This window comes from Sebastes umbrosus, chromosome 6 (assembly GCF_015220745.1).
Source record: "Sebastes umbrosus isolate fSebUmb1 chromosome 6, fSebUmb1.pri, whole genome shotgun sequence".
In the NCBI taxonomy this organism is placed as follows: domain Eukaryota; kingdom Metazoa; phylum Chordata; class Actinopteri; order Perciformes; family Sebastidae; genus Sebastes; species Sebastes umbrosus.
The window spans coordinates 23597139-23741317 of NC_051274.1; the positions used below are offsets into that span (position 1 = coordinate 23597139).

A 144179-nucleotide genomic window follows, 5' to 3' on the forward strand; every position below is an offset into this window, starting at 1 on the left:
GGTCTTGGTCTGCTTTGTGAGAGCAGCAGATGCCCTGAGATCCCGGGCCACAGAGATGCCCCCAGCCACTACACACCAGAGTGCTAAAGAGGCCGAGCCCAGTAACTCCGCCTTGTCACATGTGCACTCTTTCTAGTATAGAAATATAGGTTAAAGGTATTTATTCATACCATAACTGTGTGTACTGTTGCCACTAAGAAGAAGATCAGCTGGATATTATTCATATTCAGTCCGGTCAGAGAGCCCAGCGAAAAGCGAAAACAGAGCTTGTGTGTCCTGCTTTGCTGCATGAAAAGAGATCTGAGACAATACGTCTTCTGTGCTTACAATATTTTCAGGTTTATTAGTGTTAGTGATGGCTAGGACACTTGTTACACATTTAAAGGGGATAGTTTGGGTGTTTTGAAGTGGGGACGTATGAGGTACTTATCCATAGTAGGTTGAGAACAGGAGCACAGACACCAGAGCAAAGTAATGTACTGCTGTGGACGGGGACGGCAGAAATACGTATTTTAGCCACCTAAAAGAAAGACCCACCTAATCCGGTTAAGTGTACGCTATATTTAGAATATTTTTTCCGAAGGCGAACTGAACTGAAAGTGAAACGTAGCTATACTGTTTTTGTCATCTGAGCCTGCTAGCTTTGGAGCGAGCATAGATAAGTTTAACTTTCAGTTCAGTTCCCTGTCACAAATGAGAAGGAAAGGGCTGTCTGACAGCAAGATGAAGCAGTGAAAATATTCCAAATATAGTGTTCACTAATACTGATTTTGATTTTTTTTAGGTGAGCCTTTCTTTTAGGTGGCTAAAATCAGTTTTTCTGCCGTCCCCGTCCACAGCACTGTATTGCTTTGCTCCGGTGTTGGTACTCCTGTGTGTTTCTCGAAGCTGGGGGCGTGCCGACCGTCATCTACTGTTGGTAATACACTGACTATGGATAAGTACCTCATACAACTCCAGTTCAAAACACCCAAACTATCCCTTTAACTTTCAATTCAACAACAGATAAGCCTTAAATTATTTTGTCATCATTGACCTTTAAATTGAATCTGCGTCTGTCTGTGCATGTGACTGGCACGACTCATCTTTAACCGTATTTGCACTGCCGTCAGAAATCGAGTTCAATATGGTCAAACACAAGGTGACAACCGTTCTCTCCGTCGTACATACACTGTAAGTATGCTGCTGTTGCTAAAAACTGCCCCGAGCACCATAGAAACACATGACTCATCATCTATAGCAGATGCTCTGCTCCTCTCACTGACTTTGGGCGATGAGGTTTGGGAGGTGCTGCAGGGCTGTGGGTTTGTGATGATGATACAGCTGCATACCAAGCAGACGCCATCACATATAGTCTTCCTAGAGGAGAGCATCGCCCTCTAGTGGACCAGACGGGCAAAAGGCCGGACTGAAAAATATCAAAGATGTTTTTGGACTAAAGGAGTCTGATAGATACATGACTAGATTTCAGATCCTCCTTTTGTTTGATACTACTACATTGACTGATGTCATATAAAGGCACAACATGAATGAATATGGTATTAAAGGTGCTATATGATAAGACTGGTGATAATCTATATGTTGGGAATTGTCAACATACCCTGTGAAATGACCGAAACCAACAATGTGCAATTTCATCTGTCAATACTTTCCGACTTCCCCGGCCTGTCTGTGTCACTCATCCTTGAGCCCATTCATTATTACTGAAGATGTAACTGTGACGCTATATATTTTAAGTTAGAAAAAAAAAAAGCAACTAAAACTAAAAGCTAATTTTTTCCTGAAACAGCTACTGTAGTTTTTAGTAATTGTTACTCAAACAGGAGTAAATAGTGCATTTGTTGGGGACTATTTTCAGCCGCGGATGTGGTGCATTGGTAAATATTAACAGCAGCAGGACTGTGTATGTGGGATCAATGTAAAACAAACTACAGTGTCCATATTCATTGAAATGAAGGAATATGTCACCCATGTTTTTATGAGGTTTTGGACAACAATGGTGTTCTGCGGCACAGAAGAGTAAGCTTCATCATAGTACCCAATTGAATAGATCGACCTCGTTGTCATTGATACCCCATCCAGCTATTTGAATCAGCATCACCCCAATAACCAATATCGGTATCGGTGCATTCCTTGTCTTTTCATGGGATTTGTTGACAATAAGAGAAATATAGAATATCACATTATCCGTTAAACATAATACACTACCTATGACTATGCCAAATACATTATGATCTCTCATTTCCCTAGGAAACTTTACCATATCACAGATGAAAAGTGCTTTTTACAACATGTTCTGTTTATGTCTGCTTTTAGGCACCAGACCTGTGATCCAGTGTTAGAAAAAGATATTTACATTACTGAAGTCTGATGGTCGATAGTATAACCCCTTTTACTAACCCACTGTACTGTGATCTTTGTTTTGTTGGATCACATACTGCACAGACTGCGTTTAAAGTATTTTTTTTTGCATAGTCAGATGAAAACTCTTTGGGAAAAGCCATTAATCTTCATGTCTCAAGATAATAGTTCCATGTGTCCACTTTGTGGAATAAAAACATCTCAAAGCCTCAGTAATGACGATCCCTGCTTGAGGTCTGCAAGTTGCAGAAATGAGAGACTTTGTAACAATATAAATAATCAAATCTATTTGAAGGATGTCTTGTGATTGTCATCAGTCATCATGTGTTACTCCTTTCAGACGAAGCTCCTCTTGAACCCTGGACAAATATTTTGGATCTGGATATCCAAAACTGGAATGGACAAAAGACAAACAAGAAGAAAATGTATTAAGTACATCTCTGGAACAATGATTAAAAAAAATATCCTTTTAGCTTACTGAACCTGCATTTTTAATTCATCCGGGTTAAGGTTATAGAATTTATTCATCCCACAGAGGATTACCAAATGTGAAATCTGGAAGACGTATTCCTTTTTTTTTTTTTTTTTACTTTGGCGATCCCTTCACTTTTAATCTAGTGCCATCATCAGGTCAAATTTTTTTTTTTTTTTCTAAAACTAATCACATTCCCTTCAGCCTCAGCTGTGTATTGTGTTTTAGCATTTAGCTCAAAGCACCAAAGGGCCTAAATACAGGCTACGTTCCAAATCGCATGTATTTTCTTTTTACTTCAGTGCGTACTGCAGCTGCACTTACAAAGTATGTACTGTTGGGACATAATACTTCTTCATAACATTGTACCTTGAACTTTGACCCTGTTGCTCATATATCGGCTATGCAGAGGATTGTGGGTCAGAATAGCCAGAGAAGCATGCTGGCTTGCATTCTGCAAAATGTGACTAGATGTAGTAGGACATTCGGTATTTTTGGCATACTACATTTGACATACTAAATCTTATTCTGGCTTACTAAATAGTATGGTAGTATGGGTATTGGAATGCACAGACAATCTCACAAAGCCGCCAGCACACCAATAGTGCCCTTCACTGAAAGTAAGTATGGGTAAGCATTTATTAAAAACTATACCTGATTAGGTGGTGATGTTAGAGAAACATCAGAACTTACATAAAAATTTAATTTCTTCAACAAGACAAATTTCTGCACACTTCCAGGTGAAAAAAGTGATTATTCTACAGCAATAATGTGCGTACCATTGTGGACCGCCCTCCATGTTGGTCTTATGGTGAATGTCGTTCCAGGTGATGACGTTGTTGAGGCCCGTGGTGACAGATCGTCCGACGGTGAAGATGACTCTCCTGTCGAAGGCCTTCCTCAGCAGCTTCAGGACTTTCTCTCCCTCCTCGTTGGCTGGCAGGAAGGCAGTACGAGAGGTGCCGCTGTACCTCACCCCGGGGTTCGGGTGTTCAGGCTGTAATAAGGTAAACAACAGCATATACTGGATGTAACATACAATGATCAACAATTGTAACCAATTTGTGAATTGTGGTAATGCAGGTTTTCATGACATTGACATATTTTGTAATATGATATCTGTATTATAGATTAGGAGGTAGAGCTCATTCTTACATCTCGCTATATAAAGAATTAAACAAGGACATATTGTGGGGTTGTTTCTAAAAGGCTGACTTCTACTGCAACTGAGAGGCCGTGCTTGGCATGGTAGCTGAAATACTCCTGAGGCCCAGAAAGCATTTCCTTATACAACAGACACTTCAGAAACTTTAAGATGCCTTCAGTGATGCACAACATCCAAAAATATTAACCCCTCTCTCCTGCTGTCCCTCTCCTACACACACACCTCTCCTCTTTATATCCTAACTTGTAAAACATCTGGAATACAGGGTTGTTAGCAAGATGTTTTTTGTTGTTGTTGTAGTTTTTATCATGATGCCTCCTGCTGTATACCAGATTTTACCTTATCCTGTACGATAACTACCCTTACAAATGGGTAATAATTTGGGCTATATTTGACAAAGTATAGTCATTATGCAGTATATCAGAAATTATGTGTCGGTTATATTTTGTATAGTTGTGTTTATATTTAGGAATATATTTTGTTTACTCTTTACTAAAAGTAACTGGTAACTAAATGTTTCAAATAAATTTAGTGGAATTAAAGGTACAATATTTCCCTCTGAATTGTAGTAAAATAGAAGTATAAAAGTAGCATAAAATGGCAGTAGTGGAAAACGTATTAGGACTTTTTACTGAAGTAAAAGTAGCAATACTACAGGGTAAAATTACTTTGTTACACGTAAAAGTCCTGCGTTCAAAGTCTTACTAAAGTCAAAGTACTCATTATGCAGAATAATATATATTATATTATTGAATTACAATTAGTAATGCATGAGTGCATCACTTTAATGTTGCAGCTGGTAAAGTCGGAGCTCATTTTAAGTACTTTGTATACTGCTGGGTAACTTAACCTGTGATAAAATATCATAATGTATTAGTTGATTTATTATTATTATAATTTTTTCTGTTAATAATCTGAATATGAAAAGTAACTAATCACTAAAGCAGTCAAATAATTGTAGTGGAGTACAAAGTATAATATTTGCTTTCAAAATGGAGTGGAGGAAAGTATAAAGTAACATAAAATGTAAATACTTTAGTAAAGTACAAGTAGCCTACCTCACAATTGTACTTAAGTACAGTACTTGAGTAAATGTACTTAGTTACATTCCACCACTGTAAAATGGAAATACTCAAGTGCAAATAACTCCAAATTGTACTTAAGTACAGGACTTGAGTAAATTAACTTAATTACCGTCCACCTCTGTATTGCCCTTAAACAATTTGAACACCCAATAGGTTGCCATTTCATCATACCTAATCCCAGATCTTTATGTGTCAATGCCACAGGCTGTATATATAGAGGGCTGTGGACTTGTGAAAAACAAACAGCGCCACCTGGTGGACAGCTGTAATACCACACAACAGCTGAGAGATGTAGTCAAACTACACCAGGGGTCAGCAACCTTAAGGTCTGGAGCCACATGCGGCTCTTCAGCCCCTCTCCAGTGGCTCCCTGTGGATTTATAAAAATGGAAATGAATAACTGTTTTTTGTTTACACTTTCATTTTAATTTATCATTGTTGTAGGTCTATGGTACGGCAGTACGACGGAGTATTAGGACCACATTGAGGAAAATAAATAAATATGAGATTTAGAGAATAAAGTCAGAATTTTACGAGAATATAGTCATAGGTTCACGAGAAAAAAAGTCGGAATATTATGAGAATAAAGTCATAAGTTTGAGAGAAAAAAAGTTGTAGTATTGTTAGAATAAAGTCCTAATATTATAAAGTAGTATTTTTACGTGTTATTTTCTTTTTTTACTCATAAAGTTCTGACTTTAATCTTGTAATATTGCGACTTTTTTTCTCGTTAAGTTATGACTTTATTTCTGTAATAATACGACTTTTTTTCTCGTAAAGTTATGACTTTATCTCATAATATAACTTTTTTTTCTCGTAAAGTTATGACTTTATTCTCATAATATTATGACTTTTTTTCTCTTAAAGTTATGACTTTATTCTCATAAATTATGACTTTATTCTCATAATATTATGACTTTTTCTCATAAGTTATGACTTTATTCTCATAAATTATGACTTTATTCTCATAATATTATGACTTTTTCTCATAAGTTATGACTTTATTCTCATAAATTAGGACTTTATTCTCATAAAGTTCTGACTTTATTCTCATAAATTATGACTTTATTCTCATAATATTATGACTTTTTCTCATAAGTTCTGACTTTATTCTCATAAATTATGACTTTATTCTCATAAATTATGACTTTATTCTCATAATATTATGACTTTTTCTCATAAGTTATGACTTTATTCTCATAAATTATGACTTTATTCTCATAATATTATGACTTTTTCTCATAAGTTCTGACTTTATTCTCATAAATTATGACTTTATTCTCATAGTATTATGACTTTTTCTCATAAGTTATGACTTTATTCTCATAAATTATGACTTTATTCTCATAATATCATGACTTTTTCTCATAAGTTATGACTTTATTCTCATAAATTATGACTTTATTCTCATAATATCATGACTTTTTCTCATAAGTTATGACTTTATTCTCATAAATTATGACTTTATTCTCATAATATCATGACTTTTTCACATAACTTATGACTTTATTCTCATAAATTATGACTTTATTCTCATAATATTATGACTTTTTTTCTCATAAAGTTCTGACTTTATTCTCATAAATTATGACTTTATTCTCATAGTATTATGACTTTTTCTCATAAGTTATGACTTTATTCTCATAAATTATGACTTTATTCTCATAATATCATGACTTTTTCTCATAAGTTATGACTTTATTCTCATAAATTATGACTTTATTCTCATAATATCATGACTTTTTCTCATAAGTTATGACTTTATTCTCATAAATTATGACTTTATTCTCATAATATCATGACTTTTTCTCATAAGTTATGACTTTATTCTCATAAATTATGACTTTATTCTCATAAAGTTCTGACTTTATTCTCATAAATTATGACTTTATTCTCATAATATTATGACTTTTTCTCATAAATTATGACTTTATTCTCATAAAGTTCTGACTTTATTCTCATAAATTATGACTTTATTCTCATAAATTATGACTTTATTCTCATAATATCATGACTTTTTCTCATAAGTTATGACTTTATTCTCATAAATTATGACTTTATTCTCATAATATTATGACTTTATTCTCATAAAGTTCTGACTTTATTCTGTAAATCTCAGATGTTTTTCCCCTCAATTAGGCCCTTTATACTCTGTAGTACATTTGCACTTTGGCCCTCATTGCATCAGACTTATATACTATAAACTGTGTTACCTTCAACACAATGCTCAGATGTTTTGGCTCTTTCGCTGGTAAAAGTTGCTGACCCCTGCTCTACACTAACACCAGCTGTGTTGACATGCAGCCTCAGATACTCCTCATGTGTCTCCTATAGCCTCCAGCCCCCAGTGTGAGCAGCCTCACCCCTTGTATCCCCGCTGGGAAGCTGTACTGGATGACAATCGAGCCGCAGTGCTCGAAGCCCGGCAGGCCCTGCCGGCTGCGCATCACCGTCATGCTGCCCTCCGGCTGGGTGCCCGTGTACTCTCCGTGGTAGGTGTTGCAGATCGGACAGGCGGGCTTACACTTGAACACCGAGTCGATGCACGCAGAGCAGAAAGAGTGACAGCACTTTAACGTCTTCTTCTCTTGGATCTCATCCAAGCAGATGGCGCAGAAGTCTTCCGTACTTTTACAGACTCGTGTGTTTTCCATCATGTGTGTTTCCCGGTGTGACTGTTCTTCCGTGTTTGGGATGCATGAGATAGTAGTGTCCGATATGTGACGTCAAAACACGGAAAGTACCAATTTCCTTCTCCTCTGGGTGATGATGCACATTCCTCGTGGTGCAAAAACTGACCTGTGATTGGTTTGAGATTTCTGTTGGTGGATCTTTAAAGAGTCATGAGAAGATTTCATGAACCAAATGTAAACAGAAAGGTTGCCCCTAGTGGTGGAAGACACACACGTTGGCCTACATTTACTATACAATTCTGAGGTACTTGTACATTTTCAGAGTATTTTCATTTCATGATACTATATAGACATTTTCAAATTGACTTCATAAACACTCTAAAAGGGCCCCTTTGTATTTCCTGTTGCAATGTTTGTTAGATAGATAGATAGATAGATAGATAGATAGATAGATAGATAGATACAGAAAAAAGTGGTAATATTATTAGAATAAAGTCATAAGTTTAAGAGAAAAAAAGTCATAGTAATATTAGAATAAAGTCATAATATTATAAAGTAGTAATTTTACGTGTTAATTTCTTCTTTTCTCATAAAGTTCTGACTTTATTCTTGTAATATTACGACTTTTTTTCTTGTTAAGTTATGACTTTATTCTCATAATATTATGACTTGTATTGACTTTTATATGACTTATTTATTTGGCCAACAATTACTGATTGGTCCCTAAGTATCTGAATGTGCAATAGGCTCCTATTTATGTAAAACAGGTGAATAGAGATAATTGTTCATTAGAATTTTAGTGCTTTGACAATTTGAGATAATTAGCCAATAACTTATTGCCTGAAAAATCAGGATATTGAGTGGCAACTATCTGGTGCCTTTGTAAAACTACTCAATGTCAAGTACTTAAGTAGGTTTTGAAGACAACAGGTAATTAGTTACAAAGGCACAATGTTTGAAAGAGCAAACAATCGGTCCTCACCAATAATTCATCTTTTTTTTACAAAAAAAAGCTTTCAATTCAATAAATAAATAGTTTATATGAAATAACTACATAGTAAAGCCTATTGTTGTATACTCCTGTGTGAATTAAATACTTTACAGATGAAAAGTACAAGTATTTTCTCATTTTAAGAACTTGAGTACAAAATGAACAAAAAAGTTTTAAGTGAAATTATAGAGAAAAAATAAATAAATGTAGGCCTAGCCTATATCGCAATAGAAATTATATAGAAAAATATATACGATAAACATTTTGTTTTTTGCTTGATACGCATCTTAGCCATTGTGACGCCCCATACGAACAGTTCTTTACTATGATACAACTGGTTCACTGGAAAGTTGATCCATAAATATTCATGACTATTCTTCAAAAACTTAGTCAAATATAGCCCATATTAGTACCCATTTGTGAAGGTAGTTATCGTACAAGATAAGGTCAAATGTGGTATACAGTAGGAGGTATCATGATCCACTAGATGGCACAAAGTGCATTAGCAGAGTTCAGTTCAGGTCACATCTTGATTAACCCCGACTCATTCCAAATGGACACAAGTTTGATATTCAGTTGCTTATGATGCACCTGGTTTATTTAGGGCCTACATTGAATATCCAACACAAACCCAAACATAACTTTTTATTCAAGTATTAAAATGTAAAGCACATTATTATTCTGAATATCAACAAAGTACGAATCAACACAATTAGAAAAAGCAAAAACTCCAACTTTTCCTTTAACAATCAACTTGTAATATGTGTAATCTCTCCAACTATCCGCTCGCCTGGCTTCTCCTCAGTCATGTAATGCATAGAAATATTTGCACAGTAGCTTTAGTGAACTACAATCCTGTGTCCCAAAAATACTTCAGTTGGTCCCTTAACTAAAATACAAAGGGGATGAAAACACAATAAAGGGGTATTTAATGTATGGATCTGACCAGTCAAATTAATGACAAATGTACCACTAGCCAAGCAGGTTACTGCACTTAGCAAAGCACTTTCACACATACAGCTGATGAGTTCTTCAGCATTTCGACTACAAGAATGTTTATGAAGGCTAATTTAATACACATTAGTTTACATATTTTCATGAACTGTGTAGTATTTGTACTTAAAGCCAGATAGTACAGCTACAAACGTAATGCTGTTCAGATAACACAGAAATGCGCCCAAACTGCTTACCATTCATTAGTAACATCATGCTTGATTTTTATCAAAAGTGAATATAAGAAAGGCACAACAAAATGAGATCAACACCCCGCCCTAAATCAGATCAATTGTTCCCGCAGCATTTTGTTATTTTTTCAATGTATATCGTAGATTATCTATTTAGATAAACAAATTTACAACAGTTACCTCATTTTAAATGAGAACATTAGCAGGCAAATCTCCCAGTTTGACAGGGACAGAGGCATATATATTTAAAGAGCTTTTGTGCCTTTGATTTGGTTTAAGTGGTCTATATGCCCTTTTATATTTGACATCGTCATAAATCTGGTAATTAGATGAGCTCATTACCAACAACCGAGGTAATGGGCTCAACACCTGGGAGACATCTTGAAATAACAGGAGAAAAAAATACCCAGGGGAACGTCCTAATGCATGTAAAAGTGCCGCAATGAGACATGGTTTAACATTCTTCCTATTTAAGTAACAATGAAGGGAAAAGTGAACACGCAAATGAAGAGTTCCAAGAAATTGACATCAACTTGTAGCCACCGAGCTAATAGCTGGTAGCTGCACGAACCTGTTTGCTCCGAGCGCTCTTCCACTCAGGGGAAGCAAAACTATGACTCTGACTTCACTGAGAAAAAAAAGACTCCCTTACAAAAGTGCCTGTGAGTGCTTTAGATTGCAATAAACTTCTGAAAATCAATTTTTTCTATTGAAGCAGTGCTATTCTGCCATATAACCCAAGTACTATCCCTACAACAGGTAATTAGTAACAATCAAATTAGAGACGAAACGCTTCTGAGGAGATAAAACCAAGAATGTGTGCTTGTAAGAAATAATCCCCAGAATAGAAATAAACATTAATATAACATAAACTGTCTTCGTAACATTTAACTTAGATTTCCTAAATAATATATAAGTACCATGAATTGCAACACGATGCTCTTAAATAAGTGCATCTGATATCGGCCCTGTTGCCAACAGTGACAGGTAGAGGATTGTGTAACACAAGAATGCACTGCACTCATAGTATTTTCTTCCACATGTAGCACTGGGATAAGCTGAACTATGGAGGAAAAATTGACAAACTGAGGAACAAGAAGTGGAGTGAAGTGGGCTCTGCTGCAGCATTAGACGCCTGTCTGCTGAGGGCCTCGTCTTCAGCCATCCTTTAAGGGACGGGCAGTCTGAGAGCACAACCTGGAGCCGAGTCACGTCCACCGCAAGGACACTCGGAAAGTCCTACAAAGTCTTGGAAGAGTCATTTTCATGCTGTCAGTCCGCCGTGATGCCTTTCTCTCTGAGCTCCTCTGTCACTCGCACCAGGTAAGTGGGGTCCGGGTAGCCAAAACTGTCAGGAGAAATAAAAAAGCCATCACTGCATCTGTATGAGCTCAGGCAGCAATAGTGCCATCTAGCCAAGGACATCAACTGATAGCATTTCCTTGTCAGGAAGTTGAATTACATCTGTCAGTCTTTACTGAGCCCTTTTTTCTCAGCTACCACACCCGTTAGGGAAGTTGTTGAGGCTATTACCAAATCAAATCTCAGCGGCCATATGCCTCCAGCTAGAAGGCCATACATACCAGCGGGGCCCGCCCCATATTGAGGTCTTGTGGTGAATGTCATTCCAGGTGATGACATTTTGCATGCCCGTAGTCATGGAGGTACCGATGGTGAAGATAAGGCGCTGTTCAAAGGCCCGGCGCAGCAGGCCCAGCACACGGTTCCCCTCAGGGCTGTCAGGGAGGTAGGCCACACGGTCTGTTCCTGGGTACCGAACACCTGGGTTGGGATGTTCTGGCTGTTAAGAAGGAGTTAAAACAGGATTAGTTTAAAGGGGCATTAAGGGCTTTAAAACAGTATCTGTCTACTGGGATCTGGGACTCTTTGCTACTACAAAGATTGTGTTGCCATGGTCATGTCTTGTATTTCTAATTGCATTTGTTTTTGTGCGTAGGCCTAGTATGTGTGTTTTTCATTTATTCATTTAATGTCTTTTGTGACGTGTCTGTTATGCAACATTTCCTTCAATTCAAAACAATTTCTCTTAATCTATCTCCTGGGAAAGGGGAACTCAGTTTACAGTACTCAGGGGAAAGTCTGTAAAAACAGTCTTATGACGTCTTCTTGGGGTGAAGTGCTGTAAAGTCTGAGAATAACATGATGACAGGAGGATGACAAATTTATAACAGAAAGCCTGTGTTACAAACTGGAGTCATGGATATTTACCAGGCAGGGCTAAAGAAAAGATACTATTGATTCCATTATGGAAATGTAGGATCAAGTAAATGGACAAGTTTGACCCATAAAATGGACAACAAAAGTAATGGAAGATGCAATATTAACCCCATATTCTACCAATCTAACATATAAGGACTTCTGACTGGTAGACACAAAAACTGTATTAGTGTCGAGATTACTGCCCAAATTTTTTCAGGGTGTACGCATAGAAGGCCTCTCCATCTCCAAGTCCCGGGATGAATTTCTGTCTCTGTCCGTCCCTGTTGCAAATAGAGGGGCGGCATAATTGTTTTCCGCCTAGAGCGGCAGAAGTGCATGCACCGGGACTGTTTCCACCCAAACATGCAATGTGACCTCCTCATCAATGAATGCGATAAAGATGCATGAGAGGAATCGATTGACGTAAAAAAACTTGAGAACTGCCTGCGGATGGGAGACCGATGGGAGATGCCAGTTTTCCCATTAAGTGAGTACCAAGCCTGTCATCTGTTTGTAAAAATTGTAAAAAAAAAAATTTGTAGGCAAAATCGCTAAAGAGGAAGTGATTCTGTTTGTAGCTGTGGTTGCCATGATGGAAATCTATTTCAGCATTCAGCATCTGATTGAGGGGCCCGGCAGGCTCCATTGTTTCCTCAGAGTTTTTTGTAGCATGTCACCGGAGAAAAACGAAATCGATGATATGTAAAACATTGTCTTTGTGTGGGACATATGCTTGAATACAAAAAGCACCATCACCTGTCAAAATGCCACATTTAAAGGACACACATGCACGCACACGCGGGTGGATACACAGTCCTTCCAATGGTGTCACACTATTCCACTGATCAACAAATGGCGGTAATGTGCCAAGATATGCTGCAGTGTGCCAGCAGAAGCAGGGAAGAACACTGCCAGCTAGTAAACATAGATGTAAACACTGCAGGATTTAAGATATTTAGAAATCGGCTTTGCAAATATTTTATGAGGAAGGAAATGCACTCTACATATTTGTTAGACTACAAGGATACATAGGCTACAGTGCATTTTGGTGAATAACATCACTGAATGAATGAAATAAAAAAATAACAATAATATAATAATAATATTAATAATAAATGTAACTTTTGTCTGCCTGTTCGATCAGTACTTTTCCAGTAAAGTGGGCCTGGCTCAGGATAACGCAGATCATGATGACTTAGGAATCAAGCAAATGTCAGGAGTTGTTATACAGGTGTACAGGTGTAATTTGACCCCCGTCCTAACAAGTGCAACAAAGAGATGCAGGAAGATGTCAATCATTTACAGTTTATACATGCCCAATGTTCCTTTAAGGAAGCAAGGTGTCATCTCACTATTGCTTCAGAGGGATCTCTACCTTACAGGCTCTGAACACCCACGCAGGTGTTTCTCAGAACTGTGTGGGCGTGTATAGACTGTTTGACATCTTCCTGAGTTTCCTGTTACCTTTGTTGCAGCTGTTAGTGCAGGGGAAATTACACCTTTTATCATTCTTACTGGGAGATGGAGATTTGTGATCTCATAAATAAAACACCTTAAATCTGAGCAAAGGTTTACTCAGCCAGAATAACTGAAAACACCTGTGTGTGTGTTCAGAGGCTTTAAAGGCCCAATCCTTAAATTTTACCATTTAAATTTGGGGTGTTTGTTATAGTAATGAAAAAAAGGGATGCCTTTTTGTGTTTGCCAACTCATAATTGCAAATACAGCCTTGTTTACTGCTGTTTAAGAAAAAAAAACTGATGTAAACACAGCAGCATCAGAAAAAGATTTGAGAGTGATAGATTGTTCAGATCCTGTATACTGAGTTTTGGTGCTGAGATGACTATTTTGTTTACAGTTGGATCTGAGATTGTACCTTTAATTTGATGTATTTCCTTCTGAAAAAGGAAATTCGGTGTTGGAGTAGGTAAAGATTATTAAACAAGATATAAGTCAGTGACAAAAAGGAAGATTTGCGCAGGATTGTTCAAAAATATCTCATGGTTTCATGTAGTATTACCAACAGGGGTGTAAGAAAGTATCACAATATTGTGTTTTGCAATACTGTATGGATTCTCAAAAACGCTATATTGATTTTTAATTAACCTCTTAAAGATCTGGTCACTACTCTGTCTTTCGGAGGTTGTAGCAGGCTCAGTTTTAAAGCTAGAGTGAAGGTACTGGCATCATATCAAACTACAACACCTAAGGAATTTATTGGTACCATGACGCTTCAAGGTTTTGCTAAATTTTGGCGAGGACAAACTGTCCGGGCCATTTTCAAAGGAGTCCCTTGACCTCTGACCTCTAGATATGTGAATGATAATGGGTTTCCATGGGAACCCACGAGTCCCCTCTTTACAGACATGCCCACTTTATGATAATCCCATGCAGTTTGTGGCAAAAACCATGCCTTTTTTTGCATGGAGTAAAAATGTTTCTGCATGCTGGAGTCCCTAAACAGTCTTGGAATTACAGTGGGTATGACTGTAAAGCTGAGACTCTTGTGGATCCGATGAGTCCAATTGTATTCATGTGTAATAATGTTAGTCCAAAGTAGCCATTTCACATAGTGACTATTTTTATTCAGATTTTATACATATGGTGGTGTCTTTATACTATGACAGCTTTCCTAAAAGTCACAATAAATCGCCTTGCCTACAGTATCGCAATATATTGAATTGTTACCCCTGTATCACGATACGTATCGTATCTGCAGAATCTTGCCAATACACAGCCCTAATTACCTACAAACATGATTAGACTAAAGAAGTAAAATCAATTACATTATATGCCAAATTAAGACCCTCACGCCTAATTATATTATTATTTTAATTCTTCTATGAAATTCTAATATTTGACAATGTTTGTATTATTTATCCAAAAAAGTTTCTTTACACCCATAGATGATTATCAAAATTAACAGTTATTCCAGTAACAATGAGTGGCACTTACGGTCTCCATCTGTACATAATCTTGGTCTACTCACCGCCTGTAGGCCAGGAGGGAAGCTGTAGATGATGCAGATGCACCCAGAGCCTTCATGGCCAGGAAGCTCCAGATCAGGATCTCGCTCTACGATCATCGTACCATTAGCAGGCTGATTCCCAATCAGCTGGCCGTACACTAGCCGACACACGGGACACGCTTTCTTCACCTTAAAGGCTTGATCCAGGCAAGAGCGACAGAATGAATGGCCACACCTCTCCAAAGTGGTCTTCTCCACTATGTCCCCCATGCAGATTGAACAAGTACTGTTGTCCTCTGCCTCACTATGGGAAGCCAAGCCGGAGTCCATGTCCTTCCTCTGGGCTGCCTCGTGGAACATGGCGCAAGCCTCCTCGTCAGCAGGCTTCCTGAACCTCTGCTGCTGTCTCTGGGAGCGCCGAGGCTGGGGAGGCGGCGGCTGAAGCAGGCTCCCCTCTCCGTTTGGCTCCAGGGCCGCCACACAGGGCAGCAGAGCCCTCTTCCTCTTGGGCCCCCCGTCCTGTTTGCTCATTTCTTTGCGGGCACAGCGGCATAAGTCAATGAAGGCCTTTCGCGTCTCGCTGGAGATGGGTCCATCCATCACCGCAGCTCCGCCGTTCCTGGAGCCTTCCACCGGCTGCAGCCTCACGGCGCAGCAGCCCCCCCTCTCTCCTCGCCTAATGATGCCAGCGCTCATCCCCTGCTTGTGCTGGAAGTCAATGAGCCAGGGCCGCCCAGCTGCAGCCAGGTAATCCCACACCGCCTGTGAAACCAGCACCTCATCACTGCCCTGGCCAGCACGCACACTCATCTCATCAGAGGAAACTGCACAGAGAGGCAAAAAGCACATTATTGCATGAACAAAGATATTCAAACTAGGGATGCACCGATCCAAATTTTTCAGTCCCGATACCGATACCTGGGCTTTGGGTACCAAACGATACCGAGTACTGATCCGATACCAGTGTTTCATTAATAAGCTGTATGCCTCGCTGTGTGGAAATGACTGAAATCATTCTTTTATGTGCAAGACAACATCAGGCTTGACTTAAACATTGCTCTCGTAACTTTGTCAAACAAAATGTGACCAATAAATACATAGATATTAATTTATTTAATTGTTTTTTTATTGTTAAAATAATTAATCGTACACCAGCAATTTGGTAAAAAAAAATCTTCTAAATTAACAGGAATTACAATTCAAGTGTAAACCTTTTTAATGCAGCAACAAATTGGTCAAAACTTAAACAGGAATTAAAATTCCAGTATATACAGTAATGTACATATACACAGCCTGGTTTATTTATTTATTTAAAAAGGATCCCCATTAGCTGTCACCAATGGCACCAGCTAGTCTTCCTGGGGTCCAAAATCAAGTACATTACATTTATCACATACATACTATACAGTATACAACCTCCATTTGAATGTTATTAGGGCAACACAAATGTGATGTTGTATATAGTATGTATGTGATAAATGTAATGTACTTGATTTCGGACCCCAGGAAGACTAGCTGGTGCCATTGGTATCAGCTAATGGGGATCCTTTTTAAATAAATAATAATATATAGTATATAAACATAGAATTGAATTGAATTAATCGGCCCCACAGTCACCGATATCCAGCTTTCTGACCCAGTATCGGTGCATCCCTAATTCAAACAAAAACTAAATCCACTTATAGAAGTTGCTGTGCACTGCTAGCAACATATTGCTATTTTTCAAATGCATCATGGGAAATGATGCCATCTTTTTTGCTCAGACGTGGCTACAAGAGTGTTTTTGTTTCTGCAGGCTGTATGGTGGCTTTACTTTTTTTGTGTCTATGTGGCCTAAATGTAAAGCTGAGGCAATGCAAATAAAAAACCAACATCTTAGTAGTTTTGTGCATGACAAAGTAAATATCTCTCCAGCTATTAGCAGCAGGCTGCAGCAGCATGTCAATACAGAAATCCACAAAAACTAAATCCACTTATAGAAGTTGCTGTGCACTAGCCCATATTAGTATTTTTCAAATGCATCATGGGAAATTATGCCATCTTTTTGCTACAGACGTGGCTACAAGAGTGTTTTTGTTTCTTCAGGCTTTACTTTTGTGTCTACGTGGCCTAAATGTAAAGTTGAGGCAATGCAAATAAAGAGTAGTTTTGTGCATGACAAAGTAAATGTAATATCTCTCCAGCTATTAGCAGCAGGCTGCAGCAGCATGTCAAAGAAATCCACAAAAACTAAATCCACTTATAGAAGTTGCTGTGCACTAGCAACATATTGTTTTTTTTCAAATGCATCATGGGAAATGATGCCATCTTTTTTGCTCAGACGTGGCTACAAGAGTGTTTTTGTTTCTGCAGGCTGTATGGTGGCTTTACTTTTTTATGTCTACGTGGCCTAAATGTAAAGCTGAGGCAATGCAAATAAAAAACCAACATCTTAGTAGTTTTGTGCATGACAAAGTAAATATCTCTCCAGCTATTAGCAGCAGGCTGCAGCAGCATGTCAATACAGAAATCCACAAAAACTAAATCCACTTATAGAAGTTGCTGTGCACTACGCCATATTGCTATTTTTCAAATGCATCATGGGAAATGATGCCATCTTTTTGCTACAGACGTGGCTACAAGAGTGTTTTTGTTTCTGCAGGCTTGTGGTGTCTTTACTTTTATTGTGTCTACGTGGCCTAAATGTAAAGCTGAGGCAATGCAAATAAAGAGTAGTTTTGTGCATGACAAAGTAAATGTAATATCTCTCTAGCTATTAGCAGCAGGCTGCAGCAGCACGTCAAAGAAATCCACAAAAACTAAATCCACTTATAGAAGTTGCTGTGCACTAGCAACATATTGTTTTTTTTTCAAATGCATCATGGGAAATGATACCATCTTTTTTGCTCAGACGTGGCTACAAGAGTGTTTTTGTTTCTTCAGGCTTTACTTTTGTGTCTACGTGGCCTAAATGTAAAGTTGAGGCAATGCAAATAAAGAGTAGTTTTGTGCATGACAAAGTAAATGTAATATCTCTCTAGCTATTAGCAGCAGGCTGCAGCAGCACGTCAAAGAAACCCACAAAAACTAAATCCACTTATAGAAGTTGCTGTGCACTAGCAACATATTGTTTTTTTTTTCAAATGCATCATGGGAAATGATACCATCTTTTTTGCTCAGACGTGGCTACAAGAGTGTTTTTGTTTCTTCAGGCTTTACTTTTGTGTCTACGTGGCCTAAATGTAAAGTTGAGGCAATGCAAATAAAGAGTAGTTTTGTGCATGACAAAGTAAATGTAATATCTCTCCAGCTATTAGCAGCAGGCTGCAGCAGCACGTCAAAGAAACCCACAAAAACTAAATCCACTTATAGAAGTTGCTGTGCACTAGCAACATATTGTTTTTTTTCAAATGCATCATGGGAAATGATGCCATCTTTTTTGCTCAGACGTGGCTACAAGAGTGTTTTTGTTTCTGCAGGCTTACTTTTTTAAGTCTACGTGTCCTAAATGTAAAGCTGAGGCAATGCAAATGAAGAGTAGTTTTATGCATGACAAAGTAAATGTAATATCTGTCCAGCTATTAGCAGCAGGCTGCAGCAGCACGTCAATACAGGAATCCACACAACAGGCAACAGCATCGCGTCGTTGCTGAGGACGTTGATCAGCTGTTCACAGATTCAGACTGTAAACAAAGGAAACTAAACCACCGTCATACGCGGAAAAACATGAAAGCTTTAACAAGACACAACCACATGCAAACACACAACACTTCTTTAAAAGGCTGGAAGGTTTACCTTGTGATCCCATATATCCCTTCAGTAGTGAATGAAGCGTCCTGTTGAACAGAGAAAGAGAGGAAGAAGAAGAGCTGAAGGATTATCACAGCTGCTCGGTGATATTGTGACTGAGCCATTCTCCGCAGGAGGAGCAACAACAAAAAAAAGGGGGAAATTCAGCGCAACATTAGCTTCTAGCCTTTTTGATAACATCAACATTTAGTGGTTCTCCCCCCTCGGATTACTTGGGTACCTCACCCTTTATGCTGTAGCTCGTCGCTGCTTGTCAGGGAGGTTTTCTTTCTGAGCTGGATTAAAGCGCACACTGCTCCATCAGAGAGGAGGCCTTTTATTTCTGCTGCAGTTTACCCGCGGATAATTAGTCTTTTAGTAGTCAAGACATGATATCCAAACGTATTCCCCCAGCTCATATCTTCTTTAGGTTGTCAGCAGACCCGTTCCTGGAGCTGGTAAATGCCATCCAAACCTCGTCCTCCTCCAGTCTCTCCTCAGTGTTTCCTCCTATGATGCGTCCTTGGAGCCAGGAGGCGCAGTAAAGAGCATTTGGAGTTGTTATCTGCTAGCTGGGTGACATGTTTCTCCAGGCAGATGATGTTCTTCTCATGGTGAGCTTTTTCAGTCCTCCCTTGTTGACTGTGTGAGACTGTGCAAACATACTCATTAATAATAATAAGAGGACTAGAGCTGGGGACCTATACGAGGAGAGTGTGACCAGGAAGTTCGTCACTGAGCTCACATGATTGGTTGAGAAATGATGGGGCTTTTTTTTTTTTTTTTCTTTTTTTTTTTTATGCTGTGAGTGAATCATACTTTTTTTGTCGTGATTAAGAGGTTTAATGATGAACGCCACTCTAAGTACACACTAGAGTCCCAGCAGCCTACACCATGCCATCATCATCGAGGGGATAGACCCACTCATTCCTTTTATAATGCAAATGAAGCTGTCTCTCAGGGTTTACACTGACTTATTGACAGCTATGAGGTCATTGTTGACACTTCTGACAGGATATATAGCCTGTTATATTTGGGTATATAGCTTGTTATGTGAGCACAGAGATTTCAAGTACATTTACTGAAGTACTGTACTTAAGTAGCCTACACTTTTGAGATACTTGTACTTTATTTGACAATTTTCATTTTATGCTACTTTATACTTCTACTCCACTTCATCTCAGAGGTTAATATTGTACTTATTTTTACTCCATGATGTTTATTTGACAGCTTTAGTTACAAGTTACTTTGCAGATTTAGTTTATTAAAGGGACTGTTTGTAAGAATCAGAAATGCTTGTTAACAACGACACCTGTGGCCGTTAAGTCAACGAAGGTCAGCGCCGGGTTCGCGCTTGTGCTCGCTCTATATAGACATGAACGAGCATCATTCAAAACAGTAAGGCGACACACATCAGCTAAAACCACAATATCACTCTATATTTCACCTGCTTGAACGCCACGCTAAGTACACACTAGAGTCCCAGCAGCCTACACCATGCCATCATCATCGAGGGGATAGACCCACTCATTCCTGTTATAATGCAAATGAAGCTGTCTCTCAGGGTTTACACTGACTTATTGACAGCTATGAGGTCATTGTTGACACTTCTGACAGGATATATAGCCTGTTATATTTAGGTATATATAGCTTGTTATGTGAGCACAGAGATTTCAAGTACATTTACTGAAGTACTGTACTTAAGTAGACTACACTTTTGAGATACTTGCACTTTATTTGACTATTTTCATTTTTACGCTACTTTATACTTCTACTCCACTTCATCTCAGAGGTAAATATTGTACTTATTTTTACTCCATGACGTTTATTTGACAGCTTTAGTTACAAGTTACTTTGCAGATTTAGATTATTAATACGGCATAATCATCAAACTATGATGTGTTATTATAGATTAGCTACCCAGCAAGTATATAAAGTAATTATAATTAGCTCCACCTTTACCAGCTGCAACATTAAAATGATGAACACATTAAAGGGACTGTTTGTAAGAATCAGAAATGCTTGTTAACAACGACACCTGTGGCCGTTAAGTCAACGAAGGTCAGCGCCGGGTTCGCGCTTGTGCTCGCTCTACATAGACATGAACGAGCATCATTCAAAACAGTAAGGCGACACACATCAGCTAAAACCACAATATCACTCTATATTTCACCTGCTTGAACGCCACGCTAAGTACACACTAGAGTCCCAGCAGCCTACACCATGCCATCATCATCGAGGGGATAGACCCACTCATTCCTTTTATAATGCAAATGAAACTGTCTCCCAGGGTTTACACTGACTTATTGACAGCTATGAGGTCATTGTTGACACTTCTGACAGGATATATAGCCTGTTATATTTGGGTATATATAGCTTGCTATGTGAGCACACAGATTTCAAGTACATTTACTGAAGTACTGTACTTAAGTAGCCTACACTTTTGAGATACTTGCACTTTATTTGACTATTTTCATTTTTACGCTACTTTATACTTCTACTCCACTTCATCTCAGAGGTAAATATTGTACTTATTTTTACTCCATGACGTTTATTTGACAGCTTTAGTTACCAGTTACTTTGCAGATTTAGATTATTAATACGGCATAATCATCAAACTATGATGTGTTATTATAGATTAGCTACCCAGCAAGTATATAAAGTAATTATAATTAGCTCCACCTTTACCAGCTGCAACATTAAAATGATGAACACATTAAAGGGACTGTTTGTAAGAATCAGAAATGCTTGTTAACAACGACACCTGTGGCCGTTAAGTCAACGGAGGTCAGCGCCGGGTTCGCGCTTGTGCTCGCTCTAAATAGACATGAACGAGCATCATTCAAAACAGTAAGGCGACACACATCAGCTAAAACCACAATATCACTCTATATTTCACCTGCTTGAACGCCACGCTAAGTACACACTAGAGTCCCAGCAGCCTACACCATGCCATCATCATCGAGGGGATAGACCCACTCATTCCTGTTATAATGCAAATGAAGCTGTCTCTCAGGGTTTACACTGACTTATTGACAGCTATGAGGTCATTGTTGACACTTCTGACAGGATATATAGCCTGTTATATTTGGGTATATATAGCTTGTTATGTGAGCACACAGATTTCAAGTACATTTACTGAAGTACTGTACTTAAGTAGCCTACACTTTTGAGATACTTGTACTTTATTTTTGAGTATTTTCATTTTATGCTACTTTATACTTCTACTCCACTTCATCTCAGAGGTAAATATTGTACTTTTTTACTCCACAACATTTATTTGACAGCTTTAGTTACCAGTTACTTTGCAGATTTAGATTATTAATACGGCATAATCATCAAACTATGATGTGTTATTATAGATTAGCTACCCAGCAAGTATATAAAGTAATTATAATTAGCTCCACCTTTACCAGCTGCAACATTAAAATGATGAACACATTAAAGGGACTGTTTGTAAGAATAAGAATTGCTTGTTAACAGCGACACCTGTGGCCGTTAAGTCAACGAAGGTCAGCGGCGGGCTCGCGCTTGTGCTCGCTCTAAATAGACATGAACGAGCATCGCTCAAAACAGTGAGGCGACACACGTCAGCTAAAACCACGATATCACTCTATATGTCACCTGCTTGGCAGTAATGTTAGCTGACCAGACGAAGGTCTCTGAATGAATCAATTCTGATCCTAGTGATGGCTTTTCCTGCTTCAGCCTACCGACCGCAGCCGGAGAGAGACACCAGCACCCGGTCAGAAACGATACCGTTTCTCACTGCGCAGCCCCGTCACTTCACAAGACACGGAAAACCTCTGTTGGTCTGGAGGAGCTGCAGCAGTTATTTCTGCACAAACTTACACTGTACATTTACTAGATATTCTCAGAGCTACGAAGTCTATGCGTGTGCACGCATGCACGTGAGGTGGAGCGAGCTAATTGAAGACAAGCAGGCAGAGGAGCAGAGGAGCAGAGTACAGCAGAGACTCCGACCCTGCAGACCAAAGCTACGGTCTCCCCCGGGTCCTCCGACCGCGGCCAACACTGTTTTACAAGACGGGCTTCACTAGATATAACTTTGCGGTTTTAATCGCGATTAACTATGGACAATCATGTAATTAATCACGATTAAATATTTTAATCAATTGACAGCCCTGGTTGCTACTTTTACTTTAGTAAAAAAAGGGTACTTCTTCCACCACTGCAGATTTATATTATATTATATATATTATAATTTACACTATTGTACAGTGTAGGCCTACACTCAATAGGATGCATGATGATTTGGTTCTAGTTTTTAGTTTATATTCTCAGAATGAATCTCTTTTTATTCAAGTTACTATTTATTCTCTTTATCAATCTATTATTATTACTTAACTAAAACAGGCTGAGGAGATTATTTCCATCATTGATTTATCAATGAACTGATCATTGAGTCTATAAAACATCAATCCCAATGCCGTCAGTCTTGTACTTTATATACTGATGTCTTATTGGTGTCCTATTTTGTTTGACCAACAATCAGGAAAACCTAAAAAGCATGAAAGCATGAAACTTAGACAAGCAGGATATTAGCACATTTGAGATGTTGTAACCAACATATTGGAAAACACCATGTTTTTTTCACTTGTTTTGCAATCCAGGTTGTTGTTGTTTTTGTGCTCTCAGCTATGAAATCTCCTGATTGTGAGTTGGCTGCAAAATTGCATTCACACGTTTACTTCTGATTGTGAAAGTCATTCCAGGAGATCTTTCAATCAATCAGATGGCTGTCTGCTCCATTTCTGCACATAATATAGACAAAATTACTAAGAAAATAATAATAATTCAGGGTGGGAGGAAATACATTTTGGTGGGCTGTCCAAATAAAATATGGGGATTGCCATTAAATCAACACATTCTGCCGCTTTTCACTTAATGCAGGGCTGTTTCACTCAAACATGAGACAGTAGCTGTACCAAAGAGAGCTCATATGACAGGAGACATGTTCTCTCTCTAAAACTGATTCACAGATCTACTAATAACATGAATTATATCTCCAAAGAACAGACTTCATGACAATATGTCTCAACACCTACAAATAATGATAACAACAATTTCTGATTCTTGCCTGATTCAAGAATTTCTGTGATGATTCAGCCATTATTAATCCTGAAGAAGTCATTGGTTTCTTGTTATTTTACGTCTCCATAGAAAAATAAGTGATAAGGGGCTTCTTAGTTCTTCCTCTTCTAATTAAATTAAACATTGCAGAAATCCCTCTCAGTCTGCAGCTAGAGCAAAATGTACTAGCGAGGCTTTCACTGAAACGTGCTACAATCTGTCCCCCCTTCTATTTTGGTTTTTGGTTCGATTCAGGAACGACATCACACAATATATTTCACATAATTTCCCAAAACACATTTCATACTTTCATTACACTGTTTCTTTATTACAAATTTAATAAAACCTGGCATTCAGCTAAACATCTTCAGCTAACCTGTGGAGATATCTGACATCTGGTGGTTTCACTCATCGTGGTATGAACGTAATATCTAAATGCTGTTTATTATTAATAATATATTTAATATGTTGTTATATCTTTCGTCTTGCTTTTTTCTGACAGCACTTCAAAATACCCAACTCTTTCTTTGCAGCCAGATGGAAAATCCATCCTAAAACATATTTTGCATGTGCTATTTTATTGATGTTGGAGAATAACGTCAATATCTTCATACACAGACAACTACCTCCCTAAGCTGGAGATCAGAGGACACGTCATAATATGACGCGTTTTGGCGTCAGTCCATTGAAACCGAATTAGTGACTGACTCTGTGGCTCAATGATTTTTATTTTTAGATAATACGTCAAATGAATGTAGGGCATCCAGCTGTGAATCACAAAATGAAGTCATATCCCGGATAAGCCCCCCATGGCTGCGGCCATACAGTGTCCCAGGGGTTGTTCCATTATTCATTGTATGTGGAGCAGCTCAAGGCTGAAATCATCACTGTCTGGTCTCTTTGCAAATGTGCCACAAATGAAACCTTGTAAAGTAAAGAGTTGCAAAGTATTATAGAAATAATATATACTCTATGTTAAGGTGGAGAATGGAGGGTTTTCCTTCTCCTCTTTTATTTGAAGATGCAAAAATTATATTAATCAAATCATGCAATTTCTTAGTAATTTGTAAATTAGAATTTTTTTAAGTTTTTAGTTTGTGATACTTTCCTGTTCTCACGACTAAACATATACATTTCAGAATACATCTTACAGAATTTACAACTGCAAACGCATGTGAACAAAACCCTCTTAGACTATCTCTGCAATAATTACGTAGACATTATGTGTATCGCCGTGCAGTACAATGTCAAATATAAACTCAGTTATATCAAATATTTTCTTTTATTTGCAGCGATGCTATCTGAAGCTTTCTTCACCACAGCCAGAGTTTTGAACTTGACAAACTCTATAATTGGCATCATTATAATCAGGCCAGTGGGGAGACTTTTGTCAACTGGACCACGCTGAGGAAGGAAATTAGCTTTTAAGATCACAATAATGCATCCGAATTATGGCTCATTATCTGCCAGAGTGACTGGTAGAAGAGACAGCAGGCACAGCAAGCTATGGTTAATTCCCCATTCAAATCACATTGTAGCTGCGGAAAGCTTCTGGAGGTAATTCTGATGTCTTTCTTTTCTTTAATGATGACTAATTCATGAGACTAGTTCATTTGAAAGCTACTGTCTGCAGTGGCTTTAAAGTACAGGTGGAATCTTTCGAGGGAAATAACACAATTACATACTGTACACCTGCTGTGTCTGGAGGAATGATGCATTATGTAAGGGATAATTTACAGCAACGGGGTCCATCCCTGCATCACCCTGTCAGGGTTTATTTCACAACAATGACCCGCTCGCTGTACATGATCCCGCTTATTACGCGGCTATACTTAAGAAATCAAGTGTTTGACACAAAAACGATCAGATCAGAAAAAAGAGAAAAGGTCAGAACTACGTCCATAGCAATGGTCTGCTATAAATGGTGCCTTCATATGGGGTTGTGTTAACCGTTGTCACGAGAAGAGTCCATATGAACATCCCCCTCTTGTGGTATTCACAACCTCGTAAGTGGAAAGTTTCTGAAAGCTCCGAGTTCACGAGTTGTGACGTGTTTGTTGACGTTGTCAGAAATGGCGGAGGCCATGGAAGTTCATTTTTCGATGCATAATAAAGTAATATATTGTCATTTTAGTCATACATTTCCTTCGTAATTTTATAATATATCTGAGGAAAATGTTGATATTCTTGAAAAAGTGTCTTCTGCTCTCGTCTGGGCTTCATGTCTCTAAATGGGCTAAAATTGGGACTGAGCAGTTACACTGTGTACTGTAACTACAGCCCTCCATGTGGCCAACAAAAACGTTGGTCTGCCAACTACCTCCGGCCTCTCATCTCCAAAGTGTTTTCCCTCCCCCATAAGGCCTGCCAAAGGCACATGTCTGGCACAAGGTGGTCAAAGTTGGAAAGAAAGAAGGATTTGTCTCGAAGTCAGTGGGTTTTTTGAATGGGTTTTTAGTTAGATGCCTGAAATAAGGTCTGTGGTTATCACAAGCTTAAGAGATTTTAACGTTTTGTTCTACGACATAAAATACACTAATAAATATCCCACTCGTGAACTTTGAAGCCTTTACGTGTGTTAAAAAATGCAGTTGCTAACAAGTGGCTAAATGAGACTACGAAATGTCATCACGTCGACGTGTCCGCCTTTACAGCCTCAATGTACTCGCATTCATCCAATCGTGGTGTAGTTTGTTTATAAAGTAGAAAGTAGCAGCGAGCACGTCTCCAAATCTTATTGAGTGCCAGGTTGTAGTAAGAACAGAAGAAACAAATCACCGGCACTCACAGATTAAGGGTCTGTCTTAGTTTATTCTTCCCCAGAATAAACTAAGAAAGACCCTTTATGTGGTAGTTCGTTTATGGCCTAACGTTAGCTTTTTACTCCTGGCGATTGCATTCTCACTTTATAAATCAAAAAAGTGGTGTTCATTTGTCGAGATTATCTTGCTGAACAAAACGTGTAAGTATCATAAACGTGTGTTTGCCACGGAGCTTTTTTTCTGCATTAATTCAAAACCCATGGGAAAGATCCCATCGGATTTTTGACGAGGGAACCAGTGTGATTCTAACTTCCAGGTTGGCCTAAAAAAAATTGTCATCCCTGTAGCACTGTATTTGTCACCGGTAACTATAAACCCTCCTCTGTATGTACAGTATAATGTCCCACTCCTATCTGAGTCAAACACCTATTCTTTCAAACATTTTCATCCCATCCTCCCTGACATTGTTATTCTCTCTGCTCTCTCTTTCCCTGCCTTCACGTTATTGTTCACTTTCTCTATCGACAGCTGCCAAGCCTCATAGTGACACTGCCTCTCAGCCCATTGTCTGTCTTGTCCAAGTCCAACTGTTTGAAGCTGCTCCCAAAGTGAACCTGTTTGCCTTTAAAGGCATCTGTCAGTTTCCAGGTCTCTCTCTGCTGCTTGAGTGCTTTATTGGCCCACTAAGAAAACCACTAGAAGTCAAACACCACGGCAGCAGGTGCATTTGACAGCCTGCACTCCTATGGGGGACCTAAACTGATAACGCTTGAGCTTCACTCTGATATCATGGCTGAGAGCGATGCTAAAGAGGCATCTGTTGATAAGCCGGCTGAGAGGCAAGCTGTGAAGAGAGATGCTTTGGCTTCCACCACTGCATCTGTGCCAGTCTCTGTTGAGAAAATAACCACAAGCCAAAATCTTCTTCATCATCTCCAAAATGCAGAAATGCTCTCAGTCTTCTGCTGTGCCCATGGTACTGGCAAAGAAGGCGACATTTTCTAAATCAGCAGAATCTTTTTGGTGACCTCCTGCAACTCATGCCACCAAATGAACATGTTGTCTCCTTTATTTTCTCCTTGGAGGATCTCACAAGGGAGTCATGACAGGCGATACCATCTCTACTCTGGGGCTTAACCCGACTTCATATCTACATTGTATCTGCTCAGGTTAAACTACAGTTGCTGGCCTAACTTGATAGGCAACTTCATCTGAATGCCGTGGCCCGCTCAGTTATCCAACCACCATCGCTGTATAACTGGTTCCACTAATCTTACCAACAACCACTGGTATGAGGAACGTTTCTTGAATCATGTCCCTTTCACCTACCTTACCAACAAAAGGAACATGGTATCAAAATGAATTTGTGTGTGATTGTAAGAGTGCAGGTGAGTCAACATTGTGATCAGGTGGGTGGTCAACACACCAACCAAGCCTCTTCAGCCTCTTCAGCTATATTAAGCAACACACCACACACCTCTGTCTATAGCAGTGGTCCTCAACCTTTTTCGTGTCAGGGGACCCCTAAATCGATACACATTAGGTCAGGGGACCCTCTTTTGATAAGAATTCACTTCAGGGACCTCCATCTGAAAAGATTTTGGTTGTCAGATATGATTAAGACCAGAATTCAACAGTTATCAACTCCAGTTGAGGAGATAACGTTGGAGGAAGTGAAATATGATCAGGTCAAACAAAGTCTTTTAAAGTGTTGTTGACTTATTTTGAAGTTAGTGACCTTTGTGACGTGTTTTCTATACTTCTGTTACATTGTTTATGTACATATTTAACTTAGTTTAGGTACTTATTTTAAGCTCAACCATGATGTTTTTCCCAAACCAAACTAAGTAGTTTTGTTGCCTGAACATAACCACGACCATTTCATAGCGGCCGGGACAGCCGGCAGGCTTTCGGATTTTTAAAAGGTTAATTAAAAATCGATATAGCATTATTGAGAATCGATACAGTATTGCAAAACATTATATCGCGATACTCATGTGTATCGATATTTTCTTACACTCCTTGTCACAATTATATAGTTTCATTTTCAAAAGAGCCCAAATAATTTCCTAAAACAGCTGTAGTTTTTAGCAAATGTCAAATCAAATCAAACAGCAGTGAATAGTGCATTTTGTTGTGGACTAAAAATACATTTCTGTACAAAAAATAGCCGGTGAGGGCGGTGCATGTGGAATGGACTCAAAATAAACTATAGTTCCCACGTTCAGCTAAGAAACAAGTGGCCCATGTTCAATAGTATTGCTCATTTATGTGTTTTTAGTAGGGCTGTCAATCAATTAAAATATTTAATCGTGATTAATCGTGATTAATCACACATTTTCTATCTGTTCAAAATCTAGCTAAAAGGGAGATTTGTCAAGTATTTAATACTCTTATCAACAAGGGAGTGGACAAATATGCTTGTTTTTATGCACAAAACAATGACAAATATTGTCCAGAAACCCTCACAGGCACTGAATTTAACATAAAAAATATGCTTAAATCATAACATGGAAAACTCAAGCCCAACAGGCACGCTTATAGTGCCAGAATTCATGTTACCATTTTACTATCATCAGGTAAGATAAGATATTCCTTTATTAGTCCAGCAGTGGGGAGATTTGCGGTGTACAGCAGCAAAGGAGATAGTGCAAAAAAACAAGATGCATCAACTAACGCAGTAAAAAAAAAGCTAAACAAAGTGTAACAAAATATGAACCATTTAAATAGAAGGAAGTATAAAAATAGGAGCAGTATATACAGTATTGACAATAAACAGACTATTAACAAAATTGCACAAGTGGAAAATGATATTGCACATTGAGAATGAATGAATGAATGAAATTCCACCTGAAAATATCAGGTTATTGTCACCATCATGGATGTATTAAGAGGTCACCATCATGGAAGTATTAAGAGAATTGGTGGTGGAGCTCTTCCGCAGGCGGGTCAAGGCCTATTGAAAGAGGCTAGGACACGAGTCTTGAGCTACGGGGTATGACGCATGCGCAGTGTGTGTCAATTTCGTTTACTACAGTATTGTATCCCTAGTATATGACGCGAGATTGACGCGTGATAACTCCTCTTTTCAACGTCTTTGAGGCGGGTGAAATTGGTTGCTATGATTACAGTGACAAAGACAGTAATGCTTTTTTTCTTATTAATTTAATTTTAATTCTCGCGAAGTTCAACATTCACAAGTTGTAAATTTACCAAAAAAAAAGCCTAATTTCTTTGTATTTATGAAAGAAATGGAATTATATCTGTCAACAATTTCTTCCTCACAAAACAAAAAAGCAATGAAAACAATGAATGTATGCAATATCTTTAAAGTTTTTAAGTGAAATTATTTTTATTATTTATTTATTTTTATTATTTTATGTTTGTTTTGTTTCATTTCTGTTGTCCTTTTATGTTTGTCACAACTCTTTGTTTATGTTTTCGCTATGCTCCTTTTGTATGTAAATGTTTTTAATGTTTTCTGCTGTTACTATGGATACTGTAATTTTGAAATAAATAAAAGAAACCAACGGTACGTCACGAGAAAAAATAAAATCTCGCGATGTTTGGAGAGACACACCAGTGCGTTTGTCTTGAACGTTGGAGTTAGCGGTTAACTATTTAGGTAGCAGTTATCATTATTTACCGGTTACCACATCTACTAGGTAACACCGTTATCTACACCGTGGTCCGACGAGGGAGCTGATAAAACAGCGGAGATGTAAGTCTTGGGGTTTATTAAGTAGCTAGACGTTAACGATCGTTGCTAAGTAATTAGCTACGAGACTTTGGTAGTTGTGGTAAGCTAACGTTAGCTAACGGTGCTAAACACACGCGTTAGCCTCAACGGTTCATGCTGAAACCTGCTGTCAAAGACTGGAAGATAACTTTCCTCCCATGTCTACTGTATAATATGATACCACCGTGTCTCACAGAAGACTAACAAACTCTAACGTTAGTTTGTCTTTACGCGCCTTAACGTCAGCTCCTCCGTCGTCGTTAGCTAGCAGGCTAATGCCTAGCAACACACGTTAGCACTGAGAAAGCGTAGTGTCATGATGAGCTGGGGAGATTTCACTATAGCTTCTCTAAAGCTAACACCAATTATACACTGCTTTGTCAGAGATAACACAACGCTGTCCTCATCCAGGACAATTTATTGTGGTTAATAAATAATCATACAGCTTTACTATTAATGTACTCGACTCCCTTTCAGTGTGATAATCTAATTACTGCTGTGGTACATGTGCACTAGGTGTAATGTCAGCAGGTGCATTGTTTCGATTAAAGGGTTTGTTGTAAAGTTTTTCTTAGAGGAAACTGAATTGCTTTTAGGTATGAATGATACTTCACTGTCATGCTAATCTGGAATGAATGAGTGACGCATTCATCAACATGACCTTAAATATACTGCACCCTAAACACGTGGACAAGCTGCACTCATCCAGGAAAATATTGTTCTCCTCCACTGTGGTTAAAATAATCATACAGCTTTCTATTAATGTTACCCGACTCCCTTTCAGTATGATAATCTAATTATTGCTGTGGTACATGTGCATTAGATGTAATGTCAGCAGGTGCACTGTTTCCATTAAAGGGTTTATTTAAATATACTGCACCCTAAACACGTGGGCAGGGTCTGGAATTAAGTTTTTTCCTCATCTGCCACTGTGGCAGGTCACTGAACATTTCTACCGGCCACTCAATTTAGTTTTCTGCCACTCCTGAAATCTATGTAGAACACTTTAAAACTGTAAACACTGAGTCAGTGGTATCAGACCCTAGAAATATGGAATATATTATGTAACCTTAATCTAATCCCTGACTATTTCCAAGTCCAATCTGCCATGGCTGTAGATAGGGTGACGCCATATAGGTTTTGACATTAACTATGACAATATTGTATACATAATTCAATGCCTCTTAAATAATTTTATATATATAGTTATGGTTACAAACTCTCTCTACCTCCCTACACTTGGGTGTACTGTAATAATTTTTTTTCAAATTTTCTATAGATATCTGAATAATACTATTATCATGAATTATATTGGCCACAATAATTGTGTTATGAAATTCTTACCTGCCACAGCCAACATTTACCCTGTATTTGGCAGGTGGCAGGTGCTAATTTGATTCCCTGCACGTGGGTCACAGCAGGATAAACCCAACCAATATTAATAAACGGGACACTCCTCGTTCTTGATTAATTACCATGTCAGATTAGAATGAAGCATGTGTGATAGTGGATTGTATTAATGTCACTTATTTCCTCTTCCTACTCTTTTTGTCATTAGGCAGCCTGCAACAGCCAAGTGGTATGACAGTCGGGACTATGTTTTTGTAGAGTTCTTCGTGGAGGACAGTAAAGATGTGAGAGTACATTTCGACAAGACTCAATTAGATTTCCGGTGAGTTGCATTAATATTACGTTAAATGGTAATATTCCTGAGAATTTCTTATCCCTCCCAGAATCATCTTAAAGAAAATATGAACCTTAAAGGGATAGTTTTGGTGTTTTGAAGTGGGGTTGTATGAGGTACGTATCCATAGTAGGTGTATAACTACCTACAGTAGATGACGGTCGGCACTAGTGGTGCACAGATATTCAGCCAATACTGACTTAAATACCTGAATCGGGTACTCAGTATCGGCCGATACCCAAAACCCAGGTATATGGACTGAAAAAGTCGGATGACTGCATCCTTAGTTGGCACGCCCCCAGTTTGGAGAAACAGACAGGAGATCCAACACTGGAGCAAAGCCATACAGTGCTGTGGATGGGGTTGGCAGCAAAACCTATTTTAGACAACTAGAAGAAAGGCTCACATAAAAAAATAAAATATCCATTTAAGTGTACGCTATATTAAGAATATTTTCACTGCTTTATCTTGCCGTCAGACAGCCCTTACTGACGGAGAACTGAACTGAAAGTGAAACTTATATATGCTCTCTCCAAAGCCAGCAGGCTCAGATGACAAAAACAGTATAGATACGTTTCACTTTCAGTTCACCGTTGGAAAATATTCAAAATATAGTGTACACCTAAACAGATATACATTTTTTTTTTTTAGGTGAATCTTTCTTTTAGGTGGCTAAAATATGTTTTACTGCCGTCCCCATCCACAGCACTGTATTGCTTTGCTTCAGTGCCAGTGCTCCTGTCTGTTTCTCAATGCTGGGGGTGTGCAGATGTCATCTACTTTAAGTAATACACCTACTATGGATAAGTACCTCATACAACCCCATTTCAAAACGCCCAAACTATCCCTTTAAGATGCTTTTTGGAATCAGGGCCCTGATCTGTGTTATAATGCATGAATATAATGATGAGAGTACCAATTGTGACCTTTTTTCTTTTCACCTTACAGCTGCATCTGTGGACTAGATGATGTCAAGCAACAGAATACAGTGGACCTTTTCGGGGACATTAACCCCAAAGTACGTTTGTCAACTGTAGACATATTTGCAATTATACCACGTGTTTTACTCCTTCAAAGCCTTCATCAAACTCTCTCTGTTCCACACAGGGCTCCAAACACAGACACACCGGCAGGTCTGTGTTGTGTTGTTTACAAAAAGTAGAGGGTGGGAAAGCATGGCCACGACTTACTAAAGACAAGACAAAGGTAACTTTCATTCTTTCAACTAATCTATCCATAGATATTACTCACTTGTCTGTTCAGGTACAGAGTTGTTGCAAACCAGTACTGCTAATTTAAGCTAATTTATTTAAGATACATATTAATAAAACTTGCATCTGACTGCCTAGTCCTGGTACTAGGGCTGGCAATCGATTCAAATATTTAATCGCGATTAATCAAATAATTGTCCATGATTAATTGCAAATAATCGCACATTTTCTATTTGTTCAAAATGTACCTTAAAGGGACATTTGTCAAGTATTTAATACTCTTATCAACATGGGAGTGGGTAAATATGCTTGCTTTATGCAAATGTATGTATGTATATATTTATTATTGGAAATCAAATGCCACCTAGCTTAACAGCAAATATCAAATAAAGTAAATATCAACATTAAAAAAACAGCTGTAATAAACAGATTACATGTTAAATATTGCCTGACTTAAACTTAAATCTATCTTCTCTTAGTGCAACTGGCTGAGTGTGAACTTCACTAATTGGAAAGACTGGGAGAACGACTCAGATGAGGACTCAAGTTTTGACAAATTCTCAGAGGTAAGCATATTGAACATGTACCGCGTCTAAAGTGTGAGTATGTCCATATATACTGTAGTGCTGACATATTGATTTTTGTCTCGTGCATTTCTCCAGATGATGAACACAATGGGAGGAAATGATATCGCTGATTTTGAAGAAAATGCAGAAGACGAGGTATGTTTATTATGATTTATGCATTATGTTTTCTGGTTGTCCGTCCGTCCCATTCTCGTGAACGCGATATCTCAGGAACGCCTGGAGGGAATTTTTTCAAATTTGGCACAAACGTACACTTGGACTCAGGATGAATTGATTAGATTTTGGTGGTCAACGGTCACTGTGACCTCATAAAACATGTTTTTGGCCATAACTCAAGAATTCATATGATAAGTATGACAATTTCACACAAACGTCTAACAGGATAAAATTATGACGTGATGACATTTTGGACAGACATGGAGTGTAAACTGCAACTTGACTGGTTGGTGGAGGCATACAACCATGATACATATAGTATTTTTTTTATATGCTTCATATCCTTTATTTCAGAGACGGGCGTTTTGTTTGGAGAAATGTTAATCAAGTCAAATTACCAGGTGAAGCAGTGTATGAAGAATTGTTTTTATTGTTTTTGCTTTTTGTTTTGCAGCACGATTGTGCAGACAGCGACGATGAAAGTAAGTACTATTCTAAAAGAGCTGTCCGGTAATTTGTAATCAGTAGTCACTACATCCCATGGGTTGAGAAGACTTAATGCTAGGCAAATATGGCTTTTAAGGATCTGTTAAGAAAGCTATAAAATGTTGGGAAAAGATGATATCATTTAGGGTGTCACGATTCTCCAAATCCACGATTCATTTTGACTTTCGATTTTTAAGGTCATGATTTAATTTAAACATTCATCAGCTATGCCATTGTTGTTCGTAAAGATCAAAAGATCATTAGTTTTATGTCCTGACAACTGTAATTTACACTTTCTAATTCTTCTTTAAAAAGCTACATGGTATCAAGCGTGATATTTTTTGGGACTGTACCACACTAAGACTATATAGTCAAATTCAAATAATTTATTTAATATGTAATAACAATAACTTTTCACCAGTTGTTTGGGGGAAAAAACTGTTAAACAACAAAAAGAAGATCCACTAGATGGCAGGAGGGAACTTTACAACAACCGCTTGAGTTTCTCAGAGTTTACGAGTTGCGCCTGAATGCACTGTGAAGTCCCTGTCGGAGCCCACATGCTTTACAGTACAAAGCATTGTAAACACACAATTTTAAGTGGAGATGGCGCAACCACGGCTGAAATGGCCAAACAGTTTGCTGAACGGTGTTTTTTTTGGTTGCTGCAGTCTCTAAATCTTCTGCAGCCTACAAACTGCAGTTTTTCTGTCAACGATGCATTCGTTGTTTACATAACTGATGGAGAAGACAAAATGTTGCCACACCGGTGACTTCAGGGAGGCAAGAGGATTTTCCAGTTCTGTTATTTCGTCGTCATCTTCGACTCCGGCAGTGGCCATGGTATCTCAAAAAGAGCATCTACAGGCTACCGATAAGATACGCTGTGTGGTCTTTGAAGTGTTTTTCTTCTCTTTTTTTTCTTTTTTTTCTTCATACGCAAGCAAGAAAGCAGGGGTGGAGACAAAGATAGAAATCGAAAGCTTATTACGATCGATTTTCGATTGAGTCAAAATCGTGACACCCTTACCCCATGTAGTATGGTGATGGTATGTTAGAAAGGACTTGATTGTGTAAGTCTGTTCTTGAAGGATAATTAATTTTATTCAATTAATGGCTAACTTTTGCCATAAAATGACAAGTCCGTATTAGTTTGGGTATGGGTGCACATAGGTACATCCAAAAAGCCTTATAAACCATCTGTAAATGCTTTATTGTGTTCCTATTAATATGTGAATTATTAGAGTAAAATCTAATCACAGGCTCGCACACATCACATTTTTAATTTTGTCTCTCTTCCAGAATTGCCTGACCTTGAATAGATGACCATGGATGCCACCTCAGCAGTAAACAAAGCGAGTTGTCAGTCGGTTGAAGAGAGAGACTAGACATGAGTTGGGCAGCCACGTTGGAAAAGAGAGCTCAATTCTTTACTTAGTTTCCAAAGCGAAACCCCTCCAGGGAATGACGGGGAGCGACTATATACAGACTGACTGACTGAATACAGACATGCACAGAGATCCATAGCGACTTACAGTGCTGTGCTTTGCTGTTCTGTTCTGTTCTGCATGGACAATTCTGTTCAAATGAAATTGTTATTGTTCATTGACTTAAATGACTGTAATGGGATGTGCTGATGTCTTACACCTTCTCTCTCTCTATCTCTCTCTGTTTTTTTGCGATGTCAGGTTATGTATTAAACATTGTGATTTCTAATGAAAAAAAAACAACTCAAAATGCCTATTTTCCAAAAAAGTAGATTTTTTTAATAACAGATTATCCCCTTTTAATGTTTGTATTGTAAAATGCACCTCTTTTGTTTGTTAATTTAAAAAGCCAGCGTTCCGCTTGAAATGGGGTTTCCAATGTATGCCAGCATCTGCAAATATTTAACAATGGTTTCATTTTTCAAAACATTACAGCATTTAAAATAAACAGATATGCTTGTGCTTACAGCTTGTGTTGGGGTTATGGTAGTGGAGTGGTACAATCTTTGCATATAATCATACCTTTGCAAAGGGGAGTTTGTTTCTTGATGCCAGTGTTCAAAACATTGTAGCAGGTACAAAGATGAATTTTCTTCCATATGCATACTGAGGTCAGGGCAGAAATTGATGTAGTCTACTAAGAGTTTCCCAAATAGTTAAAACAATACAGGATTTAAATGTTTGTTAATCAGATACACTAATAGAACTATGCTTTGGAGGCTTGTGTGTTTGATTGAACACGTGTTGAACACTTTTGCGTTTGTCTGATGGTGTGGGAGTTTGGGTATACATTTCTAATAAACTGTTTGAACGATGAATGCGAGGCCTTATTAGTATTGAAGCATCATTTTTGTAAAGCTCTTTTTTTTTTTTTTTTTAAACTCATTGAGGTTTAGTAGAGCTGTCCTTGATCAAAGAAATTCCTCATCGATCTGTAAAGATCTTTAAAGTTGAGTTTCTCCAAAAAGAATCACAAAAGCACCACTTTAAATCTTGTTTACTAGAGATGTCATAAGTATCTTGGAAAAAGGTCATTCCGCATGAAAAAAAGCATAAAAACCAAATAATCGACTAAAGAAATCTTAGTCGACTAAGACCAAAACGACTGATTAGTCGACTTGAGGGTCCAGCTCTCAAGTTTAGAGAAAGAATCTGCTGGAGGAAGGGATTATTATTCATTATTATTGTGAGAACGTGGTCTCAGTATTAAGCAATGTTTTAAAGATTGGTTCACATTTATCCATGTCTGTCTTAAAAGCAATACTTGCATGCCCAAACGTACATTGAGAGAAATGTTGGTCACTGTAATTATTCATACCAGAGTTATTATAGTAAACAAACAAAAATAAGCAGTGAAAAATATTTGTATTAATCTGAAACTGAATAAAAACGATATCCTTTAAGTAAAACTAAACTGAAAAAATATTGCCTGGGTAAAAAAACAATGAAAATTAATGCAAATTAATTTCAACTCTCGTGACGTTGAACCACAGAAATTGAACAGACTTGACCTTCCAGGAGATGGTGCTAATATCAATCATTATGGCCATTCCTACACAGTTCTCCATCCATATATTTTGTATGTATATGTAGCTAAATACTTCTGAGACATTATAGCTGCCCCTAACAAAAACAAACTAAAACTAAACCTTTCTCAAAGAATAAACTAAAACTAGCAAACACACTTTGAAAATTAAACTAAAATCAAATTGAAAAGTCCACACTAAAAACTCTAATAATCCTTCTTCATACTGGCCACAAAGAGATCCATTCTTAACACAACTCCAATTTAAGTGATGGGAACAAACTCATGAATCGTTGCTCTGTGCAAAAATGTATTCTAAAGGTCATCTGAAGATAATATGAGGCTTCAACAGACAAATCAAAATCAAAAGTTATTGTCCGAAAACAAATCTGTGTTTCCCTTGAACATGTTTCCTTGCTGCAACAGTAACCCAAAGAGGGAATTTCTCACTAAAAAGTCAGAAACTTTGCAAAATACCCACCTGCTTTGTCTAACTCAGTCTGCTAAAACCTCATATTAACTGTGGTTGAATGGATTTTGTCTCTCATCTCTTTACATTGGAATCATTCAGGAAGGAATCTCTTCACAGCCAGTGTGGAACAATTACATATAGCTCTTTCAATTTCCATATGAGCATGTGAAAATTGTATTAAGACACACTTTAAAACTGGAAACCTAACCTTTAACCAAGTCCCATGGAAATGTGAAATGCTTCTGTGTTACTACTGTGTAGTGCGTATGTTTTTGATCACTCTACTCTCACTTCTCACTGACGTTACGAAGGGAGTTTCAGGGGATTGCCAACTCCTCTGTGCTTTCATACTGAGTGCAAAAAGGAAATGGAAACCTAAAATTCCTGTTTGGGATTTTTTTCAAAACATAGCAACAGCTGTAAATACTTCCCTCGCAAGTCATTAGCAACGATGCCAACTCATAATTCTGTGATGCTTATTGGATCTGGTATTAAAGGTCATTCATCATTGGGCAAAAGTTCCATAATAACCTTTCAGTATGTTGTAATTCAAGTGTTCTGAGAGATAACTAGACTTCTGCACCTCATCATGGCTCTGTTTTCAGGCTTTAAAAAATCGAGCCGGCTCTCTGTTACTGTAATGTTTATTTCTCGCCTCAATTTTTTCAGAATCATCTTGTAGTCCACAGTTTAGCTGTAAAATTAGAAAGTTTGTGACGCCTCCGCCATTGTGAAATCTGGTGAAGGAACGCCAAGTACCGGTCACATGACCGGAGCACAGCCAATAGGACTGCTCTCTCTCTGAAATTACCTGTGATTGGCCAAAGTCTCCCGCCACGGGCTAGGTTTTCTAAAGCCTGAAAACAAACAGAGCCATGAGGAGGTACAGAAGTCTAGTTTTCTCTCAGAACACTTGAATTACAATATGCTGAAAGGTTATTATGGAATTCTTTCCCAATGATGCCAAAAATATACTGCCTACTGCCACTTTAAATACTTGACAAATCTCCCTCTAATATACATTTTGAACAGATAAAAAATGTGCGATTAATTTGGGATTTAATCACGAGATTAATCTTGATTAAATATTTTATTTGATTGATAGCCCTAGTTTTGAAATAGTCTTAATTGATCATAAGTTATTAGTTTTAATTATTTTTTATTATTTTTTTTAATAATCTTAATCTGTAACTAAAGATTTAAAAAAAATCTATGAAGTGGAGTAAAAAGTACAATATTCCCATCTGGAGTAGAAATATAAAGAAGCAGAATATGGAAATACTCAAGTAAAGTACAAGTACTGCAAAATTAGTACTTAAGTCCCGTACTTGAGTAAATGTACTTATTTACTTTCCACCCCTGGCTGCATGTTATTGTGTACGTGTCAGCAGTCTGGACCCAGAGAACAGGAAAATACAATGCAAGCACCTTTTCAACGCCATCCTCTGTAAAACTAAACTGTGGGCTTAACGCCACAATAGGTGGTTTAACACCAACATAATACTCATCACAATAGAGGTGCACCAACTGGCAAACTAATAAACAGGATCAACACGATTTATTATTAAAAAAAAAAGCACCATTGTTCATTATATGATGGTGGTAGATGTTTCATGTTTTCATGTTGTTTTGAGATGAAAAAACTTTGAATCACAACTCCCAAAGTGACCTAAATCTTTTGTGGCATAAAAATGTCTGCTGGTTATATTTGTATATTCTTCTCATGCCGTTCCAACACGACTCTCTGGAGTGCAGAGGCAATTACATATATATAGCCACTCTGGCCCACGGACAAGAGCGCTTCAACAGATTCGACAGTGATGGCAAGACAAACAGATCATAGAAAGCAACAGAAACTGTTACTGCCAGCGTTTTGTCTCTATGCATGAAAGGAGAAAAGCAGTGAGCTCAGCGTAATCCTTTCAGCGGCCGTCCCTCTGGCTGCCCTGGTCAGCATGATGCTCCAGTGCAGAAGCTCAATGCCAGGCCCGCTCTCCCCTCTTCCTCTCCAGCTGTGGATTTTCCACCGCTTTATCCGACCTGAGCCTCCAAACCCGCCCAGCACACACACAAAGTAAAACTGTGCCTAATCAGTTCTGCCGCCACAAACCCAATTTGTACCAATCCAGAGCACAAATGGAGAAATTGCTCGTGCAGCTTTGATTCATGGAGTGAATTTAAACTGTAAACAATACAAAGTGAATCATGGAGAATGAGTGACACTGTAATGACATTAATTCTGTGCATGTAAAAATATCAAAATTAGTGGGAAAAATCAACTTGTACCAGCTCACATGTTCTGCCCACCACATTCCCACTGCTTTTCTATTTTTTTAGGTTTGAAGGTCAGTGCAGTTTCTCAACATAACTCATCAACCAGTTGTTATGAAGGAGATATTTAGACTTCCTCTAGCAAAACAAGCCCCCAAAAAAAACTTTTGTTTACAACCCTTCTAGTCCTTCTCACATAAACCTCAAGTTTCAAAGGTGTCCTTTAATCTGCAGTCTGTTGAGAGCATTCCCACATAAATAATCAATGATCAAGGACTGTTTTGATTATTTCTGGGCCTTTAAAACTTGCAACCCATTAGTCCAGATACAGAGTAGTTTCTATGAGCAGACAGCGGCAGGTCAAGGCAGGAGAAGGGGTTAAATGATTTTGTTTTGATTTGTAGTATTGTGTGCCGGCCCCTCCCCTGGGCCTGGCGGGGCTGCTGTGGCCCCCGGGGCGTTATAAAAAGGCCTCTGAGCTCCCCCTGCTCTGGTAAAGAGGCTGAATGTCTGCAGGACATGCTTAACGTTTGTCTATCCATGTTCTTCTACTAACAACCAGCGGGGTTGGCACATCGATGCACAGAGACTGGCGTACTGCTCCACTCAGGAGCTCTCTATGACAGAAATCAGAATCCAGAGCAGCAGATTGCACCAGAGTTACATGTTGAGCAATTTACGTGTTGTTGCATTTAGCTTTAGAGAGGCTGTTTGAAAGTTTTGTCATTTGTGTTTTTTTTGGTTTCAAACACACTCATTATTGTGGAGAAAGAGCATCTCCTCTTAGTTAGTTTTTCTGTTCATCCCTCCATTGCTTAGAGGTTTGACCTTTTGCCAACATGTGGGAGTTCAGGTCCATGTCTTTCTGGCGGGCGGTGTTCGCCGAGTTCTACGGCACCATGTTCTTCGTGTTCTTTGGACTGGGGGCGGCCCTCCGCTGGACCACCGGGCCCCATAATGTTCTCCATGTTGCCTTTTGCTTTGGGCTGGCGGCCGCCACCCTCATCCAGTCCATCGGCCACATCAGCGGAGGACACATCAACCCGGCTGTTACCTTCGCCTACCTGATTGGCTCCCAGATGTCCCTGTTCCGCGCTTTCTTCTACATCATGGCCCAGTGTCTCGGAGCGTTGGCCGGTGCTGCCGTGCTCTATGGGGTCACGCCCAACAACATGAGGGGAAACCTAGCACTCAACACGGTAAGAATACCACATCCATTGCTACAAGTAAACACACTAGCTCTGTGCTAAATGTACAAATTAAATATTGCATATACACAGAATAACTGCCAAGGACCATAAGGTCATTCAAATCAAAAAATCACAATGTGTATAAAAAACAGCATCTGCATTATATATACAACTATTTAACTGTATCTGACAAATTTAAAACCACTCATCATTAATGTCATCTTTCCTCCCCCTCCCGTCTTCCAGCTGCAGCCAGGCATCAGCCTGGGCATGGCCACCACCATGGAGGTCTTCCTCACCCTGCAGCTTGTCGTCTGCATCTTCGCTGTGACTGATGAGAGGCGCAACGGACGCCTGGGCTCTGCTGCCCTCGCCATCGGCTTCTCTGTGCTCATGGGGCATCTCCTCGGGGTGAGAACCGACCGAAGGGAATTTGAGACGGCTCACTGAGTTCATACGAGATTTAGGGCTGTCAAAGTTAACAAGATGTTAATTCAATAACATTTTAATAATTTCTTTAACGCAACTTGCGATTTTTAAGTTGTAGTAGGTTTAGTTTTTAAGATAGAGTGAAGGTACTGGCATTATATGAAACTAGAAAACCCAATGAATCCATTGGTACCAACCATGTTATACTAGCTTGTCCTTCGCGAAGGAGATTAAATAACGCTCCAAACTTGCGCTAAATTTTGGCGAGGAACAACAGGCATGGCCATTTTCAAATGGGTTCCTTGACCTCTGACCTCAAGATATGTGAATGAAAATGGGTTCTATGGGTACCCATGAGTCTCCCCTCTACAGACATGCCCAGATTAATGAAAATCACATGCAGTTTTGGGCAAGTCATAGTCAAGTCAGCACACTGACTCACTGACAGCTGTTGTTACCTATTTGGCTGCAGTTTGACATGTTATGATTTGAGCATATTTTATGGCAGGCAAGCATATTTTCCCACGCCCATGTTGACAAGAGTTTTAAATACTTGTCAAATCTCGTTTCAAGGTACAGTTTGAACAGATAATGAATGTGCAATAAGTTTGCAATTTAATATTTTAATTGATTGAGCCCTAATAAGTATCTAACCGCTATTTACAGATTTACAGTCTTAACCCTGAACTGCTCTCTCCGTCTTTCACTTAGATGTACTACACCGGAGCAGGAATGAACCCAGCGAGGTCCTTCGCCCCAGCTGTCCTGGTTAGGAATTTTGTCAACCACTGGGTAAGATGATCATATCTGAAAATCTCTTGCAAACAATATGACATAATGTGTCATCTTGAAAGTCACTAACACATCCTGCTCTTTGTGTTTCCTGTTACTGGCAGGTGTACTGGGTGGGACCGATGATTGGCGGCGCCATGGGTGCTCTGCTGTACGACTTCATGCTGTTCCCTCGTGTGCGCGGCCTCTCCGAGAGGCTCGCCACACTGAAGGGCGTCCGGACCCCAGAGGCCGAGGGCCAGCAGGAGACCAGGGGAGAGCCCATCGAGCTCAAGACACAGGCCCTATAAACCCGGAAAAGAAGATTGGCTTTCTGACATCCCCACCCCTCCCCCATCCCTCACCCTTCACCCCTTATTCGGCACTCTCACTTCCCGGTCCATCCTTAGCCCACACATACCTCCACACATGCTAACACAGATCCCAAACGCCTTCTGCATCCAGAACTGGACCTATCGAATCACAGTGAAGGGGAACCCAGAGCCCCGACCATCTCGCCTGATTTCACCCCTACCCACCCTTCCTCCTCCTCCTCCCCCTTGGACTGCAGGACAAAGATGGAGGGTTAGAAGAAGACTTGCCACTGAAGGAAGCACCCTGTGCCCTGTGGTGTGGAGAGTCAGTCGCTCCTGGCTGACCAGGTGGCTATAACTGCTCAGGACAGGGGCCTCTCTCGCTATCTTTTCTTTCACTTTCTCTCTCTCTCTTTCTGTTTTTCTTCCTATTTCGTAGTCTTGCTAGGAGTGAAGCTACAGTAGAGCAGTGGACTTCTGCATGCTTTTCCATTTTGATCCGGTGTGATCTCGCCCTTCGTTTCGTTTATAATGAACTTTGGGTAAATTACATGTACGTATTGTACTTTACCAGTATTTATTTGGCTTCTTTTTTTTCAGTTGTATGTGTGTGTGTGAGACAGAGATTGGGTGTGCATGCATGTCTCTGTGCACGTGTATGCGTGTGTTTTAATTCACTTTTCATCGCCACAATCCTTTGACTGTATTTTTTTAATCAAACAAGCATATTTTAGGGAAAGATGCGGCTTTTTCCACCAGCAAAAGTTCAACATGTTTAGAGTGATCCCCTTTTTATATCAGATGAAAATAATTGACGCCTTAAAGCCAAATTCATTCAGTTTAGAGTTTGTGTCTCATCTAGTGACACACACGCATTCATATTTATATCAAAATAAACACAAAACACAAAACTATCTGGTCTTTTCTGAGCTCAATAAGTTACAATTACAAAAACTTAAAATTATATAATTGCCACCAAACCAGTTGCTTTATAAGTGGTAAAATCTGCAGGTTTGTTCCACATTTAGACAACTCCTACAGTACTTGTGTTGAGTTACATTTACTTCTCTGACATGAGCTTTGCTTTTTAGAGCAGCGCTTATCACAGATTCATGTACAGGTGTGTGATAGTTGGTTTGCTTTTACTTTTTGCGTGTCTGCCATGGAAAAACAAAGAAAGCAAACCTGACGAGCTGTCATGAGGAACTAGCGTTTTCCAGTTGAACTGTGTTGTTTGATACGACTGAAGGGTCTCTGTTACACCAACTCGAGGTTAAAGATGAAAGAGTGCATGAGGTGTGGTGGCTTGTTGCTGGTGTTGGCAAACACCTGGTGCCTTCTCTTTTCTATACGCTGAGCTGGGTGGCTCTTTGGGAGTGAGATAGTTTTATTGGACAAGCCCCTCTCTGACATTTGGGAGAAGAGAGAAGGTCACCGCGAGGCGACTGAAATCTTTAGTGTGTTTTGTACAGGGTGATAAATGTACATTTTCATACAATATACACAAGCGAGAATGAACTTTGAAGTTCTCCATTGGCCCGGCGTCCCCTCTCTCTTCCATCCCTCCTTCATTCACCCTACCTCCTCCCTTTGTTTACGAGGCAGCCGTCTTGTTCTGCTCCAATGAGGGGACATCTAACGCTGCTGGGATGGAGGGAAGGGGACGGGGCTCTGAGATAAGTTTTCACCAGAGCAGTTATTGAACCAGACATGTAAGCTGATTCTCTCTCTGCTTCTTCTACATAACTTTTTTTTTTCAGTGTGATTTCCCTGGCAGTGGTTGAGTAGATTTACATTTTAGTGACATGTTGAAATTAGACTTTGTGTTCTAATGGAAAAGCTTTGTGATGTACAGTGTAAAGTTTTCTTTTTTTTTTTTTAAAAACATTTCATGATTGTTGAAACTGGATGGATAGGAAATATAATATGCTAGTTATGCAATGTCTCCTCTTTGGCTGATGGATTATGGAAGTGATGCCGATTATGTTATACACCAATATGCTTTCATTCAATGGACAGCCTTTTTGGTTCCAGGCATACCTTCCCGATCACAATGCCATTGATTTATTATTTTTATATGTCAAAAAAATCAGAAAATTCTTATGTTTCAAATCATTTCTTTGTCTGTTTTCTTTTAGACTGACTTTAGGAAAACGTGGGATTTAAATAGATGGTTCCACCTACAGTTGCATCTATCAAAAAAGCAAATATCAGATGTATACAACAACTATCATATATGACACATTCATGACACTTCTGAGAACTAAACCCTGCAACCATTTACCAGTCAGATGAGGTTATTTCTGTGATTCAGTCTGCACCTGCTCGTAGGAGATATTCCTCTTCCTGCAGTGGTTGGCTTAAAACAGACAACTAATTTCTTGTAAATAAATTCACAAAAATATTTTTGATATTTTGAGAAAAAACTGAGATTTTATTCGTCACCACAGTTGAAAGATTATATGGATTGTAGTAGATTTATCCAAAAGTCAATCCAAAAGATATAAAAGGTTATCATCTGGTAGACATTCATACAACATGGCACGTCCAACACACCATTATATTATATTACATGCACAACATTGACAGCGATGGTAGGTAGTGCAAAGCTTTTCATAAAATCAACAGTTAGTTAATGAGGAAGATTGATTTTGATATACATTCAGCTAAGCTGCTAAAATCAGAGCAAAATTACATTTATAGCCACAAAGCAAAAATCACCTGTCAGAATAATATCGTTCTTTATGTTTCCTTTTAACTGTAACGCTAATTACTTATATATCCCTACCATGTTTTTATTCTCTAACACCCCCCAAAAATTTAAATGGCACATTAACATGTTATGTGAAACTCCAAACTAAACAGCATCAATTTAGTTACATAGAATAGCATCTAATTAAAAAATGTAAATGGCACTAAAGGTATGAAAATATTCTGTGGATCATTTACTTTCACTGAAAGACTGAAGACAGATCATTTTTTGCATTTGGGCAATTAGTTGGACTTGATGCATACTTAAGAGAAAAATACCAAAAAATGATTGTCTGAGATTGAACCAACGAAAGCCTTAAAAATATGAACATAGAGCAGAAAATACACACAATTGATTCTTTAAAGTAGCTTTATAATCTTTTCATTTTTTTTTTTTAAATCACTATATATCGCTGAATGGGGTAACACAATGGTGGTGACTAAGCTTATGGCCCACTGATTGCAATATTTGCAGTATTATGAACTGGATGTCTGTGGCGACATTTACGGAAAATACGTTACGCTACAGCTAATGCAAACCGAACATTTCCTACTGCTGCACCTTCACTTTAAAAGCATTTAACTGGCCGAACATAAGGTGGCATTATGAAGTAATCACATGAAATGCAATGTGTTTGTCGGTGAGCTTGACACTGACCGCTATCGTTCATCAAAAGACAAGACAAAGGTCATTTTCGTAATTTTTTGACAGTGGATCAGTTTGAAATATTGCAGAGACGAATAGAACAAGAAGGAGCAGCCACAGTGAGCTGTTAGATTAAGAGATATTATAAGTCTTTACCATGCATATTGTGCGTTACTGTAAGATTGGGGGTATACTAAGTTAGGGTTATATACAATAGGGAAATACTATTCAAATATACTTACCTCATCATAGCTTAAAAAAGGGAAGACGACATAACCAAAAAAAATAACCCAGTGAGTGGCGATCAACAACATCAACAGACCTACCACCAGGTGAGAGCGAGAGTGCGAGGGTTTTAAAGAGGTGCACAACAAAAGTGGCCGGCGAACAGCGATGACAGCCCTCTTGGTTCTTTTCATTTGTTCTCAGTTTGACATTTGTCCTTAAAATGTCCTGCTTTCAAATAGCACCAGCTAAACCTGTTGAGTCCCAGAGATTTGTTTTTGCTCAAAAGTAGATGAATCTGTAGATGGATGATGAAACGTGAAGGAAGAAGAAAGTCTGCTCAAACAAGGGCGCTCTTTTCATATGAAGGTGAGACAGACGACTTTGGCTCTGGTCTCTTTCTCCGATGTCTGCTTCACCCTCCAAAAACAACTCTGATGGGAAATCCTCCTAATGAGGGTAAGTCCCGAGCAAAGTCTCCAAATCTAGTTCCATGTTTTCATCTGCGGGACTAGAAGACAGACACATAATGACTTCTCAACACTGTAAAAAAACAACAAGGAAATAGTTTTCATGCACAGACAAGAAAATGAGAACCTACATGTCTTCAACGAAGCCGTCAGGGTTGGGAGTGAACTCCACAGATGGAGGTGCCTCCATTATGTCTTGATTTATGGACGGCTGCGGGCTGAATTGCGGCGGGAACGAATGCCTGAAAGAAACCACAGGAGCAGGAGCGCCATCAACATCAATCCTGTTATGCAAGCAACATTTCTATCACATGAATTATATTTATAACAAATGTCTTAAATTTAGGGCTGCCAAATTTAACATGATAACGCAAATTTGTTTTAAAGCAATCAATCTTTCAGAGGTCATAGTGGGCTCAGTTTGAAAGCTAGAGTGAAGATACTAGTATCATATGAAACTAAGGAATCCATTGGTACCAACCATGCCATACTAGCTTGTGAAGGATTAAAAGGTTAAATAATGCTATGAAGTTACACAAAATTTTTGGCGAGGAAAAACTGTCATGGCCATTTTCAAAGGGGTCCCTTGACCTCTGACCTCCAGATATGTAATAAAAATGGGTTATATGGGTACCCACGAGTCTCCCCTTTACAGACATGCCCACTTTATGATAATCACATGCAGTTTGGGGCGAGTCATAGTCAAGTCAGCACACTGACACACTGCCGGCAGTTGTTGCCTGTTGGGCTGCAGTTTGCCATGTTATGATTTGAGCTTATTTGTTATGCTAAATGCAGTACCTGTGAGGGTTTCTGGACAATATGTGTCATTGTTTTGTGTTGTTAATTGATTTCCAATAATAAATAAATACATGACAAATCTCCCTTTAAGGTACATTTTGATTGAATAAAAAATGTGCGATTAATTAAAAAAACTAGGGCATTAAAAAAACTTAACTGACCTTTTTTTTCGGTACATGTGCTCAATTTTACCATGTCTCCAGTACTAGTAATCAACTTCTACAAGAACTATAAGCCATAAAATGATAAAATACACAAAATATTCTTTAATTATTGTAAAGGCCACGTTAAACTCTCTTTTATTATATATATATATAAGTAAATTACAGGTAAATTATGAAAAAAAAAAATTTCATAATTTACTGTGTTCCTGAAGTGTTAGTTTGTAGTTTCTTGGCCTTCAAATAAAAGACTACAATTCCATTGAAACTATTTTCAGGAAGTGACACATTTTTTTGGGAGGGTTAAAGAGTAAAGTAGGGTGAGCAGCATGGTGAGCAAACATTTTCACTTGTCTTTTTTCCATGTTTCATGATGTTAATCTGTTTGTCACACTCTTAAAGGGACTATTTGTAACTTTCAGAAATGCTTGTTAACAGCGACACCTCTGGCCGTGAAATCAACGAAAGTCAGCGTCGGGCTCGCGCTTGCTTGCTCTAAATATACCTGAACGAGCATCACTCAAAACAGTGAGGCGACACACGTCAGCTAAAACTACAATATCACTCTATATTTCAGCTGCTTGGCAGTAATGTTAGCTGACCAGACCAAGGTCTCTCCATGAACATGATTTAGATCTGATCCTAGTGTTGGCTTTTGCTGCCTCAGTGCAGGCTGAGGTAGTGGGGCTCTGCAGCGTGTCTCCCTGCTCTCTCCACCCGAGAGAGCAGGGAGACACCGGCACCCAGTAGGTAACGAGACTACAACGTGTCTCTCTGCAGAGCTCCGTCACTTCACAAGACACGGGAAACCTCTGTTGGTCTGGAGGAGCTGCAGCATTTATTTCTGCCCAAACGTCCACTGTACATTCACTAGATATTCTCAGAGCTAAACTAACTCTTCTGCAGTGTGTAGTGAGCGTGCGTTCACGTCTAGAGGTGGAGCGAGCTGAGCGAGAACGCGCGCTCTCTCTGAGTGAAGGCGAGCAGGCAGAGGAGGAGAGGCAGTGGCCACACGCGAACGCGCATATGCGAGCGCGCATGTGTCCCGACCCGGTACATTTATAAGCTTAAAAAGTTACAAACAGTCCCTTTAAAGTTACAGCCTGTTCTGCTAAATACTGAAGAAAGTTGGTCCGATTAAAAAACAATTTTAAAAACATATTTAATACAGTTTTTAAAGTTCTGTTTATGTGTAGATGGTAAGCTACCTAAAGCTGTATCACTCACAGAGCTATGGCTAACTTAGCTCCAAATGTTCCACCCTGATATAGACCAATATGAACCAGTACACCCATAAGGATTATTATTAAAGTGCCTGAGATTATCCAATATGTTTTCCTGACAGTGAAACATGTCACTATTGTGCAAAAAAAGATGAGAAATCCATCTTTTTTTTCAATAGTCATGAGGTCAAAATGTTGCTGCATAACAGGAATGATCCAACTAATAACCTTCCGTCACTCGATTAAAGGACTCATAACTGGCATGTTTTGGCGTAAGAAGCTGACTCTGGTGGTCAAATTACAAGACAAAAGGCCTCATTGTTTACTCACGACGTTTTGATGTCAAGGAATCCCTGTGGCATTATTTTAAAACAGCTGAAATATCAACACTAATATGCATCACATTGAGATTTCTTCAGACATCATTTAAAACTGCTGTGCAACGTTCAAACTAGTGCTGTCTCGATACATGATTTACCGTGGCCATAATATCTCACAATAACGTTTTATTAAATTGTTTTTTGGCAAATGAATTACACTCAAAATACAAGTTGAAGAGAGAGTCTGTAACCATAACTGTATTTATTTTTTAGGGCTGTCAGAGTTAATGATAAAAACGCGTTAACACAAATTAGTTTTAGCGCCACTAATTATAACGCATTAACGCAACTTGCGATTTTTAGGTTGTAGCGGCCTCAAAAGGTAGACTGAAGATATGTGATATGTTGCTTGTGAAAAATGGGTCCAATATTTACTTTGGTGACTATGGGGCGAAAGAATCGGTCATGATCTGTGTTCATGTTCACTTCTCCCATTAGAGTTAATAGACTCAGGACATGCCGCTAGTCTCCTAACGGGGGGGAGAAACCCATGTGACACAATTACTGACTCTCAGTGCATCGTCTCCTTTCTAAACTGTCTCTGATAAAGTGAAAGAGTGTAGAAGTGACACTTACACTGAGAAGCCAGGGCTTTCAGAGGGGGGCGTCATACTGGGAGCCGGGGGTGTGGCTGAGCCAGCTTCCCTGCACACACAAACACACACAAACATGACACGTTCCCTTGAAATGATTTTATTTTACATCAAATGACATGGTTTAGTTGTAAAATAGTCCCTTACGTGCCAACTTTAGTATGGAGAGACACGGGGATGTAGCCACCGAGGGGTGACACTTGAGGCTCTGCAGTAAAAGAAAAGAAATCCATCTGTTAGTTGTTTGTTCTCACTTGAGCTTAAAGTCATAAATCTGACGTGACGACCGTTACCTGAGTAGAATTTTTTGAAAACTTCATGTTTAGGAAATTCAGGATACAGGTATGTTACGTGGTTGATATCCCGGATGCGGTCGCCGAGGCTACGGATCTCCAGATCTCTCTTGGTGAAGGGCTGGATGTTCTGGATTTTCTGGCCCCCATCTAGGTGAAACAAAAACGCTTGATGTGTCAGTGCAGGTGTGTGAGAGTGTACGAGACAAACTGTGATTCTCCTTATTATTAGGCCTATTATTATATATTAATATAATTTATTATTATTATTATAATTATTATAATTATATTTAATAATTATAATTATTATTAAAATTATTATAATAATTATAATTATATTTAATAATTATAATTTGATTCAATAAGGATTATAAGTGCGCGGCTACCTTGTGATTGCCAGGTTGCTGCCACGGCTTGTCTGGTCTGGCAGTTGTCTGTGTTTTCGTCTAACAACTTTAACCCTTTCACAGTGTGTTTTCAGCTCATGAAAGATAATTGTAACCTTTTTGGTCGCCTAAAAATGTCTTTTACAGCGTTTGGTTGTGCTCCACCCTCTTGTGTCACTTCAGGTTGCAAAAAAACAACATGGTGAAATGGCCAAATGCTGACCTCGAGGCTTCAGATCGGCAGTCCACAAACCAATGGGTGACGTCACAGTGACTACGTCCACTTCTTATATCCAGTCTGTGGTTAAGTAGCTCCGTTAGTTATCTATCTAGCTGCAATGATACAGATTTACAACTGAGTAGCCACAGCTGAGGGTGCGCCCACTGTGGTCACAACCAGCGGCGATCACAAGCAGCGGTGTTCTACTACATAATACTATATCATTATACAGCTCAGCCTTTCTCTGTGGATCGGAGGGAATGCAAAACGTAGTGTGAGGGAACGCAAAAAAATTCAGAAACAAAATCCCACCATGACCTTTCAGGGGCTTAGTAGATGTCCAACAATAGAATCAAATATATAATATAATGTAAAAAAAAAAAAAAAAAAAAAGAATTCTTCCAGTAAGAGAGTTTATTGCCATTCATCAATATTACCACTCACGCTATTGACGCTGTTACCGACTGTTAAAAGCAATATAATTGTGTTTTTATTTCAATAACCTGCTAACATAACACCAAGTTTATGGGTGTTTACATTGTTTGATTATTAGAAGATCATCATTTAGGTGATTCAGCCCATTCATTAGTTATGTCTTGTTAAGCACAGAAATACTTATTTTGTTATAAAGTTTAACCCAGACTGTTTAAGCAGAGCGAATGTTGGAGAGTCAAACTGAATAAAAAAGGTTTTCAATGCAACATTGTGTTTATTAAAACAATAATCTACTAAAATTAAAAAGGTGTATTGTTTTCACGTTTAAATTCCTAGCTTTGCAGATCAGATAGGAAATGTAAATGTCCGGCCCCGCGGCACTAAATTAAATATTTTATTTGTTTTAAATCAGGAAGACCACCCACAAAATGTGAAAGGTTGTTAAAGAATCAAATGTCATTAAATTATCAAAACGAAGTCCGGAAATTCCTCCACGTAAAAATAACAGATATAAAAGATAAATGTACGGTTTCCCTCGTCACCGTGTCAATACCGAATTTACCGGGTGTACCGTGGCGTAGTCTAAACGGGAAACAGAACAATTTAAGGGGGTAAAAAAATAAACTAAACACAATCAAACTCAAACTGAGGCCACACCAACACTTACTCTCAGAAGCGGACACATATGCAATGGTGATGCCTCCGATCTCAGAGTCACTGAAGCGAAGCAGGAACGTCCCGTTGGGCCTGTCTTTGAGGATCAGGTGTAGATGCTGCTTCCCAATGAAACCAAATATCAGCCTAGTGGAACAACACATTGCAAACACTTATTATCAGACTGTAGCAGGTTGCTATATATATTTAATATTAAAATACCAAGTGAGTGTCCTCACCCTTGACTCCAGTAGGTCTTCAGATGCTTCTTGGTCAGCTCCATCACTCCCTCAAACCACTGCCAGAAAGTGAACGGTCGACCCGGAAGAACTTCCTGTAAGATCGAAACTGCACAGTGAGATTTCAGCGTACGTCAGCCTGCGTGTGTCTGTGCGTGCGGATATATATGCCTGTCCTTTGTACCTTATTAAACTGGCCCCAGGTAACATAACTGTTGCTGAAGTCGTCGGCAAAGTCGGGCTTGTCAAATATCTTCTGGGCCAAGAAGTGCTGGTTGTAGTGGTCCAGATTGTGCTGCGTCTGGACCTCAGAGGTGAATTTGCTGTTGAGAGTGCTGTACATCATCCTCCAGGGCACGCGGTCCGGCACCATGAACGGCACTCTGTCCTGGTGACAACAACAAAGAGGCTGACGTGGTGAAAACACTGATACGCATTTACAATGATGTCAGAGGAAGAGTGAAAGAAACTAAAGCCGAGAAGAGAAAAAGAGAAGGGAAGTGTGTAGGCATTGCCTATGTGGTTAGGCATTTCAAAAAAATCAATGTCTTTCTTACAGACCACATCAGACTGTTTCCAGTCAACACTTTGATTGCCAGAGGAAAGAGAACAACAAACAGGAAGCCCCTCAAGGCCCAAAGAGCTTGTGTGCACATTACTGTAAGTCTGTGGCTCGCTTCCAACTAATGTTAGAATAGTTTAAAAGTTAAAAGTTTAAATTACTTTTTTTTTGTTTTCCATTTCATTTTAGTTTGGTTGTAGTTCGTTTTCAGAGTGTTTCCTAGTTTTAGTTTATTTTAAAGAAGCAGTGTGTAGGATCTGGTGGTATCTAGCAGTGAGGTTGAAACTGAAGCCTCTCCCATGTGCCAAGCGTGTAGGAGAGCTACAGTGGCCGACGCAAAAATGCAAATTCTTGGTATCGTGCACGCTAGCTCACTTTCATGGCTCACTATGACACTAAATGGAATTGTGCCGTTTTATGTTAGTTGGCTTATTGAACCTATTATTGAGGAGTTATAGTTTATTTCAATTCAAATTACTAGCAAAGCAATTGCAGAAAAATCCTCCAAAGAACAACTGATGAAGTTAAATCCTAGGCGACATACATTAAAGCTGTATGTAGTCTACATCAGTGGTTTCCAAAGTGAGGTCCGAATAATCTTTCATATTTTCACTATAATTCCATCCATAAGTAACACAATGACAGGATGTATGACTATTTTGGTCATGGGTTGCATACACTTTCTGTAATAAAACACCTAAAAGCACTAGGGCTGTCCTCGACCGAAGACATTCTTAGTTGACTAACATTCATACGATTTTGTCGACTAATCGATTAGTTAAATTAATTGACAGATAACCACAAAGAATCACACAAAAGCACCACTTTAAATCTTAGTTCTCATTTCTTAGAATGAAGTCATTCAGCATGAAAAAAAAGCATAAAAAACGACTGAAGACTAAAGAAATCTTAATCGACTAAGACCAAAACGACAGATTAGAGGGGGCCCTAAAAAGCAAAAATGCTATCAGATGGGGGACGCTAGGACAAAAGCTTATCAAATGGGGGTCCCTGGTCTAATTTGTGTCCTTGACGTGAAAAAGTTTGGGAACCACTAGTCTACATTCACATAATAATATATTCCACATTGTTGGCTGACTTAAATAGAGTTGCAGTGTTCACAACAGCAGAAATACAAACTGATAACAGAGACTAAGAAGTGAAGGAACATTAAAGTAATAACAGAGAAATTAATAATTTGACACTTACTGGTTCTGAAAAAGCACAGTCCCATATGATGGTGGCCAGAGCGTTGTTGTCTTGACTACCGTGCACAATGACGACCACCGGCAGTGAGATCATCTATAATCAATTACATCATTTTTAAGTTGTTTGACCACACATACAGTAGTTGTCAGCCCAGCCTCGTGTATCACTGCTGTGGCCATTAACAAAGGTTAAGTGCGGACGAATAAAGTGCCAGAACATCAGATGCAACTAATTTGACACAGGAAATAAAAATTCATCATCATGAAGCCAAATCTATCACCTTTCATCAAGCAACAGGATGCATCAATCAGTTAAAGAACAATGGACGGGGCCAAACCTGTATCCTGTATGGAGTTTCACAGCCTGTGATGGTGATCTCTGTGGAGAACAGGAGAGCAAATTTCTCCTCCGTCACCGACTCTGATCCCTTTCTGTCTGCTCTCTTGATCTTCTTGATGGACTGTTACACCAAAATAAGAGTTTAAATGTGTTAACAAGACTAAACAATAATCTAATCTGGGCTGAGAGATGTAGAGCGGCACATACCATGTTCCTGAAGGTGGCACATGTGCTCTTGCTGGCTGTGTTGTGTTCTAGGATGGCGGTGTTGTTGATCAGCTCCCCGACGTTATCACTGCAGGGAACACAACAGGGAACACAACAGGGATTGATGTAATTTCTTCTCTCATACTGTATAAGTAGTATACAGTAAGTCCCTTGATTGAACCCATTTTGAACTGTTGAACATTATTGGGAGAGACACATAACTGGTTGTTCTGTGTTCTCAACCGTAGATCAAAAACGTGTCGGGTGCTCTTGAAAAACAGGAACAAATCAGGATAAACAGGAAGGTAATCTAGGCACTCCTAGCTTTGGGGAAGGAAATATTAAAAAGCCTTTATTATAGTGGCTAAATCATTAAAAAAGCCAACCACTGTAAGACTTTGTCACAGCATTTAACAAACACTTGTTTGATTGTTTATTTTTAGTGATTTAGCAACTATAATAAAGGCTTTTTAATATTTCCTTCCTGGTTGCCACTCCTAAGATTTTGGAGTGTCTGGATTGCCTTCCTGTTTATCCTGTTTAACTTTACGGTTTTGATTTTATTTATTTGACACTTTGGGCTTACAAGACACTAAACAACAACCCAGATGGTAATGCATGACGTACAGTATCACAAATACATTTCTAATTTACACAACAGAAATGTTGTATAATTAAACACACAGGGTGTTGAGTCTTAACTTCCATTTTTTGGGGGAAATATATTTTGCCAAAACAAAAATGTCCTCATTAAAAAGACACTTTAACATGTTACCGTTGGGCTACCAAAACCAACTAGGATCCTATATTTTTAAATAGCAGAATTCTTGGGTCATTGCACAGAAAAATATACTAGTAAATTAAATTATAGTGTAGGATAATTTAGGAGGTAGAATTTCCCCTTGCACTTAGCTAATGGTGTAACGAACCATCGACCAAATCAAATGCTTAAAGCTTTCACATTAGCTAGTTATTTAATTCCTTGATTATTGTGTTGGAATAAATTGTGAGTTAATTATTTTGACCTTCACTTTAAGTACAACCAAATCTAAAATTACCGCCTCGTAGTTCTATGCCTCCGCCAACCAGTCTAGTTGCAGTTTACATCCATGTCTGTCCAAAATGTCATCACCTCATCATTTTATCCTTTTAGACATTTGTATGAAATTGTCATAATTAGGATATGAATTTTTGTGTTATGGCCTAAAACGTGTTTTTTGAGGTCACAGTGATCTTCACCTTTGACCTTTCACCACCAAAACCTAATCAGCTCATCATTGAGTCCAGGTGGACGTTTGTGCCAAATTTGAAGAAATTCCCTCCAGGCGTTCCTGAGATATCGCGTTCACAAGAATCCAAAACACGTTTACTACTACAGGTAAAATTAAAAGTACTGAATAACATGAAAACCAGTTAGAGATGTGCACTATTGATGCTGCTGTGTTGTGTATGTGACTCACCCAGACACACTGGTCAGGTTCCTGGCCTGCAGTTCATTAATGATTTGCGCCTTCAGCACCACCGGCTTCCCCGGAGCGACTTTTTCCCCCAGCAGATATCGCACCGTTGTTGAGAACTTTGACTGAGTCTTGATGACCTGAGGAGGCTGCTTGTCCACTACAAGAGAGCTGAAGGAGACATCAGTTACACACAGTGAGTAAAAAACGCTTCCTGTTTTAAAAGATGTATGAAAGTAAGTATTTTATGTTGCTCTTCGTACGTGAAGGAGAGGTAAAAGTTTGACATTTATTTTCTTTCACAGTTTAAAAAAGAAATATAGATATATAGAAAAGAAACCAATGTGACTGTGCTACCTTTGAATCAGAGCCTGCAGGAGTTGCCCCAGCCGTTCCTGGAGCTCTGGGATCGGTTCCCCTATCAGCATCAACTCCTGTCTCAGCTTCCCGTTTACGCCAAGCAGCTGCTCACACCTAACGGAGGAAATAAATAAAGATAGTGAGGGCGCAAAAAAGGAAAGTGAAAACACAAATACGTAAGCCAGTAAAACATATATGCTTATGTAATAATTAGGGCTGTCAAAGTTAACATGATAATAACGTCTCAACGCAAACGTTTTAACGCCACTAATTTCTTTAACACAACTTGCGAGTTTTAGGTTGTAGCAGGCTCAGTTTTAAAGCTAGAGTGAAGATACTGATATCATATGAAACTAAAAAACCTATGCATTGGTACCAACCATGTCATACTAGCTTGTCGCAAAGGAGGCTAAATAACGCTTCAAACCTAAGCTACATTTTGGCGAGGAAAAACTGGGATGGCCATTTTCAAATGGGCCCCTTGACCTCTGACCTCAAGATATGTGAATGAAAATAGGTTCTCTGGGTACCCACGAGTCTCCCCTTTACATACATGCCCATTTTATGATAATCACATGCAGTTTGGGGCAAGTCATAGTCAAGTCAGCACACTGACACACTGACAGCTGTTGTTGCCTGTTGGACTGCAGTTTGCCATGTTATGATTTGAGCATATTTTTTGTCATTGTTTTGTGTTGTAGACTATTTAATAGTTGACAACTCACGATTAAATATTTGTATCGATTGACAGCCCTAGTAAAAATTCATCATTTCGTACAATATGATGTGTTTACCAAAGAATACGACTTAATTAATTGTTTTAATTTCATTAATTAATAAATTAATTTAAAAGCTCAAGACTATCAGACTGGTTGCTGAATTCCTTCCAAACTCTCACATAAAGCTGATCAACAGCAACACAGATGCTGATCAATCCAAAAGGGAATAAGTGGGAGTGGGGTGCACCTCACCAGGTCTGCAGGGCATTGAGGTTGTCGTCAAAGGGATGTCCGATGGCAGCCTTGTGCTGATCCCACCTCCACGCCTTCAGCCTGCTGATCAGTCTGGTCTGACACTGATCCAGACAGTCCACGCACTCCTGCAGCAGCTGGAAACGCTTCTACAACAACCAACAACCAAACACATTACACTGGATGCATGTGCATGTCAAAGCTCATGCCAAAGATCACATGATTTATCAATCAACTGTTTCATTTTTAGTCTATAAAATGTATAAAATTGAACCTTCTGAAATTCCAAGAGCTTAAGGTTGTCGTCTACCAATTGTTCATTTTGCCTGGACAACATTTTAAAACCCAAAGAAATTCAGTTTTTAATGATATTAGATAAAGAAAAGCTGCACATTCTTATACTCGAGTGGTCAGAATCTACACATATTTACCATTTGACTATTTACTGAAAACAATCAACTATTTAAACTCCTTTCAGTCGATCCACTGATTAATTAACTGACCAATTGTTTCAGCATTGATTGTTCCAGTGATACCAAATTTATCCAAATCCAAGACTGTTTATGTACCCCAGTATGCAGAAATATTGAAATTACACCATTTTTAGAATAGGTGAATTAAAAAAACTGCATGTGATTATCATAAAGTGAGCATGTCTGTAAAGGGGAGACTCGTGGATACCCAGAGAACCTATTTTTATTCACATATCTTGAGGTCAGAGGTCAAGGGACCCCTTTGAAAATGACCATGCCAGTTTTTCCTCGCCAAAATTTAGCCTAACTTTGGAGCGTTATTTACCCTCCTCCCCGTCAAGATAGTGTGATGGTTGTTACCAATGGATTTCATGGGTTTTGTAGTTTCATAGTGATATGATTTCATATGTACCTTCATTCTAGCTCTAAAACTGAACCTGCTACAGCCTCAGAAAGACAGTAAAGTCGGTCTGGATCACCTGTGATCCCACAGGTCTGAACATCTGCTTTAGTGTGTTAAGTAACATCAGACTAAAAGTATAATTGAACAGCATGAAGCTCTGGCCTTAGAACAGCTGACTACTTGGCAAAACCAGCTGCTGTTTGTCTACAGTGTTTTGATAATGTGAAACTTTAATTCAGATAGCTATATAAAAAAGTAATGTTGGTACTCGCAGCTGAAGCCAAGCTCACCGTGGACATTGCTTTCACTTTGTACTCCAGCTGCTGGATGTGATTCTGGAGTTTCTGGATTTCTGACTTTGAGGGATCCAGTCCGTTCTGTTGGATCGGCCCTGTGCAAACAATAAATAGCATCATATGTTGAGTCCAAACGAACAGACAAACTAATTATGAAGGAAACTTTTTTTTTTTCAACGCCTGAATGGGGAAATAGTGGCTATTGTTCTGACAAGAAAGCAAAACTTAAAGTGAGTCATTTGAGTCATCCATTTTGACAGGATGGAAATTATTTTACATTAAGGAACACTGACATTGGCGGTTTCAAGTAAAGTGGAAAAGGAAACAACTTCTTACGAAATCCTAACTGATAAAATCGGTCAACATGTGAACATGCCGACACACGGGCCAAACCCGACAAGAACAGACAGAAAACAAAATAATTACATACAAAATAAAGCAAGCTTGGCCAGATTAGGGATGCACCTATCTGTATTTTTCAGTCCTGATACCAATAGCGATACCTGGGCTGCGGTTATCAGACGATACCGAGCACTGATCCGATACCAGTGTTTAATTAATAAACTGTATGCCTCACTCTGTGGAAATGACTACGATCATTCTTTTATGTGTAAGATAACATCAGGCTTGACTTAAACATTGCTTTCTTAACTTTGTAAAACAAAATATGACAAATAAATACATAGATATACATTTATTTAATTGTTCTTTATTATTAAAATAATAAATCGTACTCCAGCAACTTGGTAAGAAAAGTTCAAAATTAACAGGAATTTCAATTGAAACCTTTTTAATGCAGCAACAAATTGGTCAAAACTTAAACAGGAATTCAAATTCCAGTATATAATGTATGTAGTATATAAACATAGAATTGAATCGAATAGATCGGCCCCATTGTCATCGATATCCGATCCAGCTATTTGAGTCAGTATCGCCCCGATATCTGATCCGGTATCGGTATCGGTGCATCCCTAGGCCAGATATACAGCTAATATGGATAGTACTACTTACACTGCTTCCAACTGAGCAGTATTAAACAAAAAGGCAATGAACTCACATGAAGGGTCAGAGTAGAAGAAACAAAGAAGCACACCAAAAGCCTGTGCTAGTAGTAATAGTAGTAGCAGTAATAGTACTAGCACCACTGATCACTTTGTTTTATTCTTCCATATAAAAATGAGTGGGCATCTCCCATTCATGTCAATTTATGCAGCGTGAACAAACTATCTGCAAAGAAGAAATGTTGTCAGCCATCAGTGGGCAACCTCCGGGTCTGAAAAGTGAAGCCAATGCTGAAGTGCCTTAAACTTGCATTCTTTCTAACAGCCAGCAGGGGGCGACTCCTCTGGTTGCAAAAAGAAGTCTGATTGTATAGAAGTCTATGAGGAAATTATCCTACTTCTTACTTGATTTATTACCTCAGTAAACATTGTAAACATGAGTTTATGGTCTCAATCGCTAGTTTCAGGTCTTCTTGAGGACAGCATGATGTTCATTTCGTAAATTATGGTCCCATTCAGAGTCAAATAGACCATAAAGCAGGGGATGCTTTAGGGCGTGGCTACCTTGTGATTGACAGGTCGCTACCACGGCGTTGTATTTACATGTTACCTCTCTGTCGTGCCATTCAGAGATATAATGTCTGGTTTTATTCCTACACCAGTGACTCATAGCTGTATCTGTCAACTGATCTCAACACCTCTGGCCATCTTGATACTCTACACAACTGACTTTTGACATTTAAAGCTGAAAGTCACTAACTTTCCTGAAACTCAATTCAGAAGTCTAAAATCAGAAGTCAATATGAATAAGACTGAGTGGGGCTGCAACTAACAATTATTTTCACTATTGATTAATCTGCTAAACATTGCCTCTATTAATCAATTTATCAGTAAAAAAGTAAAGAATTTTGAAAACTTGAAATGAAACCAGGAATTGATCTTGAAAAAGAGGAACTAAGATAACTCCTATTTCAGTTTCTATGAGTAAGGTATTTACATAAGATCCAGTTGCATCACTAGAGCTTATTGGCACTTTGTACTACAGTGTGGCTGTTCATAGTATTTTAGATATGTGAACATGAAGCAGGGTGTTACTGAGGAGAATCTCTGTGTACCTCGTGTTTGTGTCTCTCACCTTGTAAACCCTCATAGTTCTGCCTCTCCCAGTTGAGCTCTTCTTGCAGCTGGTGCATCTTTTGTCGGATGTCCTGGACCTCCAGGACCTTCAGAACCAGGTGGTCTACATCCTGCATGTTGGGGAACGAGGACTCTCTATTCGGGTACGGTTGGTATTGTGGAGAGTTGGGCATCTGAGTGGGCTACAGACATGGGACAGCACTTAATACACTTACAGTATTGGTGCTGGGATCAGAACTGTTTTAAACATTACTTGTTTCCACCATTAAAAGTAAATTAAAAGTTGCCAGAAGATATACTTAAAGGTTCAGTGTGTAGGATCTGGCGGTATCTAGCAGTACGGTGAGGAGATTGCAACCAACTGAAGCCTCTCCCGTGTGCCAAGCGTGTTGGAGAGCTACAGTGGCCAACCCAAAAACACAAATGGCCTCTCAGGAGCCAGTTGTTGAGAGGATAGTGTAGGTCATTTGTAGCAGAGCCAGTGCGTAGAGTGTGGGCGTATGTGGGAAGTGAGTGGTGAAGCAAGAGAGCGAGAGCGTCGGCAACAGGAGCAGCGAGTAACGTTATCGACTCACGCTCAAGCAGGAAAAATTAACAGAACTTGGCGGTGCAACATGGCGGACTGCGTGGAGAAGACACGCTCCCTATGTAGATATAAACGGCGCATTCTATGGTAATGAAAACACAACGATTCTTATTTTCAGGTGATTATACACTAAAGAAAACATACTTATTAATATTATATTCCATTTCTGCCAATAGATCCCCTAATTGTTACACACTGGTCCTTTAAGTAACAGGCCAACATTGTTTAAAATAAATAAAAGAGGGAAAGAATAATACAAGTAATGACATCATTTTTCATCACATTTTGGAGGATAATCATGCTCTAAGTTTTGGAACTACAGTTCCCATAATTTGGGGATTGTAAACAGGAAGTATAATGTTGATATTCTAAAAAATGTCATGTTTGTATATCCAGACTTGACAGAGTTCAAGAAGGAGTTTGGAGGATGTTACCTCGACGGATCCCAGATCCTTGAACACATATGCCAATAAGGACTTTCTCAGGCAAGTCTCAACTCTGGGAAAGTTTATTTACATGGACTACAGAAATAAAACCAAAATCACTGGCCGCCTAGAAGTTAGGAAATCAGTCTAGACATGTATATCATTTGTATTGCAAAACCACTGTCATTTGCAAGACTATTGCCTAAAACGTAGTATGTATGCCTTTTCCTGTGTGACTGTGTGTTTCTAATGACATCAACTTGTAGTTTCTTTCGTCACCTATAATATACTCTCTGAGATCAAGCCTCGCTGCGCTGTACAAAATGATCCGCCAGCTTATCAGGGTAAGGGCTGTAGTTAAACTAAACACAGACGGTATTTGTTAAAAGATCTTACCTGGCTGAGCAGAACCCTCTCCTTTGTGAGGATGTCCCTGACCATCACCCCAAACTGTAGAGGCTGCTGCTGAAACATGGTCTGTAAATCAAGCACATGTACATGTATATTATCAAATCTTAAATACAGTCCATGATGCCACTGTATACTACCGTGGCATGCGGTTAATGTCATACACAGTATATTTCTACGGGCAACAAATATATTTAAAGAAACTTGTGCGGTTATAATGAAGTCCTTAGAGACATTCACTTTTTTTTCTTGCATTTACTTTTTACTTGAAGTACCTAAGGAAAGTTGTGGGCATTTTTCACCCTCTCTGCAGCCCCACAAACACCTTGTATTAGTCATGCGAAACCCAACGTTTTCCTACATATGAAAACACTGACTTCCTGTCTTTGGTTTCAGTGGTCTGAGTGACTCAAACCTGTTACGAGCACTCGCAGCTGCCTGTCATTAAACTTGAAGAAACTGCTTTCACCTGCATTCGACCTCTAATACAAACAGCAGAAAGATTTATTTTAAGTCTTATTAAATACTGTCATGGGGATTCAGGGTGGAAGCTAAATCCTATTCATCCATCATATTCTGGGAACTACAGAGTGACTCAGCTTCCCCTACCATGTTCCTGCTGATCTGCATCAGCTTCATCCTGTCCACCACATTGGCGTTCTGCTGAGCCATCGATTGCAGCATGCTGATGGTCTGGTCCAACAGAGCCCGAGCCTGGCTCTCCTGCTCCACCTTCTCCAGCACAAAGTCGTCCCTGTGAGCACACACACACACACACACACACACACATGCATAATGATCCACACACAAGGCCACAGAGCAAGCACACACAACAAGCATATGCATGAATACGCCGTATACTGTATATGCAAGCATGTTCGTGCAAGCTGTTTGTGTGCACATGTGTTTGTGTCATACCATCTTTGTGTCTCGATCCATTCAGCTAAAAAGTGTCTGACTTCAATGGGGAAGGCATTTGGGGGATAGAGGTTGTTGACGGTGTCATCAGACAGGCATGGTATCATCTGGGACACGTGTCTCCACTGGGCCATGATCAAGCAGGTCTGCACAAGTAAAAGGAGTAAAAGGGAGTTATTATTTATGACTATTCAGTTTTACTGCATTCTTAATGTACAGTGGAAACAAACAGGACATCTTTTTGATCAAATACCTCACTGGCATTCAAGAATAAGGCAGGTGTTATTCTATGTTTTTCTAAATATCGACAATTCCCGTGAAAACGCCAAAACCAACTAGAGCTGCAATGATTAATCGAGTAGTTGTCAACTATTAAATTAGTCGCCAACTATATTTTGATGATCGGTATGAGTAATTCTTTAAAGGGACTATTTGTAACTTTCAGAAATGCTTCTTAACAGCGACACCTGTGGCCGTGAAATCAACGAAAGTCAGCGTCGGGCTCGCGCTTGCTCGCTCTAAATATACCTGAACGAGCATCACTCAAAACAGTGAGGCGACACACGTCAGCTAAAACCACAATATCACTCTATATTTCAGCTGCTTGGCAGTAATGTTAGCTGACCAGACGAAGGTCTCTCCATGAACATGATTTAGATCTGATCCTAGTGTTGGCTTTTCCTGCCTAAGTGCAGGCTGAGGCAGCGGGGCTCTGCAGCATGTCTCTCTGCTCTCTCCGGCTGCGGGCGGAGAGAGCAGAGGAGACACCGGCACCCGGTCGATAACGAGAAGACAACGTGTCTCTCTGTAGAGCTCCGTCACTTCACAAGACACGGAAAACCTCTGTTGGTCTGGAGGAGCTGCAGCATTTATTTCTGCACAAACGTCCACTCTACATTCACTAGATATTCTCAGAGCTAAACTAACTCTTCTGCAGTGTGGAGTGAGCGCGCGTTCACGTCTAGAGGTGGAGCGAGCTGAGCTGTATGAGTGAAGGCGAGCAGGCAGAGGAGGAGGGTACAGCGGCTACACGCGAATGCGCAAATGCGAGCGCGCATGTGTGCCGACCCGCTACATTTATACGCTTACAAAGTTACAAATAGTCCCTTTAAGAAAAAAAAAAGAAGTCTAAATCCTCTGATTCCAGCTTCTTAAATGTGAATATTTTCTGGTTTCTTTACTCCTCCATGACAGTAGCCTGAATATATTTGAGTTGTGGAAAAAACAAGACATTTGAGGACGTTGTCTTGGGCTTTGGGAAACACTGATCGGCATTTTTCACCATTTTCTGACATTTTATAGACCAAACAACTAATCAATTTATCAAGAACAATGCATAAGTCCGTCTCTCTATACTTTCCCACTTCCCTACTCTCCGGCCCAAGCACATTTATTCCTCCTAAGCTTTAAAAAATGGCTAACAAATATATAGTTTAATTTTTAACCTCAATAATCTCACTGTCCTGCCAGCGGTACAAACTCATGCTGTGCAGCCAAACATTATTCATGCTTACACAGCTTTGTTATATGTTTTAGTGGAGGTCTCAATGGTTTCCAAAAATACCAAGAACAAGAACAAGTAGAGCATTTTGATTTGATGGAATGATGTAGCTAATATTTATTTTTTTGGTTTAAATATTTTCCTCAGTGTGAATCCGGAACAAACTGATACAGAATAAATGTGTGATACTCTCAGACAGGGTCGAGTAAGGTGATTTTTCCAACCTTAAAGCTACTTAAAGGGGAAATAAAGGAAACCAACTAAAAAAGCAAGCCTTTCTATAACAGGAGAAAATAGCGCAGTTATTAATAAGGACTATTTTCAGCTGCGGTTAAATTATACATTTGGTGTGTAAGTGAGTATTTACGACACCGAGATGGCCTATGTGGGATTTAAACTACAGTACCAATGATCATCCTAGTTTGATGCCTGAAATAAGGTCTATGGTTAACACCAAGCTGAAGAGATTTTAACGTTTTGTTCTACGACATAAAATATGTCACTAAATATCCCACTTGACACTTTTATGTGTCTTAAAAAAGGCAGTTGCTAACAAGTGGCTAAATGAGATTACTAAATGTCATCACGCCGACCACTAGCACCTTTACCTTAGCGGTGGTGATGTGTGAAGTCATGCGATCGTGGTGTAGTTTTTTTTATAGCCTAACGGTAGCTTTTTACTTCTGCCTTTTACTCCTGCATTTACACTTCAAAAATCATGAAAGTGGTTCATTTGTGGACATTATCTTGCTGAACAAAATAGTATCATAAACGTTTGTTTGCCACAGAGCTTATTTTCTGCAATAATCCGAAACCCAAAGGAAAAATCCCCTTTTCTTCGAGTGAACCAGGGCGATTGTAAATTCCTGGTTGGCCTACAAAAATAAGTAATTCCTGCACCACTCTATGTAGCTCAGTTACATGTTTTTAACAGTTTTTAGAGTAATAAGCTACGTCAGGCCTTGGATACACAGACAACATTGTGTTTTGGTCTTTTCACAGGATTTGTTGACAATAAGAAAGGGACAATAGAGTTTAAAACGAATGCATGCAGGTCAAACAAAAATCTGGAAAACTTGAACAACACATCTGTGGAGAGACGGAGCTAAATGTTTTAAACCTGTTACCAGTGACAAGCAAGTATATCCTGTGAGCTTTATCAGCTGCCCACATGTGGCGACAACCACATGGTGTTAAAACTGTCTCTGAAAGCTTAGATATCTCTCTGCAGTCTGACTGTTTGTCATTATATAAGTAAAAAAGTGGTTTCCTGTTTCATTCCTGATCTGAGTTAAGTACGTGTTGACTTAAATACACAACAGATTTGACATTATGAAGTATCTTCAATTCAAGCGCTATGCCTTTAAAAGGAGAGAAGAGAGCTAATTTAATAAACAAGAAAATCTTTATAGCAAGTCATGATATCTTTTATGCAACACTGAGCTATAAAGTATGTTGTAACGGTTGTGTCACACCGACGGGACGCAGTGACTTTGACTGAATAAGCCACATGTGAATCACACAATTCCTGTCATCCAATTTAAAAGCTGCTACCACTGTTTATCCGTCATACAACTTAGAATAACAGCTATTTGTCACTGAATCCTCTCACGCAAAGTCAGAGACACGTCAAGAATCAATATTTAATAAATGGTTATAGTTAGATTTAGTTAGAAAAGGCTTTGCTCTTTGACAGAGCTCTCTTACAGAAACAATTCAACCAATTGGGATATATGCTTCTTCGTTTTCTTGCTGAGAGTTAGATGAGAAGATTGATACCACCCTCAGTTTCAGGGAAGCACAGAATACTCTTATGAACCCATCTCACCCTGGTTATTCCCTCTTTGAAATGTGCCCTCAGGCAGACGTTTCAGGACATTGAAAACACAGACAAACAGATTAAAGAACAGGTTTTATGCCAGAGCCATAACTGCACTAAACAGTGAAAAACTTGAACATCTTGTAAATATTCACTGTGCAATATATGTGCAATGATATGAGTCGTGCAATACCTGCAGAATGTGGATGTCTTGTGTGTGGTTTGTGTGTTTTTATTATTATTATTTTTTTTTTATAGTTTTAGAGGCACGTTATTGTTTATGTTTCTTGCACTTTTTAAGGTTTGCATTTAAATTTCGTTGTACTTGTACAATGACAATAAAGATATATTCTTCTTCTTCTTCTTAGCTTAGCATAAAGACTGGAAGCAGAGGGAAACGGCTAGCCACTCTGTCCACATTGTTCTGCATGAACTAATGCTAAGTTTTAATATATTTTATTTAGGGCTGTCAAAGTTAACACCAGAATACGTTAAAACAAATTTGTTTTAACGCCACTAATTTCTTTAATGCATTAATGCAACTTGCAACTTTTAGGTTGTAGTGGGCTCAGTTTTAAAGCTAGAGTGAAGATACTGGCATCATATGAAACTAAAAAACCTAAGAAATCCATTGGTACCAACCAATTGGTATGTCATACTAGTTTGTTGCGAAGGAGGCCAAATAACGCTCCAAACTTACGAGAAAAAACTGTCACAGCCATTTTCAAAGGGGTCCCTTGACCTCTGACCTCAAGATATGTGAATGAAAATGGGTTCTATGGGTACCCACGAGTCTCCCCTTTACAGACATGCCCTCTTTATGATAATCACATGCAGTTTGGGGCAAGTCATAGTCAAGTCATCACACTGACACACTGACAGCTGTTGCTGTCTGTTGGGCTTGAATTTGCCATGTTGTGATTTGAACATACTTTTCAAGCTAAATGCAGTACTTGTGAGGGTTTCTGGGCAATATTTGTCATCGTTCTGTGTTGTTAATTGATTTCCAATAAAAAATATATACATACATTTGCATAAAGCAGCCTATTTGCCCACTCCCATGTTGATAAGAGTATTACATATTTGACAAATCTCCCTTTCAGTTACATTTTGAACATATAAAAAATGTGTGATTAATTTGCGATTAATGACGATTAACTATGAACAATCATGAAATTAATCGCGATTAAATATTTTAATTGTTTGACTAATTTTATTTTATTTATGGATATAGAAGACAAAAAACAATCCAAGGGATGACATGTAAAGTGTAAACACTTAATTCCAACATGGTCCCTGATGTCATAGAAAACAGGACAATCACGCATTGCTCACACATTTCTGATTCTGATTCTGACAAAGCACGCAGAGAATCCCTAAAATAATCATCAGCAAAACCAAGTACTACAAATGAAAAACAACAGAAATGAACTTCGAAACCCTGTACTAGTATTTTATCTTTCCTTTACTATTTATATGTCATAAAAGCATTCACAAAAATCCAATAAGCACTAGAATAGAAGCAATAAAAGCAATGAAAGCGTTCACAATAATAATAACATAGTATCAAAACACAATAAGATTAAAAAATACACAACAAGACGCAGAGGACCTGCCTGTCATATTTTAATTGGTCACCTTACCCCAGAGGTGAGCCCGAACCATATTCAATTTAAAATGCATAAATGAGCTGAAAATGTTCAAATCTAACCAGGGTTATATGCAGTCTAACCAGCAAACAGTGGATTTCTACGAATAATATCAACAAGTTGTGCACTTTGCTTTTTCCAAAAAAAGAGTAGTTTAGTAGTAGTTTATACTTTACTGAGATATAAAATGAATCTCTGGACAAATACCCAAAAAACAACTGGGGAGGAGAAGCGAAGTTTAAACTGGCCATGGGGAGTCAGTCATGCAGAGAGGCTTCAACAGTAAACAACCACAGTTTAGAGGAACAATTCCACAAATTCCATTCACAAATTTGCTGTTAATCTGTATTAGCGCCCAAACAAGCATCAGCATGAGCTTTTTCAGTAGCGAGAGTTTTTAATTAACATCTCTGTCATCCTCTTGCTGCCATTATTCTCTGTTGCATTCACATGTCTTCTGTAAAGCTGCTTTATAACCACCAGGTTGGACAGTTTAACCCCGGTCACCACTGACAACGCTACGGGACATGTTGCTATCTGTTTACAATAATCAGGGGCCTGTTTTGGCCGCATGTTTATGGAACAGTTTATAACCAAGCTGCTCTGTTTAGATACTTGCTACCGTGGTTGCTTGGTCACATTGTTTTGAATACAATACAATACTGCTCTATGATGTTGGCTGACGACCCAGTGCGAGTTAACTATTTGATCCTTCAGCCCTTGCAGTCTTACAGCCTAATTAACACCAGAGCAGAGGCGAAGTGCTGTCGGAAAACTTTAACTTTTAGCGGGAAAGTGCGGCCAGAGAGGACCCGCCGCAGCCAATCAGTAAACAGATCCTGTGACTCCTGTGACCAAGCCCCCAGGAAGTGCGCCAGTCGTTGATACCAACTTTCGTAGTGGCCAAACAGCGGTACTACAACTTCCATGTCCGTCACGTGATGCCATTAGGCCCAAAAAGATTTTTTCCCATAGACTTACATTGGGAAAGAGATGTCTGTAACTCACAGGATAATTTTTTTTTAGGTAAATAAACTTCCCAGTATGAATACTCTAATAGCCCTGATTTAAATCATTAGGTCCTAAAAGCTGTAAAATGCACTAATAGCCGAATCCAGAGTTATTTCCCTTCCTCCGTTCATGTGAATGAGACCCAGACAGCGGCTGGAACGAGGGCTGGGAGGCGGAGTTAGCAAGCCGTGACGACAGCGTGATGTTGGAACCCCGTGACCGAGCGGACGCTACTGCGCATCCATGGGTCCAATGGATGCGGAAGATCGCCGGAGGATCCGGGTACTTTTCCAGTCGGAAGTCGAGCCATTTTGTCTTCAAGCGCCACTGAGTAACTTTCATAGGAATGAACGGGACCCCGCCTCCAACGCTGTATCCAGTTCTCTTAATACATCCATGCCCGTGACATATTGACCTAGGTTACAAAGAATTTCTTTCCGCCTTAAACACGTGATCAAGCCCGCCGGCCGCAGATAAATTGCTGCAGGCTGCTCCCTGGTGTGAGCTGGACCACTGCCTCGGTAAAATGCTCACAATACCCAATGAATAAGCCAACTAATGCTACTAGTATATTACACAGAAAGGAGGCCTCAATGTGTTATGTTATACATTATTAAAATAATGAATGCGTTTCTTATTGCCTCATGTCCTGGCACCATGACTCATAAATCAATCATCAATTATCCGGGGATTGTGATATTGTCATATTGCTGCCTCTTGCATCAAGGCGGTGGGTGAAGCATGGTCAGACCTCTGCACATCTTAATATGTGAATTAGAAAGACATTCATTATTTAAGTGAACAATGTTGCATCAATCAACAGGAGCACCTGAATATTGTGTCAGGTGTCTCATTCAGCCTTCAGGCAGCAGACAGACAGAGCAGGTGGCCAGAAGCTCCTCCCTCTTTAGCGTTTAAAAGGTGCAGCGTGTAGGATTTGGCAGCATCTAGCGATGAGGTTGCAGATTGCAACCACCTGAAACTTCTCCTGTGTGCCAAACATGTAGGAGAACTAAGGTGGCCGACGCGAAAACATGAAAACACAGATGGCCCTATCTAGAGCCAGTGTTTGTTTTGTCCTTTCTGGGCTACTGTAGAAACATGGCAGTCGACTGCATGAAGACAGGACCCGCTCCAAAGAACGTATATGGCAAGAAGTGAAAGTCAATTATTCCTTCCATTGCAACATCAGCGCCCAGCAGCAGAGCTACCCATTTTGGACTGAAAGTGACTACCTGTGTTGAACAATAAAATAATATAAATATAATAAGCGTTTTCAGTCCAAAATGGCGGCAGCGGCTGTTGTCAAAAACACACCAGAGTTTCGTCTCTTTGCTTGTATACTCTTTGCCCGCTCCCTTTGTAGATATAAACGGCTCATTCTAAGGTAACGAAAACACAACGATTTTTATTTTCAGGTGATTTTACACTAAAGAAAATATACTGATTAATTATATTCTATTTCTGCCAATAGATCCCCCTAAATGCTACACACTGGTCCTTTAAATCAGCGGGTCATATCGGCCACTCTTGTCTCTAGCAGCGGATCATTTCCCTCATTCATTTTTACATTCTAGGTATAATTTTAGTCATTTGGATTGTCTATACTGTAATTGTATTATGTTGGTTATTCTGTACATACAACATCTATTGCATGTCCCGTCCAGGGAGAGGGATCTGTCCTCAGTTGCTCTTCCAGATGTTTCTTCCATTTTTTACTAGGTCTTTTGGGGTAGTTTTTCTTTGCTGTTGTAAAGCCCCTTGAGGCAAATTTGTGATTTATGATATTGGACTATAAATAAAATTGACTTGACTTGACAGGGTCAGTCATTTGTAATTTATTACTCAGATGAAGCTATACTATATAATGTAATGAGACTTTGTAGACTTTGTACTTTTAGTGCTCAAACAATTTTAAAAGGCCGATCCTTTAATATTTTAACATATTGAGACATATCGGATGAGTTTAATATAAACCACCACATCACCGAATCTCTGTTTGTTGCGTCCTCACTCGCAAGGACATTTATACATTTCTCTGGTGTATATTAAAGCCTGGGGGACTTTATCTTCTGCCAGAATCATCCCCTGGAGGGAATGATTCAAAAGTTAAAGTTTTTCCGCTGTCTGGCCTTACACCGCAATAACTCCAGTTGACATCATTCCTCTCCCCCTCCCCATATTTACTGTCTGTTTCTACAATCAATGTCTAAAATTACCCAAAGGTTAAGCGAAATGTTTATAGAATTTAGTGTCAAATCAGGACAGTGTTTATTTCAAGCTATAATGGGGGACATGGTCCTTTTAATACTTGTATCTTATTACTTCTTTTCTCTTTTCCTTTGTATGAATTTGTTGGGTTTTTCTATGTGTCGTTACGGTGACTACATTATTTGCGCATTACCTTGGTAAATCTTAACAAAAAGAGAATTTAAAAAATTTAGTGACGAATATTTTACGCAGGGATGACAGATGTTGGACCGCTACACAACTGGTGAGCGAAAACTTTCTTGAAGAATATCAATTGCATCTAGTTGTTGGCATCAGGTACAGTTTCATATAGACTGAGGTCAAGTTTCATTTGTAAAGCCCAAAATCACAAATTTGTCTCCTTGGACTTTGATTGAGTAATAAAAAGAGAGATGTTACATCTTCAGCAGGCTCTTAATACACAGAATAAAGGGTGAAGAAACAGATATAGTACTCAACACTTCAGCTATATTCTGATATGAGTGATGTGAAAAAAAAAAAAATCCCACAATAATCAGAAGACTGATGATATGATTATACTATATACTACTAGAGTATGGAAACTCACGTCAGGTTGGTGCAGTTGATGTCACTGCAAAATGGGAAGTCAAACCAATACTGGTCATTTTCCCCTGGCATTCTCAGAAATCAATGTGGGGAAATTTGACAATTGTAGTGAGATTATTTTTCTTAACTTAACGAAAGTCCCATGATATAACAACAACAGTAATAAATGATAAACTATGAATTCATACAGTATATTCATCATAGCCGTTAGTTGCAGCCCTAATTTGATTATTGAGATCAAAGAGTCAGACTATTGCTGACTTTTGAGCAATGGCTGAGAGAGAAAGACTGCTGGCATCAAGTCTGACAGAAACTATTCAAGTTACTGAGACAAAAACACTTAATGGTGGTGAGGAGTGGAACCCCACCTGTAAATACAATATACTGTAAATACAATATATTGTTAATACAATATACTGTTAATACAATATACTGTTAATACAATATACTGTTAGTACAATATACTGTTAATACAATATACTGTTAGTACAATATACTGTTAATACAATATACTGTCAATACAATATACTGTTAGTACAATATACTGTTAATACAATATACTGTTAGTACAATATACTGTTAATACAATATACTGTCAATACAATATACTGTAATCTGCTTCAGAAAGCACAAAGTTTACTGACCAAACAGATCTTACAAGACAACTGCCCAGATATCCTTCATCAGATACGTGAAGCTAAATCGCCCCTAAATCATGGGTGAAATCACCAAAAACTGCCCTCTTGGCAGTAAATAAAAACTGACTAATGTCTATTTGTACCTGGGTGAGAATAGTCACACGGCAGCTATTCGGCTATATACACTTGGTATATACTTAGTAATAGTAATATAAAGAGCGACGAAGTGCATGCAGGGAGTAGGTTGCGATGGATGAATGGGTCAAACTCAAGACTTTGACCCAGGAGACTAAGAAACCTGTTTTTACGCTTAGTTGACTTATTATTTTCTGTTTTTTTCTGATTATTATTTTCAGTTTTCAGTCGCAGTTTGGTTAGGTTTAGGCATCAAGACGACATGGTTAGGTTTAGCCATAGACTGTATATAAAGACGGACGACATGACAGCTCCCCAGAAGTGAAGCCAAAACATCTGGATCGCCCCCTGGTGGCTGGCTGCAGTAATAGGTTAAAAAGCCCGCCCCCTCCATGTTAGCGGATGGGAAATGCGCCAAACTAAAAACAAGTGAAATAAATTTTTTCCAAAGATGATTTCTGTCATTTTAGGTATTTCTTATCACGCTGATGTATGTTCAAATGTTAATTTTTCTGATAAGTTATTTGATGTTATTAAAAAAAGGGGTGTGACATCATGATTGACAGCTGTGAGTTTCTCTCACTAACAAGCTGCTCGGCTCATGATTAGTTCGATCACTACTGCGCAGACTCTGTCTCCAAATGACGTCAAAATCTCAAGATGTAAGCTCCATATCCGGGATATTTTGGGCTCACTTCTGTACAGTGGAAGGAAGTGGAGACGCTCATCCATCTTTAGATACAGTCTATGAGTTTAGGCAACAAAACTACTTGGTTAGGTTTAGGAAAAATATACATACATAAAACAGTATTGCTGACACCTGGGTGCTAATAGCAGCTGCCTAAAAATTGTATGTACATGCATCAAGTCAAGTCAACTCTATTTATATAGTAACCTAAAATCAGAAGCTTGCCTGAAAGGTTTTTACACTCTGTACACAACATCCTCGAGGCAGATAAGGAAAACTTGTTTCCTTGTTTTCTGTTCATGTCTCTCAGGTTGTTTTGTATATTTTTTATGAATATATACTTCTTCATTTGATTAAATAATCTGTCATTTGTTGGTTCAACATTCATAGCTATCACACTATTTGATCTGATTTGATTTGAGAGAGAAAGGGAGAGACTTTTTCATTGTGTGTGGGAGGTACAGTACAGTAGTGGTTGGCTATAACAGAGGATGGATCTTTGTAGGGCCGCTGAATCACTCGGGAAACAGGACATCATTGTGTGTACAGGAAGCACTTTGCATTGTTCAAGCATGGCTCAGTTTCAGATTAATTGTTCTCTTTCCTGTGGCCATCAAACTTTTCAACCCATCTCTCTGAGTGTCACACGCTCTGAATCAATAGACTGGACTTATTTCACCCATCAGCAGCTATACTCCCCCATCATTTATTATTATTCTCATGTGCAATACAGATTAGATGCGCACTGCAGCTGTGTGTGTCATTAATACTGCATTTATACTGTACATTTCAATAAATATTCTTATTTAATTCTTATTTATACTATTATTGCATTTATATTTAACACACTTAATAGATCCCACTTCTTAGAATTTTGTATTTACGTATTTACACTGTGGTTATACGGTATGTTGTAAATGTTTGATGCACATATTTGTACATATTTCTTATATTTCTAATTTATTTTTTGTTATTATGTATATATATATATACATATATATATATATGTATATATATATATACTATGTATATATATATATACATATATATAGTGTTAAATATTGTAGCATTGTGTACATAATTTACATGTTACATACTCCTTTATTTGTATTTTCTTATATTTATTTATGCTTTTATATAAGAGCAACTGTAACATATACCAATCTCCCTTCCAGGGATCAATAAAGTAAGGATGCACCGATCCAACTTTTTCAATCCCAACACAGATACCAATACCTGGGCTTTGGGTATCGGCTAATACCGAGTACTGATCCGATACCAGTGTTTAATTAATAAGCTGTATGCCTCACTGTGTGGAAGTGACTGGGATCATTATTTTATGTGTAAGGCAACAACAGGCTGGACTTAATTATTGCTTTCCTAACTTTGTTAAACAAAATGTAACGAATAAATCTATAGATATAGATTTATCGTACACCAACAACTTGGTAAAAAATCTTCAAAATTAACAGGAAATACAATTCAATTGTAAACCTCTTTAATGCAGCAACAAATTGGTCAAAACGTAAACAGGAATTCAAATTCCAGTATATATTTAAGTCAGTATCGGACCGATATCCGATATCGGTGCTTCCCTACAATAAAGTATTTCTGATTCTCCTCACCTTGTTTGTAATAATAGCAATCCAGTGTCAGGGATTACAGTCACATGGCTAGTAATAACTGAACAGTGTTGCACATGTTCCTGATGTCTCTGTGAAATCTGGATGGGTTTCATAACTTTACACACACACACACACACACCCACACACCCACACACACAAAGGGAGCCTTGTCACAACATGTGTTACTGGTTTTAAACATCTCACCTGTGCATGCAGGATGGATCATAAATATCCACATTAATCCACAGTCTGATAAAGTAGGTGTTCACTATAGATGTTATCTGTGCATCTAATTATGTGATATGAACTGTAATTATAACAATATTAACATCGAATCACTCACACAGAGGGAGCTTTGTCACAACATGTTTTAAACATCTCACCTGTGCGTGCAGGATGGATAATAAATATCCACATTAATCACAGTCTGACAAAGTTAGTTTCACTTTCAATGCAGCTACATACTTAGAAAAAAATACTACTTAAAAAGAAAATATATATATATATACATATATATATATAGAAAAATAATTTCAACAGCACATACTGGATGACAAAGTACAGCTGCTTTAGTGTTCACTAGATGTTATTTGTTAATCTAATATTATGATTTGATATGAACTGTATTTCTAACAATATTAATATTAATCAATCCCAATGCCACATAGACCGAATTCACTTTCGTTACATGTTTTCTAGGAACAGCATGAGGAGGAACCACACACAGGGCGTGGAGGGAGTGTCTATAAGTTCATAAAGATTGTTGCTGCCCTGATCATTACATAATCACACATTACACGCCAAATACAACACTATAATTAAGAAGTTGATCTATTTTTAACTGGTGAAAGTTCACAAAAGCAGGACAGAATCACTTATAAGGGGTTTGCATACCTACACTGTAAACAACTGCTGTTAATTTACAGCAGGATTTCAACAGTATTAACCTGTTATTGCTAAAAACAGTGCTTTAATGTTAATACAAAAGAAAACCTGTTAAACTTTTTAACTGAACTATAATGCATTCTTAAAAAACAGCACTTTACTGCTGATCAACTGTCTAAAGTATCATCAGTAACAGTTTCATGCAGTATTTTTTTAATTCTGGGACCTGATCTGCACATGTGAGGCTTGTACATTGTACATGATTGTAAAATCAGTGAATTAGCTTTATTGTTCTTCACTCACATGTTGTTCTGGTTTGCATTCTGTGCTTGTAGCCAGCTATAGACAGACATTTTGGGAAAAGTGTCAACAAGTCTATTATAGCCTTTTTCCTAACAAGTGCCTTCAGTTGTATTTAGTGTGACTATTCCTATGTCTGTAACCTGCTAAGTCTATTCATCTAGGCAAAAAATAATGTTTATCAAAATGTAAAAAATACAACCTAAATAGTGCATTATCAGTAAGATAATGTAAAAGAAAGGTGAAAAACAGCTATATAATGTATGTTTAAACAGTAAATTAACTGTAAAATACTGTGAAATTAATTTAAAAAACAGTATTTTTCATTAACAGTACAAAGCTGTAAATTTCAGCGACAGTATAATAATTTTAATTTTACAGTAACATAAAGGCAACCCTGCTGCCAGTTCTTTACTGTTATTTTACCGGGAAATTCTTAACAGTGTACCTATATTGAAGGATATACTGCTGCTGTGTGTATGTCAGGCCAACATCCTGCAACACTTTGTGTTGTTGTTTTATTAGGTAACCAAAACATGTCCAGAGACGACACACTACCTCGTTTATTACGCAGAGTTCTCCACTAAAATACTTCCTCTGCTGCTCGAATGCATTATATAACATTATATCACATCAATAAAAACAACAAATGACACTTACCTTCAGTTAAATATGAAAAACATTGAAAAAAAACAGCCTCTTCCTCCTCCTGTGTCTCATATAAATGTCCTCCACCAGTTGATTATCCTACTGAACATTTCCTGCCTCCATCTCTCACTTTTAAAAGCTTTAACGTTTAGTCCAGTAAAAAAGAAAGCTGTATTTCGTCGTTTTAACTAACTAAAACCGACTTCGAGCACCGAGCAGCTCAGCAAAGACAACTTTTAGCAACACCTAGAAAGTGGGTTACACTTTACTTCCCTGTTGCGCACGATGCGATGTGCCAGTCACAGATGAGCGCGCTTTATTTCCTGCCGTCACGTTCATGTTCACACATGACCAGGACATGTCACTCATACCAACATCTGGGCTGCTGTTCAGCAATATGACGACACACTGTGTGCGTGTAAAGGGGGTGTTTACGCACAGCAGAATAAAGCTGCTTTTTGGTGCCATCTTGGTGCGTTTTTTTACTTTCTGTTTAGTTATTATTATAAAGATTACACACACAGCGTGCTCTGCGGCTTATATAACCACCCAACACTCAAACAATAGATGTGTTAAAGATGAATATATATGGTTTGCATTTATGTTTAACAGAAAGTAAAACCGAGTCTATATGTGAGCTTGGTGAACTTCCACTGAAGGAGACGTAGGCGGAGTAATGTTGAGTCACCAGATGCTGTAATTTCCAGTAAGTCTTTACTCAGACACATGATACCATATCAGCAGATGGCAGCAGTGCCTTCTAGGCAGACTTCTTCAACAACTGACTGCATTAATCAATAGCACTCAGGATTTTAACTTTCTGTGACCTCATATGGCTACAGATTTATTGTGTTATGTGTGTTGACATGTAACAGCTTCTCCTCCCAACAAAGTGAAAGTAATTATATTACAAAATTGTGCATAATCTTTATCCCACTAACAAATTTTGTGTCAAGATTTGTGGTTCTCAGATAATAAATATTAATTGAATCTGCTCCTCTATTTCAGAAACTCCAGATTCTTACTATTTATGTATTCAATTCAATTCAATTCAATTTTGAATATTATGTATATCAATATTTCTCAAATATGTGTTTTTATTTATAAGATACTACATTAATCAAAAAGTCATATTATAATAGGACGGCACTAACGACACTAACTGAAAAATATGATAAAAAAATCATAGTATAGTATGTCGAAAAAATTTCATGAAAAAAGTCATAATATAGTATGGCGAAAAATTTCATGAAAAAAAGTCATAGTATAGTATGGCGAAAAAAGTCATGAAAAAAAAGTGATAGTATAGTATGTCAAAATATTTCACCATAAAAAGTCATAGTATAGTATGTCGAAAAATTTCATGAAAAAAAGTCATAGTATAGTATGGCGAAAAATGTCATGAAAAAAAAGTCATAGTATAGTATGTCGAAAAATTTCATGAAAAAAATCATTGTATAGTATGACAAAAAATTTCATGAAAAAAAGTCATAGTATAGTATGTCGAAAAATTTAATGAAAAAAATGTCATAGTATAGCATGGTGAAAAATTTCATGAAAAAAAGTCATAGTATAGTATGACAAAACATTTCAAGAAAAAAAAGTCATAGTATAGTATGTCGAAAAATTTCATGAAAAAAAAGTCATAGTATAGTATGTCGAAAAATTTCATGAAAAAAGTCATAGTATAGTATGGCGAAAAAATTTCATGAAAAAAAGTCATAGTATTTGATGTCGAACATTTTCATGAAAAAAAAAAAGTCATAGTATAGTATGTCAAAAAAAGTCATGAAAAAAAAGTGATAGTATAGTATGTCAAAATATTTCACCATAAAAAGTCATAGTATAGTATGTCGAAAAATTTCATGAAAAAAAGTCATAGTATAGTATGACAAAATATTTCACCATAAAAAGTCATAGTATTTGATGTCGAAAAATTTCATGAAAAAAAAAAAGTCATAGTATAGTATGTCAAAAAAAGTCATGAAAAAAAAGTGATAGTATAGTATGTCAAAATATTTCACCATAAAAAGTCATAGTATAGTATGTCGAAAAATTTAATGAAAAAAAAGTCATAGTATAGTATGGCGAAAAATGTCATGAAAAAAAGTCATAGTATAGTATGTCGAAAAATGTAATGAAAAAAGTCATTGTATAGTATGACAAAAAATTTCATGAAAAAAAGTCATAGTATAGTATGTCGAAAAATTTAATGAAAAAAAAGTCATAGTAGTATGTCGAAAAATTTCATGAAAAAAAGTCATAGTATAGTATGTCGAAAAATTTCATGAAAAAAAAGTCATAGTATAGTATGACAAAACATTTCAAGAAAAAAAAGTCATAGTATAGTATGGCGAAAAAATTTAATTAAAAAAAGTCATAGTATTTGATGTCGAACATTTTCATAAAAAAAAAAAGTCATAGTATAGTATGTCAAAAAAAGTCATGAAAAAAAAGTGATAGTATAGTATGTCAAAATATTTCACCTTAAAAAGTCATAGTATAGTATGTCGAAAAATTTCATGAAAAAAAGTCATAGTATAGTATGTCGAAAAATTCCATGAAAAAAAAGTCATAGTATAGTATGACAAAACATTTCAAGAAAAAAAAGTCATAGTATAGTATGTCGAAAAATTTCATGAAAAAAAAGTCATAGTATAGTATGACAAAACATTTCAAGAAAAAAAGTCATAGTATAGTATGTCGAAAAATTTCATGAAAAAAAAGTCATAGTATAGTATGTCGAAAAATTTCATGAAAAAAGTCATAGTATAGTATGGCGAAAACATTTCATGAAAAAAAGTCATAGTATTTGATGTCGAACATTTTCATGAAAAAAAAAAAAGTCATAGTATAGTATGTCAAAAAAAGTCATGAAAAAAAAGTGATAGTATAGTATGTCAAAATATTTCACCATAAAAAGTCATAGTATAGTATGTCGAAAAATTTCATGAAAAAAAGTCATAGTATAGTATGACAAAATATTTCACCATAAAAAGTCATAGTATAGTATGTCGAAAAATTTCATGAAAAAAGTCATAGTATAGTATGGCGAAAAAATTTCATGAAAAAAAGTCATAGTATTTGATGTCGAACATTTTCATGAAAAAAAAAAAGTCATAGTATAGTATGTCAAAAAAAGTCATGAAAAAAAAGTGATAGTATAGTATGTCAAAATATTTCACCATAAAAAGTCATAGTATAGTATGTCGAAAAATTTAATGAAAAAAAAGTCATAGTATAGTATGGCGAAAAATGTCATGAAAAAAAGTCATAGTATAGTATGTCGAACATTTTCATAAAAAAAAAAAGTCATAGTATAGTATGTCAAAAAAAGTCATGAAAAAAAAGTGATAGTATAGTATGTCAAAATATTTCACCTTAAAAAGTCATAGTATAGTATGTCGAAAAATTTCATGAAAAAAAGTCATAGTATAGTATGTCGAAAAATTCCATGAAAAAAAAGTCATAGTATAGTATGACAAAACATTTCAAGAAAAAAAAGTCATAGTATAGTATGTCGAAAAATTTCATGAAAAAAAAGTCATAGTATAGTATGACAAAACATTTCAAGAAAAAAAAGTCATAGTATAGTATGTCGAAAAATTTCATGAAAAAAAAGTCATAGTATAGTATGTCGAAAAATTTCATGAAAAAAGTCATAGTATAGTATGTCAAAAAAAGTCATGAAAAAAAAGTGATAGTATAGTATGTCAAAATATTTCACCATAAAAAGTCATAGTATAGTATGTCGAAAAATTTCATGAAAAAAAAGTCATAGTATAGTATGTCGAAAAATTTAATGAAAAAAAAGTCATAGTATAGTATGTCGAAAAATTTCATGAAAAAAAGTCATAGTATAGTATGACAAAATATTTCACCATAAAAAGTCATAGTATAGTATGTCGAAAAGTTTCATGAAAAAAGTCATAGTATTTGATGTCGAACATTTTCATGAAAAAAAAAAAGTCATAGTATAATATGTCAAAAAAAGTCATGAAAAAAAAGTGATAGTATAGTATGTCGAAAAATGTAATGAAAAGTCATAGTGTAGTATGACAAAACATTTCACTACTAGAAACCTTCAAATGGTTCAGAGCGCTGCAGCAAGAATCTTAATGAAAACTAGAAAATGTGACCATATTACATTACTTTTAGCTGCCTTTCATTGACTCCCTATCCATGTCAGATCAGACTCTCAGATCACGACATCTATTGCACGTCTTTCCGTCCTGGAAGAGGGATTTCTCTTCAGTTGCTCTTCCTGAGGTTTTCTTCCATTTTCCTCTGATAAAGGGCCTTTTCTTGGTTAAGTATTTCCTTATCCACTGCAAGGGTCCAAGGAGAGAGGGATCTATGATATTGGGCTATATAAATAAAATTGACATCAACTTTTCAGTGTTTCCCAAGTAGATCCACCAGGGGTCACTAATGTGTTTAATGTGTTTTTTGCTGTCTGAGGTTTTGAAGTTGTAATATTGTTCTATTTGTAGATATTATTTGGCGGTGAAAATGTGTGTTGTGTTTTACAACACTGTAAATATGTCACACCCTGTGTCATTGTCATATTGCATTTGGTCATTTTAAAATCCCATCAGATGGATTTAATGTTGTATGCTCTTTGTGAGTTAAGTATTTGCACAAAACTTTGGCTAAATCCATACATTTTGATGAATTTTTACAAAATAAATGCCACAAAAATCATGTAATTGTAGTCTTATCTGGTGGGGTCTAATCTGAATGGATTCATGGCACAATGTGGTCATTCATCTGGTTTTATATTTTCTTGGATTGGCCACATGAGGGAGGTATAGACCTGCATCAAACCTGCCTCTCATTCAATGTGTTCAATAGTCTGTTTGGCATTAGGTGCCATCATAGCAAAGATCACACATGATCATCTGCAGACGACCCAACAGGAAGAAAACTAACTTAACATGAAAACTTTCATGTTAACTCATTCATCTGTTTCTATCGATATCAGATTCTGCTGCCGTTCTCACAGTGACACCTCTGTTTCAATTGTAAACACCTATTTACTATTTATTTATTCAGTGGTCACATTTAGTCATGTGAGAGGGGGTAGGCAAGATATTTTACCGGGACATTCCACCTGTCAAACCCAATTTCCTGAGAGTTTTGATTGACCTGTCCCACACAGAAACAATGCAGCTGCAAAGATTTGATCATTTCCTCTCAAACAACCTGAGTAGTTTCCATTGTGCCGTTCTTTCCTCACTCGATCCAGATTCCAGATTAGTTTATTCATCTGGCTTGAGGCTGCAGACTTCATCTAATGATTGTGATTCCTTTTTTTCTGTGCTCTCTCTTTAGGTCTTGCAACTGTGTTCAAAACTGCCAAATGTTGCAGCGTTGATGGACTCAGTGCCAGTTACCATAAAGATTAGACTCTTTAGTATTCAGGCCAATATTTGTGACGACAGCTACGCCGTCCAGGAAGGAGCCGATATCTAATGTTAAATGACATTGATCCCATTCTCTAAAAGCAGTCTGCAGTGGTAGTGCTTTCTCTGTCACAATATGCAGCACCTCATCTGTCAAGTTGAGACTATTATGTAAATCCTTTAAAATTAAATACATTTAACATATTATAATATATGTTACATATTTTTCAGCTCAGTGTTTGTGTTACTGTTTTTACTGCGTTACCACTCTCTGTGCAAGTCTGTCATCATTTTCGGGGTCCTCTTAGGTAAAGGGCCCTTACTGCAGCTTTGCAACATCTGGAACCAATACAGCTGTGCCGGTTATCTGTGGGACCAGGGGGCTCGGAGGTTGTAGGCTGGGTTGGGAGGGTGGGGGGGCGAGGGGTTGGGCTTGTTGCTGCTTTGGCCCTGGGGGTCCATGTGTCCCTGACTTCAAAATAGACTTGATTGCTAACAGCTGGCAGTCCTAACTCACCCAGTGTCAGAGCTCTCCTCTGATGTCAACCTTGTCAGTATCAAGGCCCGGACAATGGAGGACCAGCCGCACGGCAAAGGTAGAGAGGAGGACTGTGACCGTGTGAAATGAGATTCAGAGAATGACCTTTTTTATGAAGGTTGTTACCATAAATAACTTTCTTAGTTTTTGTCAAGGCACCTCCTGAATGAAGCTGAAGATGTACATCAACACTTTAAAAAATGAAATAGATATTTAAGTTGAGTGCATGCAGAAAAAATATCCTTCAATCACAATCAGCACAAAACAAATATATAAACACTAAACAAAGTAGTCATGAATGCATCCATGAGTACAATGTAGTGACTAAAAGCTTTGGTTTCCGTTATAATTACACACCTTTGACGACATCAGATTATACAAAATGTACTATTATTCCTCTAACCTTAACTATCTAATAAACTATATATTGATAGGTAACGGCGACTCTTGCTGGGCATGTCACTTATATTATGACATATCTATGGGATGGTGACGTATACCCAATAAGATGTTTTCAGTATATGTGAGAGATGGCCATAATGTGAGAGATGGTCATACTTATTTAGATGTGAATGGTAGCAATGTAATGGGATGTTTACTTTAAATGTCATTACTATTGGAAATATGAGTAGCAGCTATATATTTAGCAATATTGCCCTGGTTGTTACTATCATTTTGATATATAATATATATACACATGTTTTTTTGTATTTTATATATATATATAAATTTATATATATTTATATATATATATAAATTTATATATATTTCCCTGTGGTTTTATTAGTTTTATTGTTACTGTTTTCTTTTTTGTTTCTGATGTCTTTGTTTTGTGTGATGTAACTTCTTTTGGAAAAGCAATAAAAAGTTTATCACAAAAAACCCCGATATAAAGCTAATTATTCAGATAATTAACATGTATATCTTTTAATTATTGTGAAATGTACTTTCACTCAGTTTTTATTAGAGCTGTATCTCAGTTGAGGAAAAGTGTGGCAGAGCTGCGTCCTGCTATTCACTGCCACAGTATGAGTAAATAGGACAGCAGCTCATTAGCATCTTTTATTATCCAATTACAAACTCTGCTCGCCTAATTACCTCCAATCAGCAGGGAGAAGAAAATGATTGACTTCCTGGAGGACGGGAATCACTCAGGACAAGAAGGACAAACTGGTTTTCAGTCGCTTACTGGATGGAAAGTAACTCACAGGCTGTGGAAGTATATATATAAGGCAGGAAACTGTTTCAGTGTCTTTGATTAATTATCACAAATTGTCTTTCTGTGGAGGTATTTGTGACCACTGCAAGTACAAAAACATGAAAAACTTCTGTGCAAAATGTGTCATACCTGTAGAGTGAAATTAGCATGCAAGATGTAAATAAGCCTCTCCTCATATACCAATGTCACATTTCCACATGGTCTATTCTACCTTTGCAAGGTTACGTAGTTCTGTGGATTATGTCATTGAGTTTGTGACAGGAAAAGATAGGAAATAATTTTCAAACAGCTGCAGAAACGATTATCCTTCATCAGAGGATGAAGGGCAGCCGCAGCACAAGGTTGTGCTTATAGCAGAGCTATGCATCATTATTAGACAATTAATTACTCTGTCATCAACACCACCAGCGTTACTGTTCTACAGGGATTCAGTCGCAGATGTTTCCAACTCCGCTTTGACACCGCTATCCATAACCGGGGATCCTGTTTCAGGCCTCGACTACAACTTTCACTTCTTCGCGCAGAGTTTTCTCAGATTTACTTCTTCTCTCGGTTAGTTTTGAGTCTTTGAAAGATGTCAGGAAAGGCCAGATATAGCGCTTGGCGGGCCGCTGGGACGAGCAGTTGTTTACAGACAGTGACAGGGATGAAGGACCTCTGTGCTCTGGTGCTGGGCCTGAAGCCTCAGGGGTGTGCTAGCACTGCTTCTGTTGCTGTTCTGGACGCTGCAACACACACATGAAAACACACACACACGTGCAGGCTGGGCAAACTTGTGTGCATGTAGACACACAACACGCGTATTCTGTTTTTGTTAACTTTAATGCACACACACAGCTTCCCTTCACTCTAATCTTTTACCCCACAGATGCACACTCACGGCCTCAACAACTGCAGAAATACTTGTTTGTAAATCTAACAGCACACCTTCGCATGAACCCACTTTGTTTCCTTTTTTCCACATTGACTTTACTCCTGTATGAAGCCAAATCCAAATCCTTGTGATGTAGTCTTGTGATTTAGCAATCAGTTTAAGTAACTGTGCTGACCTTAACATTGGGGTCAAGCCAGGCTACAGATACAGAGACATAAGGTAAGCACCACCATGCTGTCGTTTTTGCACTCTGGTCAATTGAAATCAGTGAGAAAAAACAAAGAAATAACCGTAGTGCAATATTGACAAATTCTGTTTAATATTGTGTGATACTCTTCTCTTAAAATACAGTCTTTTCTGAGGTAGACCATTACAGTTCAAGAACATTATTATCATGTTTAAAACAGACATCAAAAAAGACATGAAATAAATACTTTCATGTACAATATGCCGCAAAAATGAGGTAGAAATGGTTACAGAAAATGTACAATAACCAAGAACAAAGTTACCGCCATAACAGATCAAAACATGTAAAAAATAAAAGCTTGTTTTGTTGGACAAACTGTCGGGAGTAGTGGGCACGACAGCAAATCAAAAATGTTCTAGCTACTTATACCTTTAAGTAGGGCTTTTCCGAATACTATTTTTTTGGGCTTCGTAGCTTTGGGGAGTATAATTCAAAGGTATTCGAAGCTTCGCTTTGCGGCGCGGCGCAGCAGGCTGACATGTTCTTGTTTGTCTGTCTCCATTTCCATCGTTTCAGTGCCCGGGACATGAAAAATGTTACGTGATTATTCCTTATAAGGACCCCTTCTGTGTGGAGTTTGCATGTTCTCCCCGTATTAGCGTGGGTTTCCTCCGGGTTCTCCGGCTCCCTCCCACAGTCCTAAGACATGCAGGTTAGGTTAATTGTTGACTCTAAATCGCCCGTAGGTGTGAAGGTCGATGGGTTATTCCTTATTTCATGGGCTATTTTGGTATTTATACATGATTATATACTTATACATAAACTAAAAAATGAAGCATTTGAATACTGATTTTGAGGTTGAATACCGAGGTAACGGTCGAAGCTTCGAAGCATTCGGGTCAGCCCTACCTTTAAGTCATCGTTATTATTTAATTGCTGTAATTACATGTGAATAATCGCTATCGTTATCTAGAGCGTGCCGCTGGAGGCATGGGTTGTTCTGTAAGTTGTAAATGTGTTTTCGGTTTCGCTGATCAGTATGCACAGCGGGGGTCACTCTGATTGATCTGGCTGTATGGCATGACTGAAGCCACCAGCTGGAGAGGGACGGCTGCACTGTGATATAGGGTTGCTGGACATCAATCAGACCACTTCCACTCCAGAGGAATCGGTACAAGGGAAGGGGAGGGAGAAAAGAGAGAGGGGGGGAGAGGATACAACGCCACATGGCCACTGGGGCTCGTGGCCAGGGGGCAATCCAATCTAATGAGATTGCACTGGGGAGAGAGAAAAAGAGAAAAATAATGATGAGGGAGGGAGGGAGGGAGGAAAGGGCAGTGGGAAATATTACATCATTGTGTGTATACCTCCTCAGGACCATGGCAACAGTCTAACATGTACGACCTCTGCACCAGCAGCCCAGTGACCGGGTTTTTCCAGCTTGTTAAAACAGAACTGGTGGAAAAGGAGAGATTTGTCTGGATTGTCTACATGTTCATCCACAATATGTACACATAAACTGTGAATTCTTAGACTTTGGGATTAGCTGAAAAGCTACGAATAGCCTTTTGTGTTCTCTTTTTGGAAGGTATTTTGTGCTCACTGTGAGTGTACATGTATGATTGTGTGCATTGTATTTACATTTTCAAATTTTGCAGCCGTGAAACTATAAAACAGCAGACATGCATATACAGGTAAACACGAAGTAACATTTGCAAACAGTTTGTCCAACAAAAATAGGAATATTTTCTGTATTCTACATAGCATTTCTTGAAGACAATCATCACTCCACCATAAACTACAATAAAAATAAAAGGGTAAAAGAACAGAAAAGAAAAACTTATTTATATATTCATATATAATAATACATGGATTTATGGCATCAAATATCCTTTGAAATACCTGAATTACATTCAATGTTACTCTTTGTAGCATATTCAAGTTTCTCTCCCGAGGTAAAAGCCCAGCTGTAGTGGGTGTTACAAGACTGTCAGGTTTCTCCTCGCTCCGCGGCGCTTTCTACTAAGACCCTAAGATTACATACATTCTTTATTTCATATTTCTGAGGTAAAGAAATTCTTCCTGAGCATTTCAAACAAGAGTACACACTAAGAAAACGAAAAGGAGTAAGTGGAAGAGAAAACAGACACGCTGTAGGTACACGCTTTTGTTCTGGAAGTGAGATTCTCAGGAAAACTGCAGACGATGAGGAATGTGAGATCGAGAACAAAATGTATGTAGAAGTTAAGTAAATTGTTCTATTTAAAGTGTGAGTATAGTACTATTGTGTGTGAAGTATTTCTACAACCAACAACATGTTGAGTGACTGCAAGGTTTTACTTGAACAACTCAACTCCGGGGGAAGGACAGCAGCATGTTTGGATTTGAGAGGGATTCTTTTATTCTTTGTGATTTTGAGTCTGTTTTGAGAATTATAGCAACGCTGCTGATTATGCATTTGGTTTGACGTCTTTTTTGGTCAAAAAACTGTGGTTTGTTGAAATGTGCTGATCCCAAGCCCTTCGTGCTGAATAATCAGTGACAATCCCATGACTCTATCAACATTAGGATAGCATGGAAGTGGACTGGCAATAAATAGGATCCTGAGAGTAGCAGTCAAAGGGGGGATTTTCCAAACCCTGATTATCCATAATCTTGGACCACGTCACCTTGCAACAAATAATTGATTTTGTCCCAGACCAAGGTTAATCAGGATCTCTGAGAGTACCCAAATAGTATATAATCTGATTTTCCTGTTGGCCAAAAGACTAATACACTACCCCACTCAACAAGGCCTATTCATCTTTCTTTTCTTTGGGAAAAACAAAATATTGCGGATATTCATACGAAAACGAAAACAGCACACCATGGCATGCTTCTGCCAGCAAAACAACTTTGTCAGCCCCTCCCGTATCGCTGAGCTTCTCTGGCTCTTTTGGCTGCATAATCTGTAATTACAAAACAACAACAAAAACATTCCCAAGGCTTTCCATGTCGAAGCAAAGACAGGGTGGTAACGCAGTCCGAGTATAGTGACTGGCTGCTTTCTCAGTGGTTATACATCTTGCTCCACTCTATACAAGTGTCCAGTTCTTTTGTGGTGGTGTGTGGGCGCACCTTGCAGAAGGCATTCTCAAAGTCTGTGAAGGCTGGGGGTTTGGAGGATGTGGGGTGGCCATGCATGGCCCCGGTGGGGGAGGATGCTGAGGAGAGTGCGTGCTGGCTGAGCTGCAGCAGCTCCCACACCGAGAAGCCCTCGGTGCGCTGCAGCACAGCGCTCAGCTCCCTCTCGCTCAGGGTGCAGCCCTGGGGCGACAGCGCCTGCAGCAGCACCTGCCTGCGCATCCCCACGTCTGGCAGGCCGACGTGATATCGCTTGGCAAAGCTCCGGTGAACTGCGTCTTGCAGCAGATCTGGCCTACCAGTGGCACATACAAGAATCACCAGACCTGTGGTCCCCACCTGGGCTTTCTCCAGGGTGGTCAGCAGTGTCTGCCTCAGCCCCTCCTCCTCCATGGCCTCCACCTGGCTGAGCAGCACTACAGAGGGCTGCCGCGCCCCGGCCACCTGCAAAAGAGACCCCAGAATGTGCTCTGCCTCAGCTTTCCCTTTAGAGGCCAGCATGGCTCCACTCAGCCGGTAGAAGGAAGCCCCCAACTGTGAAGCCAGAGAACGAGTCAACATCGTCTTACCTCCTCCCCGGGGGCCGAACAGCAGGACGGTTCTTGGCGGCCGCATCACTGGACTGGGCCTCAACACGGGCCACAGCAGGTCCTCCTCCAGGGCAGCCTTGACATGGGTGAGCCCGGCCAGCTCGCCCCAGCCCAGTGCCGGGCTGCAGTCCAGTAACTCCCCATTGACAAGGTCCAACAGTCGGGGGTCTGGGCTCTTCATAGTCTCAATAATCGGAGCACACAATGGGGGCCGTTTGTGGGCCTGGGAGCGGTGCTGCTGCTGTTGGATGAAGCCCTGCTCAGCTACGCCATTCTCCCCCGTCATGCCCGCTGGAGGGCTGTACTCCCCAGCTGCCCCGTACTGAGGAGACACCAGGGGCTGGGAGGAGGGCTTGCTGGGCTTGAAGGTTTGAGGGTCTGTGCTGCCTGAAGTGCTGAAGCCGTTTCCCCGGCACTCTGTTTTGTCATTCACGCTGTAGGGTGAGTGTCCCCCGGCCTTCAACTGGTCATAGCTATATTTCCTGTAACGAGACCCGTCCCCGCTCTCATCCTCTTCTATACTCATCTCGAATGCTTTTCTTTTTAATGTCCCTCCAGACTCAGATGTCCCGAGGTTGGTGCTCTGGTAACCGTAGCTGCCTCCTACCACTGTGGGCCTCGAGGGAACGGGAGTAGGGGCGGGTAGACCTGAGGGCAGGTACGTTGCAGAGGGGTGGCTGTAGCTGGGGGCAAGGCTGGTCTGGGGAGGGTACGTGCTAGGCGGGTAGTTATACACAGGTGTGGTGGGGCTATAGCTGGGCACTAGGGTGGGGGTGGATTGCAGGGTGTGGAGGGAGGCAGGGGGAAGTGCTGCACCGGGTTGGGGACAGTACCCTGAGGAAAGATAGGTGCCGTTGTAGCTAGAGGGGTACTCGCTGGAGCCGCTGCAGGAGCTGCTGCCGCTGTAGCCCGAGTCTGAGAGGTTACTGTTCACCACCGAAACGCTACCAACCCCCGGAGGGCCTGCAGATGTGGCTACAGCCTTGGAACCTGAGAGGCTGTCGTGGCCTCCAGGGGGCAACAGGGAATAGGAGGCATCAGTGCTGTGTGTCAGTGGCCAGGGCTCCAGCTCAGTCTTTGGGATGGTGAGCCCCCCAAAGACCCCCGGCTCTGGGTAGGCGCCCACGGCAGGTGGCCGGTCATACGGTGAGTCTAGCACGCCAGAATACTTCTCAGCGTAGCGCTTCAACAGGTTGGAGGCTGTGAGAGCAGAGATGTCGTCATTGGCCCAGGCGTAGTTGGAGCCGCCGCGACCACGGCCGGCGTAGAACTCCGACTTGTGGGCCGGAGAGGAGGTGGTGGAGGAGACGTCCAGGTGCTGCTCAGGCCACTGGCTGAGAGGCTGGGCATGCTCTGGGTTCCAGTGCATCTTTAACAGGCCTGACAAAAGAAACACACGGGGAAACCAGGTCAGAATCTTCCTCTAGTAACAATCATGTCAGAAAATAGGATATTGGCGGTGTAGGAATGATTATATCTCTGGAAGAAAACTGAGCTGTGCCGCTTTGTGGTCATGATATGAATCCATTTGGGTCCCTCTTTATTATGAATTGCTTCCTCTCTTGTGACTGGATAATAGAGAATTGTTTTCTTCCATTTGCTTTGACTGAGAAGAGAAATAATTTGAACTTTTAGCATTTACCTAAAGTGCAAACAGCATCCGAGGTTCCAAGGTTGCCAATTAGGGCTGCATGATTGTAAAAATATATCTAACTCCTATTATTTTTTTTTCTGATATTACAATATTATTTGCGATATCAGAGGGAATTATCATTTTTACATCATTATTTTTATTTTCATTGATTATGGTGCGATTTTTGTGGAGATATGTACCAAACAAAGATGTTTTCTGAAGTCTGTAGAATATGATGTGTAGGACAGGACATCTCTGCAGCACAACAATATTCATTTAAAAACATTTCACTTTCAACAAATATTGTGCCTCCTGCGATTTGAAATGTTTGCAGTAGGCCATATTGCACATTGTGCAGACCTCTTGCCAATATATAAAAATGTCACGTTACTTATGTTTTGTTGAAGTGTAATGTCTCTTTCAATGTTACAATATTCATTTTTAAATTTAGAATTTGACACTGCAATACCTGAAACAGGAGATCATTAAAACAGGACTACTTAAATGTGAATATTTTCTGGTTTCTTTACTCCTCTATGACAGTAAACTGAATATCTTTGAGTTGTGGACAAAACAAGAGATTTGAGGACGTCATTTTGGGCTTTGGGAAACACTGATCTACATTTTATGACATTTTATAAACCAAATAACTAATCGATTAATCAAGAAAATAATCATCAGATTAATCAACAATGAAAATGTCCGTTAGTTGCAGCCCAAGTACAAGACAAACGGTTTGGACTACAGTATATGTCACAGCCAGGAATCTGTACTTCAGGGTTGTAAGAAATACTCCTTTCAACCAAAAATAATAGTTCAGTTTGATATATGTGCAGGTAGTAGTAGTAAACACTCATCCATGACCACTATACCCTGTGCACAGTGACACATGGTCTGAGCCCCTCCTCTCCAAGCAGCCAATGACAAGAAATGGCCTTTCTTCTGTTTGGAAATGAATCTTTTTCAGTGTTTCCATCATGCATGTTAGCAGAAGCGGCTCACATTTCCCAGAGAGGGAGAGGGAAGGTGAAGGGGAGGTGGAGGAGAGAAAGAGAAAGCTGCAGAAAGAGAAAGAGAGTGAAAGCAGATCGGTGCGTTTGAATGTGTTGTTTTGCAGCTTCCCAGCTTATGTTGGAGTAGCGATAAGATCCCACTACTATTCCCTGTACTGCGAACATCTGCAGGTCTCCCAGAGGACCTATTGTTATCTCCCCGAGCATGTTGCTCTGAATGCCTGCTCTCTCCGCCCTGCACCCCCCACCTACCACCCACCCACCGTACACCAGAGCTCCAAAGGCCCAGTGGCCGGCTGGACAGAGGGAGGGAGGGAGGGAATAGGGAAAGAGGGTGTGTGTGTGTGTGTGTGTGCGGACAGTGGTGTGGAGAGAGTGAGAAAGAAAGAAAGACAGAAAGAAAGAGGAGGGGGTTGGGTTTGGGATTGCAGCATAGTGTGCTATTCATCAGCACAGTCTCCCATGGAACATTGGGAAAGTGGAATGTCTGTTCCTCTGGCTGACTTCAGCACCGGCCGAGCTCTGATTGATCATGGCTGCTACGCAGCGAACACATCGCCGAGCTAACAGCACAGAGGGCAGCCGGAAAAAAACAGTTTTTTGTTCCATGAATTGTTTTCACTCATGCAAAGGTCTTATTTACCAGTAAAACATTTAACTAGCATTGCATCGGAAATGAGTGGAACATGCATATGTTTGGAAGTCTAACAACTCCTTTGCACATAATGCATCTGCTAATTTTCAGTGTTTGCCTGCTATAGAGTTCTACAGGAATGGAAGTCAATGAGTTTTCTGAATGTATTTTTAGTTGGATGTCTGAATTAAGGTCTGCGGTTAACACAAGCTGAAGAGATTTTAACGTGTTCTTCTACGACATGAAATACATCAATAAATACCCTACTCGGGAATTTTGAAGCTCGTATGTGTTGCTAACAAGCGGCTAAATGAGACTACTAAACGTCATCACGTTGACTCGTCCACCTTTGCAGCCTCGTTGTGTAAACTCACGCTCATGCGACCGTGGTGTAGTTAGTTTATAGCCTAACGTTAGCTTTTTACTTCTGGCGATTGCACTCAGTCTTCAAAAATCATAAAAGTGGCGATCATTTGTGAAGATTATCTTGCTGAACAAAACGTGTAAGTATCATAAACGTGTGTTTACCACCCAATGGAACAATCCCATTGGCTTTTTGTTGAGGCAACCAGTGTGATGCTAACTTCCTGGTTGGCCTACAACAATACGTCATCCCTGCACCACTCTATTCTGTTTACCCTCTCAAACCCATTTTATAGTGAATTTTCACATCTAAAGAGTATATGTTTCTGTGTATTATATCACAAAAGCATAGTTATAGAGTCGTCTATTTCATGAAGACTAGCACTGCCTCTTGCTGAGGCATTAGCTTGACATTCCACGCATAGCTTGGCATTATTGAACTGTCATGATTTACCCTGAGGTGAGGACTACTCCAGCCAGAAACAGAGAGGTAAAAAGGAATATGGCAAAAGCCGTCATTAACTGGCCTCTCTGCCTTTCCTTCAGTGGACGCCTCATGATTCATTATTCATGGCCGTCTGCGTGTGTGGAGCCAGGCTTCTTATTGCCATTTAAATCAAATCTCAATATCCACAAGCCTGCGATTCTGCTGCTGCTCCCGCGAGCTCGCTCCTTGACTTTGCCCTCTTTCTTTCCAAACCTCCCCATGTGTGTTTTCAGATTACTCCCGTTATTTATTCAGTCAGATGAGACCAGCAGACCAGATGGCCGTTGGATTATCATGTCCTTCATATTCAAATCCACTGCCTTAAGTTCCCAATGGCCAAACCAGTTCAAGTACTTCCCTAAGCTTCAGTCCACCCACACACACCCACCACAGCAAGATGCAAACATTCTCACACTCGGTTCACTTTTCTTTTTTTTTTACAAACATGCTGAAGACATTGTCTTGTCCACACCCAGATGACCACATATTTCTGTGGCCTGACTCGCAGGTCTTTGTCCGGGGTTGCAGAAACCATATATGTCCTGCAGGCCCTTCCCATCTGCAGCCCAACCAGTGAGCAGCCCCAATAATGGGGCCTGTGTGTGACAGAGATGGATGAGAGCCCAGGGGAGCTCATAAAACCTGCAGCGGGGAGGGAGGGATGGAAGAGGGAGGGGAAGGAGTGGACAGCAGGCGCTTCGTCCTTCTCTAAGCGGACTGGAGCGGACATTAGAGGACTCAGTGAGGCGGGCTAACTGCTGTCCACTCCATCATCAGAGTAGCGCCAACACAGAATGGACTTCCCTTGACCAACGTAATGACCAGCTGCCCATACCTGAAGAACCAATTCACTGTTAAATCTGAGAGTAATTACTCTCTAAAAAAAAAAAGTGTATTACACTCAATGACTCTTTCAGTATATACACAGTGAGTCGGATGAGTGATAGGCCGTCGTTCACTTCCCTGATAAGCGCAGCAGGGTTCCAGAGCAGTTTAGCCCTTTCCATGTAATTAGATCTCGGCCTCTGCTGGATTGTGGTTTTTAGAGCAGTGGCGCTCCACAATAAACTGAGCAAGCTCTAATCTACACTTCTGCTTAAATCAGAGCAATCATGTAGATTAATTCACTGGAGGGGCAGGAAGAAAGCTAAGATTAGAAGTAGGAAATCAGGACAATGTGGACATACTGAGGGTAGCAGTGCAATCATTAGATTAACTTTCAGTACGTTGCTGGATTTCAAATGATCCTATACTATTAACTTGTGAATTTTGCAATCCAGATGCAAGTAGTCATGTTGCAACTTTTACTTATATATCTTTTAGCTTCAATGCTGTGATTTTTCTCTCTCCTGCCACACCAACATCAACTCAATCTTACTCATATCAGAAGAGGATTATGGATTTAAGTAAAACATTTATTAAGAATGGACATTAGTATGTTTGAAAATGGGAATCCTGCCCTCATTCAATCATTTTGGTGGCCTTTGCTGCTGTTGTCCACATAAGTAAAGCTGCTCTGTGATCCAGTCAGAGAGGGGTTGGAAGAATATTTTAGGGCTGCAACTAACGACTATTTTCATTGTCGATTAATCGGTTAGTTGTTTGGTTTATAAAATGTCAGAAAATGGAGAAAAAGGTCGATCAGTGTTTTTCCAAAGCCCAAGATGACATCCTAAAAGGTCTTGTTTTGTCCACAACTCAAAGATATTCAGTTTACTGTCATAGAGGAGTAAAGAAACCAGAAAATATTCACATTTAAGAAGCTGGAATCAGAGAGTTTTGACTTTTTTCCTTAAAAAGTTACCCAAACCGATTATCAAAATAGTTGGGGATTAATTTAATAGTTCACAAATAATCGATTAATCATTGCAGCTTCAGAGTATTTAACATATTTTAGCATTTATCAGTTGTGCTGTTGAATTTATGGTGAACAGATATCAGTTGAAATTAAGAAGAGACTGCTTTTCTGTGGACCGATGGCGTTACTTGGCTGCGAGGAGGTTGATAAGAACCTCATGTGTATGCACATGGAACTTCCCACTGTGTTTGTGTGTGGGTGTGTGTTCTCGGTTCTCCCAGGAGAGACAGATGTTCTTCTGCTGACCGCCTTACTGTCTGTGCGGCCATTGTGGCATACGTCCGTCCAGCAGACGTGCGCGGCTCGGACAATCCAGTTGGCCCTGAGACAAAGCCTGAAGGATCCTATTGTCAGGGGCCTGTCTAATTATGGAAATCTTATTAATCTATTCAGCAGCAGTCCACTGACAGCTTTTGTGTCAGCCTGGGATTTATTGAGGGACCTGTGTGAGCTGCATCCTATTGTAGGAGTGCGTGATGAAGACAGTCTCTTCAGCAGAAACCAGCTTTACTCTGAGGAGGCCCTAAAATTAAAATTAGACCACTTATAGCTCAGGGGGAGTGTGTTAGGTTCATTTATGATTTCTGCTCTCAAATGTTCCAATCTGCCACCTAAAAAGTCACTGAATCCCATGTTGACTGAGTGAAACCAAAGTAGTTTTTGGCCTATAAAGGCTGGTAGTACTCTAGACCGTGTTGTGGTTTCCTATAAAAGAAGTATTAGTGGGTGAGGTGAAACGTTATCTTGGCAGGAAGCCCGGAGACGGAGGGCTCCAGTGCCGTTTCACAGCTCCCCTGAGGTTGCTTTCCCCTTCTCCCTTCCCGGCACTTTTGTTTTTCCTGCCCCGAGGAACAAAACGGACACGGATGCAACAACCCTTCTGGGACGGTGTGCTATTAAACTGTGCCGATTGTGAAGAGGCCGCTTGTAAACAAGAGCGCCGCGGATCAATCCAATCAGGGCTCTATTCAGGGCTGAGCTCTACCCCCACCCACCGAGAGAAAACTACCAACATCTCCACTCCATCGTACACCTCCACACACACACACATGCACGGATAGGGAGGGCAATGTGCTTGTACAAAGATCTATAAATCCTGTCATCCTCTGCTCCTAATTTCTTATAAAACATTAATAACAAGAGCTAACAGACCTGCAGATGTTTGCTTTGCTGACTCAACTTCACAATCACAAAATATACAACACCAAGAATAAGCCAAGCATTTACTGCAGAATTAAAAAAAAGTTGTTTTTTTGCTGTCCTGTTTCGGAATACGGTACCTCTGTGTTGTTGTTTTATAAATATAGGTGCAAAACAACCAGTTCTGCATAACAAGATTGGTTGATGCCTTTACTTGCGGTGCGAAGGAAAATCAGAACAACGACCTGGTTTTCAGAAAAAAAAAAAAAAAATGTAGCTTTTTTTGCCGCGTAATATTCGCATTCAAAAACAACAGTTCGAAAAAATATATTGCAAGTGAATTAATCGCACAAAAAATACGCTGCCGGAGTGAAAAACCCTTAAAAGGGTAATTTTGTCTGTTCAGCCAGGAGGTGAAAAAATATGTTGGGTGTGAATTCACTTTATGCCGAAAGACAAAATTCTTTTAATATTTCTAAACAGAAAGTCACAGAGAGGGCAGTGTCAAATAGTTTTGAGAATGCTTCTCCGGCTGTTGTGTCAGTATGTCAGGGATACAATTTAGATAACATCTCAGTAACAGCCACTTTAAAAAGAAAAGCTTCGAATGAATGCAGCTCCAATACAAACAAAGCACAGAGCCGTACCAAAGGGGAATGACAGGCAGAAAGTGGAGAGAAGGGCAGAGTGTGACAGACACTATATTTGTGCTGATAAATCACAAACTTGATGCTCTGAAGACTGCATCGGTTGTTTTGTATTCAGCAAGCGCGAGCCGATCAATGACTTATAGGATGAAACTCCTGCTCGCTGGACATAAATATGTAGAAGAAATTATGTCTTTCTTCAGGAACACTTCTGCTCGTTTAAACAAACATCCAATAAACTGCTTCGCACAATCAAGAGTTTAGCGTGCAAAGGGAGAGGAATCTGTTATTTATCAGGGTTTGTTATCTTGATTTGTCGCTCACTCTTGAAGCCCCCTTAAGTCCTCTGTTCTCAAGTTCACTGTGATTTATGACACTAATATCAAGCAGGGCATTCTCACTCGGCTGCAGCCGTCCAGCCGCTGCACACTACCTGGTCTGTCATAAAAAACACCAATCTGAGAGGCCGGCCACAATTCACGGCGTGGCAGGTGGAGACGGCTGGAAAATTGTCTCTGGATGTTCTCTCACTTTGGTAGGAAATACACATTTTATCAGCTCAGTTTGTACCAACATGTTGAAAAATGATGATGAATTCCTCACATATATTGTGGATTATACTCATGTTACCTCCCACAGATGCTGAATAACCTTATCGTGTGGGGTATTGTCAAAAAGCTGTTAAAGGAAGTTTGAGGTCAGTCCTAGAGGCCCTTCCCAAAGCGCCTTAAGACGGGGATAATGCGCACACCACACAACAGGGATCATAATTCATCAGACATGCATAATTGGGCATTGCGAGGGAAAATTATTATAAATCTATGCGTTAGTCACAGGGCTGCTATCAATCAAAAGAAACACAATCCCACTCTGCCTTTCGTTCCCTCTGGCTCATCTGCTCCCTCTTTCATGGCCCTAAAAAGATGCAATAACAGAGGAGTGCGGGAGATCTGGTGGGGAGTTTTCACACCTGCTGCCCCGCGCACGAGCAGACGCAGCTCTTTTCACACACGCCTCACCAGTCCAGTCCCAGGAGGAAGGAGCCCATCTCCTGCAGTGGCATTGAGGGATGTCCTCTGTGTGTCTCCCTCTCTCCGTCCCTTCCTCTCTCTGTGGATAGAGCTATCTGCACTCCATGTATCAGGATGACACTTTGACTTACTCTATTTTTTGTTTTAGCCCCCTTTGGGAAAGTTTCAGGCCAGCTGTCAGAATAGTTTTTGTCAGCTAATAGGGTTTTATTAGAAGAGAAGGACAAAAATCATACTGCCCTCGTCTGTAATAAAATATAGTTAGGATAAAAGATTGTTCAAAAACCAGTCGCTAAACAGAATAAACCTTGGTAAGTCTCCAATTCATTAGCGATGAACGAATATTCGGGGTCATTAAAAGTTGTTGTTTTGCAGAGGGGACGGAGAGGAGCAGTAGCCAAACTACTTGACAGCATTTGTTAAACATTGATTAATTGACAAACGTGTTTAGAATTGCTAATGGTAGTGCAGCAAAAAGCAATCTGAGAGCGTGCTCATTTTACAGCCCTTTTCTCTGCACTCGCCGAAACTACAAAAAGCCTCCGGAATAATTGCTGGATACGTCACTTCATGCTCGTAATTTTAGAAACAACTCCCCCCATCCCCCGTGCCTGCTAACGCACGTCCACAAATGGCAGAAACCCCGTACAACCTCCCCTCCCCTTCAAGAAAAACAGGGTCCCTATTTTCTGTGACTGCAGGCTGGCTTTAGGTCATTGTGTCCACTAATATATCAAAGAACAGCTGTCCTAAGGCTCTGTGATGACCAGTCACCCCTTCCATCTGTCTCACTCGCCCAATCTCTGCTCCATCTCCCCCTCCTCAGCTCTATCTTTCCCTTGCAATCTCCTTCTTGCCCCGATTCTCCTCTTCTCCACCTCCCGTATTCCCCCCCACATTCCCAGTAAGCATTCCCTCCTTTCTGTCCAAATCCCCCGGACCCTCCATGCTCCCATATAATATACTCTGAGCACATGGACAGCTCTGGGATTTGTTGTTTTCTGTCAGTACACACACAAATTACAGGAAGCTCAATATATCAACAGCCACACTTCCCTCTGTGGCATTTTATGATCACCGCACTACAAACAACTAATGGCATAACGATTAAAGTATGTTATTTCTCAAGCGTGGTTATTTACTAATTAGCCGTGCGGGTGTGAAAGAAGTTGCGTCTCATTGTCGAGCTCTGAATTCTGCTGCCTCAGGAATCCAGTGAAGTGTTGCCATCCAAATGAGCCTCACCACCTTGCTTCTTAATTGGGCCCTTAACGGGAGCCGAGGGCGCCTTAATGAGCTGATGAACCCTCAGAGAGACGGAGCGCTGGGCCAGTGGACTCACAGGGCCCTGGGTCCCTAACCTTCTTTTCTTGTGGACACAAAACGCATGCAAACATACACACAGACGTACACACAACCACACACACACACTGGGGGCTAATTAGAGCCCATTCACACCCTACACTAATGATCCCGGCTCTTATTCACACACACTTTAGCAGGCTGTGTGTTTACTAAAGGGCCTCACAGGCCCCTCCACTGCAGCACTCATACCACTCCTGCCTACAATAGGGATAGACCTCCAACCTGCTCCTTTAGGGGCCACGATGAGATGTGCTCCTTCTTCTTTCTATACAAACTACTCCATGACTTAGCCGAGTCATTCACAAAGACACTTGCACAAAACATAAAAACAGAGCCAGGGAGAGAAAGGAGAGGGAGAGGGGTCAGTCAGAGGAGAGCTATAAAAACTGCCAGATCTGGACTCCTGTGTGTAGTTGCTCTCTGTGTGTGTGCATGAGTGTGTGCCGTTTTAAAAGAAAAGGTATCGCTACACCAGCGGGGGCCCCAGCAACAAGAGTTAGGGCACTCCTGGGTTGGCGGCCTGGGACTGATTTAAGAGTGTGTTTGAAGTGCAGATTACAGATTCTTTGCACCAAATCCCTCCAGGAGTATCCATGGCCCCTGGAATCTCTCTCAGGTTTCTTCTCAGGTCCGGCCGTGGCTGCTCGCCTCAGCTTGAAGTCCTCCGGACTGGCCGGAGACGAGGGCCAAGGCCGGACACGCCGGGGAAAGAATGAGACACACACACATTGGCTTTATGTGGGATCCAAATAATTGAGATTTCTAAGAGCAGTCCTGATAACAAAGAGTTAAGTGTGTTTTTGGGGTGTATATGTCCTAACCGTGAGTCACCATGCGTGCATGAGACCCGCTCAGGGGCAGAAATGCCTATAACAGGAGTCAGAAGTAGCATTGGGAAACAGGAACACTCCACATTCCCACAAAGGGGATTCCAACATGGAGGTGAGAGTCTTCGCATGTCCTGCACAAATGCGAAGTCCCTCACAGTCATATTTCTGCTCAGCAGAATCATGACTACAGTCTTTAAGTAAAAGACAGTGAGCTGCAGTGTCACCACCAGCGTGCACAGGGGTGTGTTTGTGTGTCACTGGTCTGAGAGTAAACAACGTGACTACCTAACACTGCCGTGTGCTCTCATACGTTCCTTCAACGCACACTAGCAGGCTGTTCTGAAACGATCTCCCCGCTGCAGAAGCTCTCCAGAACAGAGTAACTCTGTACATGAAGGACCATGAAGCTTCTGGACAGAGCAGATGAAAACCAGCATTGTGCATCCCGATCGTAAACGCGAATCACACACAAAGGCAAGAACGTAGTGTACTGGGATGTTCCCATGAAGGACCAGCAGTGTGCTGGCGCCGAAGGCATGCTAACTATTCCACCAGCAGTTTGTGACATTCTTGGACGTGCTGTCTACTTTAGCAGCAGGGAGAGTCAGTGTGGACTAGCAGGGTGCAGGGAGCTGATGGAACAACCACTTAAACAGGCCTTGATGGGGAGCAAAACAAGCATGCATGTTCTTGCAAATTAATGGTCCTTCAGTTTTACTTGAGCAAGTCAGCCGGATTTAAAGCTATAAACATCTTTTAAAAGGGAAAAATCACAACATGTTCTGGGGAAACAAGTCTTAAATCAACATCATCAAGAGCCACTTGTGAGAGGACATGTTTCATAACAACACATGAGGTCAACTACGTGTTCGGCAGGCAACAATTCCACTCATCTTATGAGCGGGCGTATAATAACATTGGCTATTTCAAGGGTGAAATTTACAAAAAGCAAACAAAGCGTCATGGTTACTGTCAAACATCGGCTCATGATGCTTTAATCAGGCTGTTTTTGTCCGGTATGATTTCTCACACCCACACACTCGCCTTACACAGACTGCATTTTTTGAATGCTAAAAAACAAATTCTAAGTTTTTACCATCAATTATGAAGTAATACTTTTTAAATGAACCATTCTGTTTGATTTTTTCCCTCTTTTCATGTAACTGTCATGCTGATAATGCTCCTTTCAGGCGAGTTAAAGAGCTGGGAAAAAGGGGGCTGTTGAGTCCGAGGCCACGGAGGCAACCCCATGCTGGCCGGCAAACAATGCTGTTTTGGAGAGCCAGAGCACTGGACTCAAATGAAACCTGGTGGGAGGGTGCAAAAGGGGGGGGGAGGCCAAAACTGTACACGTCAGTTATTAGGTCAGCATTGAAGGGAGAGAAGAGAGAACGGAAAGAAAAGGGGGGAGAGCAGGGGGCAGCGTGTGTGGTGGTAAGTCCTGAGCTGTGTTGGTAAAATGACACTGGCAGAACTGAGGGGTTTCTGCTGCTGCTTAAACCATCAGCCCTACAACCTCCCTCTGTCCCTCTTCCTTCCCCAATCGGCGTCTTCCGCCTGGTGATGAAACATTCAGACGGGGTCGGTGCCCGGGGTTTAGCGTTTCCACAGTGCACGTCAAGGAAAAAGTCAGGTTTCTGCAATGAGGCTTGCACATTTTCACAGCTATCTGTGCATTTTTACTTCTATTTGCAAACTACAGTGTACACTCCTGCTTATTTTTTGCAGTGGGGGCTCATTGATTCAGGCAAAGTCCAACTCAGTCAAGTGGGGCTGTTCGGTGTGACATGCAGTAAAGGTAGAGAGAAAGAAAGGTGTACTCACTATAGGGGACAATAGGACTCAGCATTCTGTGGAGCTGGTCTCAGTGAGGACGAATGCTGTTTTGCGAATGCCCGCTAAGGTTAGCGTCCGTCCGGCTGTAGTCCATCACTAGCATGAGCTCGCATTGACAACAGAACAGCCCTAAAAGAGAGAGAGAGAGAGAGAGAGAGAGAGAGAGACAGAGAGAGAGGTGAGGCAGTTACAGGCTGCTGCACAATGTCTGGACAAACACTCACATGTCAACCACAGCAACACAAACCTAAACACACACACACAAACACACAGGCCAGAATTCACCCAGAGTATGATAGAATTACTGACCAACCTGAGAACCCTATCAGTGTAACACAAACAGCGTTCACACACACACACACACACAGTTTGGCAAATTGACACACACAAGGGTGTTCATTATAGGCAGGCATTAAGCTGATTGTGAAGCAGCGTTCAGCCTCCAAAGAGGGCTTTCTAAATCTGCCTCACAAAGACTCATGCATACCACTGCTCTGTGCACTGGGGCAATAAAGACTGCATTCTTAGGAGACCGGACACTTTTGGAGCTAAAAATGCAGAGGAAAAAATATTTCCTGCAATGACAAAGTTTTACTTTTCGAGTTATCTAAAAAAATTAACACCCCTCTGTATGAGGTGTGTTGAAAATGTAAATCATGCAGTTAATAAATACTAATTAATTCAACCAACTATATGTCTATTTTCAAAGATATGTCAAAATGAAATCTATCTGTATTCTGGTTTGTGTTGCAAATGTCATATTTCAATCATGCACAGATTAAAGACAGTTTAATCCTCCAGTTTCTATCATTTTATTCTGATATGAGGCACCTCGCAGAGTAAACCCAGGAGATTAAAACATTTTTTTTCTTTCTCAATTCTGTGGACACCAAAGCACAATTTTTATTTTATTATTATTTTTTTTCCTTCAGAAAATAGTGTAAAAATAATAGAGAGATGACTGAAATGTCTTCCAGTTTTTAAAATGTGTGTAAAATTAGCAACAAATAAACATGTACGTGTTTCTGTAAATATGTATAACAAAATATGAAGCTACTGTTCCTATTGAAAGAACAAAATCACAAGCAAAACATACAAACTCAAATACATGAAACAAATATTATGACATTTACTGCTTTTTGCACATTATCACAGTTGAGACTCTATTTGTCTTAGTATGTATACAACCAGTCTACATTCACTCATATACCATTTCATATGGAAGACAAATTATGCAATGACTGCACGGCTGTCCCTGGACACCAACAGGCTTCCCGTACAACACTGCCTCCGACTACGACCCCTTCTGCTCTAACTGACAGTCAACTTTTAACACTTCAGCCCAGAATAACTAAACTGCACTACGGCAGCAAAACCACAGCTTCCACTTAAAACAAACACAGCTCTGTCCTCGCACAGTTCAGAGAGAGGCTGAGAGGAGGAAGGCAGAGTTTTGGTTTGCTTAGAGAGAAATGTCTCATGGTCAGTGGCCAAAGAGGGGAGCTGCTACAACACGCTCAGCACCGGTCCTCCTCCAACTTGAAGCCAGCCGGCGGCGCCAAGTCAAACAGCGGGGAGAGCATGACAGCAGATCATCACAGAGATGCAGAGAAGACAGGCAGCCTTACCTATTCATGCCTGCATGTCTTCCATCAGATCTGAGAGCGCTACGATAATCCCTGGAGCAGACCAGACTCGTGTGTGCACTGCTATGCTTTTTTTCCACATATGGGACACAACTCCACTCTCTCTCCCTCCCTCCCTCTACCTCTCCCTCTCCCTCTCCCTCTCTCTCTCTCTAGCCAGTGACAACAGAGTGAGCACTCAGCTCCCCTCCCCCCATGGATCTCCCATCCCCCTCTCCCTCCCCTCCTTCTCTCTCTTTATGCTAAAAGTATTTAAGTAGGGAGAGAGAGAGAGAGAGAGAATGAGGGGAGGGCAGCAGAGAGGGAGGGGGACTGACCAATCAAGCTCTGGAGGAGAGAGAGGAGATCATACTGAAGCTTGGACACAGTGGAGAGGGAGAGAGTTTTTGGTTGGAGGGAAATGACCAGGCTAAGTTTGGTTTGCCCCGGGAGGATTGAGACAGAGCTGAAGAACAGTGGGGAGATTGTGTTGAAACACAACAAGGAACAATCTCTCATTTCTTCTCTGACTGACTAAATCAGAACAGATGATGATCAAGTTACTTGAAAGATGTAATCATTTACTTATTAAAAACTAATGACACTACCTAAACCTGCAGTAGGCAGAATGTCTTTGGCATCTTTGGGCAAATTTCCATAATAAACTTTCAGCATATTGTAATATTAATATATTGTAGACTTCTGCAGCTCCTCATGGCTCTGTTTTCAGGCTTTAAAAATTTAGTGACAGGAGACTTTGGCCAATCACAGGTCATTTCAGAGAGAGAGCGTTCCTATTGGCTGTTCATTCAACGGAGGCATCTGTCAATCATTCGCAAAATCCGATCAAACGGTCAAACTAGGCAGCGCTGATCAAATATGAATCCATATTCTGTTACTGTAATGCCAATTTCTCTCCTCAAATGTTTTCAGAAACATCTTGTAGTGTTCTGTTTAGCTGTAAAATTAGAAAGTTTGTTCCGGCTGGTGGGCGGTGCTTGATATTTCCTCAACTGATCCAAGGCTTATTGAAAGAGGCCGGGTCATGCGCCAACAACGCGTCATATCTTTGGGGTACAACACATGCACAGTAAAATCTGGTCTGCACTCGCCGAAATTGAGCCAATCGCAATGCAAGACCACAGCTCCAGTTACACTGAGCATGCGTCATACCCCATACCCCAAGACCCGTGTCTGCCCGTGTCAAGTGCCAGTGGGAAAAAGTATTGTTGGGCCCAATGGCATCACGTGACGGACACAGAAGTTGTAATACCACCGTTTGGCCATTACGAAAATTTGCATCAAAGCCCGGCGCACTTCCTTAGGGCTTGGTGCCCAGCCTTGGACTTCCTTCCTTTGGGGAGGAAGCTAGCCAAGTCCATTCACCACCTGGTCAAACAGCAAACAAGCGGACCCCCCTAAAGTGTTGATGTAAAGGAGCGTTACTGGGATCAGTAACTGTCATGTAATCAATTTCAAGTCATAAACACATTGCTCTCACACTGTTAATGCCAATGATACATGTCACACAAATAAGAAAGAAAGGATTCCAGCCCTTGTATAACAACACGGTTTCTCTTTTTAGCTGAGTGGGTTTCTGGTATTCACAGTAAAACCTTTCAAAGAGAACAAACTCCAAAAGCTAGACATGCAATAGTTCTAGTAAACACTACAATAGTGTTGAATATATTTGATGCATTTATGATCAAATATTTATGTCACTCAGAAATATTTCCGAGCTCCATCTACCTCATGGTCAGGTGCAGTTTTATTTACTCGCTCTTCACACGCAGCTGTCAGGCTGTTTTTAGCGCCACACTGAGGGCCACATGGCCAAGTCATCTCCTCCTGTTACACGGAGCCGCTACTCCTGGCAAGTTTCAATGTTGCTCTGCCACACAAGCTACAGGACACCACACACACACGCACACGGTCCACCCAAAATGTTCCTATACAAGTGAGCATATAGAGTGAGCGCACCAGCTGAAAATAGAGAGGGACATTGTGATCATATGTTTGGTGTCCAGAGCATCCCATGCTCCTCATCATGTGACAGTATTGTGGAAAGTGTTTACTCTTAGAGCAGCCTGGAGGCCTACTGACATGGAATGAACCACCCTGTATTGTAGCCATGCTAGTTCTCGATGAAGTCTAATTATAACTTTCTCACATTTATCATTAAAGGATCATTTTGGTTAACTATATTAACTATATTTTCATAGTTTGCCTTTGGCATTCCTATCAATACAATGAACAAGTTAAATGGTAAGATGTAGGAACGCACCGACATTTCTAAAAAAGAAGTCAGTCTGGACAAGAGACACTAGCAGTTTTAAAGCAGTTTTAAAGGGCAGGTACATTTTTTTTTGTTTTTGTGAGGTTTTTATTTCATTCTGTAGCTTCACAGTGGTGTTCCTCATGTATTCAAATCCCAACATTCAAATTTTGGTAAAAGAATGTATGTTTTAGCATCAAAATGTTATTCTTAAAACATTTTCCCACGTGACCTGACGTAGGTTTCTGCATGATGACGCTGCTTCAAGTACAGTATGTATACGGTACATCTATGTAGTCAGTGTATAACAGAAACTTAGATGGCAGTCTGCACGCCCCCAGTTTGGAGAAGCAAACAGGAGTACCGGCACGGAACCTAAGCATTGTACTGCTGTGAACGCCACGTTAGTTCGGATCCGAAAGTCACAAAATAACACCAACTAACTAACCGATCGATGCAGCAGTACACCAGCAACTCCCGTGTCCTGCAGGGTAAAGTGACTGTTTTTGTGAACGGTGTCTGGTCTGGCTTCTGTTCCCCGTCGGAAAGGGCTGGCTGATGGCGAGGTAATGCTGTAAAAATATTCTAAACATAGCGTACACTTAAACTGATATTGATTTTTGTAAGTGGCTAAAATACGTTTTTCTGCTGCTCCCGTCCACAGCTGCTTTACCTCGCCGTCAGACAGCCTTCTCTGACGGGGGACTGAAGCCACTATATCGCTTTCTTCAAAGCCACCAGAGTCCATTCACAAAAGTAGAAATTTTATTTCCAAACTTAGCACAGCTAACTTTGACTCAGCTAGAGTTCACATTATTCATCACCTTATTGATTAGTTTAATTTTGTAACTTACGTCACTGCTTTTTGCAACGTCTGAGTGGGCGTTTCCATTTGAAAAAAAATTAAACCGAACGCAGATGGACCCGCCCTTTAAATAAAACCTCTCCATTATCAATTTGCCAACCAGCTTCTTGGTTCTACTTTGGCCTACCTTGACGTTGGGCGCACACACTCAATTTTACTGTGCAGTTTCCTATGCAATGTTGGCTTGTTTTCAACCTATGTGATCATCTGACACCTTGTGTTTCTTGCTTGTCAGACCCTCTTATATCAATGTCAGTGTGTTCCCGGGTACTTTAGTGAGTACAATGTTATAACTGTTATATAGAACTGATTGCCCAAACTACAAAAATAACATCCAAGTTGTAATAAAGAGTAATTATCCTTTAAACACATGGCCTCTGAAAATGCTAAGACATGTGGGTTGAGCTATTTTAGTAGATACCCCAGTGGTCAGTGACATGGCTCAAATTGGAATGTAGGGCAATAAACCCGTTGGAGGAAACGCTGCAACTCATTAGAGTGGTTACAAAACTTAACACACCCAGCGAGTCCCAGTTCAGAACCACAATTAGACTCCTTAATGTTTTCCCTAATATGGGATCCTCAATAGATTTGCTAATGGTGTCTCTGTGGGGGGTTAGCCGAGGGTACGGTTGAGTAGGGATGTTGAAAGCAGACAACTCTGGCGCTCTCTCTATCACTCTATTGCCTTATTAGTGCTGAGGCAGCAGTGTGTGGACACAGGCAGCCTGCTGAGCCCAGCACTACTGAAGCACAAAGACTTCAGGGCCCCAGGACACGAGACGAGCCAAAAACTGAGAAAAATAAGACTGAAAGAGAGTTTGAATGAGGCAGAGACAGAGCAGGTACGCCTGTACTGACTAGTTTCTGAGTCACATGACTGATTGTTTTGAAAGGCAGTGTCCAAAATCAACTTTTTGACTCAACAGCAAAGAAGACTGGTAGATGAAAAAAATCCACTGGCCAAGCATGTATTTTTACCAGCCAAAATAACACACATACACATTAGTTTCAGTACATTTCATTGAGATAATAAGGTATTATGTTGAATACTGGCAACACAGAACAACTCATGCCTCAGCATCGTACTGTAGCCAGCCTCCTACAACTCCTTTATCTCCAAACCTCTATTTCTCACACAACTTTCTTTTTGTATGTGCTTCGTCCGCCTTTCCGTCAGTGGGTTTTCATTTTAGAGGTTGGCTTACTCCTTGTAAATATCGCCACATAATAGCTAAATGACTCTTTGCTAAGTCCTCGAACGCAGACTGGCCAATCATAGCGTAGCATCGGCAAGCTCAGACAACTATACGGCTCTGCTCCATAGACTCTCATGCAATGGTTTAAGATTTTCTTCATTTTCAGGCTGGTTTTGCAGATTTCAAACTAGTCATGGTTAAACGTGCACGTGTAATAGTGACCCAGAGAGGTTGGAAGCAGATATATGTTTCGAAAACGTTACGTTTAGACGTAAAAACCTGTGAAGCTAACATTAGCAGAGTACGTTGGCACATCATCAACACATGCCTCTTTTACATTTTAATAATTGTAACAGTAATAAGCGAGAGATTTCCCCACCAAACGGGAAATCTACCCGTATTTGGCGTTTGGCGGGTGTTAATTTCAGACCCTGTTGACAGGTGTCAGTGTCAAGATCCCGCCCCCTTCTCTGACATGCATACAGATATTTCTGCACATTTGTGACGGCTCAGGCTCGCCAAACGTTCAGAGGACATTCAGTCCAGCGGACAATGTGGGACATGGGTTACTGTCAGGGCTGGGAGGTGCCGTAGGTTCCTGGTGGTTGGAGGTTAATGGAGAGATATGACAGGCAGACAAAAGAGCCATGGCAGGCTGAAAATGACTCCTGAATGGACATAGGGTACAGGTCAACACGCTAGTGTTTGACCTCATACTCTGGGGCAGGTCAACTCAACACCTCCATTCAGCAGGTTGTTCGCCCAACGATGAACTATGATAGCAGGTCAGCCGGCTTCATCGAGCCAAACTGATGAATCAGGATAATACCTAATTAGATTAAATGAAAATCTGCATGCAGCGCAGCCCACAGGGTGATTAGCTAAGCAAAATATCATGCTTAATGGCTGTATAGACATAGTTCCTCATCTGAGAGGGAGGGAGTCAAAGTTGCAGTTCCTAATGAAAATATAATACAATCGACCTCCTGCACACCTTCACACCTTCACACCTAACTAGCCATGGGAATTTCAGGCAAAAACTATGGGAACTATTTGATCAGTCTGGGGGAAAACAGCGTGTAGAGCCGGCACATTTTCACATCCAACTTGATGAATTAACTGACCAAATTGTTGCAACCGTGGATAGACTAACTAAGACAGTTTTTGTGAGTTTTATTTAGTTTCTGTCGAGTTTGAATAAATTGTGTTTTACGATGCGCCGGCGCTCAAACACATCTCCCAGCTCAGCACCACACACAGTCACACACCTGTAGCGATGGAGAAAGAGCTGAACTCAACATGCTACACACATTTGTGACGGTAAAAACAAGAGAAATTTATTTTTTAAGACAAGATCATATAAACTATTAGATTTTTTTATAACTGAATGACTATTTGAAAAGCATGACTCATCCCTACACCCAACATCAGAAAACTGGCAAAGTGCTGGGCCATGTGTGTAAGGACAGTGATGGTGTAATCCAGCCGTCATATGAATGCTGCGTGGTCGGGTGAAGTGGAATATTAACATAAATAGGAGGGGTGTGGTGATCCACATATTTTCAGCCAGTCACATTACATGTCTCATACCACTCAAAAAACTGGAAATACACCACCCAAAGAATGTATGTAAATCATGTAAACAGTGACACTGTTTGCGATCGTAGTATCTTACATAAAAATAAAAAAATAAAAAATGAAGTAGCTTAACCAGGGTTTCCACCAGTGTACTGCATCCTAAGTTGACTCCCCGCCGGGCCTAAGCATCGAGGAATTATGTATTTTTAAGATGAAAATGTGTTATACAAGTAGCCAACTCCTTTAAGTAATAACTGCGTAGGTTATGTACTTAACGTTAACGCAAGTGTCGGTGTGCGATCGACAGATAGAGAGAGCGTGTGTGACAGACTGATGGCGAGTATGAAGTCAGCAGTAACGCTATAGCTGTGAGCGTAGCAGTGCAGTGTGTGTACAGTTTAGGCTGTTGGTGAATAAATGCTACAACTCTTCAAGAGTTGCTTGCTTGCAACAGTCTGTTTACTGAAGGGTTCGCCCCGAAGTTAGCCACAACTTCGGCTCAGGCTTTCTTAAGGTGGACTGACCTTTAAGGTGCATCAGCGCTATTCTCATTATGACAAGCTGCTCCTCCGAGTTCCCATTCCCCCTCCGCAAGAAAGCAAGAAAGAACAGATAGAATAAGATTATTAATGGATTATCAGTGGAATGGCAATTATTTGTCTAGCGAACATACATAAAAAACAATGCCCCTGTTATCTAAAAGTCCATAGACATTGTAATAAAGACTCTGTAGATAACCATTGAGGTTGGAGCCTTGTGGATCTGGAGGCTGTGAACAGCTATATGACCTGAGTGGACCAGACCTCAGTTATGACCTCGGGATGTAGATAATTGTTCCCAGGACTGTGTGCACTGGCCAGACCAAAGCAATACTTCGGGGAAACTAAACATCCAAATTCAAACATGTTGGCCTGTGAGCAGAAAAAGATGCCAGACAAATTTTGTACTTTTTGTTTTCAAAACACACATTTCATGTCATTTCCTGCATTACTCCCCCTCCTGGGAAAGCATCTAAAAGCTCAATGAAGCATGAGAAACTATGCACCCTGCCTATGCTGAGGAGTGTGTGTAAGGATTGTGCATGCTTTTACGTATCCATAAACAATCCACAAATGTGTGCGTGGGTTGTGATAATCAGTTCCAGGCTCCCAAGGTTGGCTAATATCATTTCATTAGAGCAAGGGAGCGAGTGCCGGGGCTTTGGCCGAGATTAGGGCAGAGTGAGAAACTCTACTCCAGCCCCAGTTGCCCCCGAAGAGGGCTGGCCGAGCAGTGGAGGAAGGGACAATGTGTGTGTGTGTGTGTGTAAGAAAGAGCTGGACAGGGGGGGTCAGCAGGATTATTAGTGGGAGGTTCAGCTGTTTATTATTCCAATTCTATCTCTAACAGCTGAAAATTGGAGAATTAGGCGGCAGCCCTGAGCAACCTGGGGATCAATGCAGAGGGGTTAAACCCTGTGGCAAGGCTCCACACACTGACAGCGCTCACAGATACTGACGCAGCACACACACACACCACAGAGGTCATTCACAGAACTTAACAGACACATCAGATTTACCGCTCTGAAGTGATAAGACACTCACAGACTTCACAGGTCGATGAATAGCTTCACATTTCAGACGTGGGCGAGTGTTTGAAAAACATACGGCTGTGTTAGCTGGCTGCTCAATGCGTGAGGTTTTTGTTGAAATTCTATTGTAGCATTTACAGAGAAACTCTTTTCACTTTGCCATTATGCTGCTGATCATGACCTCTGACCAGAGAGGAACTACAGACAAAGCCAGCCAAACAAACTCTTCAAAACACGCTGGAACACATCAATCCAACTCTCAATACATCACAACACACATGGACTTTCTCTGCTACATACACTGTTGGCATGAGCCTGTAGTGTCAGAGGGTCTCTGGTCACGTCCATGCATGTTGCTAATCTGGAGAGGGACATGTGACACTCAGAGCTGTGAAACCTGAACTTTCTACGCCATGCAGGCATGCAAGAGGGCATGGAAACAGGTCTTTGGACATATGGAGATCTGGGAGCAGTGTTCATTTTGGCAGCTATTTTAGATTTAGAAAACAAAAATGCTTATTAGTTTTAGTCATTTTCATCCTTCATAGTTTTAGTTGACAAACGATTTTAGTCAAAATGTTTTCTCGTAATTTTGTCAGATATTTTTTATTTAATCTTAGTCCTGTTTAGTCATCAGATTATATTGAACATTTCTGTCATTTTAGTCAAACTTACTTCACATACAATTTTATCTTATTATAATCCGATGAAAAACACAGGTTGAATGATGAAGAATGCAGCTTTGCAGTTAGTTTGAGTCCTGACTGCGCTCATTAATGATGCACGGTTCAGTCGCACCCACCGGTCCGTTATGAGAGCCAATCCGCCCACCCAACATATAAAACTATCCGTTACTCAACCACCCGAACCGGACCCGACCCGCAAACGCCGAATTAATGCATTATAGTAGCAAAATTGTCAGTACTGAGGTGTGAGACAAGAAGGACAGACGGACTTAGCACCGCCACGAGACAGAGTGACAAAAATTAAGAGAGATTTTGGTATAGTGTTTATGTTTTTAAAAATACATTTTAGTCTTTTTTTGTCAATGACATTGCATGCTTGATATCGCCACCGTTAGTGCTTCATGACGTTGGTGCCGTCTCGTCATCATCTCATCTTAGTTATGGAAAAAAAGATCATTGGCGAACATAGTTCATCATAGTTTTCATTAACAAAATCAACACTGTCTAGGAGTTGAAATTAGATTTTAAATGGGCTTCTAGCTCTTTCAAATTACAATCTGTGGGTATTTGTGTTGTTTCAGTGTCTTTGGTTTGTTTTCTGTGCTGAGGAAGTAGGTAGGCTAACAGGCAGACAAACTAGGGGAGATAAAGGGGAGAAGGTGCTGACAAGACTCAATCCTTATGCAGTCGAACATTAACTCCAGATGTGGAGATCTTCTCATCAGCTCCATGGATCAGTCCTAGTGTTTGCTGGCATTTGGACTACAGCTCTTAATGCCTCTCATGTCGATTTACAATGACAACAGCTAAAATTACGGTCAAAGAAAAGCAATTAGATGGTGAGTGCTGCTCATGGGATTATTCCTTAATGTTCACAGTAGATTAAAACCTATTAAACTGTGTGTATTATTGTGTGTGTGTGTGTGTGTGTGTGTGTACATCCTTTCAGCTTTTAAGCTGTAATTAAAGACAGTGAGCTAATCCACTAGCTGTAGGATCTAACACTAGTAACTATCAATAAGCAGCCCTGCCTCCTAAAAATTACATTCCCATACAACTAAACTACATTCTCAATTACGTTTGGAAGGATATACATATCACAAATTTGCAAGTCTGCGGACGGCCGCAGCGAGTGACGTAGTACAATGAGCGGCGCGCAGAGCAGTTGTAATATAATAATAACGTAATATATCGAGCAACTGTGAATGAAAATACGTTGACTAAAAACGTTATTGAAAAGTAACGGTTATAACAAGCGAGAACGTCCACTTCCGGATGGGTAGGAGGAGAGGGGTCCAACAAACACCAAATTTTCCCCAGGAGTCCGCTGTTCATGTCCCGTGTGAAACAGTAATTTGTTGCGTTTTCATTTTGTTTTTAAGTCATTTTAAGTAAAAAAACAAACCTAACTAAGTAGTTGCGTTGCATTTTCTTTTTGTTTCAATGTCATTGTCATTTTAAGCCAAACCATGATGTTTTTTTACTAAACCTAACCCAGTTGTTTTGTTGCCTGAACCTAATTAAGTAGTTTTGCTGCGTTTTTGTTTTGTTTCAATTTACAACATTAATCACATGTTTAAAACCTTTTAAAACTGTGACCTTAATCCAGGAGAAAATATGTTTCCCTCAAAAAGTATTTCGGTTATGCAGTTTAGTTGTACTGGAATGTAATTTTGTGGGAGACAGGGTTGCAGCAAGACACTTAACACGATTAAGTTCCCTCGATCCAGCTTCGGTCACTGAACTTTGCGTGCACACATACTCGTGTAATGCATAACTACCATTTTCCCCTGGAATCTATGAAGACATGCTTTTAATCAAATAAATAAAATCTCGGATATATCTAATGGTACTCATGGTGCACACTCCTCTCCATGTCCTACAAATGAGGACAGGTTGATCAAAAATGATAACTGATGCAAAACAGAGCCTTGCTTACTGAGGCAAGTTGTAATTTGACACTACAAGTCACTGACATTAATTTGCAAAAATGCTTACTTAATGAAGATGATTTCCTTAAATAATGGCATGCATTTATTCACTGTGAATAGGTCAGCTGCAAATTGCATGAATGTATTCATTATTTCAAATCTCTTCCAACGGATTCCCTCTTTTGGCATGAGGCTGAACAATAACTCGCAGGGCACACTGTACACTTTCAACCTACTCAGCTGGATGAAAGAAACTTTATCCTTGAAGTTTATTCACAGTCACAGAAGTGTTGCAGATAAAAGCAAACTGGTACTGAAAACTCACAATCAAAACAGCTTCAATGACAAGCTTCTCACAGCAAAAAATGATGCTTAAAATTAGGGCTGTCAAAGGTAACGCAAATTTGTTTTAATGCCACAATTTCTTTAACGCATTAAGGCAATCAATTTGGTTGTAGCGGGCTCAGTTTTAAAGCTAGGGTGAAAATACCCTGTAAAAAAAAAATATGGAATCCATTGGTACGAACCATGACATACTAGCTTGTCGTGAAGGAGGCTAAATAACGCTCCAAACGTTAAATTTTGGCGAGGAAAAACTGACATGGCCATTTTCAAAGGGGTCCCTTGACCTCTGACCTCAAGATATGTGAATGAAAATGGGTTCTATGGGTACCCACGAGTCTCCCATTTACAGACATGCCCACTTTATGATAATCACATGCAGTTTGGGGCAAGTCATAGTCAAGTCAGCACACTGACAGCTGTTGTTGCTGGTTGGGCTTGAGTTTGCCATGTTATGATTTGAGCATATTTTGTATGCTAAATGAAGTACCTGTGAGGGTTAATGGATTTCCAATAATAAATATATAAATGCATATTCGCCCACTCCCTTTAAGGTACACATTTAACTGATAAAGAATGTGTGATTCATTTGTAATTAATTAAGATTAACTATCATGCGATTAATCGCAATTAAATATTTGAATCGATTGACAGCACTACTTAAAATGCCACATTTATGTGTCAATTATCACAAGTAAGAACATCTCACAGTTAACTGTGATACAGCTCTGGCTTGTTTTCTATAAAATAATTTATAGGATATTGATCAAATTAGCTCTATCTAGAGTGGTCCAGGTATGTGTGAATAAAATTTCACTTAATTATGGCTCTATCGCCATCCTCTCAGCTATTGATAGATGTGTTTGTGGCAGAAAAGACTTTGAGAAAATTGATTGAAAATTGATTTAATTTTGAAAAGACAATTCATATATGCAGCGCAGGCATGGGGGAAATCAATGTTTACCATCTGAATGCAAAACAGAAGAGTGTGAGTGAGTGCATCCAGTAACACTATGACTTCACTGGGAGGAAATAATATAAATAAGACTGCTCATTTGTGTGCATGTATGTACTGCATATGCATGGATGTATATACTAAAGAGTGGTAATGGTAAGGAGAGGAGAGGTGCTCAACCCATGAACAAAGGCACAATATCAAGAAGCTCACACACACATACACACAGCTCTAGATAAGTGAGGAACTGTCTGCTGAATCAGACGGGATAAATCAGGAAACCACTCCAATTTTCTTTAAACTCTGGCTTCTTACATTTTGTAATGACTTGATGGTTGATGTAGTTTATTTTCAGCTCAGAATTGGTGGACCAGTCAGGCTCAACCTGAGGAAAAGGAATTACAGGATTGTCACAGACTCCAATAGATCTTGTTGGTCTATTGGTCCCTCAATTTTCTCCTCCATCAACAGAGGTTGGTAGGGAGCTAATGGCTATTCTCCACTCCTTATTAAACCTTTTCTCCAGGGTCTAACTCGTGCCCAGTGTTCAGGGAAACAGGGGCAACAGAGCGGGGCAAGGCTCACCGGGGTGTCTTTTCTAAAGTGTCCAGCCTGTTGGAGAAGACCTGGACAAAGCAGGAGCCTGGTGAAAGCTGCCTGTTGTCCACCTAATCCTAGCTGTGGCCCCGTCTCCATTGACAACGCAAACCCGAACAATGGTCTCTTTCAAGAGTCGTTCTCTTCACCGACACACTGACATAGCAACAATACAAGAAGACACTTGAGGAATGGAAAACCTTGTCCGTGATCACATGTGTGCTTTCTTCACAAATGATACAGAAAGAAAAGTGCATCTGTAAATGACTGTCTAAAATAAACAGAGTTTTCCTCTAAGAAAAAAAGCTCCGTGAGGCAGAAATGTGAAGCCCCAGGCACATAAGAGCTGTCTTCCATATCTTCACTGATGAATGCAATAAACAGAAGCCTGGGATCGCCGGTTGTACCGGACCAAAGGGTGAAATAGGCTTCACCGTGTGTTCTGGTATAAAATGATTTCTCTTCTTTGAGATCAGCTTTTCTCGCCTTGCTTTTTCCTTTCCTTTGAGCGCATTTGCTGACCAACAGAAAAGGAAGATGAATGCTTCCATTTCAGATGCCGAGGCCCCCTTCTCTCATCTTCTTCGATCCAGATTTCACATTAAACTTGTAATAGCATACGACCCTGCAAGGCACGATTCTCATTCAGCTGGGCCATGTTATATGAATGAGATTTGGTGAAATGCCAATATTTATGCACATACATTCGCATTCCCAGCCTTTCCCATCATTGCATCTTCTTCAGTATTAAAAGGAAGAGCAGCTGTCATTTGATACATCAAATTATAACTGAGGAATACATAAGCATGCACACAAGCACAAACGCTAAATCCGCCACAAACCACAGAAATGTACAACCACACCACGCTGTCCAGACACTGGTTAGCCTGTAATAAGCTTCTCCCCACCGCTCTTTGCAGCACTATGCAGCCAGCTGGCTGCCCGGCTGCACCTACAGTTGTTGGGAAGGTCATCTGTCAGAGAGTGAACTAGGCTGTGGCCGTTTGGCATCCCCAGGAGGTCTGCAGAGAGAGGAGAGACGTCTCTGAAGGACACTTTCCCTCCTCTCCTGTGCTCTAATTCAATCGTTCTGACAGGGTAGCGGTGTCCCGGTGTCTGCCAGCCCAGTAATCTCTGTGTAATTGAGTTCCCAATCAGCCATCCATCAATAATGCATCTGGTTCCATGAGGGAAGAGACGACCACACTGCTCCGGCCCTCCGCATGGAGGAAGGAGACAGGATTCTGCTCCGACTGGCCACAGAGATCTATTACTTCCTGGAGATCGCTCACTTGACTTTCTGCCTTGGATCAGTCCCTAACACAAGCTGCTCTAGAAATGGGATTATTATGATGCTTAGCATAAGTTCAATCAGGAAGACTATCTTCATGTTTATACTATTTATTTACTCTTTAGTCTCCCTCTAATTCTCTCTGTCTCTGTTTTTTCCTGCTTCCAACTCCAATCAGTTGACATAGGGTGCCACTTTTTCGGTTAAACCAATCAGATTTTGCCACAACCTCAGTGACCCCCTTAACACCTGGCATTACAATGCGTTTTGGGTGATTGGATTGCAATCAGATAGTGCTTGACCACATGAAAGTACGGATGTAAATGCACCCAAAACGCATTGTCCAAACCACATCCGGAGGTGGTCAGGGACGCATTTTGACCACATTGAGCACAAGTACTGATGCAATTCAATCCACATACAACAATCACGTGGTCGGAAATATGTAATGGTGCCTCCCCGAGCAGCCTATCATTTTTCGGCTGGGTGTGTATGCTCTCAGCCCTCCTCCGGTCACTGGACAACCGTGACCAGAGAGATCACCGCTACTGCTCTGTCTGCACGCAGCGTCTCCACTCCTCATCCCTCTGTGTGTGAGTGTCGACGTGCCACAAAGTCACGTTTGCAGGCCCTCTCCCCCTAAACAGCGGCATTTTGAGGCTGATGTGTCTACACATTACATACCGCCTCTCCAGCAATGCCCGGCTGCAAGCCTCATGGCATTACTTCCCCCTTAAAATATGACACGATGGGATTTAATCGCCAAAGACTCATTTTTCTTCAACCTTCCTATTGTGCACTATGTCAATAAATTAATGTTATTATTCTTTAAGCATCTCTTTCAATTAAGTCTCTCCTGATTTAAATGTTATATCAGACAGTATCGTGGTGGTGGGTGGTTTGCAGAGCTGAAAACATTGCTCAAGACAGAGAGATGTTCAGAAATCAGCCCACGCATCAACATTACAAACATCACAATACAATGATTCAGTGGCAAAAGCAATGTGTTGTTGTGTGGTTGGATGATATAAAAGATTCAAGGAAAATGTCAACGGACATCAGAGAGATATCAAAGCTTCTCTTATGGTGTTTTGTAAAGCTTTGTCCATAAAGACACACACACAGGTTCGAAGTCTAACCCACTTCTCACTTCTCCGGAGCATGCCAACCCATCAATTAGTGACTAAGACCATGGTCCTCCAAGGTTAAACTGTACAGCTGTCTGAATGATTTTCAATTATACAGCCAGGAAGCCCCCGACAGCTCGCTGGCTCCCACCTCCCTCTCTGGTCTCACAGGGTCATTTATAATACCTAACGCCTCCCATAGATAATTGTGTATCACCACCTCCACAGTGTTATCTCCATTTTCAATTTCCGATCCTGGAGCACCTGGTATCCGCTTTTAAAGCCTCAGTTTGCACTTTGCGTTATGAATAAACTGCTTTTGATGGAACATTTTGAGAAAAATCTCTGTCCCCAAGTGATGCAAATGTTATTAGACCTTTGATAAATGTAATGCTTTGAGGGAATATTTAGTCTCATAAAAGACATCCATCTCTTAATATACAGGTACAGATACATGTATGCATAGGTTAAATGTCCGTTATTCTTTTTAAAGTATGAAATCACAAATAATTCGTGATCATCTGCAGCTTCCCACATCTTGGTTACATCACGCTCGCGGGGTCCCTGTTGTGCTGTCCCTTTACCCTTGGGTCTGTCAGATTAATGGCTCATTTAAGTCTCCATTACATTACATTAGCCCTTTCAGCCAGCGCACACTGTACACTCCCCAGCAAATAAATCACATCATGAAAATATTAATCAATCTCAATAAGTGACTGCACATAATCTGTTTGATGTTAAAGACTATGACAAAGGTTTATACTCCGAGCAGCAAATTACTGTCACTCACAGGGATAGACTGACTCTAATAGCTCTGGAGCTATTAAAGCTATTGGCTTATCATAGCAATGAGGCTATGAAGCTCAGGGAGGGAGAATATTCTTGGTGTCACTGCTACCAGATTTCACAACCAGAAAGCCAAGTATGTCAGTGTGAGAGTGTATTACACAGTGGTCTGAACCGATTCCTGTGGTTGGCTGGTTGGGCCAAAAGTCACAAAATGCCACAAAACAACGCTGCTTGCCCAAGCAATTTTAGAAAACCGATTCTGTGCTGCATAATAGTGTGACAGCGTGGGTTCAAGAAAATTCTGTGAATTGCAGGCATGGAAAAGGCGTAGGTGTGGTTCACACACCAACACACACACAACAACACCGTTCCCAGCTGGAGGTTAATTCAATCCCAGCGCGTTCCATTTTGAGGCTGCTGTCAGGCTCAGGTCTGCAGTGTGACATTGTGAGGGAGAGGTAATTACATTTTGGTCCAGTCCGGCGACTCAGCGTCTATTCAGAAGGTGCTGTCAGTGCCCTCCTCTTATAGACCACAGCCACCAGAGGAATGTCCAGCTGTGGACACACTGCTGTGGACAAACAGCTCCACTGACTGCACCACTATACTTTACATGCTCCAGAAGAAGGGCTTTCATGTTTACTGAAACAAAAAACATTTTTCAACACAGTGTAAATGTTTTACGCTAGATATCAGAGGCTTTACATGTTACTTCAGGTAATTAACAAGTAGAAAAAAAAAAATATGTAAGGGATAATGTAAAGTGAGCCATTGTTGTGAAATAAACCCCGACATGCACTTCGCAGGCACAGGCCGCATCGCCCTGAAGGGGTTTATTTCACAACAATGACCCGCTAGCTGTACATTATCCCGCTAATTACACAGCTACTTACTTAAGAAATCAATATTTTGACACAAAAACGGTCTGCCAGAGTCCGACATCAAAACTCCGCCCATAGCAACTGTCTGTTATACATAGCAACGGTCTGCTATATAGAAATAACAGACCGTAGAACGCCGTGATTGACCAATCAGAATCGAATATTCAATAATGCTGTGTAATAATAAGCTCTAAGTTTTATCTGACAACAACTACATTACAATCATCCAGACTTAAAAACAAGACGTTTCACTGTTGCTATGGAGTAGGGATGTCATGATACCAGAAATTTAGTCAATACCAATAAAATACCGGTAAAATTCCATGATTCTCGATACCAATTCAATACCACGGTAAAAACTAAAGTAAAACAATAAATCCTATGTACTTCAACATACACTCCTTAATATCGTTTGCATATTGGTTTTTGTTAGGAAGTTAAACAGATCATAATTCCCTCTCTACTATCTATTTTATATTGCTGTGAAAACATCTCCTTCAAACTGTATTTATTCAAGTTTCTCGCCAATAATTACATTTTACAAGATTACATTTGAACACATCATATGATAACGTTAGAATTTACCTTCGCCCGATACTAATTTTTACTGAAAAGAACCTGAAACGCATCATAATGTAAATGAATGGCACCTCCCGTGTTGAAATCGGCAGGACGAGAGCTAGTTAACGTTAGCTGTTAGCAGCCAGTAAGCAGCACAGTTCCTGCATGGAGCTAACGTTAACTAGCTCTCGTCCTACCGATTTCAAGTTGGATTTGTTGTTTGCAATTTAGCATTATCGTGGATAGTTAGTTTACTGCGTCTCTAACACATTTTCTGTCGTCCCCGAGACGATGGGACAGCATTAATCTCGAGCCCTGATGGTAAAAACGAGTACCGTCACGTTTGGACGCTGATGCCCCATGATGCCAAGAATATACTACCTACTGCCACTTTAAGGCAGCTCCTCTGCACAAGTTGTGCAACAGATCTGTCTCGTGACAGAGAGTGATGTCATGGTGAGAAAGCTGACTGTAATTCAAGAGTGTTTACTTTCAATTTTAAAGAGCTTTTTTTGGAAGCACTGAAAGAGTATCCAGTGATGATGTGAAACACGGGGGAGGACCCATATGTCAGAACGAATGAGGGAACACACACATGTAAACTGTCCTCCTCGCAATCTGTGCATAAATATTTCACAATGAAATGTAACTGTGCTATAAGTCAAAGGCTGTGGACTTTGAAGTAGAAACGAAACACACCCAACAGTTTTTATAGTTCCTTTAGAGTGAGTATGAGCACCTGACCACAAAACTTCGTGATAGATTTACAGCTTTGCTGATGCTCTCAGTTCACGTTTGGTCATGTTGTACTTGTCCATTGTGTACTATTGATCAGGCCCTGGTGAAACTTGTGACTAAAGCTTAGTCCTATCCCAGCAGAATAAATCACAGTATTGACCCTGTGGTTATCAATAAAGGTAATGACAAACATCTGGCCCCACCTTTAATGGAATCGACAGAGTCTTCCTGGCAGCAGCCCAGCATTGGCCACACATAGATTGCCTTGATCTTTCCAGTGGGAACCCACTCTTAGTATGCAAATGAGAGGGGAGAAATGCAATCACCATCCAAAGCTAAGCAGTGCTGCTATTGAATTAGGAGCTGAAAATCTCCATAAACACCAAAGGAAAAACCTTAAAATGTCCGCTGACAATAAGCCTGTTTAGATTGACTAAGATTTATTCTGTCAGGGAGCTCTGACACAGTGTATCTATGTCAATGGAGGAATAAGTGAGGAGATCAAATCAATGGTCGCTCCACTGAGGTCCAGAGGTGCTGAGCTGGACTTATGGAGCGGCCTGCAGAAGCAGCACTCTGTCCTGCATGTGTCTTGGGTGTGCCAGGCCTCAATCTACACTGGATATTTTATTATTAAGGCAAAGGACCATCCGTGACACTGTGTTCCCATATATGAAAACATCCTGACCCTGGTAACAGAACCTATATCAATGGGCTCAAACAGGAGTGTAGCTATGGCATTATGTGTGCAAAAGAGCCACATTGTCCCTCTCACCTTGGGATCGATAAGTGGCTCTGTAACTGACCCTGTTTTCCTGTTCTCGCACACAAAGATGGGGCTACACAGGAATTCATCATATTGAAGGGACAGCAGCATAACTGAAAACACAAAACAGACGGATACCCTGCAGCCCAGTTAGTGTTTCACTGTAGATGACAATCAAAAGGAACATGCTCAGCGGACTAACAGTAAATGACACAGAATGCACTCTATTGACAGTATTGAATTCCTAAAGGTACTACAACGGCAAGCAATTACAGCTCTCTATCACATACAATTTGAAATAACATCATTTTGCTTTAATGGAAATGTTACAACTGACATTTTCCTCCACAGACAAAATGACAACAAGACAGTCACAAAGAGAAAAGTACTGTACTTAGAGTAAAGCTGAATTTATGCAAAGCTGAAATACGCAACAATATTGATATAAGAAAAACAACAAAAGAGGGGTGGGATGACTCAAAATGAAATGAAAGAAAACAAAGCAATAACATGCTTCAGTTGTTTCTTTCCTGGAGTTACCCAATGAGACAAGAGCTAGTGAAATTTTATCAGCACGTCATAAAATTCAGTCATGTGTCTCCAGGTTTCCATCATCATTTCTTTTGGGTTTCCACTTCATTTAGTGGATGGGCTGGAGCCCAATGAGCGAGTGACTCATAAAGTACGGATGTACACACACAACATGCAGGGGGGGAAAACATAAAAGTTTACTAGGACAATTTAATTATGAGAGGCTTTGGGGCCTGCTGTGTCTGGGATCACCACATTCACATCTGAAGAGAAGCTGCACATGAGACGAACAGAAATAAAATTATGTGAAATAGAACATCTGTAGAAAAATACACAGCATTTTTTTTTTTTTTGTATTTGTTGTTTGTCTCCGTTTATTTATTTATTTTTTTATTCTTGTTTTCTTAATATTTTTTTTGGCTTTTGCAAGTAATTAATTACTTTTAATGTATATTATTCTTAATTTTTTTGTCCCTTTTTGGTCTTTGGATGTCATGACTCTCACCTCATTCAAATGGGAAGAAAAGCTGTACATGCGACATACTGTAAATAAAATGTATGTGTAATAGAACACCTGTAAATAAATAAATATTTTTTGTCTCTCTTTATTTTTATTTATTTTTATTCTTGTTTTCTTAATGTTGTTTTGGCTTCTGCAAGTAGTTTACTTTTTTAATATATTATTTTTTTTTTTTCTCTTTTTTTTCTCTTTGGGCTCCATGACTCTGCTATGACTTGCCTTTTTCCTTTTCCTTTTTGGAGGATTCATATGTATTGGTATTGCATCATATGACATTGCCCAATGCTATGTTGTGTATAAGAAAATTCAAATAAACTGATCACACCCAAAAAAAGGACAGAAATGCATTGGTGAGTTCAGTCTGATTGCAAAGAAAAAATGTTACACAAACTTGTCAAACCGTCTTGTTTATGATTCTATTGCTAGTATTTGCCTCTGGGACAATGGATAATCTATTAAACTAAAATGTTAACTGAGATTTTTTAAGACATGTAGTAAACTTTTGTACCCCCAAAAAATGTATTTATCTAAACAGAATCACTAGAAGAGAATCACTAATCTTCTGTGTGTTTTACCAGTAAAACTGAATCATTCAGTCGAATAGATAAACAGCAACAAACTCAGGGTGAATATTTTTCATCATTTTGTGTGATTTCTTTCATTTACGGTAAGGTGAGGCAGCCCTGAACCTTCCCTTTCCCCGCCAATCCTGTTACTGCCGGGATTTGTTCTGCTGGCCCTATAAAAGATTAGTCCTCGAGGAGAAAGAATGGACTTGATTAGCTAGACAGCAATTTAATGGGATTGTCAGAGGGCCTACAATAAATCAGCTTTTGTGATTAAATGGGATCTCCAGTAAAACTTGTATGTCTCAGAATCAATAACTATTGAATGTTTCTCCTTTGTTCCAGGCGAAGGTAAAAAAAAAAAAAAGCAAGAGAAACAAAACCAAAATTTCCGGTGGCTAATGACCCTGCAGCCAGTAGTGAGAGGCAGCTTACATGCTCAGTGGGGAGGTAGAGAGAGAGGGCAAGGAGCCACTCAGCCTGGCGACGAAAGGAGAGAGAGAAAAGGAGATGGATGGAGAGATTTGTGTTTGGAGTAAAGAACAAAGCATCAGGGAATAGTTGGGGCATTAAGTAAAAGCAAATGGACTTAAGCAGATGCGGATGCAGAGCCATAATTGGACAGATACTGTAAAAGCTCTAGGCATTTCTGTAATGGCTAACCACAGACAGCACCGTCCTGCCTCTCTCTGTCTGTCTCTGTCCGTGTGCTCACAGGGATATGAGTCAGGTCAACGAGATATACACTCCATGTGTATCTCTCTCATTGTGATTGAACACTTGGAGAAGGAGTCGGGTTTTGTCTATTAGTGGGAAATAAAATGGTGTAGAGTCTCCAGCCGGCCCGTGACCCCGAGCAGCGATGGAGAGCTGCCCCGCTCAATTAAGCAGCAGAGCACTGATTCCTCCATACATATTAACCACCAAACACCAGCGGCACACAGAAGGTAGTCCCTATAGATCATCACACCGGGTTAAATAGAAAATATCATTGACCACCAGTGTTTTTTCTGGCTAAATAGATATGGGATTTGGATTTTGCAAGAGGTATCATAAGGTTAAAAGATTTATTGACGTTCTGAAGCGTATTGTGCTTTTTTGCAAAAAGACAAAAAAGAGGGCATCCATCAAAGCATAACAAACGCTCATATAACAAAACACATCCACACAGCAAAACATTAAAGTCCTGGTAGAGTAAAATCAGAGATTTGTTTCTAAACACATTATACATGCTAGAAAATAAGTGCTGAAAATATGTGAAAAGACTGTGAACTAAGTAGTACTGAGTTGTGGCTCGTTTCACTATCACACATTTGATCAATTTTGGTCCGATAACATTTGCAAAGTCTAGAAGAGCCGCACGGCACGATTGAATTATTTTATCCCCCATTCAAGTTAGCATAGGGTTAAACTGGAAGTTAGCCGGCTCGGGTGTGCATGCATGTTAATAATATTCTGCAAAAGTAGCGTGCAGCGGTGTGAGATGGCCAGTGTCGTATATACTGTAACTGTACATAATCAACCCTCACCCCCGGTTGGGCATAGTTTCGGAGCCTTCAGTGGACACGTCCCCAGCGTTTCAGAGCAGCATATACTGCTGATTTTTTCATGATTTTCAAACCTAATTTTATATACTTGGCGATTTTTGAATTATTCAAATTTGGCTGGGTGGTTAATAACAAATTTTTCTGCGGTGTGGCAAACTCAGAACATATATTTATTAGGTGTCAAAGTAAACGCGATAATAGAGCATTAACGCAAATTCGTTTTAACACCACTAATTTCACCACTAAGGATTATAAGTTTGTAACGTGCTCAGTTTTAAAGGTAGAACAAAGATAATGGCAATGAAACTAGAAAACCTATGGAATCCATTGGTACCAACCATGCCATACTAGCTCGTGGCGAAGGAGGTTAAATAACGCTCCAAACTTGCGCTAAATTTTGGCGAGGGGTCCTTTAACCTCTGACGTCAAGATATGTGAATGAAAATGGGTTCTATGGGTACCCACGAGTCTCCCCTTTACAGACATGCCCACTTTATGATAATCACATGCAGTTTGGGGCAAATCATAGTCAAGTCTGCACACTGACAGCTGTTGTTGCCTGTTGGGCTGCAGTTTGCCATGTTATGATTTAAGCATATTTTTTTATGCTAAATGCAGTACCTGTGAGGGTTTCTGGACAATATGTGTCATTGTTTTGTGTTGTTAATTGATTTCCAGTAATAAATATATACATACATTTGCATAAAACAAGCATATTTGCCCACTGTTGATAAGAGTATTAAATACTCAACGAATCTCCTTTTAAGGTAGATTTTGAACAGATAAAAAATGTGTGATTAATTCGCGATTAATCACGACTAACTATGGACAATCATGCGATTAACCGTCATTAAATATTTTAATCGATTGACAGCCCTAATATTTATTTTTGCTTTACCCGGACATTAATGATTGCTCTCGTGACTACTTTTTTCTCCAGTTCTTCTTCTTCTTGCCGGTTCATGTCTGGTAACCAGCTGTACGTCTGTGGCCCTGGTCTGTATCTCGGGTGCTGTGTGCAGTGCTAAGCTCTGACTCACCCCTCCACTTCACACATCACATCAGATCAGAGGGTTAGAAGAGCGTTCCAGGTCCTACCAGCCCAGCGTACATTCCTGCTGCTTTGATACTGGGGGGGCTCCCCCGTGTCTGTCCATCATCATCGTCTCTCCTCTCCTCCACCTCCAAACCTCCTCTAATCCCCCCCCCACACACATACACCACCACCACTCGCTCCCTATCCTCCCCCAGCTCAGAGGAATTCTCCAGCTCTGGACAATGTTTCATTTCTTCACAGGCCACATCTTTGATAGCTTAATGGTCTTCGCAAAGAGGAAAACATGCACTACATGGAGCTTTTAAGTCACATCCCCCATATTCAAGTTATTCAAGTCAAAGCTTTAATACTGCTGTGTGGGCCTGTTTGAAACAACGTGCAATAACACTTTCTGTTTGTGTTGACTCCCTTTCCATCCAAGTCTGTATTATTCAGCCAGCTATGTTAGATGTACCTTTCACAGGCTGCAGCCAGGAACGCAAGGACAGCGCACAAAGAGAGAGCAGCCCTGAGCATTGTCCAGCAGCAGGGCGAAAAACATTTCACACAATCAAGCCATGTGCATGAGCCTGAACTCAATTCCATCTCCCCATTCACCTCTAATTCTCATTAAGCCATGGCAGCTCTGCTCTTTGTCAGGGCCATTTCACTACCTTTTCCCTCGGCATCATCACAAGACATCATGCACGGCGTCTACATGTTCCTCTGCACTTTGAAGGTCTGTTCATTTTCTAGGCTAAAGGTGCCGAGAGCACTCATGCACACTGATCTTTCCATCTGACGGTAAGTGTTTTGCTATGTTTGAAAAGGAATGAAAATCTTTCTCAAGACTTTGGATCTTTTCAAATGTATGTTTTCACATCTTTCCGCTTACTGCAGAGATAAAGTAATGATATATTGATGTATTTCTACTGCTCCTGTGTGGTACAACTCAACAAAGCAAAACATCTGAAAGGCCTTTACTTTTGCCCACCCATCCAACTATTTTCTAGACTGGTGGCTGTCAATTCTTAACCCAAGGTGAACGGTACACTTGGGTAAAACACCTGCTAGGCAAAGAGCATTGGCACAACAGACCTGATGTCACCTACTTCTGGCCCTTGATCTCATAGTCCAGTTATTTACCCATTACAGTTTTACTGTACAACTGTACACAACATCATAACTGGCATCAGGGTCAAGAAAAAATAAAAGTCCAACCGCTGTTATGGTAGTCCCTCGGGAAAACATCAAAAAGGCTGGGGTGTTGTTGCCATAGCTCCACAAATCTCTCCTCCATTTCCCAATTCCACCTCACAGCACAAACATTGTTCCTCTTTCGCTTCGCCATTGTTTACAGTTGTGCCTGCCTGAGCAGCAGATGTGCTCTTATTGGGCAAAGTCATGGCCGTGACGAAAAAAAAAAAAATCAAACATGCTAGACTTCCTGTCAGGGGTTCGTGAAGCATGCCAGATCCAGCGGCGGTTGTCGTCTACTATGACACACTACACAAGATAAAACGATCGATTGTCGTTCCCGATCCGAGCCGACACCCTACGACGGCCATGTCGGGCTATAAATATACCAGCCATAAGAAAACTCCCTTAAAGTACAAAGTAGACGGAGAGCAGTAGAGAATTAGGTTGAATGAATTGTTGCATTTGAGCTTCATACAATTGTTTGACATAGAGTGCTGCAGGACGGAGTCCTAAAACCCAGAAATGAGTTAGCATTTTAGCACTTCTGGTTCCCTCATCTGTAAGTCAATGTTTTTTTTTTAATGGGTTTTTGGTTAGATGACCGAAATAAGGTCTGTGTTTAACTCTACAATATAAAATGTCAGTAAATATCCCACTCGTGAATTTTGAAGCTCTTATGTGTCTTAAAAAAGGCGGTTGTCTCTAAATGAGACTACTAAACGTCATCACGCCGAACACTAGTCCACCTTTGTCATGCAACCGTGGTGTAGTTTGTTTAACGTTAGCTTTTTACTTCTGGCGCATTTACGCTTCAAAGATCATAAAAGTGGAGTTCATTCGGGGAGACTCTCTTGCTGAACAAAACGTGTAAGTATCATAAACATTTGTTTCCCACAGAGCTTATTTTCGGCAAGAAATCCAAAATCCAATGGAAAAATCCCATTGGCTTTTTGTCAAGGGAACCAGTGCAATGCTCACTTCCAGGATGGACTACCAAAATACGTCATCTCCTGCAGCACTCTATTGCAAAACATGTAAACAAAGAGATTAATCAAACATAGGGGGGAAAGCAAAACAAAGACAGTGTTTCTGAGAGAGGTTTAGACGTTAGAGGTGATCCAGCTGTGGATCACCGTGGCTGCCAACTGACCTTCAGGTGTCGATTGAGGGACAAGTCCATGATGCTACTTTTACGGCCAAACCCCCCCCTTCCCCTCTCTACCTCTGCCTGTAATAGCATGGCTTATAGTCATTTTCAGCTATAGGACATTTTATGACAGCCATAGCTATGATTGTAGACCAGGCCAGTGGCAGCAGCAGAATGGCTGAATAGAACAAGGTGCAGGCTGACCCTGAACCAGCCCCCACACTATTGGCTCGGCCATGTAGGAGAAGAACGAGGGCTGGTGGACAGGCAAGATTATGGCAGGAGAGGTGCGAGTGTGGGTTAATCTCAGGTGTTGTGAGCAGGTTTTAATATAGATGGTCAGTGAGGATGTGATAGGGGATAATTGCTTCTGGGGTTGTCACAGATGGTGCCGGTTGATCTGTTAACTATGGCCAGGCCAGAGCTCTGTCAAGGACATTTTTACTGCTCAGATCTCCTTATCTCGCCCTCACAATGTCAATCAGAACTAGTCCTGCAGCGGTACCACTTTATGTGTACTTCATCCCATTTTTTGTAGTATTTTCTTTGCTGAGCAGTGACACCAAATAAATATGTATTATGAAATGGCTGATAATCAAATCTAAGGGAAAACAACATCTTGTTCAACAGCAAGTCTTACAGAACAGTCACTTTTGTACAAAAAAAAACATGCATGCACAATAACCTGATTGTTCTTACTCTAATTCACTGATCATGAACCATGTTCATCTTATTCCATAAATTTCAAAGCTGCAACTTCCTACACAGAGACTGAGGTCTAACAGCTGAAAGAGTCAAAAAAGAAGGTGTCAACATACAGAACTGTACACACTAAATTGAGCGAAGATTCGACTATTCGTTCCTATTTTTTTTTATATTTTCTGGCAACCAGAAAATCCATTGGCATGACTTTCAGTGATGATTTCAACGACATTAACATGGTCAAATGTGGTCCGCCACAGTTTCATAAATAACTGAAAATATTTGTACACTTCTCAACGGATGGGGTACGCACAGTCTGCCCGGGGGATTCAACTCGGCGGGTCAGGGACAGCCGCACAGTGCGACTGACGGACGGGGCCCCCTGTTGTGCGCCATGTCTGTCAAACGGGGCGGACTGTCCTCAGTGTGAGGTGTCTGCGGCGATATCCAACCCACCTGACCTGTCTTGAAACACAGACCCCCGTCTCGTTTCCAATGCTTTGTGGGTGTGTCATCACCATTCATATCTATATAACCAATGTGTTAATGATTCAATAAGAGCACAACGTTCTCTATAGATCTACCCTCTTAAAAAAAGACTTAGGGGTCACTGACGATGATTCGACTCGTCAACTTTTCAGGGGGCAGCCGGTTTACCTTTCCATTAGACACCCTTTCTGTGCTGTGCTCAACTGTACACAATATATATTTAAATTACAGCATTACAATAACTGCAGTGAAAATTGATATCTATATATTTGTGTGCATGTGAACATTGTTACTGTATAAAAGTAATTTTATTGTTATAGCTATATCACAGCAATTTTTCCAGATGCTATCATACTTGCACAAAGATAAACCAACAGCCGATAAGCATGCACACAGAAACAAAGAGGGAAAGCAAGAGTGACAGGGAGCAGCAGCAGAATGATAAAGGTCTGCGCTTGCCTCTCATCAGAGCTATTCCAAGCGGCCGCCCTGTCAGAACACGCCCCAGATGAGGTCTCTCAAGGCGGAGAGGGAGCTGTCATAACAGGACGCCTGGAGGGCCGTTCGATCAGACAGACAGCTTGGAGAGGTGTTGGACACACACACACACAGGACCTGTCTGCAAGTGAGAGGGCTGGTTATAGCCACAGAGTACTGCCCTGCTGACAGACAGACATCAGTCAGGGGCCTTTATCTTTCTCTCTTTCTCTCTGCCTTTTTTCCCCTCTTTCTGTCTTGTGTTCCTCCCAGAGAGCACCGGGAGGGAGGGAGCACCACTGACAGGTTTACTTAAATATTTATGCTGACAGGGAAAAGACAAGAATGTTATCTCCAACAAGACGTGCTTCCATATCAACACATGCTCTGACTCAGCCACTCAGATGAAACATTTGCTTCCTACGACCCCTCCACCTTCACTTAGAGCTAGTTAAAAAGGTATGTGCACCAGCGGGAAGATTGAGGACCCAGATAAGATGGCCCTAAATGTACTGTGGATATTAACATAATCTACCTACAGTATGTGATAAAAAAGACTGCAAAGGCAGGAATCATGGCACTAATAAAATGTTAAAACGCACCTCCCAGCTCCTCTCTCCAACCACGTGAAATGACCTGCACCACCTTCACCTTATTCAGGCACACTCTGTCCAGTTGGAGTTCATTTGGCTCTCCACTTACTCAACACAGATGGGCTGGTGTTACAGTGCACTGGGCCCCGGGGACATGTGTGCGAGAACGCAGCAGCACTGTACACAGATGCCACATCTCATTCGATGCACATCCCATTAAAAAGGAGGGTGGACAGCTTCCCCAATCAACAGATCACCTTTTCAAACAGCCCTTTGTTCCCCGACCCCCTGGCAGCTGGCAGCAATTAGCTGCCAGGACAGGACACAGCAGTCCAGCTTGCCAGTCAGTCCATTATGGAAGCATGGGAGTCGAATCACAAGCACTTGGAAACTTTTCAAGGCTGGTCATTCCCAAAGCAGGGCAACACACATGTTTAGTCAACACAAAGTATGCTACAGGGGATTATGTGTATGCCATAGTTGAACTATACACAGCTGGTATCTGCTTTGTCATGTTGGCACAGGAGAGGTGATGAGTTCAATTTGCCCAGTGGACTGCCAAGTTTCCCCTTGAAAAGTCTTGTTGCTGACAGCAATAATAAATTGCAATCTGACCAATCAATTGTAGACCAGCTTGAACCCCTTAAGTCCTTAAGAATGAGAGGCTGGGGAAAAATCAATTTGCAATTTACATCAGGCTGATGAGTGTTGAAAACACTGAGAAAGAGACAGCGCCAAGGATCCAAGTATAATTACATCCTAGCCAGTGCAGAGCTATGGCCCTAACATCATCATGGGTTTGATGTACTCAGTAGAAACTCAAAGTACCTAAACTCCCGTCTTTCATGTGCACAGACTGCTCACCACACTGCCAGGTTCCACACAGGGGAAATGATTTGTGTCGCATCAACGGGCAGTAAGTGTGTGATGACAACCTCTTAGTGGCCCGGCTTCCTGTAAATGTGGCTACCTGGCTGAAACACAATGGCGCTGCTGGGAAGAGGACACCATTGAGGTTAAGGAGCATATTGAGCTGGGATGGTGTCTCAAGTGCCAGAGGCTACTGTCATGTTGTGCTGAAGCCAATGTGGCGAAATCAGATCTGTTGAAGTGTTGAGAGAGCGCCGGACTGTGAGGCTTTTATTTTATTCCCGTATGCAGAACAGGATGAGGAATCATTTCCATCCTCCGTAACCCACGCAGCACATAAAGAGGGTCTCAACACATTCATGCAAAGAGTGCAGCGCACAGCTAGAGATGGAGTCAAAAGTTATAATGAAAAACAGAAGCAGAGGGAGGTGAATGAATAGTCGCGGTTTCAACTATGTTTTGTTTTCTAGCGGAGACAGAAAGAAGAGGCAGAAAAAGGAGCAGACTCGAAGGGTTAAACGTTGGCAAAAAGCGGGGAGGAGACAAAAGGCCCATTGTGAGGGCCAGAAGTGTCCCCGGAAAGGAGGGGAGAGAAAAGAAAGCCACCACTGGTTGGTCCCCCGGACCCATTGTAAGCGAAGGGGAGTGCAGCCACGCATGACAGATGTCCCTGGCCATTGTTTCCCCAGCAGCCTCCTCTCTGCCTCCTGCTCCGGCTCTGGAATTCCATGAGATGGCCTCCGCCTGTGAGAGTCGCTCAACACGCCACGTCTCTCGCTCCGCGTTCCCTGCCGCCATCCTGGCCGCGTGTAGTGGGTGTATAGGGAGACTCTCAAGGTGGGGATGGAGCTACACTTCCCAGGAGGGGCTCACAGTGTGGTGCCAGAAGTTATCCTCACTAAACGCTGCTGTTCCCACCGGCCTGTCATTTATGGTGCTGCACTTACCAAAACGTGTATAAACATAACGTCATTGCTAGGTACAGAGCAGCTGCATGTATGCAGAAAAACGAGATTCACTTGTACTACATAAGTCACTAAGAGCAGTACATCAAATCTGACATTCTCCAACTTAGAAATCAATAACAATAAGATCAATGGCGTTTGTAATCATGTGAACGGCTTCAAAAAACAGCACTCACATTTTATTTTAGCCTCGGGGCTGTGAAGCAAAAGCAATTACTAAAGTGTTAAGTGAAGCGCAGGTGAAAGCTTTTCGCAACATAAAGAGTTGAGGTAAGCTGTTTTTTTACAAAGCGGTGACGTTTTGCATTCCCCATTCAGCGGCCCACCATGTGGCAGACCTACAGAGGCGGCTTGTCGGGCTGTCAGTCACAGCAACAGTGTGCCAGTGGGAAGTGAGCGCAACAATGGCCGTGTCTGGTTAATGGGTGAGAGAAATAGCAGACAATCCTTTCATTTCTATGCCTTACTACCACACTGTCTGTTCTCTGTCCTATTCTTCTCTTAGTAGTAACCACATTCGACCAACACTCGCTCACTCACTCCAATCAGCTACCCCACCCCCGCCCGCCTGTTAACATTCATTTCAAAAACACACACCACACACACACTCGCATTCCAATGCATAAGCATGAGAGAGAGTCAGAGAGAGAGAGAGAGAGAGAGAGAGAGACAGAGATATCTAAACAGAGTGGAAAATCTGTTTGAAAGCAATGAATGTTTACCAGGTGGATCAATGGCTGCCTGTTAAATCATTTGGTGAATTGTAACAGTGCTGAAGAGCAGCTGCTGCAACACCCTGGATTGGTCTGTCGTAATGTCCGAAGCCTTGATGCACTGACCCCAAACTATACACTACGTCAGCACAAAACTACCAACTCTACCACTAGAGGGATACACTTATAGGTCATTATGAACAATCAACGAGCAACTCCGGGTCTGAGAAGTGAAGCCAATGCTGAAATGCCTTAAACTTGCATTCTTTCTAATAGCCAGCAGGGGGCGACTCCTCTGGTTGCAAAAAGAAGTCTGATTGTGTAGAAGTCTCTGAGAAAATGACCCTCTCTCTCACTTGATTTATTACCTCAGTAAACATTGTAAACATGAGTTTATGGTCTCAATCACTAGTTTCAAGTCTTCTTCAATACAGCATGATGTTCATTTAGTAAATTATGGTCCCATTTAGAGTCAAATAGACCATAAAGCAGGGTATGCTTTAAGGCTTGGCTACCTTGTGATTGACAGGTCACTACCACGGCGTTGTCCGGTCTGGGAGTTGTCCGTGTTTTCGTCTTACAACTTTAACCCTTTCACAGTGTGTTTTCTGTTCATGAAAGTTAATTATAACCGTTTTGGTCGCCTAAAAATTTCTTATTCAGCGTTCAGTTGTATTTAGCTCCACCCTCTTGTGTCACTTCTGGTTGCAAAAACCAAAATAGCGACGGCCAAAATGCCGAACTCAAGGCTTCAAAACGTCAGTCCACAAACCAATGGGTGACATCACGGTGACAAAGTCCACTTCTTATATACAGTCTATGGTTTTCATTCAAAAGAAAATCTTGTGTCGCTAAATTAGAGAGGAATGGATGGAAGTTTAATATGAACAAGAAAAACTCAATGCACTGCAACAAAAGAAAAAACATGCACATAAAAAAACACGAGCAAATACTAAAAAAAACATTGTCACCACTTCGACAGCACATACGTTGTATTCATTTGTGTTTTCTTAAAAACACACACACCCTCCACCCACCTTTCTTACATCAGATTAGGGAGGTTTAAATCAGTCCTTTTCTATAACTTTTTGAAATCAATCTGACTATTTCTTTCACTTTTCATGTAAACAACCAAGTGCAACACAATGAACGGCTTACAGGAGATTCTGTCTGAAAATGTGTGCCATTATCTCCATATTTAAACAATATCATGTCTCTCATCTCTCTCTATGATGGATGGCTTTTCACTCCGCCTTTCAGTAGAACAATATATACTTTTGACTTGGTCAGACAAACTAGTTCTGACTGAGCATTACCTGAATATTTTGGTATGTAAGTGACTTCAGTAGGATCGTCTGACTTTTCACCTCTGCCCTTGCTGCTGAAAACATATGTTTGTGAGTGTCAGTCCTGTTGTTCCGTAGTCTAACTTTTTATCCCCGGGGCTCTTTTTTCTTTTCTTTTTCAAGCTCAACTATTTACCATTTCTTCATCTCAGTTCTTCACTGTCACATTTGGCTCCAGATAAGTGCATGACTGGAACACCATGCATAATATGCTGGCTTATTTTTCTGTCATGACTGTCAGGTTAATGTCAACGGGTAAGCAACATTAGTGTCATGTATGTTTCTCAACCCACTCATGTTAAGAGCCACGTCTGGTGTCACAGCTGAAAGCTCAAAGCCAAAACACAAGGGAGGGTCCTGCCCACAAAGAGTATTTATTCTTCCTAACTAGCCTCCGTAACCTGGTGGGTCTGACCTTCAAACCAGTGGTGAAGAAAAGCATGACATATGGCCTCGCCTGCCCGTCTACAGGACGACCCTGGATTGGGCCAGCAGACCCCTGGGTGAATTCAAATGAATGCATGTAAACATTTAGCCCCCTGCGCACTGTGCCGTGATCCCCTGCATGGGCTTAGGTGACCCCAGTCAACATCAATCAGACAGAACACAATGGGAAGAGGCGCACGGGGGAAAAACCAGGGTCAACCACACTTTTAATAAGCAGACATGCATGGCATTGTGGAAGCAGATCGGTCCTGTTCTCCGGATCGTGGGTAAGCTGGGCACTCCTGCCCCCTCAACCGCAAGCGGCAATTATGAGGAACCCTCAATGCATGAGCTTTAGAGATGAGTGGATAATCTACTTGGGCGGCTTTAAGACTAATCTGCCATTTCTGTTGTCCAAATCAAATCACAATAGGATACATATAGGGCTTATGCACTGATATTATGATTTCAAAGCCTGGACAGAAGGAGGGCGACTCACAGAACGGCCAGGGGAGTATTTGCAAGGATTTGGCAGGAATATGATATAACAACAAGATGAAATGCTTTTTTGGGTTTAGTTTAGATAGTCCAAATGGTCACCGCCTCCTACAAGAGTCCAGTACAAATTGTACTATGACAATCCATAACCTCTTTCTTACAGCTTAGCTAAGCGCTATCTCCCAGGGACATGCATCAAGTAAACAGACAGAGAATGAGAGTGTTTTGACAGCTGCGGGGACAGCATTACCCTATTTCTCTGCCGTCTCAGATAAGAACTATCAGCAGAGTAGCTGGTCACGCCTTCCCTTCTGTAACACGCTGCAGTTATGTTGTCATGCTGAGGTTTCAATCTATCACTGTGGCAGAGCTACGAACCCACAGAGCTAATGACAGTTAGTAAACACTAACTCCTGTGATCCTGTCTGACTGTCAGCAGGAGCAGTGAAGGAGCACGGTGTCTGCACGGGCATAAACACATGTAATCATATGCACACGCTCTCACACGTGTGAAAAGAAATATACACAAACGGCACGCTAGATAGTATGTGTGTGTGTGTCCTCCAATGCGGGTGGCTGTCAGTTAAAATCTCTCGCTCTGACAGCCCTAGCCCCTCATTTCATTACCACTCCTCCTCCTCTCTGCCAGACACTTACAATCCCATTACCTTCTACAGCTCAGCTCCGGCCCGAGCCAGAGCCTCGCTACACAGACACAAACACATTGATCCAACATCTGAACCAGCAAACAACAAGGGCAGACACAAGATTCACAGCCACACAATCAATAGGGAAGGAAGTATGCACATCTTCAAACAAATTCAGTCAAGTTCTTAGGGCTGGGTATTGGCAAGAATCTGGCAATACGATATTTATCATGATTAAGGGGTACTGATTCAATACATTGCAATACTGTAAGCAAGGCGATATATTGTGATTTTTTAAAATCTAACTTTAGGAAATGTGTCCTAGTATAAAGACACACCACCATATGTATAAAACCTGAGTAAAATAAAGTCACCATGTGAAATGGCTACAATGGGGACTAACATCATTACACATGAATACAATAGAGTGCTCCAGGGATGACCCTATGATATTTTTGGAGGCCAACCAGGAAGTTATCATCCCCCTGGTTCCCTCGACAAAAAGCCAATCTGATTTTTCCATTGGATTTTGGATTATTGCTGAAAATAAGCTGTGTGGAAAACACATGTTTATGATACTTACACATTTTGTTCAGCGAGATAATCTTCACAAATGAACACCACTTTTATGATTTCTGAAACTGCAAATGCAAAAGTAATAAGCTAACATTAGGATATAAACGATCTACCCCATGGTCACATGAGCGTGAGTATACACAACGAGGCTGCAAAGGCAGACGAGTCAGCGTGATGACGTTTAGTAGTCTCATTTAACCACTTGTTAGAAACCGCCTTTTTTAAAAGACACATAAAGGCTTAAACATTCACATATTTAATGTATTTCATATCATAGAACAAAATGTTAAAATCTCTTAAGCTTGTATTAACCACAGACCTTAATTCAGGCATCTAACTGAAAACCCATTCAAAAAACCCATTGACTTCCAGAAGAGGGAACCGGACATGATAAAATGCTAACTCATTTCCGGGTTTTAGGACTCCTTCCTGTAGCACTCATAAGATCCACAATAGTCTCAGCTTTCCAGTGATATCCAATTCATGCAATTCCAAGAAATATTCAAATACCCCGGTTTAGAATAGGTTAAAATAGCACATCTGTACTGCAATAAAAAAATTGCACGTTTTGCCGCAAACTGCATGTGATTATCATAAAGTGGGCATGTCTGTAAAGGGGAGACTCGTGGGTACCCACATTTATCCTCATTTACATATATTGAAGTGAGAGGTCAATGGACCCTTTGAAAACGGCCATGCCAGTTTTTTCACGCCAGAATCTAGCATAACTTTGGAGCGTTATTTAGCCCCCAAGTATGACATGGTTGGTACCAATGGATTCCTTAGGTTTTCTAGTTTCTAGATGCCAGTATCTTCCCTCTAGCTATAACACTGAGCCCGCTTTAACCTCCGAAAGACAGAATAGCATCCGGGTCCACTGTTGGATTTTTAAAAGGTTAATTAGGTCAATAAAGCGTTTTGGAGAATCAATACAGTATTGCAAAACATAATATCACGATACTCATGTGAATCGATATTTTCTTACACCCCTACGAGTTATGTCAGTCAAATTTAGTATAACAAAGGATTTTACTTTTGATTGAATGCCTCAAACAGACAGAAAAGATTATTGGAGTGCTGGGAATGAATGACACAGAATGAACTATTTCTAACTAAATCTCTCCCCGCTTTTATCATGTTTTCAAATCCTGAAATTATAAAGACTGAATCAATAAATGAATCCTCTTTTAAAATTCAGTGAGAGATGAACATTCAAACTGCTGAAACACCCTCCCTTGCTCTCTCTTCACCCCCCGAGGAAATGACATGAGGCTATGAAAGAGTACGAGGCAATCACTTAGTGGCTGAGGTTTGAGACCACAGTTGTCCACAAGCATCCTGCAAAACTGCTGTAAATAGACTTCCTCAGCTGCTCTACAACCATATTCACCCAAGCTGACTGCTACACCACCCTCCACCTATCCCCCCCTGTAGAGAAAAGGCCTGACTCCGTGCTGCATTGTTCAGTAGGGGTGTTGCGATTCGATATTATCATTTATTGAGATTTTTGTTAACTTTTTTAACACTAGACCATGGGAAAAACTTGGATCATACACTTCTTGGGACTTTTACTTTGGAAAATATCTAAATTAATACGGTAAAAATTTAGATTTTCGGCATGTATGTAGTCAGAGATGTCCTGCAGTCAAATATATCAGTCATTGTCAGGGATTATTTATTAAATCTTTTCCAAAAGTCAAAGAATAAAGAGATTTCCCTCTGGTATTTTCTTTTTAAATTATAAGGGACATGTAATGTTTTATACTTCTGGTAAATATAATCCAATCAATCTTATTTCCATATATGTATTTTGTATATACAGTTCTCTTTGTTAACATCTTATTTTGAAAACCGGACGTAGTTAACTTCCGTTAACTTTGCCAAGTCCATCGCTAGCTTTCCCCGTCAACTCCGTTCTCTTTACACATCCATGCTTAGCTCCATCTGGGCCGTTTGAATGCATTTAACATTAATGTCAGTATATGGGTACTCTACAGTTGTAACATCGTGCGATTTGACCACGGCGATGCGAGTGACGGCTGGCTTGACCGCACGTTACCGCAATACAATAACGTTTCCTGTCCGTGACAGAGTTAGCATGCAGCTTTAGCCATGATGTGTTAGCTCTGTTTTTCCTGACAATGTGTGAAACCCAAAATGTTTCCATACATTACTGCATGTGTAGTGTTTACCACTTTGGATTTAAAGCAAGCAATTATATTGATTCTGGCATTAAAAATCAATTTCAAAATTGTAAAAAAAAAAAAAAACATTGCGGTACATATCTGAATTGATTTGTTCTCACCCTTAGTGCAGTATTTAAGTTATAAGGAAGAAAGAAATCAAAGCCCTTCTGTTCTGGTTTAAGATTGCCCAAGATCACCAGGCCGGTCTTCCATTTCCATTTTGGGGGAATGAAATTGAAGACAAGAGATGGAGGAACGGAAAATGACAAAGGGAGTCAACAATATGGGGATCTAGTGCGTGGAAGCAAATGAGGCACTGAGAGAAAATTCACAACTAACGTATACTGCCGTGTTCTTGCAGGCTTCCTTTCGCTTCCCACCCCCGCTGCCGGCTCTGCCTCCTCTGTCAACCGTGGCCGAGCGTCCATGCCCCGAGTGCGCTCGCTGGAGCACAGGGCCCCGCAAGAATGGAGCCTATTCAACAGCCTGCCTCCAGATGCTCGCCAAAACAGTCCTCCAGGCTACATCAGGGAGCAGGGAGCAGGAAAGGGAGATAGGAATCTGATAGCCTATCATTAACAGCCCAAATAAATGGAAGGAAAAAATCTCAGGCTAAACCGCTGTCCTCAGTCGTGATGTTTATACGTGATAGCCTTATTGTTTTGTCTCCTGTGGCGTTTCAAAGACCTGTTATGCGTCGCCAGAAAATGTGTTTATTGTTGAGGATAAATTGTCTAATGTGTAGCATCCACTGTGATTCACAGACCCTCAAACCCCAAGTGAGGCACGATCCATATAAGAGCACTGTGTGGGAGTCGCTCTTCAGTGTAAACTAATCTTACAGCTTATGTAACATCCACCCTGATGCTAGGTACATTCTTTGTCTTTCCATTCAGATGTAGCTGAGAATAATGAGCAACTTCTGTTAATTATTGGCTTTCTGTTTATGTCTCGCAACTGTGGTTATATATTCTGAAACAGAATTTTTCCAGGAAATTAACTTAAGGGTGCAGTGTGTAAGATCTGGCGGCATCTAGCGGTGAGGTTGCAGATTGCAACCAACTGAAATATCTCCTGTGTGCCAAGCGCGTATAGGAGTACGCTGACTGATGCGAAAACATGAAAATGCAAATGGTCCTACCTAGAGCCAGTGTTTGGTTTGTCCGTTCTGGGCTACTGTAGAAACATGTCGGATCGGCTCCATGAAGAGAACCCGCTCCATATCTAGATATAAACGGCTAATTTTAAGGTAACGAAAACACAACAATTCTTAATTTCAAGTGATTATACACTAAAGAAAGCTTACCTATTAATATTATATTCAATTTCTGCCAATAGATCCTCCTAAATTGTATCACTGTTCCTTTAATGAACAGGATCAAGCACAAAAGAACAATAAACTCACTGGGACCCTCTGATGCTGCACTAAAGATTACCTATAGCTTTTATGTGATGCGATGTAAAGGAGTGCCCCCATGTGAAAGAAGAGGCCCGGATCAATGCAACATTAATGTATCAATCAGCACCAACTTATCAAGCAGCAGCAAAGAGAGAACAGCAGTGCAGCCCCTGTAAACATGACCCTCAGCTATATGATCTCTGCACTGAACTCCACATCTTCTGTTAGCGATAATATATATCGAATACAGACTCAAACATTTATACCCCTGCTCTCCAGGGGTAACACCAGAGGAGAACAGTCAGTATGAGCTGTGAGGTCGGTGTGTGTATATTTCTCCAAGGATCCAGCACATTCCTTATTAATACTATATGAATGCACCATCTCAACATCATGCTACCAGAGCTTCTTTAACACACCAAACTGATCAAATATTTGCCGTTTCCATCAGCGCCTTTATCTCATTATGCCAGGCATCTAAAAGTCCAAATCAACATCCGTACTAAGCAGGTCTTTGAACCCTTTTACAGTAAAGTTTAAATTCTACAGCACATTAAAACACAGCTAAAGCTGACAAAAGCGCTGTACAAAAGAGCATTCAAATGTTATGTTGGAAATAATAATAAAAAAAACACACAGAGAACATACCAACGACAACAATAAACAGCAATGTACGAATCCAGAATGACAGACGTGATAACAGATTGCGGGATCAGTGGGCCATCTGCATATACAAGAGCAGAGTTTCTCGTGCTTCAGGTTTGGGACCCATGTTGCAAAGATTGCTGGAAATTTCTTCAATGGACATTTGTTTGTTTTCTTTATAATAAGTCAATTAAATGTTGAAAATGTATCAACATTTTTACACAGTACAATCCATCTGCAGAACATTTTAATTTAGTACAAAAAATGTAATACATCTGAAATAATTTACAAAGATTTGACAAGTTGTTAACATTACTGGGGTTATAAGAATCTGAGAAGTAAAAAACAAGGTCTTAAATGTTGAGCAACTCTGCACAATGAGAGGCTCCTCAACATGAGAGCGAAGGAGACCTTGCTGATGTACTGTGGTCAAGTCTGTCACCTAGTGGCCAAGGCCTAGAAGTACACTACATACAGAAACAGGCTAAAAGCAAGTCTAAAATATCTATAAAATCATGTCCATTAATAAAATAAAGAGGTGACTATCTTCAGCTAGAAAATGATGTATGGCTTGCAGTCTATTTCTACCATCTCCTGGCGTTGTCTGTACAACTGTTAATAACTTTAACAAGACCAAGTTGATGGTTTAAATTATTGTGAACTAAAAAACAAACTTATATCAGGATTGAAAAGGTCTTCAAGGTGAATAGTCAGGTGTATCAAGATTAAGACTTTTTTTATCATAAAGTTATGACATTATTCTCGTTATAATATGGCTTTAATCTCGTTATATTATGACTTTTTTCTCGTTATATCATGACTTTAATCTCGTAATCTCAGATGTTTTTTCCCTCATTGTGACCCTAATACTCTTTAGTACATTGTCTCTTTGGCCCTCACTGCATTAGATACTTATATACTATATACTTAGACTATAAACTGTGTTACCTTCATCACATTGATCAAATGTTTTGCAGCTCCAGACGGATTTATTTTTTCTTTCTTTTGATAGTAAAGGTTGCTGACCCCTGCACTGATGAGGCTAGCTACTACTACAGTATCATCAAGGCCTATGGAAGGAGGTTAGGACACTGGTCTTGGTGTGTGAGGTATAACGCATGCGCAGTATAACTGAAGCTGCGGTGGGTGCAGGCCAGATTTCACTGCGCATGTGCTATACCCCTGAGATGTGACGCGTTGATGACGTGTGATATAGCCTCCTTTCCATAGGCCTTGAGTATCATGCTAACGTTAGCTAGCTATGGCAAGTTCGGTGCTAGCTGGCTGGCTAGCTGCAGCACTATTTGCTTACTAGCAACATTGTTTTGCATTTGGATACGAACATAATATTAGGTATACCTACCTCAAAATAACAGATTCAGCGTCCTCCTAAAACTAAAGCTAACTATAATCATAAAATGTGAATAACTAGCTGTAGTCAGCTGGTGTTTGTTTGGCGGGCTTTTTTTCTTTTTTTTTTTGATTCTTTATTGAACAAATTCAAATTTACAAACAACAAGGCTCATAGATCATTGCATTAGAGTAAAGGGACAAGGTGCATACAGAACAAGAACAAATAAAATATGTAAAATTATACATGAAAATAATAATAAATTAAATTAAGGGCTATGGGGCTGTATACCTGTAATTCATATTCTTATATTATACTAAGAAGTTTCAATGCATTTTTGTTTTTCATGACTTTAAGGGCTTTTATGTAAGAAAGAAACTCAGAATGAAACACATACTTGTTAGTGTTTCTTCTCCTTCTTCTTCTTCTGTTGTTTTTTTCGTGTATGGATACAGAAATGTGAACAAATTAATGACCCAACAGCTGCACATTGTCGACCATGAAACAAACTCCATCTCAGTTTGAAATTGTGTTAGAAATACTTAATTTTTTTAATTTATTTTTTAATTTATACTTTTTTATTGAACAAATTCAAATTTACAAACAACATGGCTCATAGATCATTGCATTAGAGTAAAGGGACAAGGTGCATACAGAACAAGAACAAATAAAATATGTAAAATTATACATGAAAATAATAATACATTAAATTAAGGGCTATGGGGCTGTATACCTGTAATTCATATTCTTATATTATACTAAGAAGTTTCAATGCATTTTTGTTTTTCATGACTTTAAGGGCTTTTATGTAAGAAAGAAACTCAGAATGAAACACATACTTGTTAGTGTTTCTTCTCCTTCTTCATCTGTTGTTTTCTTCTTCTGTTGTTTTTTTCGTGTATGGATACAGAAATGTGAACAAATTAATGACCCGACAGCTGCACATTGTCGACCATGAAACAAACTCCATCTCAGTTTGAAATTGTGTTAGAAATACTTAATTTTTTTAATTTATTTTTTAATTTATACTTTTTTATTGAACAAATTCAAATTTACAAACAACATGGCTCATAGATCATTACATTAGAGTAAAAGGACAAAGTGCATGCAGAACAAGATAAAATATGTAAAATTATACATGAAAATAATAATAAATTTAATTAAGGGCTGGGCTAGGGCTGTACCTGTAATTCATATTCTTCTATTATACTAAGAAGTTTCAATGCATTTTTGTTTTTCATGACTTTAAGGGCTTTTATGTAAGAAAGAAACTCAGAATGAAACACATTAAACCTAGGTTTCACTTTCATATACTTGGATTTGTGCAAATAACATTTTCCAAGCATGAGAATGTTATTCACCAGGAAGTCACCTTTGTTATTGTCCATGACAAGACCATAAACAATGTCTTTTTGAGAGAAGTTTCCCAGATAAGAAACTTTTGGGAAAAGCCAGTCATGTATATCAGAAGCCATAAAGCTCCAGAATACATACAATTTTGAAACCAATGGCCTAGATTTTAAATATTAAAGGAGTGAACAATGCAATTCAGGTGTCATGTCCTTGGCATCAGACACCGGAACAACATTTCTCCACACCTGCTACTGTCTGAATAAGTGAGAGAGGGCTCTGACCTCTGAACTCTGCGGAGAGCACATGTCATCCTGGTTCAGATAAGGTATGATTCAGACCACCTTAATGAGGGAGAGGGTCATCCGCTGGGGGAGGTGACCTACAGTATACGTCACACTGGGACACCAGCTGTCTTTATAAGGTGACAGTTATCAGTACTTGCAGTTTGGTCCACTCTATCTTCAAGGTGTTCTTCAAAAGGTTTCAAGGGGCTTCTCCGTGGCTTCATCAATATTACACTGCATGTGCTCCAGACAAGCAAGTACTGCACTTCACTGGACACGTATCAAATTTCCAGAAGGTGAGTTTTTTTTATTTCTGAAGAAATGCAATGTATCCTTATCTAATTTATCAGGATAAGCACTGATGTTTTTTTTGCTCTTGGTTGTGTGTTGACCAGGCGACCTGAGGATGAGCCTTCACGTGTGGTGTATGTTGGTCCTGTTTCTCTGTCCGAGCACTAAAGAGATGGTTGTGGATAAAACCAGACCGACAAGGTGTGTATTCGGTCTTTTTCTGTATAACTGGCATATCTTTTACATTTTATAGAAGCAAAGAATGAGCAAAATACAAATATGAAATCAATATTTGACAGAAA

General features: G+C 40.1%; 7 protein-coding genes across 14 annotated transcripts in view; 3 read left to right on the plus strand and 4 right to left on the minus strand.

The window, feature by feature from the left end:
• Positions 1–738: 738 nt before the first annotated feature.
• Positions 739–8129, minus strand: LOC119490409 (probable E3 ubiquitin-protein ligase DTX3). The gene is made up of 3 exons (XM_037773774.1): positions 7447–8129; positions 3613–3830; positions 739–2753 (listed from the first exon to the last, which is right to left on the minus strand). Exons 1-3 carry the CDS (start codon positions 7738–7740, stop codon positions 2675–2677), a joined length of 591 nt encoding a protein of 196 aa, XP_037629702.1. The 5' UTR covers positions 7741–8129; the 3' UTR covers positions 739–2674.
• A 1158-nt stretch (positions 8130–9287) lies between these two features.
• On the minus strand, positions 9288–19794 carry dtx3 (deltex E3 ubiquitin ligase 3). 5 transcript variants are annotated; one of them, XM_037773423.1, is made up of 5 exons: positions 19094–19794; positions 18854–18894; positions 15101–15903; positions 11475–11692; positions 9288–11239 (listed from the first exon to the last, which is right to left on the minus strand). In XM_037773423.1, the coding sequence occupies exons 2-5, from the start codon at positions 18864–18866 to the stop codon at positions 11164–11166; spliced, it is 1110 nt and encodes a 369-aa protein (XP_037629351.1). In that variant the 5' UTR covers positions 18867–18894; positions 19094–19794; the 3' UTR covers positions 9288–11163. The 5 variants fall into 5 exon arrangements, with proteins under 5 accessions (XP_037629351.1, XP_037629353.1, XP_037629354.1 ...); XM_037773425.1 differs by having other exon boundaries at positions 18854–18963; XM_037773426.1 differs by lacking the exon at positions 18854–18894.
• Positions 19795–30262: 10468 nt separating this feature from the next.
• On the plus strand, positions 30263–36871 carry ptges3a (prostaglandin E synthase 3a (cytosolic)). Its single transcript, XM_037772089.1, has 8 exons — positions 30263–30424; positions 32001–32114; positions 33075–33144; positions 33234–33332; positions 33817–33903; positions 34000–34059; positions 34535–34562; positions 35869–36871. Coding segments are annotated over exons 1-8 (480 nt in total). The 5' UTR covers positions 30263–30422; the 3' UTR covers positions 35889–36871.
• A 3883-nt stretch (positions 36872–40754) lies between these two features.
• Positions 40755–45140, plus strand: mipa (major intrinsic protein of lens fiber a). The gene is made up of 4 exons (XM_037772088.1): positions 40755–41520; positions 41758–41922; positions 42652–42732; positions 42837–45140. The coding sequence occupies exons 1-4, from the start codon at positions 41161–41163 to the stop codon at positions 43020–43022; spliced, it is 792 nt and encodes a 263-aa protein (XP_037628016.1). The 5' UTR covers positions 40755–41160; the 3' UTR covers positions 43023–45140.
• Positions 45141–45436: 296 nt separating this feature from the next.
• On the minus strand, positions 45437–77355 carry stat6 (signal transducer and activator of transcription 6, interleukin-4 induced). 3 transcript variants are annotated; one of them, XM_037772085.1, is made up of 20 exons: positions 76983–77355; positions 63255–63400; positions 62946–63090; positions 62325–62405; positions 60916–61099; positions 58774–58874; positions 57608–57756; positions 56634–56750; positions 56280–56447; positions 54820–54907; positions 54611–54733; positions 54274–54366; positions 52687–52890; positions 52503–52597; positions 52277–52410; positions 50573–50718; positions 50423–50490; positions 50259–50327; positions 47249–47359; positions 45437–47158 (listed from the first exon to the last, which is right to left on the minus strand). In XM_037772085.1, exons 2-20 carry the CDS (start codon positions 63386–63388, stop codon positions 47098–47100), a joined length of 2271 nt encoding a protein of 756 aa, XP_037628013.1. In that variant the 5' UTR covers positions 63389–63400; positions 76983–77355; the 3' UTR covers positions 45437–47097. The 3 variants fall into 3 exon arrangements, with proteins under 3 accessions (XP_037628013.1, XP_037628015.1, XP_037628014.1); XM_037772087.1 differs by having other exon boundaries at positions 50423–50483; positions 50569–50718; XM_037772086.1 differs by having other exon boundaries at positions 50423–50486; positions 50569–50718.
• Positions 77356–85301: 7946 nt separating this feature from the next.
• si:dkey-157g16.6 (uncharacterized protein LOC561837 homolog) lies at positions 85302–103589 on the minus strand. 2 transcript variants are annotated; one of them, XM_037773802.1, is made up of 3 exons: positions 103372–103589; positions 101732–101872; positions 85302–90286 (listed from the first exon to the last, which is right to left on the minus strand). In XM_037773802.1, exons 2-3 carry the CDS (start codon positions 101754–101756, stop codon positions 88242–88244), a joined length of 2070 nt encoding a protein of 689 aa, XP_037629730.1. In that variant the 5' UTR covers positions 101757–101872; positions 103372–103589; the 3' UTR covers positions 85302–88241. The 2 variants fall into 2 exon arrangements, with proteins under 2 accessions (XP_037629730.1, XP_037629731.1); XM_037773803.1 differs by lacking the exon at positions 101732–101872.
• Positions 103590–143371: 39782 nt separating this feature from the next.
• Positions 143372–144179, plus strand: part of LOC119489405 (pro-glucagon-like) — a 1672-nt gene continuing 864 nt past the window's right edge. Inside the window, exons 1-2 of the mRNA XM_037771750.1 lie at positions 143372–143882; positions 143982–144078. Coding sequence (XP_037627678.1) covers positions 143825–143882; positions 143982–144078 — 155 coding nt within the window. The 5' untranslated portion in view covers positions 143372–143824. The remainder of the gene's footprint in view (positions 143883–143981; positions 144079–144179) is intronic.

What these genes read in the sequence shown, in the direction of transcription:
- LOC119490409 (XM_037773774.1), bottom strand. Translation starts at nt 7,740, where the DNA reads ATGATGGAAAACACACGAGTCTGTAAAAGTACGGAAGACTTCTGCGCC. An exon ending in TCCCAGCGGGGATACAAGGG is followed by an intron (nt 3,831 to 7,446) that starts GTGAGGCTGCTC and finishes ACCTTATTACAG; the next exon opens with CCTGAACACCCGAACCCCGG. An exon ending in ATGGAGGGCGGTCCACAATG is followed by an intron (nt 2,754 to 3,612) that starts GTACGCACATTA and finishes TGTCCATTCCAG; the next exon opens with TTTTGGATATCCAGATCCAA.
- dtx3 (XM_037773422.1), bottom strand. Translation starts at nt 16,730, where the DNA reads ATGCACCGATACTGGGTCAGAAAGCTGGATATCG. An exon ending in GGTCAGAAAGCTGGATATCG is followed by an intron (nt 15,904 to 16,696) that starts GTGACTGTGGGG and finishes CTCTCTGTGCAG; the next exon opens with TTTCCTCTGATGAGATGAGT. An exon ending in ATATGGGGCGGGCCCCGCTG is followed by an intron (nt 11,240 to 11,474) that starts GTATGTATGGCC and finishes TTCTCCTGACAG; the next exon opens with TTTTGGCTACCCGGACCCCA.
- mipa (XM_037772088.1), top strand. Translation starts at nt 41,161, where the DNA reads ATGTGGGAGTTCAGGTCCATGTCTTTCTGGCGGGCGGTGTTCGCCGAG. An exon ending in TCATGGGGCATCTCCTCGGG is followed by an intron (nt 41,923 to 42,651) that starts GTGAGAACCGAC and finishes TCTTTCACTTAG; the next exon opens with ATGTACTACACCGGAGCAGG. An exon ending in GGAATTTTGTCAACCACTGG is followed by an intron (nt 42,733 to 42,836) that starts GTAAGATGATCA and finishes TGTTACTGGCAG; the next exon opens with GTGTACTGGGTGGGACCGAT.
- si:dkey-157g16.6 (XM_037773802.1), bottom strand. Translation starts at nt 101,756, where the DNA reads ATGCTGAGTCCTATTGTCCCCTATA. An exon ending in GAGTCCTATTGTCCCCTATA is followed by an intron (nt 90,287 to 101,731) that starts GTGAGTACACCT and finishes TTCTTTTGTCAG; the next exon opens with GCCTGTTAAAGATGCACTGG.
- stat6 (XM_037772085.1), bottom strand. Translation starts at nt 63,388, where the DNA reads ATGGCCCAGTGGAGACACGTGTCCCAGATGATACCATGCCTGTCTGAT. An exon ending in GAACTATGAGGGTTTACAAG is followed by an intron (nt 58,875 to 60,915) that starts GTGAGAGACACA and finishes TTGTTTGCACAG; the next exon opens with GGCCGATCCAACAGAACGGA. An exon ending in CTCAATGCCCTGCAGACCTG is followed by an intron (nt 56,751 to 57,607) that starts GTGAGGTGCACC and finishes TTCCTCCGTTAG; the next exon opens with GTGTGAGCAGCTGCTTGGCG.
- ptges3a (XM_037772089.1), top strand. An exon ending in TCGGGGACATTAACCCCAAA is followed by an intron (nt 33,145 to 33,233) that starts GTACGTTTGTCA and finishes TGTTCCACACAG; the next exon opens with GGCTCCAAACACAGACACAC. An exon ending in TTACTAAAGACAAGACAAAG is followed by an intron (nt 33,333 to 33,816) that starts GTAACTTTCATT and finishes ATCTTCTCTTAG; the next exon opens with TGCAACTGGCTGAGTGTGAA.